This window comes from Gopherus evgoodei, chromosome 10 (assembly GCF_007399415.2).
Source record: "Gopherus evgoodei ecotype Sinaloan lineage chromosome 10, rGopEvg1_v1.p, whole genome shotgun sequence".
Lineage (NCBI taxonomy): Eukaryota > Metazoa > Chordata > Testudines > Testudinidae > Gopherus > Gopherus evgoodei.
The window spans coordinates 2796044-2940222 of NC_044331.1; the positions used below are offsets into that span (position 1 = coordinate 2796044).

General features: G+C 44.3%; 1 protein-coding gene across 1 annotated transcript; it reads left to right on the plus strand.

Moving 5' to 3' along the window:
- Window positions 1-2409: 2409 nt before the first annotated feature.
- Window positions 2410-66163, plus strand: UACA (uveal autoantigen with coiled-coil domains and ankyrin repeats). The gene is made up of 19 exons (XM_030578163.1): window positions 2410-2525; window positions 36758-36891; window positions 39421-39509; window positions 40344-40408; window positions 42071-42128; window positions 44177-44247; window positions 44359-44465; window positions 45711-45892; window positions 46556-46593; window positions 48053-48139; window positions 49834-49941; window positions 51592-51624; window positions 52317-52415; window positions 52650-52680; window positions 53603-53655; window positions 57710-60421; window positions 61548-61700; window positions 63314-63379; window positions 64137-66163. The coding sequence occupies exons 1-19, from the start codon at window positions 2466-2468 to the stop codon at window positions 64206-64208; spliced, it is 4218 nt and encodes a 1405-aa protein (XP_030434023.1). The 5' UTR covers window positions 2410-2465; the 3' UTR covers window positions 64209-66163.
- Window positions 66164-144179: the final 78016 nt, after the last annotated feature.

A 144179-nucleotide genomic window follows, 5' to 3' on the forward strand; every position in this document is an offset into this window, starting at 1 on the left:
AAGCTGCTTGATTTATTCTGACGCATTTTAGCATGGGGCAGAAATTTTGCTAGTTTGAGACTAGGCTGCGCGCTGTGGAAGATTGGATTCAAGAGTGACCATGAGGGCTCTTTTTCATTGTCTGTTTATGCAGGTACTGTACTTACATGGCCTTCATCACCATAACATTATTCCATTACTGTTGATATCTTTTCATCTCCACTGACGTAGCAACATTGGGAGCTCTAGTACAGAAGGGCTGTCAGTTGCTGCTGGCATTTTTACCATCACATCAAATGTAGACGTGTTGTGAGCAGGGTGAGATGAGGTGCTTAAAACTGGCAGCAGCCAGTAGCTTGCAACACCGGGACCATCATGACTGATGGTAGCAGCCATGGGAAATGTCTGTGCAGACAAGAGTACAAAGGAAAGCTATGGCTCTTTTATTGCACGAGTGCCTTTGGCTGGCTGACTCACAGAGTGGCAATGAAGAAAAGCAGGGTCTTTGTGTTTGTGACAATCTCAGGCAGCAAAGGACTAGAGGTGTCCATAAAAGACAGAATGTTGGTTTCTAAAAGAAAGGGACAGGGACAGGGGTGAGGAGAAACTGTGAGTGCCTAAGAAGAAAGGCAAAGACTGAAAATCTGCCGTTTGGCCTGAAGTGCTCATGTTCCAAGAGGAGTTTAAACTTTGTACAAAGTCTGGAGTGGATTCCTGTAAGATAGGGCTAGACGTGAACATTAGAATTGCCTTTCAATAATGTTGCCAAAAAAGTGGCAAAGCTTTATTTTATTGAATAGGATGCTGCTACATATGTCGGGTGTGTCTCCTGAAGATTGTGCTCCTCTAACCCAAAGGTGGCACACAAGCTGATCTGCAGTGGCACTCATGCTGCTGGGGTCCTGGAGGGCTCTGTATTTTAATTTAATTTTAAATGAAGCTTCTTAAACATTTTAAAAACCTTATTTACTTTACATACAACAATAGTTTAGTTATATATTATAGACTCATAGAAAGAGACCCTCTAAAAATGTTAAAATGTATTACTGGCACACGAAACCTTAAATCAGAGTGAATAATGACTTGGCACACCACTTCTGAAAGATTGCCGACCCCTGCTCTAACCTAAAACAGCATACAATCAATACACGTCCAATGTGTGGGCGTCACTCTTCCAAAATTCTCTGTGTTCTTTAACCCAGTTGAGTAAAACATTAATTCATTTGTGTATAAGTATCTCCAAAGACAATCACCTACTCTTTTAGCCAAGCAAATGCTTGTTTGGCACAAACAGATTGACTATCTGTGAAGATATCTGAGTAATAGAATAAAAGGTGTATTCAAATGGATTAAGAAACGGTTTGGGAGATTTTGGGAGCAGTGAGCGTTGTCACACACTATACTGTCAATCTAACAGGGCACTGTCAGGTTGAGCCAGACCCCACATTTCTATTTGGTATGACCAAGGTTTTACAAAAGTGAACATCAATCACAATTGTTATAGTTGGCACAGTCCTACCTGATGTGATGGGTTGAGAGAGATGTGAAATAGATTTCATGCTGAACAAAGCTTCGCCAGCCAGAAAAACCTGCCCCAAAACACCCTTCCTGATTCTGTTTCTGAGGAACTAAATGTAAAGGGGGTGGGTGGGGACCCAGTGTTCTCTTTCATCATGTTTAGGATTCTTGGGTGGTAGTGCTGTTTTTCGGCTTGTTATTTTAGGCAAATTATGGCTCATTTCTGCCCTGATTGGCTTCCCTGGAACGTCATTGGAAAGGCTCCTGCTGTCCTCAGTGGGCCCTGCAAGAGCACAAAGCCGAGTTTAAAAGAATCAGCCTTGAATCAGGGAGAACCCTCATTTTTTATGCCTCTCGCTGCTTATTGACTTCCTTGACCATACAAAGTCCTTGGCAGCAAGGGGGGTTATGAGTGTACCAGAGCTGAGCTCTCCCCTATGCCCCAGCCCCCCATGCCAAGCTCCGAGCCCGTGGCTGTGTGATGCTGGCAGAGCTGCCCCCAGGCACAAAGGGTAATTCTGGGGTGGGGGTGTCTAGGACGTACCCCCACAAGGGGGGTTTCTAGGGTGGGGGCTGCTGGGGCACCCCATGCAGGCCCTGTGCAGAGGGGCTCTTGGGCCTATATATATATCTCTATACCCCTCCCCCCAGGTACTGCAGGGAGCAGCCCCCCCGTGAGTGCTGCGGGGCCCCCTGGCGGCCGCGCTCGGCCCTGCGCCGTTGCTGCCCAGGGGGCGGGGCTCTGAGCGACCAGGTGCGCTGCGCAGCCCCGCCCCCGCCCAGGTGAGGCTCGCAGACGCTTTTTCCAAGGGGAAGTCCCGCCCCCGAGCTCCGAGCTCCGTTCCCATTGGCGAGCGCGCCCGCGCCGGCGGCCGGTGATTGGGTGTGGCGGGCGGAGGGGCGGCCCCGCTGCAGCCGCCGAGTCTGGCTCCGTCCCGCTGGGCGGCAGAGCGAGTGGCGGCCGCGCCATGAAGAGCCTCAAGTCCCGGCTGAAGAAGCAGCACGAAGTGTCAGTGGGCGGGGGTGCGGTGAGTCCCGGCGGGCGGAGCCTCCCCCCCCCCCCCCCGTGCGCGCGTGGGGGCCGTGACCTGAGCTGGGGGCTGCGCGGGCCGAGGGTTGGACTGTGAGGGGGGAGGCTGGGCTGGGCTGGGCTGTGGGGGGGTCACGGGGTGGGTTGCTGGGGGTCGTGGGGCAGTGGGGGGAGGGCTGTGCTGGGCTGTGGGGGGGTCGGGGGCAGTGGGGGGAGGGCTGTGCTGGGCTGTGGGGTGGTCACGGGGCAGTGGGGGGAGGGCTCGGCTGTGGGGGGGTCACGGAGCAGTGGGGGGAGGGCTGGGCTGGGCTGTGGGGGGGTCAGGGGCAGTGGGGGGTGGGTTGCTGGGGGTCGTGGGGTAGTGGGGGGAGGGCTGTGGAGGGCGTCGGGGGGCAGTGGGGGAAGGGGTGTGCTGGGCTGTGGGGGGGATCGCTTGGCACTGGGGGGAGGGGTGTGCTGGGCTGGAGGGGTCGCTTGGCAGTGGGGGGAGGGGTGTGCTGGGCTGGAGGGGTCGCTTGGCAGTGGGGGGAGGGGTGTGCTGGGCTGGGGGGGTCGCTTGGCAGTGGGGGGAGGGGTGTGCTGGGCTGGGGGGGTCGCTTGGCAGTGGGGGGAGGGGTGTGCTGGGCGGGGGGGGTCGCTTGGCAGTGGGGCGAGGGGTGTGCTGGGCTGGGGGGGGGTCGCTTGGCAGTGGGGGGAGGGGTGTGCTGGGCTGGGGGGGTCGCTTGGCAGTGGGGGAGGGGTGTGCTGGGCTGGGGGGGGGTCGAGGGGCAGTGGGGGGAGGGGTGTGCTGGGCTGTGGGGGGGTCGGGGGGCAGTGGGGGGAGGGGTGTGCTGGGCTGTGGGGGGGTCGGGGGGCAGTGGGGGGAGGGGTGTGCTGGGCTGTGGGGGGGATCGCTTGGCAGTGGGGGGAGGGGTGTGCTGGGCTGTGGGGGGGATCGCTTGGCAGTGGGGGGAGGGGTGTGCTGGGCTGGGGGGGTCGCTTGGCAGTGGGGGGAGGGGTGTGCTGGGCTGTGGGGGGGTCGCTTGGCAGTGGGGGGAGGGGTGTGCTGGGCTGTGGGAGGGGTCGGGGGCAGTGGGGGGAGGGCTGTGCTGGGCGGTAGGGGGGTCGGGGTGTGCTGGGCTGTGGGGGGGTCGGGGGCAGTGGGGGTCGGGGTGTGCTGGGCTGTGGGGGGGTCGGGGGCAGTGGGGGTCGGGGTGTGCTGGGCTGTGGGGGGGCAGTGGGGGGAGGGCTGTGCTGGGCTGTCGGAGGGGTCTCGGGGCAGTGGGGGTAGGGCTATGCTGGGCTGTGGGGGGGTCGGGGGACAGTGGGGGGAGGGCTGTGCTGGGCTGTCGGAGGGGTCTTGGGGCAGTGGGGGTAGGGCTATGCTGGGCTGTGGGGAGGTCACTTGGCAGTGTGGAGAGGGCTGTGGAGCGAGGTTGCAGGTCAGTGAGGGGAGGGCTGTGCTGGGCTGTGGGGGTGGGGGTTGTGGGCCAGTGAGGGGAGGGCTGTGCTGGGCTGTGGGGGGGTCGCGGGGCAGTGTGGGGTGGGTTGCTGGGGGGTCGCGGGGCAGTGGGGGAAGGGCTGTGCTGGGCTGTGGGGGGGTCATAGGGCAGTGGGGGGAGGACTGTGCTGGGGCTTGGGTGGAGGAGCATGGGGGGCTCACAGGCCAGTTGGGGGAGGGCTGTGCTGGGCTGTGGGGATGTTACGGGAGGACTTGCCGGGAAGCTGGGGGGGGCTGGGCTGTGTGGGGGGTTGCGGGGTAATGGGGAGAGGGCTGTGCTGGGGCTTGGCAGGAGGCAGGCTGGGCTGTGGGGGTGTGTGTGATGGAATTCTCTGTCCATCCCAGCTCTCCAGAGACAGCCTGTTGTATTCTGTCACTTCTCTTAAAATGGGATTTCTCTGTAAATGGGATTTTATCTCAGGAAATTTGAGTGTGTTCTACTATACACTTGGAAATGTGGCTTATTGGAAAGAGGCATAGAAGTACTCTGAAATACAGCCCTCATGTTTGTAGAACAGTGCTCTGGAAGCTTGTTTGGTATAATGCTAATTCTTCTCTGTATCACAGTACCGCGTTTAGCATTGTTACAAAATAAATAAGCTCAGAAATGTCTTTAAGCTTGGCGTATAGTGTATAGACTTGCACTGTCTATTGGTAGTCATCAGAAGTCATTTGTTACAGTAGTAGTCTTTGCTTTTTCAGAGCAAGAGTAACATGGTGATACTTAAATGTTAAGAAATGCTTTAGTAAATCACAACACTGGTATTCAGTAACTGATTTTGAGGAAAAATATGAAGAGACAGGATTTTGGTCAAGTACTCTGCCAATTCAAATAAATGTGATTCATTTACCTCAAGATATTTTTGTAAAGTTGAGATTTTTATGTATGACAGTAAATTGCTTTTGCTGAGATTTTGAAACTTTGAGGATCACGACTGAGCAGAAACTAGAAGGAACTGAGTGATGTGAAATGGCTATTGGCGTGCAGCAATTAAGTTCATTGTCAAATGTAGATGGGAGGAGAAGCTAATGATATGGTATACAGCATGAGTTTTTGCTGGGTGTCAGTATGCCACAAAATTGAGGTGTGTTGTGGGTACTAGTTATTGTTGGTGTGTAATTTTGAGATAATCAGACCTTGAAATATTTACCAGGTACATACCAAACGCTAGCTTGCAAGTTTACTATGGAAAAACTTTGTGTGGGTGGCTGTTAATACAAGTAAAGGGAAATGCCTTGGAGAATTCCAGGCCCTGTTCCTAACTGCTGTGGGAGGGAAGATAGTGGGAATCCTGCTGAGATGCTGTCCCAGGATCCATCTTGGGAGCTCTCTTTTTTTTTTTAGATTTTGTCTAGTAGGTGTCCAATAAATTCTAAGCTCCCACCCCCTTATCTAGCCCCTGGAAGGCAGAAAGGTGGTACTTTTCAAACCCCTTGTTTCCTGAGCCTTTTTCTCCAGGAAAATTCTCCCACAGCTTCTATATTTTTGGAAAGTAGTTCTTCATAAGTAGCCTCTGCATTGGCTCTGGTGCTTTTCATAGCTTTTTCAAGCAGTAGCAGAGTGAAATTGACAGAATTAGTGTCAATTCCTCTGCTGTCTACAATGTTTTGAATAACTGATATTATCCAGTCTTGTTAACTTCTTGATGCTGTTGCTGCTTGGGAAAGCTTTCAGCAGCCCATTCAGTCACATGAATGGTCTCAGATCAGATGCAGGTGAACAGTGCTGTTGTGTTTCACATTTGGGAGGTTAACTTTGCAACTGTAGGGTCTAGAAACTTCTTAAAATAGAAAGCTAAATTCTACATAAATTGAGGGCTTAGTGCACCCTCTGCCACCTCTTATCAAGAAAAGTGCCTTATTCATCAATAGTCTCAAGATGTATGTTACCTTAGAGATGTCAGTTGCTCATGTTAGAGGTGGTCACAGCAGCATTCAGCCCTAAATATTCTACATTCTTGAGATTCCAACATGTACTGATGTTGTAAATGTCTTTGGGTGGTCCAGTTACTGTTGAGGTACTGCATTCTTGCAAGTTACACTAGGTGTTCAGTGAAGATACTCATCCTCACTTTGGAACAAATTAAATCAAAAAGATTGTTGTGTATCAAGAAAACAGCAATGCCTGCTGAATCATCTCTGAATTACAGGTGATAAAGAGATTGTGTATTAGTTCATTCCATCAAGTTTCTTTATTTGTCAAAGTTTGGGATTGAAAGTTTTTTCTGGTATTCAGATTTCTTGTTCTCATATGCTAATAGTTATTATAGCATCATACACAGATTTTATGATTTTAGCGTGCTCTACAAATATAAGCACATGTGCATGTCATATTTCTCACTAGGACTGTGCACAACACTTTAACAATCCCCTCGCCTTTCTTCTCAATGGGTATGTCTACATCTACAATTTTGCAGCGCTGGTTGTTACAGCTGTATTAGTACAGCTGTATAGGGCCAGCGCTGCAGAGTGGCCACACTTACAGCAACCAGCGCTGCAAGTGGTGTTAGATGTGGCCACACTGCAGCGCTGTTGGGCGGCTTCAAGGGGGGTTCGGGGAACGCGAGAGCAAACCGGGGAAGGAGACCAGCTTCGCCGCGGTTTGCTCTCGCGTTCCCCGAACCCCCCTGCAAACCGCAGGGAAGGAGACCTGCTTGCACGGGGGGGTTCGGGGAACGCGAGAGCAAACCGGGGAAGGAGACCAGCTTTGCCGCGGTTTGCTCTAGCGTTCCCCCAACCCCCCAGCAAACTGCAGGGAAGGAGACCTGCTTGCTTGGGGATTTGGGGAACGCGAGAGCAAACCGCAGGGAAGGAGACCTGCTTGCACGAAGGTTCGGGGAACGCGAGAGCAAACCGGGGACGGAGACCAGCTTCGCTGCGGTTTGCTCTCGCGTTCCCCGAACCCCCCCTGCAAACCGCAGGGAAGGAGACCTGCTTGCACGGGGGTTCGGGGAAGGAGACCAGCTTCGCCGCGGTTTGCTCTCGCGTTCCCCGAACCCCCCTGCAAACCACAGGGAAGGAGACCTGCTTGCACGGGGGTTCGGGGAGCGCGAGAGCAAACCGCAGGGATGGAGACCTGCTTGCATGGGGGTTCGGGGAACGCGAGAGCAAACCGCAGGGAAGGAGACCTGCTTGCACGGAGGTTCGGGGAACGCGAGAGCAAACCGGGGAAGGAGACCAGCTTCGCCGCGGTTTGCTCTCGCGTTCCCCGAACCCCCCTGCAAACCGCAGGGAATGAGACCTGCTTGCACGGGGGTTCGGGGAACGCGAGAGCAAACCGGGGAAGGAGACCAGCTTCGCCGCGGTTTGCTCTCGCGTTCCCCGAACCCCCCTGCAAACCGCAGGGAAGGAGACCTGCTTGCACGGAGGTTTGGGGAACGCGAGAGCAAACTGAGGAAGGAGACCAGCTTCGCCGCGGTTTGCTCTCGCGTTCCCCGAACCCCCCTGCAAACTGCAGGGAAGGAGACCTGCTTGATTACCAGACGCTTCCTCAGGTATGCTGGGATACCTGCTTATTCCACGGAGGTCAAGAAAAGCGCTGGTAAGTGTCTACACTTGATTACCAGCGCTGGATCCTCTACACCCGAGACAAAACGGGAGTACGGCCAGCGCTGCAAACAGGGAGTTGCAGCGCTGGTGATGCCCTGCAGATGTGTACACCTCCTAAGTTGCAGCGCTGTAACCCCCTCACCAGCGCTGCAACTTTGTGATGTAGACATTCCCAATGAGTGGAATCTGGAGGAGGTTGGTTAGAAGGGAAGGAGAGTTTGTAGGGATAAGGAGGAGCATGGTAGTCATAAAGCTTAGTGTGGGAGGGAAAAGAGAGGAATAAAGTGGGAGGACTGGGTAGTGGGTAGGAAACAAGGAGGAATGTTACTGTGCTAATGTAATAATTTAATGTCTTTCATAATGGAAAGCATGGAGCAAGCTTTGACCTCACAGTCCTCCAGTCTAGTTTTGTCTTATAATTTCTCACTTTAAATACAGCAATCTCTTGCATAGGCTCTGTGAATTATTTTTTTATTATTTTAGCATCTGTTGACTGAGGCAGAATCTGAATACTTTATTATGCAGTTTCAGAAGTGGTTTGTCAGACAAATGATTTTTTTCGTTAAATCATGTAGTTTAGAAGGCCTATAGCCACTAGCAACTAAAACTTTCTCTTTAGAGTTAAGTTGTCTTTCTAGTAGTTTTGCCATCTGCATCAGATCTGGTCAGTATTGTTTATATGTCTTCCCAATACATTAAGGCTATCTTTTGCTATTATGTTATACTGCAGATTTAGTTCCACAATTCATATATTTATAATGCTTCATTAAATATTTTTGTTCAGTCTTGTAAAACTTACTTTATTTTGTGGCTAAATCTAAAATAGTGTGATATATTGAGACCTAGCCACTATATTCTAGGTGGAAAACTAATATTTATTGAAAATATCTCAACAGGGCTGACTTAAATGCCTTTAGCATTGTATTTTTGGAAACACTTCCACATGCCTGTCAATTCTAAATAATCTGTATTGATATGCTAGAAATGAGTGGACAGCTTCCTAAAAATGAATTTAAAAACAGAAGCTTTAAACACATTGCCCAGTAGGGCAGTGTGGATGGCAAATGCAACTTAACTTGTACAAATGTAAAGTAATGCTTGTTGACAAAAATAGCATAACCGTCACATGCATACTGATGGGCTCTGGAGTTTCAGGGGAGAAAAGCTGTAGGGAGATCCTTTGGAAAGGTCACTGACATTGTGCAATGGCAGTTAAGAACATACAGGATGCTTGGATGTGTTTAAGATAAACTATTTAAATTATATCATTGAGTGGTGGTATGTCCACATCTGGTTCCAGTTATCTGCTGCACTTGAAAGATTTAGTGGAGGCTGAGAATGTCTAGCAGAGGACATCAAAGATGATTAGAAACTATTGAAATCTGCACATATGAAATTTCAATAACCTACGTTATTTAAAGGAGAAGAATTTGAGGGGACTCTGAGAGATTCCAAATAAAGGGCATATTAAAAACAAATTAGTTCAACTCATTCTGTAACACTGGAGAAAATATTTTTTTGTGGCGGTGGGGGGAGAAATAGTTTAATTTTGATTATGTTCAAAACTCGAAAAAGAAATGTTACAAAAAGAAATGTTACTTTGTTACATTGCACAATCTGAGAATTCATTACTGAGGGTGATCAAGATTTATATTCTGCATAGAGTGTTGAAAAAGAAGTGGATGGATAATTATATGACCACTGACAGTGGTCGCTGTCCAAAATGAGATAAGTGTGATTTTTTGTGTGTGCTTGTCTAGAGGAATCAGGAAAAAAATTGCCACCTTGCTATGTAACTCCACTATTGTCTTAGTGCACTGAGCCTTTTTTGTCTTCCTCAGAATCATTAGGCATGGGTCATTGCTAGACGCAGAATACTGGAATAAGTGGGTGTGTGGTCCAATTTGATATGGTAAACTCCTGTCAACCTTTAATCCAGTTGTCCAAACACTATCACAGATCTTACTATATGTACTACTAAGAATTAAGTGCCTACAGTTTTGTTATTGATCATGGGTTCTGATAATTTCTGAGAAATTGTGGCATGTTTACTCCAAAATGGAATAGAGGGGTGAAGCTTGTAATACATATACTTGGCAAAATATAATTCTCTTTTGTAAGATGTGGTTTCTTATCCCAAAGGTGATACTCAAAACTGAACCAGGGCTGATCATCCTTCACTAGATTAAAATGGGAAATATCTCCTCTGTTATCCTAGTTTTAGTTAATTGATACTGTATCGTGAATAATTCTCATACTTCTGTCAGGCATATGTGTGTTTTAAAAAAACCTGTGTTCCTGAAAGCTGAACTGAAAAGTTAGAACAACTAGTGGTTGGATGCTTGTACAGATTGACTTTCGTTTTATTAAAAAAAAATCACGAAAAGCTTTGTGTATAATTAAAATGTTTATTCTTAGAACAAGCTTTTTGATGCACTGAAAAACAGTAAGCAGCTCATGGTGTTTTGATGATGCAAAATGAATGGGCTGGGGGATAGACTGTTAATTTAAAAATTTGCTGGCTGATGGTTTTAGGCTGACATTTAAAAAATGGCGCTCTCCTCACCTGCATATTTAAATATCCAGAAGAAGCAGAATCCTGAAGGAGGTCTGGAGGGAGCGGTTCTCAAGTCTGTGCCAAAGATTTTGTTATGGTGGCTATTGTCCGAAATTAAGATGGGCTCTTTCACAAACCTATTTGTCCTAAAATAGGTTTCCAAGCAGTACCTTTTTGTGCATTAATCCAAATAACACATTATTAAACTGTAGTCTGAGCAACCTCTGTAGTTAGTGGTAGCTAAATGTTCCTAAAGTTATATGTGTGTAAAGCAAGTTCTGAGGATGTTGCTGTACTCTATCATATAAATAACTTTTCCTCCACATTTCTTTATGTAAGGAATGGAAGGCCTCTTTATCCACGGCTGATAGTAAAATGACTGAGTGCAATCACTCTTGTATTCTTATCAGAACTGGACTGTGTTGTAACCCTCTGGATTAGCTAGTCAATTAGCAATGACATGCATCTATCTGAGGCCCTGTCTACACTATAAAAATAACTACGTTTAATACATGAGTATAACAATAATGTGTTATAGCATGGTTTATTTCTGCCATTGTGGAGTGAAAAAATAAATGGTAGAACCATGCTTGAAAATCATGTTTTTAGTTTGGGCAAAACCTTGTTCTCTGTGGCCTTTTTAAATTCAAGTTTCTGCTGCTGTTCTCTTTAAGCGCTAGAGTGTAGGTAAGGAGCTGGCCATCACGACCTCGTCGCCACAGGCTTTCTGCTCTCAGTGGATCCAGACAGAATCATCATCAAGCGACTGGTGCTCAGTGGTCACCCTTTCAAGATCTTCAGCAAGACGGCTATAGTGTGGTACATGTTCTTTAACAGAGAGGATGTGCTATGGTTTAAGCCAGTGGAGCTGAGGACCAAGTGGGGCTGCAGAGGACACATCACAGAGCCGCTAGGGACTCATGGTCACATGAAGTGTCATTTTGGTGGGCAGCTGAAATCCCAGGACACAATGCTGCTGAATCTGTACAAGCGCATCTTCCCTAAATGGACTTATGACCCGCATATGCTGGAGCTGGTACTGTGGGTGAGAAACGAACAGCAGCTCCCCATGCAGGAGGTGGAGATGGAATAACCCTCCAGGCCTGCTGTAACTGGCACCTCCTGCAGCCCACATGGGTGCTTGGCTGTTCCAAGCCTCGTGAGTGCAGTGCCTTTCCTGGGGTTTGTGTCCAGCATTCACGCTGGCTGCAGCAGCATTAGATCTGGCTCACAAGTGCCTATGCCCTGGCCTCCAATGTCAGTTTATTTCAATGGTAAATATATCTTCACCTCAAAATTTTTTTTAACCTTTTGTGTTGTCTAACCCTGCTTGTTGAAAACATGTCTTGAAAACATGGTGATTAAAATGCTCATGAGCATTCAACACTACTGCTCCCATTGTTGCTGGCAGCGGTAAGAAATCTGAGGAAAAGTTCAGGGTAGACATAGGCTAAAGCTGGGGTTCTCAGGATAAATTTTTTGGTAGCCTCAGAGTGGGGCCGTTGGTGGCCACTCTCACACTTTTTCCTAAAATACTTACTGTATATACTCGTTCATTAGCCCGTTCGTTTATAAGCTGACCCCCCAAGATGGTTAGGTAAAAGTAGCAAAAACTGTATGATCCTTTCATAAACCAACCCTTTATTTCAGGGGCTGGCAAATTTTGGCTCTTGGCCTTTCAGGGTAAGCTGCTGGCAGGTCTGGATGTTTTGTTTACCTGGCGTGTTTGCAGGCATGGAGCCCCTCAGCTCTCTTTGTCCACAGTTCACCATTCCCAGCCAGTGGGAGCTGTAGGAAGTGGCGCGGGAGCTGAGGGGCTCTATGCCTGCAGATGCTTCAGGTAAACAAAACAACAATTTATTAGATATTCAGTTCAATGATTCCTTAGAGTTTAAAATCAAATTTTGGTGTTGACCATTTTATAAGACAACCCCTGCTCTGTGTCACTTTTTTACCAAAAATATTCGGCTTATGAATGAGTATAATGGTAATTAGCTTTAGGAAAAACAAATGCACATACACATGTCCAAATCATTGTAATTATTTACTGCTAGCTAGTAAGTCTGTTGTGAAAAGTGATATTAACAAACATACAAGTCTCACTTTTCACAGCAAACTTACTCAGCTCTGGTAAGCCTAGGGACAAATTAAGCCCTGGATGGGGGGTTAGGGGAGGCAGTGGAGGCCAGAGACTGTGGGGATGGGTGGGTGGGGGGCCAGGGAAGCAGCAGGGGGCTGGGGCCTGAAGCCCCATGGCTCACCGCCCCTGGGAAGGTGGGGAAAATCATGGGCTGCTTGCTCCTCCAGTGTTCTCTTTCCAGAGGAGGGTAGGGTCCAACCCCTGCTGGTGGCCCAGCAACCAACACCAAGGTGGTACATCCAGGACCAACAGGGAAGGGAGGGGCCGCTACTTTACCACCACCCCTGACCCGCCCTGCCCTGCCACAGTCCAGCAGGCTGTGGCTGCAAGAAAAGCCCCTGGTGGCCACATGTGAGAAATGCTGGGCTAATGTGGGTCCACCATGTTGTCTTCTGTCGAGACAGACAAGAATTTTTTTTTAAAAAACAAAAGAACAAACACTGCTGTAATATGTTGTGGCTGATATACTAACCTTCTGCACAATCAAAAAATAAACACTCTATCTCTTTGTTCTTCTCATTCAATTAAACAGATTTATCATGAGTGCTGTCCTGCTACTTGAGATGGCACAAATGGAGGAAGATGACTCCTGTCATCAAGTGTTTAGTTTAAATCAGAAACATGCAACACCGTTAGACAAGATATGCATGTTATAGGGAATACTGTAGATTCTAATACATCTTTAGAGGTGGATTATAATTGAGAAGCTTAGTGGAAGGAGTGTTTATTTTAATAAAATACTTATGGATTTCAAAAGCTCCAAAAGAAACAAATTAAATCAACTGGTAAGCAAAAACTCATTGTAAAATATCATTGGTAACTCTTCTGCATGCTTACTCAGTAAGCACGTAGTATTGTTTATCTGAGCTTTTTGACTAGGATTGGCAAAGTGCTTCCAGTTTGAACTCTTCTCTAAATTACATAGTTAACATTCATAAGGAGCTTTTATAAACAAAATAGTCCTTGCAAAAGTTGTGAGGCAGGGAAGTGTTGCCCCCAGATGTTCTTTTCTTGGTGGGTGAATGGGGTCACAGAGGGAGTCGGTAGCAGAGCCAGCCCTACAACATGATAGTTCCTCCTTGAGTATGTCCTCTACCCACTAGACGGCTGCCTTTGGTGACCGGGGAAATAATAAAATCAGATTGTTAAATTCTATGCAGTATTTTCAACTGCTCCTTTTTCAATATGTGGAATCATACCACCTAACATCTGTCTGAGAATTTTCATTTCAGATTGGAGGCTTGTCTATGCTTGAAACCCTGCAATGGCACGGCTGTAGCAGTTGAATGTAGACACTACCTATGTTGACATGAGGGGGTCTCCTGTTGGCATAGGACAAGCCTAGGCCAAGTACCCAGGCCAATGTAAGAATTTTTCAGTCAACCTAGTACTTTCTATGCTGGGGATTAGGTTGGCTTAACTACATTTTCCACACCCCTGAATGATGTAGCTAGGTCACACTAACTGGAGAGGCAGATGAAATCTTGGTGTCACTACCGAAGATGAATGTTCCTTTTTTCCTGGTTGTCAAGTTCTTGTAATTTCTACGTAGGAATTTTTTTTTTTTTTACCTGAAAGTGGCCTTCTTACTATACAGGCTCTTCACAGGCAACCAAGTCTAGGCAAGCATCACCTCAGCCTGCACTTTCAGACATGAAAACTATTGAGGGGCATCAGACAAAAGAACTTTGTCATCTGACACCTGAGTGCACTTGCATGCTCTTACAAGTAATGCCAACATTGGTGGGCTGTATTGCAGATATGGTCTCTCTCTCAATTTTTTTTTTTTAAAGAAATTATATGCCTAAGAGCTTCTGTTGGTGGAGGAGTCATGGTATGCAGATAGCCATTCTGGATCTCCTGTTAATGGGAGCAATTGAACCTATCCCTTCTCTTCAAAGGAGAAAAGGTCTTACTCCATATTATTCCTAGTTAAACAATCTAAAACAAGCCCAGAAAGCTACAGTGCACTTCCTGAAAGTATCAAACATCCATTTAACAAAAATCAAGATGGACACTTTCAAATCCACACTAGCTGACATCAATGGAGGAGGCTGCATGACTTCTATAGATGTGAAGGATACTTGTGTTCATATCCCAGTTCGACAGTCTTACAGTTGCTTCCTAAACTTTGCTCTTGGAGTACATTACCAGTACAGGTCCTTGCCCTATAGTTTAGCAACAGGGCTGTGGTAGTGTGACTAGTAGCTGTCGAAAGGAAGCAGTCTGTGTCACCTTTCCTGGGTGACCACCTTATCCAAGCCTCATCCAGGGTCAGTTTTATGTTCTAGCACTGAGCAATAAGCATGCTGCTGAGCTATGTTTTGTGAGAGTTAATTAGAGCTCTCTGTATTCCCAATCTGAGTGGGGTTGGTCATTATAATCTACTAAATAGTTTATTGCAGGAAAGACAGGAGAAGGGGGGAAATCTTATCAAAACAATCAACCTTTCAAGGGGAGTTCCAATTCATATGCTTCTGTCTCTTCTAGGACCAGTGATCTCCATGTGGATATTCTTAGGGAGTTTGTGCTCACATGAGGCTACTACAGAGCTTCTTCTTATCCCTGCCTAAACAATCTCTTATCCACCCCTCACAAAGGTTTCTCCCTTGAGGATTCTCCAGTCATTTCTTGACAGTCCTTGACCTCACGTAAATAGGAGAGCAAGCACAGCATAAACTGGCAAGAGTTCTGGGCAATCCAATGTGGTCTCAATGTTCTGCTCCCATATCTGGATTTACCTCAGGTACTGGTCATGACAGACAATACTTCAGCCATGCCATCTACAGACAAAGGGAACGTGATCTACTGTTGTTCAAAGAGAAGGTCGCTTCCTGATGTCTTGGGTAAGGACAATCTGCAGTCAATTTGTTCCCTTCCCATCCACAGCAAATTGAATGTTGTTGCCGACTGGCTGCAGGCCAAAGTTAGATCATCCAGAATTAGAACTACACCTGGAGGTATTTCTCTGTTGGTAAAGAAATTTCGTCTTAGATCTGTTGCTTAATTTGTCTCCCCACAAATCACAAGATTTTATTCTTTTACCAGTGGGTTCACCAAGCCAGAGTGCTGCCTTGTTGCAAAGATGGCCAAAGGGGACTATTATGTGCCTTCCCTCCCATTTTCTCTCCTCACCAGAATGCTACAGAAGATCAGGAGAGAAACAGTATTAGTAATTCTGGCCAAGAAGGACTTGATTCTCTGATCTTCTTTACAGGGTATAAAGGCCTCCCATCTGCTTTCATCCAGAAGGGATATAATTAGGGATGTAGATTAATTGCAGTTAACTCACATGAATAATTCAGAAAAATTAATTGCGATAAAAAATTAATCACACTTTTAATCACACTGTTAAACAATAGAATACCAAATCAAAAATATTTAATAAATTTCAATTATCTACATTTTTAAATACATTGATTTCAATTGCAACACAGTATACAAATATCAGAGGGATAGCTGTGTTAGTCTGGATCTGTAAAAGCAGCAAAGAATCCTGTGGCACCTTATAGACTAACAGACGTTTTGGAGCATAAGCTTTTGTGCGTAAATACCAACTTCGTTGGATGCATGTCATTCTTTGCTGCTTTTACAGTATACAAAGTTGACAGTGTTCACTTTATATTTTTTATTACAAATATATGCACTGTAAAAATGGCAAACAAAAAATCTACATTTGTAAGCTGCACTTACACGATAAAGGGATTGCACTATGGTACTTATGAGGTGAATTAAAATTTTTTTAATTCACCTCATACAAGTACCATGGTGCAATCTCTTTATCGTGTAAGTGCAGCTTACAAATGTAGATTGTTTTGTTTTTTTTGAGTGAAGGTATGTAACAAATGGTGGCTGAAGCATGAAGGGGCATATGAATATTTAGCATATCTGGCATGTAAATACCTTCCAGTGCCAGCTACAACAGTGCCATGCGAATGCCTGTTCTCACTTTCAGGTGACTGTAAATAATAAGCAACCAGGATAATCTCCTGTAAATGTAAACAAACTTGTTTGTTTTAGCAATTGGCTTAACAAGTAGGACTGTGTGGACTTGTAGGCTCTAAAGTTTTACATTGTTTTATTTGAGTGCAGTTTTTTATATAATTCTACATTTGTGAATTTAGATTGAGATCGCACTATAGTACTTAGGGGAATTGAAAAAACAATTTTTTCTTACAGTGCACATACTTGTAGTCAAAGAAATATAAAGTAAGCACAGTACACTTTATTCTGTGTTGTAACTGAAATCAATTTATTTGAAAATGTAGAAAATATCCAAAACTATTTAAATAAATGGTATTCTATTATTCAACAGTGCGAATAATCATGCAATTAATTTGTTTGAATGCATGATTAATTTGTTTGATCTCTTGACAGCCCTGGATAGACTCTTACAAGGCCTAGTCATGCACTAAAATCTAGACAGTTTAAGGAATTGATCACAGAACTAAAAATTAATGGTAGTGTATGTACAAGTGATCATGACTTGATCACTTTTATAATGTGCAAACAGAATAAAATCCAGACCTCAGACAGAGATTTGTTGCATTAAAATGGTCAGTTTCACAAAGCTGAAAACAATCATGAGCTAGCTGGGAGGAAGAATTTAATAAAAAAATGTGAGTAAGGGGGAATTGTTTAAGAACGCTTTGCTCGATGCCCTAAGACACAATTGAGGAAGAAGGCCATATTGGTGGAAGAACTGCCATGGTTTGGAGTGGAAGTGAAGGCAGCCCTAACAAATGGAGGACAATGGAAGTTGTTGGAGTGACTATAAATCAGAAGCTAGGAATTGTAGAAAATTGATAAAGGAAAGAAAGGGCTATGAGGAGAAAGCTATGGCCAGCAGAGTTAAAGACCATAAGGAGTTTAAGTATATTAAGAACAAAAAGAATCCTAACAATGACGTTGGTCCACTATTAGATGGAAATGGTAGTATTATCAATAATAATGCAGAAAAGAAAGTGTTCCGTAAATATTTCTGTTCTGTATTTGGGGGAAAACAGATGATATAGTTGTATCAGATGGTCAGAAAGCTCTTTCAATTCCACTTGTATCTGAGGAAGATGTTAAATAGAAGCTACTAAAGTTACATTTTTAAATCTGCGGGTCCAGATAATATGTATCCAAGACACTTTTTTTTTTTTTTCAGTAATCTTGAAACACTGGGGAAGTCCCAGAAGAGGGGAAGAAAACTAATGTTAATGTCAATATTTAAAAAAGTAAATGGGATGACCTGGTTATAGGCTTGTCAGTTTGACATTGATTCTGGTCAGGATAATTGATTGGCTGATGCAGGACTCAATTAATTATATTACTCTCCTTCAATTAATCCCAAACAACATAGAATCCCTCTCAGGGTCCCAGAGCTTGAGCCCAAAGCCCAGAAGTCTACACAGCAGTTTTTCAGCCTGTGAGCTGGAGTTAACTGATCTAGGGCAACTGAAGAGTTTTTATTCCAATATAAACATTCCCTTACTGGTCTGCCTTGAAGCTTTAGTGTTCTCTCAAGCAGGGAATGCTGTTACGTATAAGCTCTTAGCTGAAAGGAAAAACAAAAATAGTGAACTTCTTACATGTCTTATTTATCTAGCCATTAGCAGATGTCTTAACTCATTATCAATATTAATTACAGGGCAGAGATCTACGTTTAAAACATTCCAGTCTAGAACTCCACTGTAAATGTCAATTCTTCATTAAAATAGTTTGATGTGAAAATGCAGCAGGCCTGTGAGTCTCTTTACCATTGCAGGGGTAGGAAAGGGAACTAGCTGACACTGTTCTGTACTATGACAGAACAGCTGGCGAAATAGGAATATTTGAAACCTGTTTCCAGTGTCAGTTCTCATGACAATCTCAGTCCAACCTATTCCTCTTTAATCTCTTCAACCCATGCAAGAGTTTTTTAAACCAAACTTTTCATTATAATTTCTCTGCCTTTGAATAAAATTGACACTGGAAAGACTCGCCTGTGAATTTATACAAACGTACTCTGACCTTTGCAAAGCATGCAGTTTATTGCCCTGTTCATAGTATAAACTGATTGCTGATACTGAAAGATCAGGTCTGCCATAATCTGCTTTTCTTGTGTTCCATCCCTTTCCCCTCTCACATACAATATTGCAGGGGTTCTCAAACTTCATTGCACCATGACTCCTTTCTGACAACAAAAATTGCTACATGACCCCAGGAGTGCAGACCGAAGCCTGAGCCTGCCTGAACCTTGCCGCCTTGGATGGGGGAGAGCCAAACCCCATTGCCCGAGAGTCGGGTACTGAAGCCAAAGGGCTTCAGCCCCAGGCAAGGGGGCCTGCAACCTGAGCACTGCTGCCCAGAGCTGAAGTCCTCAGGCTTTGGCTTCTGGCTTGGGCCCCAGCAAATCTGAGCCAGTCCTGGGGTCACAACTCACTTTGGGGTCCTGACCCACAGTTTGAGAACTGCTGCAATCTTGGCAATATGTGAGCTGACTTCTGGTAAGAACAAATCCAACCAATTGTCTACTGGAAAGAGAAGGTGACATCAATGGTTTTCATTTTGCAGGTATTGTTGTAGAGTTCCATTATTTTGGATGCTGTAGAATTTTTTTAAACATTTAAAGAAATGTAATGCGTATAGCCTGTGGGTGAAAACACAAGGACCAGTGGTGAAAATGACAATCTATAGGCTTTAAATAACTGATCAAGAGAAAGGGACAGGTAAGAGTATATGATATGCTACATCTAGTATAGGAAGGGAAGAAATGCCAACTAATCCTTGCTTAAATGGAAAATATAGCTGTTTATTCATGATATAAAGTATTAACGTCAGCCTACAGTGCATTTGGATATTTATACTTACCTGGCTTTCATATCAAGTCTAATGAGAAAGTTGAGTACAATCAGTTGAGAAGCTCATTGCATTGGTGTTGCCCATCTTCCTTAAATAAAGGGTTCTGTGTGCTGACTGAAACTTGTGCCAGAAGGAGCTGGCAGAGAAGCCGACGAGCTGCTACCAAGCCCCTGATGCGTGCAAGTCTGGGCCAGCAAATAGGAGGAAGTAAGAGGATGTAAACAAATACCATTCATTTCTCATAGATACTAGCAACAAGTTGTAAAAAGGGAGGAGTGTGATGAGATTTTAGTTTGAAGTTGATATTAGAAAAGCCTTTATTTAAGGAAAAAAAGACTGAAACACTGCCCATGTTCTTTATATGTGACCCAGACCCTCTGTGTTCTGGAACCTGCTGCAAAATTCACCCCTTGTTGCAGAATTCGCTATAGCAGCTGATGTCTTGAGTGGTTTTGTTGCCTTGAGTCTGCAGATGGCATTGCCAATAGCAGTAAGGGTTGTGAGCTAGTCCTGAAACCTCAAATGTCAACCCTGCTAATTATTTCATCACTGACTGTTATAGTAGACACATCCTCTTCTGTATAGGTTCTTATTCTGTTTTGTAATATGGATTAATGTGCTTCTCCCACAGTTCTTCCCAAAGGCCAAAAGCCCCTTATGTCATGCGCACCTGGTACACCAATTTCTACAATGTACTTGTTGTGTGTTAACAATGATCTGTGGGGGAAAACTGAAGAGATCATGGTACAGTAAACAAAATTGAATTTAAAATCAAAATAACTGGGTACTATAGTGACTGCCTGTTGTGGTTTCTTATTTCACTCAATAAAATGTCCATTTTAAAAAATGTACCCGAAAATGCTACAGAATCTCAGTCTGCTGAATTGGAGAGCTACAGAAAACAGGGTCTTGCTTCAGAATTTAGATCCTTCTTGCTGCTGAATTTCATCAGGCATTGTTTATAGTGCTGCTCCTTTTTTTTCTCTTTAAGATCATGAGACTCACAGGATCATGAATCAAGCTTAATTTACTTAGAAATTGCATCTCTTGCGATTAATTCGTATGCGTTGGCATGTCTGGACGTTTCCCAGTAAATAAGCAGCACTGCTCAGTGTGAAAAACCCTGTGCTGTTATACCCCAACAACAAATGGAAATGGGCTTGGCGAGCCACAATCTCTGAAGATTGTAACACATTTCCTTAAACAATAGTTTTTAGAGAGGGGCAGTTTTCCTTCTGGAATGATTTAAAGGAAAAACAATGTTTATAGAACCTAGCAACCTGTTAGCTCTTCCTTGCACACAAGGGATCTGTATCAAAACTAGCAGACATCTTTTCTCTCCATGGACACAGTTATCACTTTCCTCACTTACTGTCCAAAACCAACACTTCTAGCTGGGACTCTTGGGATCCCCTTTGCTGTATCATGGAGGCAGCTGGCAGTCTGAAAGAGCTTTTTTTGCAGATTTGACTTGTGTCTTTGTGAATGAGGATTCATGTGCTTGCTCAGTCTTGGAACTCCAACTTGGTGATTTTGAATGATTCTAACAGTAGTGAGAGAGAGTAAATGCCTGGCACATGATGTCTCCTGGAACGTAGGCTAATACTAGAAGAGTCTTGCCGGAAGGGAATGGGAAATGGAGAGAAGAGACCCACCCACATGGTGCACCCCACAGTCTGATCAGCCTTGTACTTTGTCACAGCCTTGGCCAACCTCCCCCGCTTGACACTCACTAGGCTGGTGTGTTTGGGTCACACCACACTAGACCCGTGTGTTTTTAAGTTTCCTGAGACTGGGCTCAGAGACCTGAGTCAGCACTATCTCTTCCATTGGTGTGTCAGGGAAGCTTCCTGGGCATGGGCTCTTAGTCCTTCATGAAAATGAGACCTGTAGGTCCCCAGGACCAGTGCTGACGCCCCATAGACATCCCCCTCCCACACTCCAAACCCTTTGGTCCCAGCCCAGAGCCCACACCCCAGCCCCCTGCCCCAGCCTGGTGAAAGTGAGTGAGGATGGAGGAGGGGCAGGAAGGGAGTGGGGAATGGAGTGAGCGGGACAGGGCCTCGGGGAAGGACAGGCCCTTGGGGAAGGGGTGGGGTAGATCCTGGGGTGATTTTTAAATTAAAAATGTGATCTTGTGCATGAAAAGGTGGGAGACCCCTGCTCTAAGCCTTCTGCAAGGATAGTCTATAAATAACTAACTGTATTGCTGATCTCACCCTGTGATTGTCATTCCCTACATTCTCAGCAGCTCTGTGTCCTTTCTGCTCCCTTTGGTAACTTAACATCCTGTCTCTCTTTTTCCAGAACTACAAGAGTAATCATCATTCTTGGTATCATATGTGCTGTGAATGCCTTCAAGGACTGCTGCTGGCAGGCCTTCATTTATTCACTGCTTAGCTGAAATAGCAAGTGGGGAAGGTTTTTTGAAGGTCCCATTAATTCTAAGGGACATTGCTAAAGTTGGTAGGGCAGACTTTCCATCTTCTTTTAAAATGTTGCTATTTAAACTGTTGGTCATCTTTGCACTCCCCTCATCAAATTAAAAAAATGCTGTAAATGAAATCTTGAGCAGCACAAAGTGGGGAGAGGAAGGGACATGTTTCAAAGCTGCAGGGAAATGAGAGAGAGAGAGAGGATATTATCTCTGAAGCTGTAATATGCGGGGTAAGCTTAAATTAGTGACAGCTCTCAGCTGTAAATGATTAAGGGGATTGACTGAATAGTTTTCATTTTCTCAACTACTGGCAAACAAGTGTCTTAAAAATCCAATTACCACCTACTTAAGCTGTTATATAATGCAAAAAGCATCATACTGGACTTTTTCTTACCCTTTAATTTGGTTTATATGTTAATTTCTTATCACCATGCCTGCACTAGTTTTATTTTTAGATAATTTTCCGTTTCTTTAAAATGGTGGAGAAGACTTCAGGCACAAGTTGGTTATTATAGTTCTTTGACCAGTTCCTATTGGTTCCCATTCAAGGTGGAATTTAATTGTATATTCAGTTACCTAATTTTCAACTCTCCATTGAAAGACTTCAAGTTACAGAGAATTTACCATTTACTCCAGTTTAAACCAGCAAGTGACCCAGGCCCCACTCTACAGAGGAAGATGGAAAACCCCCCAGTGTATCTGCCAGTCTGACCTGAGGGAAAAGTCCTTCCCATCCCCAAAATATGGCACTGAGTTAGACCCTGTGCATGTGGGTGAGGCCCACTGGCCAAAAGCCTGTGAAAGAATTCTTTGTAGTAACTAGAGCCCTCCCCCTCTAGTGTCCCATCTCTAGCCACTGGAGACATTTGTTAATATCAGTTGTGGAAGGGCCATATGCCATTGTAGGTAACGTCATACCATACCCTGCATAAACTTATCAAGCTCAGTCTTGAAACAAGTTAAATTTTTTGCCCCCACTTTTGGATAGTTAGAAACCTGTGTCTAATTTCAAGCCTAAACTTATTGAAGGCCAGTTTATATCCATTTGTTCTTGTGCCAACATTGGCTTTTAACTTAAATAACTCTTCTCCCTCACTGGTGTTTATCCCTCTGACATATTTATAGAGAGTAATCATACCTCTGCTCAGTCTTCTTTGTTAGGTTAAACAAGCCAAGTTTAAGTCTCCTCTTGAAAGGTACGTTTTCCATTCCTCTGATCATCCTAGTAGCCCTTCTCCAACACTTGTTCCAGTCTGAATTAATCTTTCTTAAACATGGGTGTCTGAATTGCGCACAGTCTTCTGGATGAGGTCTCACCAGTGCCTAGTATAATGGTAATAACATTTCCCTATCTCTACTGGCAATACTTTGCCTGGTGCATCTTAGGATTGCATTAGCCTTTTGTGTGGCTGCATCACATTAGCGGCTTATAGTCAGCCTGTGACTGAACAGTACACCCAGGTCTTTCTCCTCCTTTGTCGCTTCCAACCAATAGGTCCCCAACTTATAGTAAATTTGTTGTTGTTGGTACTTAAGTGCACGACTTTGCGCTATTCATCCTATTTCTATTGCTCCAGTTTTCAAGGTCATCCAGATCTTTGTATAGGATATTCTAGTCCTCCTCGGTATTGGCAAAACCTCCCAACCTTGTCATTTACAAATTTAATTAGCACGCTCCCACTTTTTGTGCCAAGGTCATTTAATTGAAATGTTAAAGTTTTTGGTCCCAAGGAAGAGTGAACCATGAGGAACTTCACTAATAACGTCCCTCCAGTCTGACAGTTCATCCTTCAGCATGACCCACTCTGGCATCCCCTTTAACCAGTCCCTTAACCACCTTCTGATTCTTAGGGATTAATCCCTGTCTTCTCCACCTTAATAATTCCGTATGCGGAACTGGATCACATGCCTTACTGAAGTGCAGGCAGATTAGATCTGCATTCCCTTTGTCATGGTTTTATCTTCTTAAAAATTATATATCTGGTCTGGCACAGTATAGCTTTTTATAAACCAATGTATTCTGTCCCGATTACCATTTACCTCTATGATCTTAACTACTGTACTTTCTCTTTCAAAATTTGTTCTAAAACCCTGCAAACAATTGAGATCAAGGTAACGGGCCTGTTTTTCCTGGTTGGTTTTTTCCCTTTCTTCAATATAGATGCTGAATTTGCAGTTCCCTAGTCATAGGATATGGCCTCTAAGTTTATGGATTCATTAAAAATCCTTGATATTAGGCTGGCAAATTCATGTGCCAGTTCTTTTAATATTCTTAGATGGAGATTATCTAGGCCCCCTTGTTTGTTTGGTCCCATTAAGCAGTTTGCATGTCACTTCAGATGTGGTCATCTCTGCCTCCATATCCTCATTCGCATTAGCCACCCTGTCACTGTGCCCAGGATTCTTGTTACTCTTATTCAAAACTGAGGCAGAGTGTTCATTTAGTTGTTAGGCCATGGTTGGATTATCTTTAATCTCCACTCCATTCTCAGTGTTTAACAGTCCCAATTCTTCTTTCTTTTTATTTATGACGAAAGAACCTTTTACAATTGGTTTTAATTTCCTTTGCAAAGTCCATCTCTGCATGGCTTTTCCTAGTTCTCACTTTCTCTACACTTTCTGACCTCCAGCGGTAGCTTTCCTTGCTGATCCATCCCTCCTGTTCTTGTTCAGGGTAGTTTAGGAGAGTACTCAATGAACTCAATGAGACTGGCTCTGTGCACCTTTTTTATTTGGATTAACGGGGTCTGACTTGCTTTTAATGCTTCAAGGTGAACTTTGACATTGTGAGATTGTACTATTTTTACATGGGCTTGAAGAGCTGTTAAAGTAAAAACTACCAATGATTCTGAGTGAGGCAGTATGTTGTGTGATCTCTCGCTATTAGATAGATATACATCCTTCATTTGAAAAATATATTTGCAATTTCCAGCAGCACTGGAAGTATCTGTGTTTGAGAGTTAGCCATTGTCAAGAGGAAAAGATTATAGCAAATATACAAATTAAGTGTCTGTTCTAGATAGCGTCTCCAGCTATCTTACTTCTGGTTCCACAGAACAGAATTCCAATATTTCACTGTTACAAGGTGATTGGAAGCTAATATATAAACACATTGTTCACCTTTCAAATGTTACCTTTGATATTTTGGTGTAGACTGTTCCCTGCTGAATTTCTTTCTGGTATCTTGTCCTGTGGAGAGGATTTGTGCTGCTTGTTAGAGTTCTGAAGCTGTCCTCTTGCTGTGTGCTGAGGTCAGAGGGTAGGAAATGCTTCTGAGAAGGGAAATATTGTGGGGTGGGGTGAGTGGAAGGAAGGTGGAAATCTTCCTAAATTTGGCAATGAAATACGTTCAGTAGGATTTTGTGACTCAAAGGGGGCAGGGCCACAGGTGACAACTCTGTGGACATTGAGGGTGGAAGGAAGGAAAGTGGACAGTGACATCCCATGGGCCCCAGGGAACTGAGGGCTTTAGGATGCAACTGGCTACTACAAGGATTTTTCCAGCCTGAAGTGGTAAAAGTATGTGTGTTTTTGTTTTGCCCTTTTTCTCCCCCCCCTCCCCCCCAATCCAGTGTTTGAAAAACTGAGAACTTGGTGCTCTCTTAGAGGCTAAAAGAGAAGTGGATGATTGAGGGAGAAATGTAGCATGAACATTGAAGCAGAACAAACGCACACAAAATCACTACTCTGCAGAGGGCACTTTAGTTTGGGATGTGCTGTATTGGAACACTTCTGGGGAAGAAGATTGGTTTAAGAGCCTATGGATATGTCTGCACTACAGCTAGGAGTGTGACAGGCAGTGCTAGCTCTGCTTGAGTTATTGTGCTAAAAATAGCAGTACAGGTGTTTGGGCTGGGGCTGGAGCTTAGGCTCGGAAGCGTGCCCCCACCCCTTTCAGAGCTGGTGCAGCTCCACGGCTATATTCAGCACTGGCGTGTGAACCCTAGTCTTTGGACTGTGAGACTCACTGCTGTGGGCTGCTGCTTGCTATATACAGATACTGTTTAAGAACTCTGAAATGCGGCACCAGTTGCGGTCCAGGAGAAGTGTTCCAAAGCCCTCCTCTCACTTCTGAAAGGTGATTGTTTAGCTAAATGGGGGCAGAGCAGGGCACATCTTCTGCCCTGAGCAGAGGCTACCACAGCAATTACGGGAGGGGATCTATCCCACTCTGGCCAGCAAGCAGCCAAAAAGCAGAGAGAGCAAGGCATTTCTGTTCAGAATGAGCTGCTGTTAGTTCTCCCAAGTCAGCATGCTTCCCCATGTGGGACAAGGGAAATCATGGGGGATTCCTTAAAAGTTGCCAGATTCCTGCAGTTGTGCAGCAAGCTTTTAAGTTCTGGGTCTAAGGTCATTACAGACGTTGGTTAATTAGACCCAGAACTTTAAATATAATCTACATATTTATTAAATATCTATTACCTGGTTGTGGTCATCTTGTTCCTTTTGGTAATCTCATCAAATGATGTCATCTTCTCTAGGAGTCCTCTTCCTGCAAAGTACTCTAATTACCTGGATGTAATGATCTAAATTACTTCATGGGTTTTAGAGCACTTTTCATCTGTAAGGCCTTTACAAACAGATAATTATAGATGAAAGTCTGTACGCATAAAGTGTTGGAAATCGTTACACCCAGGTAGATTTATCTGGCACGAATCTGCTTTCAAAACATCCCCTCCTATATGTACTCAAAATGTTTACAATTTTAATATCAGATGTGTATATTTTTAACTTAATCCAAAATTTGCATCACAAGCTAATTAGTTTATTTAGACTTGAAGGTCTTGCTAAAAGATTATCTGCTCCAACTACCCCCTGACACATTGACTTATAAAGGTTAACTGGCAAAGTTGTGCTCTCTGAGATCACCTATTAAAACAAAAAACAATATTCAACTCTGTGGAAGTAAACTGTTTTTTCTGTGACAAACTTTTGTTTGGCACTATTGAACTCATGTGTTTACCTGATTAAATGGGATCAGAATGCCATGTTTATGTGCTAGAACAGCCTAAAAACAGTTAATTTTGAATTGAAGTGGTAATTGCCACAATGTGGATGCATGCCTTAATCATGAAATGCAAAGCTGAATTGTCTGTTTTTCATAAACCAGCCTGTTTACTTCCAGCCATAAGCTAAACCAGAAGGGCCTGTTTACAAATTAAATAGGATGAAAACATTATCTTGCAATTTCCCATGTCAATGTTTCTCCTTTGAGTTTAAATATATATGTTTTGCTTCCCTGGGGGGGAAATTTCTGTTTAAACTCCGCAATTACAGGTTTGAAATTGTGGGCAGAAAGGAAGAAAAGAGAGTGTTGATTATATACCTTGTTTTAATCTTTATAGATATGTCCTTGGGCTGTGTAGTAGCTAATCCATCTTCTGGTTTTTGTAATAGCTGCAAAATCATGTACTTTTTTTTTCGTAAAAACAGAACAGTCAAAATGCTCTTTCAAGTCTGTGTACTGCTTTTCTATATTAAGGGTTTGAGAGTGGTTCAGTGGCAGACTTTTTTTTTAAACTTACTGCTAGTAGCAAAAGCTCTAAGCAGAGTGAAGATCAGGTAAACTAAACATTTTTGTTTTTTTCTATTTTATATCTGTTGAGTGTGGATTTTAAACACAAAACCCCCCAAAAGACTGTTTGAATTCCTGGGCATATGTTTCCCAGATCTTCGTTGCCTCCTTATGCTGTAAACAGTTGTGTGTGTACAGGAAAGTTATTCTAGTCAAAACTTGTATTGACATCAATGACATCTCCATGCCTGGAATGAGGGAGGAGGCTACCCACTCTGTAGGTGAGTGGGATTTTTCAAAAGCCCTCTCTACTTGTCTATGTGTTCCCAATAGGAGTTTTACTTACTGAGGGCTTGTCTACATCAGAAAGTTGCAGCGCTGGTGAGGGAGTTACAGCGCTGCAACTTTGAAGGTGTACACATCTGCAGGGCACCACCAGCGCTGCAACTCCCTGTTTGCAGCGCTGGCCGTACTCCCGTTTTGTCTCGGGTGTAGAGGATCCAGCGCTGGTGATCCAGCGCTGGTAATCCAATGTAGACAGTTACCAGCGCTTTTCTTGACCTCTGTGGAAGGAGGAAGCCTCTGGTAATCAAGCTGGTTTGCTCTCTCGGTCCCGGAGCCACCCAGCAAACCGCAGGGAATGAGACCTGCTTGCTCGGGGTTCCGGGACCGAGAGAGCAAACCGGGAAAGGAGACCAGCTTCGCCGCGGTTTGCTCTCTCGGTCCCGGAGCCACCCAGCAAACCGCAGGGAAGGAGACCTGCTTGCTCGGGGTTCCGGGACCGAGAGAGCAAACCGGGAAAGGAGACCAGCTTCGCCGCGGTTTGCTCTCTCGGTCCCGGAGCCAGCCAGCAAACCGCAGGGAAGGAGACCTGCTTGCTCGGGGTTCCGGGACCGAGAGAGCAAACCGGGAACGCCGCGGTTTGCTCTCTCGGTCCCGGAACCCCGAGCAAGCAGGTCTCCTTCCCTGCGGTTTGCTGGCTGGCTCCGGGACCGAGAGAGCAAACCGCGGCGTTCCCGGTTTGCTCTCTCGGTCCCGGAACCCCGAGCAAGCAGGTCTCCTTCCCTGCGGTTTGCTGGCTGGCTCCGGGACCGAGAGAGCAAACCGCGGCGTTCCCGGTTTGCTCTCTCGGTCCCAGAACCCCGAGCAAGCAGGTCTCCTTCCCTGCGGTTTGCTGGCTGGCTCCGGGACCGAGAGAGCAAACCGCGGCGAAGCTGGTTTCCTTTCCCGGTTTGCTCTCTCGTCCCGGAACCCCCCTTGAAGCCGCCCAACAGCGCTGCAGTGTGGCCACATCTAACACCACTTGCAGCGCTGGTTGCTGTAAGTGTGGCCACTCTGCAGCGCTGGCCCTATACAGCTGTACTAATACAGCTGTAACAACCAGCGCTGCAAAATTTTAGATGTAGACGTGGCCTGAGTTTGAGAACAGAGTTAGTCCAATATAATAATAATTTTTTTCCTTTCCTTTCAAAACAAGACTTTTTCCCAAGTATAAAGCTAACAGGGATTTGGCAGCTGTTACTCCTGTAAGGAGCATATTGTTATGCCAGAGCTTTAGATAACTTTTGTTTTTGTATTTAACCAAATCCAAATGTAGAAAGTCAAATCAATTAATCTTTTCAGTCAAAGCCAGTTAAGGCCTCTGGTGTTCACTCATACTGATTTATTTAGATCTTTTTATAGAGTAAATGTTGGATCCTTGTATAAGACTGCGTTGTTTAAAAATATTTGGACATCAGCGGAGACATTTTAGCTACTTGGATAAAGTACACGAGCTGCATTAAAGGATCAGACATACTGGGGTGAGAAACCTTGGTGGTTTTTTGTTTTGTTTAATTTTTATTTTTTAAAATCCTAACAGCTGGTTCCTAACAATCTCCTTTATTTCTATAAAGCATGTGTATTGGGGGAGTGTTTCTTGAAGTGGGGGAGAATGTGGGGAGTGAAAGGGGGGGACACCATTGGCACTTACTTTAAAAACTCTTTGTGGGAAGCTGCACAAAGTGCACTGTGGATGTTGTTTTTCTTGAAGCTCCCTTAAGGTTAGCTTTTTGTACAATGGTGCTGGCTGGCCAAATGTTTTCCCTTGTGACTTGATTCCTTTGCAGGACTCTTAAATTGGAATGCTTTAGTTTATTATAATACATGGGAGAAGTGACAATAAACAAAATAAATTACTAAATGTAGCATCCTTTTAACCATTATCTCACTGTATTAGCATTCTATCCTTGCATGCTGCTCCAAATTGGTGTATCAGTACAGCTAACATTAGGGCACTATACTTGCAGTAGAAATCTTATAGCACTAGAATGAAAGTAGACATCCATTTCCCCTCACCCCTGCCCCAGTCCTCCTCCGTTTTCTGGAGCTGTCACACTGATGCCTCTTACTCTGAATGGACAGCTGCCATCAAGCTGCCCTTTCATATGGTCTCTCTCCTGCTGATTATGTAATTTGAACACCCACAAGTGAATAATGTCACTGTGAAGCTGTTGAACATCAGCTCAGGTAGTTAGCATCCTGTATGCTGTGTTTTGGAACAGAGTGAACAGCGTGAGATCTTAGCTCTCTCTCTTGCTTCCAGAACTGTCTTTGGCCTTCTTTCCCTTCAGTTTATTTAGGCCTCTCTTCCCTTGAAGGGCACTGAATAAGCTAAGATAAAATTAATTTGTATGTCCCTGTGGCAGAGCTGTTCCAATAACATTTTAGAAACTAACAGGAAATGAGGCCGTTGCAATATTTCCTTCCGTTGCTGACTGGCCAGTCCAGTGCAGTTGCCTCCATTCCACCATGTCCCTGTTTCTCTTCTTATGGGACACAGGGTTGCTACTTGTTGGTTTTCGACTGGAATGCCCGGTTGAAAAGGGACCCTGGCAGCTCTGGTCTGCACCACTGAGCAGGCCATTAAAAGTCCAGTTGGTGGCGCAGCGGGGTTAAGGCAGGCTCCTTGCCTGCTGTGGCTCCGCACAGCTCCTGGAAGCAGTGGCATGTCCCCCACTCTGGCTCCTAGTGTGTGGAGCCCCCTGGTTGCCCCAGCGCCTGCCCCCACCCCAGGCACTGGCTTCATAGCTCCCATTGGCCAGGAACCGCAGCCAATGGGAGCTGCGGGGACTGCGCCTATGGATGAGGCAGCGCAGAGATGTGCCTGCCTCTGACTGGGAATGGTTGGATCATTACACTAATTGAATCTATTTCCCTGTGTTAAGTTCTCCTCACACCTTCTATGGGTCATCGTAATTATCACTTCAAAAGTTTTTTTTCTCCCGCTGATGGTAGCTCATCTCAGTTGATTAGACTCTTCTTGTTGGTATGCATACTTCCACCTTTTCATGTTCTCTGTATGTATAAATATCTCCTGTCTGTGTGTTCCATTCTATGCATCCGAAGAAGTGAGCTGTAGCTCACGAAAGCTCATGCTGAAATAAATTTGTTAATCTCTAAGGTGCCTCAAGTACTCCTGTTCTTGATGTTGACCTAGTCCACTAAATATGGTGTTTAGGAGATTTCCACTGTTAAATTTAAAATGTGTGAAAGAGGACCCTACATCTTCAATACTGTTAATCATTACACTGTCTATTTAATGGCTTGACAGCCTCTGTGGCTCCTCTCATTTCACGTGTTGGGGAGACAGACTGGCAGCAGCAGTAAGCTGAAACCTGGTTGTATTCAGAATGGGATTCATACTTGTAAAAGGAGAATTTTTTTAAGGCAAAGGCATGTGCTTTTTCTAAATTAAAATCGGATACATTTTTGTCAAAATAGAATCACTCAGTCTGTGTTCTATGTAGTCATAACTTTGTCTAAAGTCAGATGATCATAAAGCTGATTCCAATTTTCAGTGTTTGGGGAATAGCTAAGTCTGTTCCTGCTATTATTTGTAACATCCTGTTTAACAGTGATAACGGTGACCCTCGTATAGTGTTAGTCAAATTAACTTTTGACTGACATGTATGTTTGTTTAAGGTGAACGTTTGCACATCTGCAAAATGTGGCACCATGGTGGTAGTTTTAACACATGCTTGTCTCATTTGCTAGCCATAAGCATAAAATGTATTACTCACAGGATGAGCATGCATAAAATGTATTATTAGCTATTCCTTTCTATCTATCACTCAGCTATCAAGTACTGGACAATCAAAAAATAGAACTGGTCTGATGTGAGACTGTCTGCATATTGTTTACAGGATATTTCAGATCTGGGGAATATTACTGTGAGTCAGTCACTGTGGCAGTCTGGGCTGCAGCACAGAGGCTGCAGAAACAAAAGCTGTATGTAGAGTTTTCATGTGAAGTGCCAGAGAGGGACAGCCTAAGCAAAAGAAGGAACCCCTGTACCTGTCTTAGGCTGTCCCTGGGCCGTCTTTAAGGGAAAAGACTTAATTTTGTAAGAGTTATGAAGTCTGAAGAAGATCCTGAAGATGGAGAAAATATAGTTGGGGATCCAAGCTAAGCGAAGGATGGAACAAAATGAATGTAGGGCAGAACAAATAGTATATTGCTTAGAGCAGCCTGTTTTGACTTCTGGTTGGGTGCTTGCCTTGTAAACTGCTGCAGTTTGTAACTGACTGTGAGGTAAATTATTTGTTGCTGACAACAAGGAGTTGCAGGTTCTATGATGAGTTGTTGGTTTTCCTGTGCTGCTAGAAACACAGTAGGTATCTTGTATTTCTTATTAATGGAAGAGTTTTTTTTTTTAGTAACCCTGTCTGCATGAGTTTAAATTCTGTAAATATTCAAGCTGTTCCTTACTTATTATTTAGCATCAGTTATGTCTGTAGCCACTATAATAGTGTTTGTTTCTTGTTGGCAGTTTCTACTATAAAAAGGCTAAAATAAAAAATGCTGTGAACCACTTCTTAATTGATAATCACTTGGTTTAGTGGACCATAGTAAATTGACATAATTGAAAATTTGTGCAGAAATCACTAACCTTTATATTGTACATTGTTTTCTTAGGACTTGATACTAAACTTTTTCTTATACTAATATTCTAAATTTGTGAAGATCTTAATTATGGGTATAATAACATAACATAGTGGTTTCATTTGGAGTATTTTTTCTCATTTTAAAAGGAGATTCATTGAAGTGTTTGAATTTGTTCACACTTACATCTGTAAGAGCTTGAAGGTTAAGACTGAAGATCTTTGACAATTTAAAGCATCTATCTGCATGCAAAATATTTTATTGAATTCCCTTTGAACCCAACACAGTGAATGTATTAGAGCAGTGGTTTTCAGCCTTTTTTCATTTGTGCACTCCTAAAAAAGTCAAATGGAGATTTGACCCCTTTGGAAATTTTAGACATAGTTTGCAGTCCCTGTGGGTCCACGAACCAAAACTTGAAAGCTACTCTATTAGAGTATTTACAGGCAGCAAGAGGATGCGCCATATGTAGTCTTTAAAGTATGTAAACTTACACATGCAAAGAAATTTGGAGTGACAAGAAAAATTGCCAATTTTCAGAGCAAAACAACTTACCCTCTCCAGGACTAGTGCACATGCGGGTTTAGTATGGAAGCAATAACTGGTTTTCATGAAACACCAAAAAGGCAAAGATGTTGTAATACAGTAAAATGTAGCTAATTTGGGTGGACTGGGAGAGAAATTCTAAAATAGATTTTAATTGGTAAGTCAATGAACAGCAAAAGCAAGGGTGTGGAACGCATTCCAAACACACTTCACTTTGACAGTTGTTTACTTCTACTTATTTGGTACTTAAAGTACTAATAGTACCTGTTGTTGGTAGGATGTTTAGTAAAAGAGAGATCCATTACAATACAGAGTAGAGGTTCCAATCATGTTTTCAGCTCCACTGTAAGGCATTCTGCAGAATAAGAGTCACTTCTTCAAATAGCAAAATGAGACCTTGCTATAGTGCGTAAGTATTGCTAAAGAGGTTACTAGAGACAGCTGTCGTCTTGTATGGATTACCTATATGCTACTTTATTAAACATACTTGGAAAGACCAATGTTCCCTAATGAGGCAAAGTTTTTAGAATTCTAACAGTTTTTTTTTCTGCCCAAGATTTAACTTGTTTTTTTTAAAACCGTTTTTTACACAAATATGTATTCTTGTTTTATGTACCTTTTTCTTGTTTTCCTTCATGTACATATAAAGACTGACTAGGCTCTCCTGCTTAAAAATCCAGAAATCATAGGTTAATGTTTTGGACAACTTAAGACTGGAACAAAATAGATTTCTTAGAGTGCATAATTTTAAATGTTGCATTAACAATATCAGTTTGCAATGTTTTTTTGTCGGAGAAAACATAAATATGATTCAGCCTCTTTTCTTTGGAAATTCGGTTAGGTTTCCTGAATGCTGGTTTGATAGAAAATGTGGTTCTCACTAAATCAAGAACTTCAAAACTTGTATTCAGTGACCTGCAGCAGCTGGAAATAGCTCTGTTGTTGTTTTTAGTGAATTACATAGAGAAGCTAGTCTCTGTGGAGCCAAACTTGCAGCTAACATTCCATTACAATCCTGATTTTTTTCGCCTCCCACCTCCTTCTGCCAGCAACTTCACTGATCAGTCTGAAATATTGCATGCAGGATTTTAGCTCCAAGTGGAATTTTTCTGGAATATGAAGGGCAATTCGGATAAAGTGATTTGGAGGCATATAGGTAAGAAATGGAAGTGGGTTTCACTTATTGGGATAGACTCCTAATATGTTTTGGCATGTCAGATCTTTTAGACTGGGGTTGGCAACCTTTCACCAGTGATATGCTGAGCCTTCATGTATACACTCTAAGGCTTCGCGTGCAGGTAATACATTTGAACGTTTTTTAGAAAGTCTCTCTCTAAGTCTATATATAACCAAACTACGGTTATATCTAAAGTAAACAAGGTTTTCAAAATGTTTCAGATGCTTTATTTAAAATTAAATTAAAATGCAGATCTTATTAGTTTAGTGTGATCCTTGCCCTTGCTTTTCCTTGCTGAGTTTTCCAATGTCTGGTGGCACCTATTTAGATACTTTAAGCTGCACACAGGCTTCTGAGTTATAAGGTGATAACCGGCTGGCAGGAGGTCAGCGGCTGGAACCCCAGATGGGCAGCTAAGGTGAGTGGAGCTGGAGGCTGATAGGGCTGAGCAGGGCCAGAAGCCTGGACCCTGTCTGGCAGGTGGCCTGCCATGGAACTCCAACTGGAAGCAAGGTGAGTGGGGCTGCGAAGGGGACCCCAGCTTGCAAGGGGCCAGCAGCCAGATCCCCAGAGTGGAGGCGGGCTGAGTGGCTTAGCCCGCCACTGCTCTGGGATTTCCAGCACTGGTTCCTGCCAGCTTGAGTGTCAGCCCTCTGCCAGCCTGGGGTTCCTTCCCCCAGGCCAGCAGCAGGTGCTGAGTAGGACCAGCGGCAGGACCGTGGCTGGCAGGAGCTGGCAGTGGAAACCTCAGAGCAGTGGCAGGCTGAGCAGCTTGGCCGCTCTGGGTTTTGTCTGCTGGCTCCTTGCCAGCTGAGGTGTCAGCCTGCCGCCAGCCTGGGGTTCCTTCCCCCAGGCCAGCAGTGGGTGCTGAGTGGGACCGGCGGCAGGACCCCGGCTGGTAAGGGGCCAGCAGCGGGAACCCCAAAGTGGCAGCGGGCTGAGAGCTAGTCTGCCCTGCGTGTCATAGGTTGCTGACCCCTGTTTTAGACCAAGTGTGCTGAAACTCTAAATATGTGGGTTGGGTGTCTCTTCTTTGGTGTTTTTTGGTTTTGATGAGTGTTGTCTGACTCGTATTGGTGGGTGAATTACTTTGATGTTTGCCTTCTTTACAAAATCTGCATAGCCAGGTACTCTTCAGGCAATTTGAAATAACTCCGTGAACTTCCTCATTCCCAGACTGCTTGAGGAAAGCTAAAATATCACTGTTAATAGGAGAGAGCTGCACAGGGAACCTGATCTTCTCTTGCTTGTTTCCAGCATCAGCTTTTCATTTTGAAATTGGAAAGTTAAGTAACTGGTGGTTACTTCTCCAAGGTGCAGGAGAGGAGTGTACTAGGAAACACAACTTGAAGGAGTGTATAAGATAAAAGCAGCTACTTATGCCAGCACCACTTCCTGGCAATCCTGTGGTGAGTTTTAGCCATGGAATAAGCAGATATAACACCCACTTACTTTAACGGATTTTGCATCAGGTTAAGCTAAAGACAAATTTGGTGCCAGATTGGCTACACTTATTTTGCATACTGCTGAATGCCAACTTGGCAGCAGTTGGAGTATTTTGCCAATCACATTGCTCTCTTCTATTCACTTGATATCCTGTGCATAAGGATCGTAAATTAAATCTAGTTTAGATGTACCCCATTGCATTTTTTTCCACACCACTCCTTTCTTGTATGTGGGGAAAAGTCTCCCAATCAAAATCTATAGACACCACTCTATCCTCATTGTTCCTCATTAAACCTCTTGGCTGCTATACAGAAAACTGTATTTGAAAATGTCTAGATAGGTGGCAAGTTGTAACTTTACTACTCCTAATATTCTGTGCGGAAACAGCTTATTTTTGTTACTCCTTCCTGGTCCCCACTTACATTTCATCCACTAGTTATGTCTTGTCTCTTAATTTATAAGCTCTTTTGGACAGGGGACTAGTATTTGTAACACATTGAATGGGTTCCCAACCTGGCTTAGGCTTCTAGGACTCGGCTGCAGCATAAATGTTGGATAATAATAAATAAAGATGCACTCAGAGGTCTTTGTTCATAGTTAGCCCAGAACACAGACTTGGCAACCATGCAATTAACTGCTCTGCTGTGTGTTGTGGCTCTTGCATTATGTTTTTGTTATCATGGAAGTCGCTCCTTCATAAAGATGACAATCGGTATGTAAACTTTCATATGGCCCCTCCATGCCATTGCAAAATCCTTATGTGACTACCCTTATATGTATTTTTCAAATGTAAAACTAGTCTCCTGATTTGAGACTTGGCATGGAATCTGCACTAACTTTTCTGGGGCATTAACCTATTAAGAACTGGTCCAAATGCTACTCAATTTGCGTCCTCACTGTGCTGAGTGATATTGGGTTATGATTTCATATCCTAGATGTGTATGTGAAATCAAAGATGTGGGCTCTGTACTTCGTGTGTGGAGTCAAACCCTAAAGTGAATTTAGGATTTTGATAGCTGCTGGCTGCAAACTTTGTCCTTATCAAATATCCTTTAGTAAAATGTCTTCATCTTGCACTTAAGTAGAATGTAGGCTGGAAAGTTGGCAGTGGGCAGAGGCAGAGTTACGTTTCTTTAACCTTATGTTCTTTGGTGGTTTTCATACTTGGATTTTATGCTTTTAATGCAAGCTTTTTTGTTTTGTTTCTGGACTTCATAGCACGTGGGTCTTTAGAGAAGTCTACAGAATTCTAAGGGGGCTTTTCCCCTTAAGTATGTGATATTCTATTCTATATAGTTCTTGTAATGTCTTCATCACTCTAGGGTGTGGGGCATCTTCCCATAGTGAATTAAGCAGTGTGTTTACACATCTGTCACGTGGCTTTTCTCTTATGCCTTCCCCAATGGGAGAACTGTGTGCAGGGGCATGGTCTTTGATAAGGTTTTTAGGTATACATGCTGCTCTGTGTCTGTAGTAGATACTGACAAATTAAACTGTAATTTAATGAAGATTTCTTGCCTGGGAATTGAGCAAATTATGAGATTAATTTTTTATGATGGTAATCTTAATAGGTTCACATTATGCAGTTCACTCATTTGTGGTGGTGGGTTTTTTACTTTTGTCTTTATGCAGCTGAATACAGATTGGAGCAAATATGATGATCGGTTGATGAAAGCAGCTGAAAGGGGAGATGTGGAAAAACTTTCTTCTGTTCTTGCCAAAAAGGGAGTCAATCCTACTAAACTGGATGTGGAAGGGAGATCTGCGTAAGTAATTCCCAAGAATATAGTAGAGGAGGAGGATATAAATAGTGAAATTTGTTTAGACTGTAAATCTTTCTTCATTATATCACATTTTTACTGATGCTGTGTATCACTCTTCCCCATCTGAAACAGAAAGCAGATTACAGAATTAGAGTTCCAGAATTACATATCTATTAGAGGTAGAAGATTTTAAGCAAAAGAGTGTACACAACTTCCATACTTTACTAAAATAAGATCCTCACTGTACCATCCTAGATAGAAATTCACACTTCATCTAGCCACATACCATTGCTCTGAAGGCTGTCAACCTCCTGTTAGTCAGGTTCATTTAGCAGTACTGGGGAAATAGGAATGCATACTCATTGACATCTGTCCCTCGAAGAGATGTGTGAAGTCCTATTGTGTGAACTGGAAAGGCGAAAAGGTGGAAATCAGTAGAGCCTAGGGTAGCAAAATTGAGATGGTGATAATCTGAAGGAAGTTATACTGGGCACTGTGAGTGGTTGAGGGGCTTGTAGGGGATTGATTAGGTAAGAGTGGAGTACTCTACCGTATGGCGAGAGGGAGGCTTGAAAAGAGATTTGAAAGCAGGAGCTGGGGGAAAGATAAGGCAAATCTACTCAACAGAAATCTGTGATCTGTTGATTCCATGAATTCAGGAGTCCACAGCATGATAGAGGCTTGCCCATGAAGCCAGAAGAGAGAGTAAGAGATCTAGCCAGTCCAGAAGTGACTGGCTGTCACTTTTATTTCTTTCCCATTGCACAAACTGAATCTATATATGTAACTGGCTTTTCTTATTTGTATGTAATAATGTATGGAGTATTTTATATACAATTTCTTTAAAACAAACACCTTCCCCCTAAATCTAAACAAATCCCTACTGTGTGTCATCTAAAATGTTTCATAAACCCGCTTTCGGTTTATTAATTTAATTCTTTTCATAATGGATGTTATAGGAAAATATAGATAGTATTTTTAGAATCTTCAAAACTAAACTCAAAATAAGATTTGAAAATCATTCTCCAGATATTACTGCCAACCATTTTGTCTCAAATTACCAGTGTTGACTGTATTTCTAGGTTGTTCAACAGCATTAATACTGTATGATTTGTGGTAGGTAATAGTAGTAGGTAAAAGAAATATGCATGTTTGGGTGGAACATTCCTATAGCCATCAAACTTAGCCAGAGATTACACTGTGATATTATCATCTGCCTGATTCTGCTAACCATTTCAGGTTCTTGAATCATCTTGTATCAAAACTGCCAGGTACACCAAGAAAGTAGAAGTACAAATGGCTTTTGGATATTGTGCCTTACAAGTGTCTATTCTTTAATTCTTAGATATTCTTTGTCTTCCTTGTGTTTTTCCATGATCGCTTATATTCCGGTGGTTACTCTGGTTCAGTGAAAATATAAGTGCAGGCTGGTATGGTTTACTCCTACTTGAGGTCTGGTGATCTCTTAGCATATTTATGCACCAATGCATAGGAGCCAGTCCTGGCTTTTTATAACTAATTCCACGTATGAGTAAATAGTGGGCGTAAGTATTTTATGGAAGAGTCTGCTGGAATTGTATTGTGTATCTACCTCCTGTCTGAAATAGGAGGGATTCTGGTTACAAATAGAAAAACTGAACTACAACCATGGTTGTAATAGGTGGACAAAACCAAATAGCTCCTGGATTGAAGCATCTGTCATAGACTTTTGAGGGAATTTCCAAGCCTATGCAGTACCCTACCTTTCTGCAGCCCCCTCAGCATTAAAAATAGTGGGATCCAGCAGCACTGCTTTTGGGGCCCCAATTCCACCCTGTATCTTTTCTGTACTTCTCAAATCCCAGAGTGCGTTAGCAAATACGGAAGTAAAACGAGCTGGGGTTGATCAGAATGAGAGATGCAGCCAGTTGAAAAGCAAGGGAACTAGAGAGTAAATGTAGAGGGAACTGTTAGATTTTGTGGGGAGGAAAGGTGAAGGAGAGGAGGATGAGGAATTGCTCTTTACCAAAGTTATCCTCCATCTTTAAAATTTGGATTGATAGGAGAAGTTTGAACTGGTGGTTATAACAGTCAGCATGACCATCCTTCCTCAAGGTATGTTCACAAAAGTTAACAGAAATCCATGCGGCTACAATTTCAAACGGAAGTGATAGAAGTATCATTGCTTTGACTGTGCTAATGCTAGATCCTAGTAAATTTGAATCATGATTTGGGAAGGGAAAGCTTATCAATATTGTACTCCTTCTCTGCCACAGACATAAAAGTAGTGTACTGGCTTTATTGAAAGAAATGATGCTTCCTCCTCTTCCACCTCCACCCTCACCCCCTTAAATTGGTTCAGGACATGCAACAACACTAGGCTTTCCAAGCTTGAACTACATGAGTGAAATCTGGTTTTAACCTGCCTGACACTTCACTGTACGACTGTTTTTATTGTGAACTCTGCCTCTGTTACCTTTTTTCTTTTTCTTCTTCCATGCAAAACTGGCCTGTTTAAGCCAAGAAATGCATAGTATCTTTTTCCCCCCTTAGATTTCATGTTGTAGCATCAAAAGGAAACCTGGATTGTTTGAATACCATTCTTGTACATGGGGTTGATATCGTAGCCAGTGATGCTGCAGGTATGTTTCCTTAAAGTTTAAGGGTGACATTTTCAAAAACCCTTGGCATAGGTCTGGTTTCTATCCCAAAACAAAATCTACATTAAATGCTTATAACTTGTCCTGTAGTATGCAACAGGCCAAAGTAGATGTAGACTTGAGCACGTGTTGAATATCTGCTTGAAAGTCTTTGCTTCCTCATGGCTAGAAACATGGCATAGAGTACATGCTTCAAACTGTCTGATTCTGTGTTGGATATAGTTCAGGTTCTCTGAATTGAACAAATTTCCAGGCAATAGAAAAGTTTTTAACTCAAAAGAGTCTTTAAATTATTTTAAGTACTCTGGCTCCTCTGAATATGGACTTGTCTACATTTGCTATTCTAGCTAAGTAAATCTTAATACGTAAAATTTAAAATATGTATGGGAACAGCATGGTTTATGGAGTTTGGAAGAAGTGGTGGGAGAATTTCAAAAGGTTTGATTCTGAGTAATATGTAAAACCATGCAGATGCTTCTCTGAATTGCCTTTCGTCCAGAAACCAACCTGGAAATCTCATGGGATTTTCATAACCTTGAAGTTCTATCAAGGGTCTGAATTTAGTAGTGAGAAATGGGGGCGTATGAAAACTAGGAAGGTGGTGAAAAGAAGAAATAAACAAAAATCTGGTTAGTTATTTTATCTGTGTCAAATTTCTTGTTCTTTATAAATTACAATATTGCATTATGAATAGTGAAGTATCTGGATACAAGGGAAACATATTAAATGTTTTCATGCTATATTTTATTGCATGTTCATACTGATAGCCCTACTGTAGTTCCCAATTTAATGCTTTTATGTGTATTTAATCCGTAGGGAGAAATGCGTTGCATCTTGCTGCAAAATATGGACATGCTCTTTGTTTGCAAAAGTTATTACAGGTATTGAAGACAGTCAATCAATCTTTGTGCCATATTTTACATGTAGACATAAAAGGGAAGTATGTTCTTCAAGAGATGCTGTTTACTTAATTGTTTTTTAACTAACTATAAAAATTGTTTGTGGTATTGCAACTGCCCCTAAATTCTCCTTTTGGTGACATGAACCTTTAGCCAGATACCTTTAGCACATCTGGCATGTAAATACCTTGCAATGCTAGCTACAGAAGTACCGTGCAAATGCCTCTTCTCACTTTCAGGTGACATTGTAAACAAGAAGAGGACAGCATTATCGCCTGTAAATGTAAACAGACTTGTTTCTCTTAGTGATTGGCTGAATAAGAAGTAGAACTGAGTGGGCTTGTAGCAAAGCTTTACATGTTTTGTTTTGTTTTGTTTTGTTTTGAAGTTCAGTTATGTAACCAAAAAATCTACTTTTGTAAGTTGCACTTTCACGATAAAGAGATTGCACTGCAGTAGTTGTATGAGGTGAATTTAATACTATTTTGTTTATAATTTTTACAGTGCAAATATTTGTAATAAAATAAAACAAAGTGAGCACTGTACACTTTGTATTCTGTGTTGTAACTGAAATCATTTTATGTTTTTCTACATTTTTAAATATAAAGTATTTAATAAATTTCAGTTGATATTCTACCTGAGTTCCCTGTAAGCCGCATGGCTGCCTATTAAGGGCTGCGGTGGGGAGAGATGCCTCCCCCCCCCGGCACGGACTGGCCACAGTGGGGAGAGACGCCTCCCCCTTGCCTCAGACTTGCTGCGGCCAGGGGAGAGGAGCCCGCCCGCTCGCCCGGCTTGACCAGAGCTGCTGCGGCTGGGAAGAGGTGCCTGTCCCCAGGCTGCTGCGTTGAGAGAGGGCTGGGAGGAGTTTTTTTTTCTCTCCCCTCCCTCCCTCCCTCCACCACTGCCCCTGGTGCAGCCTGCACTCCCTGGCCCCACCCCAGAGCCTGAATCCTTCCCATACCCCAACCCTCTGCCCCAGCCTTGAGCCCCCTCCTGCACCCCAAACCCCTCATTCCCGGCCCCACCCCAGAGCCTTCACCCCTAGCTGGGGCACTCACCCCATGCACCCAATGCTCTGCTCCAGCCCTGAGCCCCCTCCCACGCTCTGAACCCTCATCCCCAGCTCAACCCCAGAGCCTGCACACCCAGCTAGAGCCCTCACTCCTCCCTGCACCCCAAACCCCTCATCCACAGCTCCACTCCGAGCCTCACTCTCTCCTCTGGCCCCACCCCAGAGCCTTCACCCCTGGCTGGAGCACTCACCCTCTGCCCCAGCCCTGAGCCCCCTCCAACGCTCCAAACCCCTCTGCCCCACCACATGAATTGTATTATGTGCACCAATATGAAGGTGATATGTCACACATCACCTCCATGTTGGTGCACATAACAAAATTCATTCCACACATGGACATAAACCATTAGAGGGAACACTGTATTCTATTTAACAGTGTGCTTAAAACTGCAAATAATTGCAATTAATTTGTGAGTTAATCACATGAGTTAACTGCGATTAATTGATAGCCCTAGTTTAAATGTTTCTAGTTCTTTTACTTGTAAGCCTGAGTGACTTGTGCATTATAAATATTGGAACTAAATCTTAATTGATACATATCTAGTAATTAAGAATTATTCTTCTAACAGTACAATTGTCCAACTGAAAATCTGGATCTTCATGGTAGAACTGCTCTTCATGATGCTGGTAAGCAGTGTTTTTTGCCATTCCAGGAACTGCTGCATGTAGCTATTTAGTTCATTTTAAGAGGTTCTCACTGAAAAGGATACTCTATCAGAATGTATCTACTGTAGAAGAAATTGGCATAGTTTATTTTTTCCCCTTCAATTGACCTTATTAAACCTGTAGTAGAAAATATTTAACTGAATTTTTTTCTTCTTCTTCACTCAGCTAATATGTATAGTGTTGAGAAGCACTCATACATGAGTTCTGTTTCCAGGTGCCTAAAATTTTGAGAGAAACTCTTTGGTTGAAATATCTCCTGCTTCTAAGCTAAAAATGTATCTGCCTCTGTGGGGGCAGAGAGAGTGGGGCTTGATAAAATTTTATTCATTTTTAGATGAGTGTGAGGAACTGGATTACTGTTTAAGACCTATTTTTAGATGAGGTTTTGCAGTCTTACCCAAATGGCTGCTGCTTAAAACTTTGGAATTGTCATAGACTTAGTCCTCATAGAGGAAAATGTGCCTTTGACAGATCATCAATCAGTTTAGAAACAAGAACAAAACGCATTAGAAAACTGCATACAACAAATTAGTTTTTCACTGAAATTTTAACATTATGGCAAAAGACGAAGCTCTGAACAAGGTGTACGATGTTAGTAGACGAAGGTTTTGCCTACAATGGCAAGTGAACAACGAAAGTTTTGTCACGTAGAGATATTTAACCACCTCTTCCCCCCCCCCCCCCAAAAAAAAAAAAAAAAGCTTTTTGTCAAGGAAAAGCGCTAGTGTGGACAGTGCTTTGTTGGCAGGACCACTCTCCTGCCAACAATGCTACCCCCTTGTTGGGGGTGGAAGTTTTTTGTCGGCAGGAGAACTCTCCTGCTGACAAACAGCAGCTACACTGTGCACCTTTTAGCAGCACGGCTGTAGCAGCATCGCTGTGTTGCTAAAAGCTTCATAGTGTAGACATAGCATAAGATAGGTTAGTCTCGATCAGTCTAAATCCTTGCAAAACTCTATGCCCCTCCTTAACATTTTGAACTATGATTGTGTGTTCATTGCAAACTGCACATGCTTTCAAGAGCATAGCACCAGAGTTCACTGAATCCTAAAGCATAACATACTCTTCTTTTTGTAAAAAGTGATGACGAGTCCTGTGGCACCCTATAGAATAACAGACGTATTGGAGCATAAGCTTCCGTGGGTGAATACCCACTTTGTCGGATGCATGTCATGGAAATTTCCTGCATATTTTTACCTGTCTCTGGAAATTTCCACGACATGCATCCGACAAAGTGGGTATTCACCCACGAAAGCTCATGCTCCAATACGTCTGTTCTATAAGGTGCCACAGGACTTTGTCACTTTGTACAGATTCAGACTAACACAGGTGCCCCTCTGACTCTCTCTCTCTGTGTGTGTATGTTTGAATTTGACTTTCCTCAGAAACAGTGTATTGGAGACTGGAAGCTGGGTTATGGTATTCTGGAGGGATCTTGCACAGACACTGCCACAAATGACACTGCTTTCTTATTAAGATGCCACCTCCAGTATAAGGCTAAGGCCAGTTGTTTAGAATTTTAGTACAGGAATGTTTGTTCCTGCAGTGAACTTTTCTTGCACTGTGAACTTTTAGATATGTGCTGAAGAATATAACTGTCACTTTCCTTAGAGTCCATTCAAAAGCACAGCACTATGATCAAAATGGTCAATTACTGAATTCATATTTATCTGTGGTGTCCTGCATAGAATAAAATACGAGCATCTTGTTTGGATTTGATTCCCAGTATCTTGCTCCATGGGCTGTGAGCAGCATTCAAGGAGTGCTTAGCTCACGGTAAGGAGTGTATATGGGGAAGTGACTCATGCTCTTCAGCGACTCCTGTGGCAAATTAAAAGGCAGCAAGAAGTTGGATTCTTTTCTGGACCTGCTGAGCTGGAGGAATGGTGGCTGCACAGTGGAGCTTGGCAGATGAAGGCTTAAAAGTGGAATCCTAGGTGTACTTGGAACTTCATGGAAGGCTCTTCTCAGACACTGAAACCACTCTTTCTTTTCTTTGTTCCCAAAAGCTATGTCAGACTGTTCCTCTAGTATTCAGCTACTGTGTGATCATGGTGCCTCAGTGAATGCCAAAGATGGAGTAAGTCACTAGTTATTGCTATCCTTCCTTCTCTTTGGAATCTAATGGAATGCTGTTTTTTTCCCCCCCTCTTTGAGAATGTGCCCTTTCCCAATTTTTCCTGTTTTCCAGGATGGGAGGACACCCCTAGTGCTGGCCACTCAGATGTGTCGTCCAACAGTATGTCAGCTTCTGATCGACAGGGGAGCTGATCTGAATGCCAGAGACAAACAAAACAGGTAATACATTCCACTGGGATATGTTGGCAATGTATTTGTATTCTTAAACAGGGCTCTCTCAGCTTTCAGGCTTGCAAGTTGTAAAATAAACTAAATTAAGACTTAACTTCAAATGTTGATTAGCCAATTCAAATAATAGAAATGAGACAGCATTCACAAAATGCCTGTTTCCACAAACAAAGTCCATAATTTCCATAATAATTTTCTGTTTCTCAGTGTACGTATTCCTGGTTTATGCAGCTGAAAGACTGTTGACTTGTGTAGAGAATGTAAACTGGTGCTTGTACTGAACTGGAGAGAAGTAGAGTTGACAGCTGAAAGACCCAAGTGAAAGGGATTACCTCTTCTCTGAACTCAGGCACTTGTGAAAAAATTCATCTTCACAACATATCCCTTCATGGTGTCCTGTGTCGCTGTCTGCTGCTCCTCCCCAGGTCACATTTTTAAAAGCACCCAGATCGCATTAAGGCTCATAAATAGGGTGACCAGCTGTCCTGATTTTATAGGGACCATCTCGATATTTGGGGCTTTTTCTTATATAGGTGCCTATTACCCCCACCCCCATCTCGATTTTTCACACTTGTTATCTGGTCATCCTACTCAAAAGTGATATAGTAATTTTTACTCTTGTAATTTTTACCTTGTGCGTTTACATATGTGTTACGAGTTTCATGCACAGCCACTTCTTCCCCAAGTGTTTCTGGTTGGATTATAAATACACTATGCTGAGGGATGGGCATGGGGCTTGTCTTGGGTAGAATATAGGAGCTTGCAACAATACTTTTGAAAGGTGCATATGCACTTGTTTGGGTGGGATTACATGTTTCCAGGCACCTTCAGAATTTGGTCTGAGATTTTGTGTGACTCTTTTGATACCTTTTTTCTATAGTATTTGTAACTTGTGTGCTGAACTTAGTAAAACTTGAAATGAAGGATGGGATAATAAACCTATGTTTTGAAAATCACGAGTCTCTTGAGGAGAATAAGACTTGGGTTTACTTTCATTTTTCTGTAAATAAAGCATTTTAGCTCAGCGGTTTTAGTAAAATAATACTTTACGTATTCGTTAAATAGAAAAATCCAATTACATGAAGATGCATTGAGGAAAGGTTCTTTCTCTAAGCACAGGCTTCTATAATTGAGTTTACAAAAAAGTAGTGATTACTACTTTAAGTAAGCTGTCCAATTGCAAATTGTCTCCTTACATGTCTGGTGTTTGTGTGTGGTCTTTCTCCCTGCCCCCAGGACTGCTCTAATGTTAGGCTGTGAATATGGCTGCAAGGATGCGGTCGAAGTTTTGCTCAAAAATGGTGCAGATATTAGTTTGGTTGATGCCCTGGGTCATGACTGTTCTTACTATGCCAGAATTGGTGACAATATTGACATTTTGGCCCTAATAAAGACTGCCATTGAGGATTCCAGCAAAGGTACGAAAAGCATTCCTGTATTTTGGAGAGATTTCTCTTCTTTCCTTCTGGGTTTTTTGTTTTATTGCTTATTATTCCTCTTATAGGAGTGTGGGTTCTTGTGGGCAGATAGTGTTAATATAAGCATTATAATGTTGGGTTTTTTAAAAATTATCTGTAACATTTTGTGGACAATGTCTTTTTGGAAATAAGTTTATTTAATATAAGGATGTGATATTGTCACAGTATACGGCATGCTAACCTTGGAGAACAGACTGTCACTTCTATTCAGAATAAGAACATTTAAATTTAGCTAATCCTGGGATACTCCATTGTAATGTTACAAAACCTGACACTGTGTATGATGTAAATATGTTACAGTTGGAAAATAATCAGAAATGGAAATGATACATTTTAAATAGGACTAGTTGTTTAGACCTCTCCTGAAATTGGTATAGCATTATCAATGATAAAGGGGAAATACTCAATCTTACCAGTAGTAAAACTGTTTGGATTTCTGATTATTCTTTCAGTTAACAAATCAGAAATGCAAACTGGTAATTAGATATTTCCTCTAATATCACTGTTAGATCAATTTCTAACTTGAATTAAGAGAGAGAGAGAGTGTGTGTGTGTGTATTTAAAAAAAAAAAATAAAAACCTAACTTTTTTGCTGCTTTTTAGCAAAGGAGCTTATGAAGAAAGGACAGCCTGAATACAAGGTAAGATTTTTTTTTTCCTATGCTAAATGTCTGTCACAGCTGAAGCTCATATGTTCATAAGCATTACAGACACTGCATGTTGTACGCTTGTAAAGGTTTCACTCTGGCAAGATGTTGACCCCCATGTCCTTTTTGGCCATGTCTGATGACTGCCTAGAAAGAACAATGTATTATGATACAGTACTTCTCAGAATGAACAGGGACATCCCTGTTGTTCTGGCCAAATTCTTTGTCCATAAAACCTTTTCTGTTGTCCTGAGCTGCATATGAGCTATTGGTGAGCACAATGGTGGCTGTGTCTACACCATTACTGCACTGTCACAAAGCTCATGACTTTGCTTGTGTGAAGGACACTGGGGGAATCAAAGTCCTATTCTAAATCCATCCTCAGTAATATTTTCTCTAAGTTTTTGTTCCATCTGAATGATGCTTTTTGGCTAATGCTGAAATGGTTATACAGAATGTGACTCCCAGCTGTTTCTAACTTTTATTAACACGCAGTAAACGGTAACACTGCTTTAAATTCCATCCAGTGGGCAAATGAATAAAAGTAATTTATTAGTTAAATTACTGTTTTCTAAACTTTTTAAGAAAGTTGCTATTGTATATTTTCCCCACTTGCTGTCCATCAATCCAGTAGTATAGCACAACTAGTATGGGAAACAGTTCCATGCCTGCTCATAGTTACCCTCACGCTTTTAAAATATTTGCTCAGTCGTACTTCATGTTGCCCAGGAGCCTGATTTTTATTTACTAAAATTGCATGGTCCATGTAATGGAAAATCATTATAGTGTGCATCTTTGCGAGCGTAAGTACTGATTTTCTTAATTTGTATCTGGTTATTTGAAACTTAGCTCTCTAACAGTCTGAATGTATATGAAACATGATTCTCAGACCTCTTAAATCAGTTTAGAGAGCTAATGGAAGACTCCCTAGCAAGGGAAATGCTGCAGCGGTGTAAAATCACGATAGTGGCTCATACAACATTTTTGTCTAATGTTCATAAGTGTGCCTGGGGTGAAGACAAGTGGCATGGCCTGGTGCTCTCTGACTGCTGGCATAGTTTAGAGTAGGCTCAAAGCTGCTGTGATTGAACATAGGCACTGCTGCGGAAGTGACACCCCTCTTCAGCTGCATTCAGTGCTTGTTGGTTATAGATGACAATCTGGGCCTTGATATTAGTTTGGGGATTTGAAATAAGGCTACCCCAATTATCTCTGTAGATTAGATTGCCTGACAAATGTATCGGATTTTTATCCTCTGTGAAATATAGCATAGTAGAGTAAGCGTGAACTAGTAATAACGCTGACCTCCCTCCCCTCCGGGGGATATATAACAAAGTATAATGCTGATTTCAGCTGGAAAACACTGGGCTTACGTGTTGTATCCAGAAAGTGAAAGAGCATGAGTTTAGTTTGCTTAAATTTACTATTTTATGCTTTAATGCTGCAATAACAGGTTACTAATGTGTCACAGAAACGGAATCAGCTGTATGCACAAGAAGTGAACTTCAAGCAGTATCAGAGAGAACAGCTAAGCATGCAGGTAAATCAGAATAAAAAGAGCAGGAAGGGGTTTGTGCTTTATATATTTTATGTGATAATCAACAAGTTTGATTAAAGATTAGAGTTTGGTTATAAATCACATTGTCTGTTCCCATAAGAGGAATGCAATATTTCAGCTCTCAATATTACTGACATGCAATGTTGCAAGTGTGTGATGCCCATCTTTTAAAAAAACTAAGAAGTTATTTAAAAAAAAAGTCTTCCACTTAAAATGCATGCTAATCAGTTCAGTCAGACAGCCTAAGGTTGAGCTATTAAACATTTCTCTTTATGTGGATGCTGATTCTCTTAGGTGTTGAGTATTGCCTGTAGAGTGAGAGATGAAGGTGTCTACTACTTTTCAGGATTGAGGCAACAGTGAGGGAATTACTGGCTTTTAATTGACTCTTATACACTGTAGAGAAAATGTAAATGTAAAAGCAAGAAATAGGCCTTACAAAATTTACCTGGTGTTTCCTCATGATTTATGAGACATACTCTTACTAATTCCACCTGATAACTGTGAGCAGTCCATTTTAAAGCTGTCTCCCTTTTGTCCCCTATGTCATATGTAGTGTCTATTTTACAATATGTCCTACGGAGGCTTTTATTAGTTAAAATAGGTAGATTTTGTAAAGAGCACTCAAATGTTGATAAATGGTAGTGTAATAAGCTAACTTCTATTTCAACCTTTTAAAGCATTTCACTGAACTAAGGAAAATATAAAATAAAATATATTAGTAGGTGTCTTACTAGAAAATGAATTTACTTGCTATAATTGCTAGAATAATCAACGCCATTTCCTTCCTCAGCTTATTAGTATGCCAGTATAGTATTTAAAAAAGGTAAAATAACACAGAGGGGATAACTTTTTAAACTAGGGAAACAAGACAATTTAAACCTGAGGCTGCCATTATGAAATATTTTAGTATACAACAGAATGACTTGAGATCATAGGTCCCAAAATTGACAATCATGCATATCCTATTGTAGCAACTTTACTGTTAAAGTACCTTACTATGTGCATTGTGAGAAGTTACTGTAATGGTAGCTTAACTCTGAACTTTTAGCTTTTGTCAGTTTAAATAGGTCCTTATTTATTTATTTTTAAATATTTATAAAATGGTCTTTTATTAGTGGATAAAAAATTTAAATGGCCAATAACGTATTTTAGTTTAGAAAGCATGTATGTATCTCATTCTGATAAAGGGTACTATGCTAATTGGTAGAATTGCACTGTATTTACAAAAGACAGAATGCATTTGTTCTGGCTTAAAAGATGTGATTACGGTTACATTAAATGCACTTCAGGCATACAGCACGTTAAAAGGCTATCATGATGCCTCATGCCAACGAAGTGTCTTTTAGATTACATCTTTAAACACAGTGGCTGGGTTTCAAACTTTTTTTTAGCACAAGTTGTTTTTTATATGTTGACAACCAGGAGATAAAAGTAACTCTTGAAATGCTGTCAGCATTGGAGTATGGACAGAGAGATTATATTAAAAACTGTACCACATCCATCCTGGGACAAGCATTCTAGTGGTGGAGACTCTGAAGGCACTTTAAATCATTATACCTGTAAACTTATCTAAAGTGAGGCTACAGATATTTTATGAATTTTGTTAAACAGTCATTGGTGTTCTGAATGACCATTATAATTATTAGTTAAGATGCCTAAATTTTCTGTTTCAGGAACTGGAAGCAGAAAATGAAGATTTGAAAAACCGATTGAGAGAGATTCAACAGGAACACAGAATACTTTTAAACAGAGTCAGTGTATTAGAGCTACAACTGAATGAGGTAAAAACAGATTTTGTATAATCATATTTAAAAACTAACAATCTAACTTGAATAACAAAGCCATTCTTTTGAAGCTGGCGTAGTACATCAGAATGGCTTTGTGGAAATGGAAATTTCAACAATTCACAGTGAACTGCACATTAAAAAAGGAGCCAGGGATTTTTTTGTGGGTTGCTAGTTTTCTTAAATCAAATAATCCACCAGGAAACCAATAGCCTCTCTGCTTTTATAGAGAGCCATTGTGGGAAACAGAATTACTTCATTTAACTTTTAAAAAACAAATCCTGCTTTGAACTTTAGTTTGATGTTCTTTGATGAAAAACCAGTGCTTGTTTTGAAAGGAATGCACGTGGGAAGGCTGTCACTCTCACTTCCTGAAAAATGATTAACAAAGCAATTTTACTTTCTCAGTTTAATGGTTGGCTTAGATTCCGGTCTCAGTGAGTGTGTGTGGGGGGGAAATACACCTAACTGAGCTTTGTAATTTTTTATTGCTTCCCTGTGAGCTGTTCTTGTTGACTCAATGTCGCTTGGGTTTTTGCCACAATACAGTATATCCATAGCCAGATGACCTTTTGATACTGTGGTCATTTCTAGAATGTGATGAAATGTTGCTGTTAGAAGTAGTTTTACTGATGCTCAAATATGAGCGACAGCTTTACATCACAATCAAGACTGTGGAGTACTTGATGGTTCATCTTACAGTTTTAAGAACAAATACTAATCTCAGATGCATGGCTAAAAGCAGATGTTCTGCCTTTAATAGTATCTTCTATTCTGTATTTAAAAACATCTGGAAAAAACCCCAAATGTGATTATCCATTAACTCGTAAATTGCTTCTAGGGCATTGCTTTGCTATTTTAGTACTGAGAGCTGGTGGGGGTGACTCGGCAGACATGAAACTGTAGTAATTAACAGGAGTGTTCAGCAGGCGCAAATCTTCAATCAGCAGAAATTAAAACACAGATTCCCAAACTGGGACTTGCCAAGCTCTCACTAAGTGAGTCTGAAGCTCTGCCTTTCCAGAGGCATTGTGTGTCCCCCTCTACCTTTACAGCACTCGGAGAGGAGGAGGAAAATAAAGCTGGAGTTAACCTCTTGTTTACTGGGAGCCAGGTTTTACCCTTGCACTTTCTTCACAAGTACTTTTTAAAAGTAAACAGCCGTAATCAAAAAATCAAGCGTGTACATTCTCCCATCATGTGTATGCATGTGTTGATAAGCATCTGTTGGTATGTTCATACCTGATGGTCATGATTACAGCAAAGTGAACCTTTTAACTACTTTGAGCAGCAGCACCAAGATAAACTTGTCTAGCATTCATTTTCAGCCAAAATCAAGAGAAAATGTGTTAAATAACTCGAGAGAGGTTACATACCTCAGTTTGGAAGCACAATCTGTCATATTAGCATGCATTTTAAGACTTCAAAATTATTTAATTCCTGCTTTTTTTTATTTGGATTATGGCAGACTGCAGGTGCTTCCCTGCCAAAAATTAGAGCAATGTGGAAAATGGAGGGGAAAGATCTTGGTAGCAGATATCATTCTGGACTGAAATATAGTGATTATTTTATCAATACACATGAACCCCTGTTTAACATATAACTGAAATGACTTTGGGGGGTGTGGGATTTTTGGTTGCCTTCTAGGAGCAAATGGTTGCAGATGATCTTGAAAGTGAGGTAGGAAAACTGATTTTTTTTACCTCTCCACCTTAAATTTTAGTATTAACTTGTAGCATGAGTAAAATACTTCCCTTAGTTCATCATATTACTTTTATTTTGACATTTTGATAGCAGTTTTAATGATTGCCACTTTAAAACTAAAATGCTACACATTGACCTTTTAATACAAAAGTTGCACAGCTGTATTTTTGTCCATATGAGTTCTTCCCATGTTTTCCACTTGTGTACAGTGAAGGCAATAGCTTTTGATTAATGAGAGCTAAAATGATATACATTTAGTGTTGCCTTGTACTTGTTGTTTAGGTTCCTGCCATCACCACCATACATCTTGTCACAAGAATGTTGCATAACGCATGCCAATGCATCTGTGAATTATATTGCTCATTTTATAGATCTTTCAGTACTAAAATAGTGTCTCTCAGTAACACAGCAGACTTCTGGTGCATGCAGCCATGTTATTGATGTTTTGTCTGCCATCATTTACATGTTCACTTAATTAATAAATGTACAGATGTTAGTGTCAGAGAGAAATCTATGGCATTGGAAAGCAAGGGATTCTGAATGTTAACCTCTAATGGGAGATCCCCTGAAACTTTAACTCAGGATTTTAAGAAGTGTTCTAAATGCTTATGGGTCTGCATACAGTAGTGGATAGCTGATCTCAAGCACAACCATCTCTTGTACTTCAGAAAGATGAGCTGAGAAGACTCTTAACAGCCAAGGAAAAACAGCAGGAAGAAAGCTTAAGAAGTATTGAAACTCTGAAATCTAAACTTAGACACTATGAGGTATGTTGTAGTTCAACTCAAGCAATAAATAACTATTTTTTTCATAAATATTGGGGGAATAATACCAATTATAGTCTTGAAAACAAAAATATAATTGTCCTGAAAGTCATCTTACACCATTAAACTGTAACTGAAAATTAGGTACCATATTAGCATCTCATTCTATATGTAAAATTAGAACAAAATGAATATTTTATTTTTGTCAATTGCTGCAATCTGTTTTTTTCATTTCAGCGTGACTATCTGGGCTCTGGCAGCGATTCTGGTAACAGTGTTTAATTTTATTTTTAGAATTTCTCTCTCTTTAAATGCATTATGCAATCTCAAAAAATTCAAGTGAAACTGTTGCCCTTTTTTCTCTTTCTAGTCTCATGCTAATTTTAATTGTAACTGGATTTAACCTATAGGTCTGACTTCTGTACACTCAGATTTATTCTTTGAGAGTAGATGTTCCTGTCCTGAATACGTATCCAGATCTCATTTAACTCCCCATGCCCCAAACACAGCAAAGAGTGATCTAACATTTATCCTCTGACTAGCAGACAGGGACAGGCATGCCTATTCTGTAATAATAGAGGGTGAATATCGCTAAACCCATTTAAGTTTAAAAAAAAAAAATCAGTAGATAAGACAACTTCAATAGTTATGTTGTAACTATACAAAGATTGCGAACAACTTCTAAGATCACTTGTCTTAGGTTCTTGATTTAGTCAAGTTTTCTGTTTGGTATCTATATTGGTGTTTGTTGCTGTAGAATCTGAGCTCTTATCAATAATTATTTTTAAAAAGATTTGTGGACCCAATTTAAAGAGATGTTTAAAAGTCCAGTGTTAGTTTTGTAAGTTATTAGAATATTTCTTAAATGTGAGTTTCTATGTGAGTGATTGAAAGGCTTTGGTGCAAGCTTATCTATCCATATTTACAAGTGTTTTGTAGTGTATATTCTTAAGATTTTGAGCTCACACACCACCCCTCTTTTGATTTGGGTATACTTTTAATTTTCAAGTTTGATTACCAACTAATCTGGATGAGCACAGCGTTAACATCTATATAGTTAAATTTTTTTTTAATTTGGTCTGTCATAAACCTGTGTGCAAGTCAGTGGGGGCTACCCATTGAAGTAAGGTGTCCTATGGCTGTTTGAAAGAAGAGGTTTTTATCTTGTTCCTTATTCTATGGTAATCTAGGGAAAGAAGATATGCTGCTTAAACAGGGTCAAGTGTTTGCTACAGAATCACAGGTAACGTTTACTTTTTGAGACTATATTAACATTGTGTGTGGATATTTGTGATGTGTCTCTTTCTGTATGTATTCCTGGGCATGTAAACAGTGCTTGAAGAAGCTCCAGTTGTACGACAGAAATGTGTTCTATAATAAACAGTAAATTATTTCATGTTCTCTGCATATACACCGGACCCTCTCTAGAAGGCAGGATGTGGGATCCATGCGCGGTACTGCATTAACACAGGGACCATGTTAAAATGAATTGCAACTGAAGTGATTAAATTTGGGATCCATGGCTGCGACTGCGTTATATACGAGTTTGCGTTACATAGGCATGCGTTCTAGTGAGGGTCTAGTGTATATATCTTTCTACTGTATTTTCCACTCCATCTGATGAAATGGGTTTTAGCCCACAAAAGCTTATGTCCAAATACATTTGTTAGCCTCTAAGGTGCCACAAGTATTCCTTTTTACGGATATGGACTAACACGGCTACCCTCTGAAACCTGTCACTAAATTAATCTCACTAAACTGTTTTTGTAACTGCTGGTGCCCTCTAGAGGAAATTTGCAGCATAGCTGTTTAAATTGTTGCTTAGTTCAAATGGAGCCTGTTTTTAATACTGCTGATATGGGACTGAATGGATAAAGAATTGAAGGAGGATGATACGTGGTTATGGAAAATAGATCCTGTCTAACTGGATTTTTTTTTTTGAGATTAAAAATATGGTTGATTAAGATACTAGTGTTTGATTGTAGTATAATTAGACTTCTGTAAGGTGTTTGACTTGGTACCCCATGAAATGGTACCCTATGCAATTTTGATTTAAACTAGAATGACATAAACTTAACGCAGCACACATTGAAATGATAAAAACTGGCTAATTGGTAGGTCTCAATGTAATTGTAAATGAGGAATCACCGAGTGGGTGTGTTTCTAGTACAGTCGTGCAGGGATCAGTTCTTGGCCCTGCACTATTTAACATCTTTATCAGCCACCTGGAAGAAAATAATTGCTACTGAAACTTCTCAGAGGAGAGAAAAATTGGGTGAGTGGTAAATAATGAAGATGACACATCTGGATCGTCTGATAATTTGGGCTCAAGCGAACAGTCATCGAATCATAGAACTGGAGGGGATCTTGACAGGTCATCTAGTCCAGTCCCTGCACTCATGGCAGGACTACGTTTATTATCTAGACCAGTGGTTCTTAACCTTAACTGCAGCCTGCACCCCTTTTGGTTCTCAAAAGTTGTTCTCGCACCCCTTATCACAAATCAAAATATGTTCTCGCATCACTTAGACCTAAAAAATATATGTTCTCACACCCTTTAAACCTAGATATACTTTTTGTTTGTATATTACGATAATCATTAAAAAATGTATAATGTTAATAAATACATAGGTTTGATGAAACAAAGTAGTTGTACTTACGTACCTGTGCTTAATTTTGTGTTTTCGATGATTTACCTTCTAAAAAAATCTGGCATGTCTTGTGCTCCCAGAAAGGGCATCTCGCACTCCTAGGGGGTGTGTGCATCACAGGTTAAGAACCACAGATCTAGACCATTGCTGACAGGCGTTTGTCTAACCTGCTCTTAAAAATCTCCAATGATGGAGATTCCACAACCTCCCTAGGCAATTTATTCCATTGCTTAACCACCATGGCAGATAGAAAGTAGGGCTATTGATTAATCGCAATTAACTTACATAGTTAACTCAAATTAATCACGATTAAAAAATTAATTGCTCTGTTAAACAATAGAATACCAATTGAAATGTATTAAATATTTGTGTATGTTTTTCTCCATTTTCAAATACATAATTTTCAGTTACAACACAGAATACGAAGTATACACTGCTCACTTCATATTTTGTATTACAAATATTTGCACTATAAAAATGAAAAACAAAAAAACAGTATTTTTCAATTCACTTCATACAAGTACTGTAGTGCAATCTCTTTATCATGAAAGTGCAACTTACAAATGTAGGTTTTTTGTGACATAACTGCACTCAATAACAAAACAATGTAAAACACAAGAACCTACAAGCCCACTCAGGTCTACTTCTTGTTCAGCCAATTGCTAAGCGAAACAAATTTGTTTGCATGTACAGGAGATAATGCTGCTTGCTTCTTATTTACAGTGTCACCTGAAAGTGAGAGTGCTTTCACATGGCACTGTTGTACCTGGCATGTCAAGATATTTACATGCCAGATGTGCTAAATATTCATATGTCTCTTCATGCTTTGGCCATTGTTCCAGAGGACAGTGCAGAAGAATTACTTCTCATGTCTTGCTTACAACACTCCTGCTAATTCATCCCAGAGTGATGTTTGGTTTTTTGCAACAGCGTTACACTGTCAACTCATATTTAGCTTGTGGTCCATATGACCCCCAGATCCCTTTCTGCAGTACTCCTTCCTAGGCAGGCATTTCCCGTTTCGTATGTGTGCAACGAGTTGTTCCTTCCTTCCTAAGTGGATTACAATGTGTGTTTTTAACATGGCTAAATGTGAATACAGACATCTAGGAACAAAGCATGTAGGCCATACTTACGGGATTTGGGACTCTATCCTGGGAGGCAGTGACTGTGGGAAAAAGATTCTGGGGTTGTGGTGGACAATCAGCTGGACATGAACCCCTAGCACAATGCCGTGGTCAAAAGGGCTAGTGTGATCCTTGGATGCATAAACAGGAGACTTTTAAGTCAGAGTAGGGACAATGTCTTACCTCTGTGTGTAGCACTGATGCTACAGCTTCTGGAATACTGTGTCCAGTTCTGGTGTGCACTATTCAAGAATATTCAAGAATGAAGTTGAAAATTTGGAGATGATCTAGGGGAGAGTCCCGAGATGGATTAAAGAATTAGAAAATCTGCTTTATAGTGTTAGACTCTGGCAGAGAAAGGTACAACACAATCCAGTGGCTGGAAGTTGAAACTAGAAAAATTAACGGTGGGAGTAACTAACTATTACCAACCAATAGTCGTGGTGGATTCTCCATCACTGACCATTTTAAAGTCCAGATTGGATGGGGAAGTTCTATGGCCTGTGTTCTATGGGAAATCAGACCAGATAATCACAATGGTCCATTCTGACCTTGGAATCTATGCATATGATTCGAAAAGCAATTTTTTTCTAGTTTTTGACAACACTGGAGCAGGCCATTTCATAGTATTAAAGTACAGTCAGTTGCCCTTCTCCACAGATTTTTCTCCTGTATGCTAAACATGAGGTGAATTTAATTTGTCCATTGAATTCCAGTGAAAACAAACTACACCTTTAGGGCCTAGTTCAATTTATAGTGTAGCTCAGTGTTTCCCAAATTTGGTCCGCCGCTTGTGTAGGGAAACCCCTGGCGGGCTGGGCCGGTTTGTTTACCTACTGTGTCCACAGGTCCGGCTGATTGCGGCTCCCACTGGCTGCGGTTCGCTGCTCCATGCCAATGGGAGCTGCTGGAAGTGGCGTGGGTTGAGGGACATACTGGCTGCCATTTCCGACAGCTCCTGTTGGCCTGGAGCAGCGAACCGCGGCCAGTGGGAGCTGCGATCGGCCGGACCTGTGGGTGCGGCAGGTAAACAAACCGGCCTGGCCCGCCAGGGGCTTTCCCTACACAAATGGTGTCTCAAGTTTGGGAAACACTGACATAGCCCAATGGGGATCTTTTCACTGACTCTTGAGAGTGGGGTCAGTTTCTAAATGATGGAAAATGTGCATACATTCAGTACACTTACATTTATTTTATACGCTAACATCTTCAGATCATTGTGCTTCTAGGTGTTTGAGTGATGGCTACAAGGAAAGTTGCATAGTTTCTCTGTAATACTGATAGTTTGGCTTATATAAACAAAACTATCTTTTGGACTCCTGGTCTAAATTACCTGCATTAATTTTTCCTGCTCACAAATTATAAACGGCTTGTAAATCTGAAATATACAGTGGAGGTAAAGCTTATATGTTTTAGATGAGCATAGTTAAAGTAGTAATGTATGAAAAAATATGAAGAGTAAATTGAACAAATTTCTGTTTTAAAGCATGTATCTATTTCTGTGCCAATTAATCTGCAGACCAAGTCTATGCTGAGACCACTGGAACTATCACTATCTTGCCAATCTTCCAGTTCCGAGAATGAAATTCTAAAGAGAGAGCTAGACAACATGAGAATCTCTTATGGCACAGCAAAAGAAGAAATAAGCAAACTTCAGAAAGAGCTGTCTCATAAGGTAGCGGAATGCAAAGCTTTGGCATCAGAGTGTGAAAGAACCAAGGAGGAATCTGACAGACAGATAAAGCAATTGGAAGATGCTTTAAAAGATGTGCAGAAAAGAATGTTTGACTCAGAAGGCAAAGTAAAGCAAATGCAAACCCACTTTCTTGTGCTGAAAGATCACCTGACTAACGAAGCAGCTTCAGGAAGCAATAAGTTAACAGAAGATCTCAAGGATCAGTTGAAAGACATGAAAGCAAAATATGAAGGAGTTTCTGCAGAAGTAGGCAAGCTGCGGAACCAAATCAAGCAAAATGAATTGTTAGTTGTGGAATTTAAGAGAGATGAGGGGAGGCTGGTGGAGGAAAACAAAAGGTTGCAGAAGGAACTCAGTATGTTAGAGATGGAGCGAGAGAAGAGTGGGAGAAATGTCTTGGAGGTACAAGGGCAGCTAAAAGAAATGGCAGCAAAGTTAGTCCTCTCTGTACCTGTTGAGAAATTTGAAAATATGAAGAGTTTATTATCAACTGAAGTGAATGAGAAAGCAAAGAAATTAGTAGAGATGGAAAGAGAGTATGAAAAACTGCAGGTAGAGCTTCGGCTCTTAAAGAGGGAATTTGAGAGTCAGAAAGCTAAATTTTCTCAGTATGTGAGGCCAGAGGAACATGAACAAATGAGGGGCAGATTTGAGAGAAAAACTGAAGAACTGGAAAAAACGATTTCTGAATTGTCGAAGAATCAGACATTGCAGAAGGAAGTGGAAAGGGTTCACATGGACAACAAGCTGCTTAAGCAGCAAATACACACTTTAACAACTGAGATTAAGAGCCAATATGTGCCTTTAAAACTGAATGAAGAAATGAAAAAAACAAGTGATCTGACCATTGGGGATCTGACCAAAAAACTTGCTGAAGTAACGCAAAGGTACAATGAAAACAAAGCAGAAGGTGAGAAGTTGATGGCAGAAAAGACCAGTTTAAGTGAGACTGTAAGTCATTTCCAGGCTGTGTACCTGTCTCCAGAAAAGCACGAAAAAGAAGTGGCAGCCTTAAAATCCACCGTTGTGGAACTTAAAAGGCAGCTTGCTGAGCTTCATCAAAAATATGATGCTGAACAAGCAAGAGTCTCCAAACTAGTGTCTGAAAACACAACTCTGAGGGACTCTCTAAATGATCAGTATGTACCTGCCATAACACATGAGGAGATTAAAACAGTCTTGAACAGCACATTAGAAAAGACTAATAGAGAATTGTCAGATCTGAAGGAAAAAACTGAAGATATAAAGCGAGAATTTATGAGAGTAAATGAGGAGAATGGAACTCTGAAAAAGAAGCTGAGACTCCTACAGACCCACATACAAACAGAGTATATATGTGTAAAAGATCATGAGAGTAAGGTGTCTACCTTAAATAAAAGCATGCAAGAGTTACAGGACAACAACACTGAGACATTGGCTAAATATAAGAGAGGCCAAGAGGAAATCTTACAGTTGCATGCAGAAATTGAAGCCCAGAAGAAGGAACTTGACACAATTCAAGAATGCATTAAGTCAAAATATGCCCCAGTTGCCAGCTTTGAAGAGAGAGAGCAAAACTTTGAAGCCGTGGTGAAAGAACTAAAAAAGCAGTTGCTAGAACAGGCACAGAGATGCAGAGAATGGGAGGAGGAGACACAGAAATACAAACAGGAAAATGAGAAATTAAAGAATAGGATTTTGTCTATCGAAAATGACTTGCAACAAAATTACATCCTTGCTGAGAAATCACATGAAATGGAAAAAATGTTCACCATCAGAATGGAAGAACTGAATAAGCAGTTGAGAGAATTACTGCAAAAATACACAGAGATAAAACATGAAAAAGACAAGCTACAAGAAGAGAGTGCTAAACAAATTTCTGAGGCCCTTGCTGTGCAAACTCGCATGCAGGGTCACTATGTTCCAGTGCAACAGTTTGAAGCCTTGAAGAGAACCCTTGGCCACACGATAGAGGACCTAAAAGAAGACCTCAATAGTAAGAAGGCATGTTATGACCGAGAACTAGAAAAAGTAAGAGAACTACAGCAGGAATTGGCAGATCTACATAATTCCTCCATATCTTTGGCAGAACACGCACAGATGAAAGAAGCATTTGAAAAAGAAATTGTAGCAGTCAAAACTAGCTTGAAAAAGGAGGTAGAAGAAAACCAAGCAAAAAGTGAGGAAATTTCTAAACTCCAGTCTGAGATTCAAAGTACTAAACAAGCTTTAACTGAACTGGAGAGCAAAGAAGTAGTTGATATGTTGGAGTATAAATCCATGAAAAGTGCCTTAGAGACCCAGGTTGCTAGTATAGCTGGAAACTTGGCCAGCTTGAATAGAAAATATGAGGAAATGTGTGAAGAGGCTTTGCAAGCCAAAAAGGAAGAGCTTTCTGCAAAAGATGAAAAAGAATTGTTGCAGTCAAGAAGCTTCTGCATTGAACAAGAAATTAAGGACCAGAAAGAGAGATGTGATAAATCTTTGACAACAATTACTGACTTGCAAAAAAGAATACAGGAATCTGCAAAGCAAGTGGAAGCAAAAGATAACAAGGTAGGCAGAAAGTATCAAGTATCTATCAGTATTAACTGCCTCTGTTTAAATCCAAGGTGCTAAATTTTCAAATGTAGTTACTTAAACAGACTCTCACTTACATCCTAGATGTAGGCATCTGAATTTGGGCCAAATTCGCAAAGCTGAGGACCAGTTTTGTGTGCTATGTGAAGTGCTATCTAATTCCCCCAAAACTTTGCCATTTTTTGTAAATAAAGTATGGTGATTCATAACTCAGAAATATTCAAATTTCTGTTTACTAGAATTTTCAGGTTTTAAATTCATCTTATCAAATTCAAAATATTCATACTACATCCACTAGCAGACTTTTTTTTAATAATCTGAAGAAATACTCGGCTTCCTTTGTGTGTTACCTTGTCATTTTGACACTGCTGCTTGCCGGTTTAACACCAAATGATATTGGGAAGTCAATGTAAGAGAGAAGATTTAAAGCATCATGAATATGTGATGAAAAAGACTTGCAATTTTCTTAATGCTATTTATTAAAGATTCCAAATTGTGCCTGCACCATTTCTAATGAAGGTATTTTAGTTTTAAAACAGGAAGCATTGTTATACTAGGATTAAGGAGCACAGCATTATAACTTTATCCTACAGTATCTTTCATAATTAATGTTTATATGCACTTTATAGCATCCAAATAACTAGGTTTTCATATCTAGTAGTAGTGGCTAATACTGTAGTTAAATGTGTATACTGTGTGCACTCTTCCTCTGAAGAATTGGATTCCTTTACGGACGAATTTCCTAAGGGCAGTCTTGCTTGTGTTCAATCATTGCACCTGCAAAAAAAAAAAAAAAAAGGCTGATGCCTTGCTTTGAAATCTGGGCCTTATTTTCAGTGGCTGATTGACCTATGGGCCATGTCTTACAGATTTCTGAATCCTAAGAAGCCAAGAGCAAAATAACAGTATCTGATATCTTGTCAAAGCATATCTCTTTCTCTTACAAACTTTTCTAGTAAACCTAGATTGATGGGCTACATTGAGAAGTCAATATTATGATGCCCTCATACACTTGTTAACCTTCAGTTGACCTTGCAAAGTAATATTCTCTATTAATATGTTCAGAAAATGAAACATTATAATCTTTATATTTTTCTTAAAGATAACAGAGCTGCTCAATGATGTAGAAAGACTAAAGCAGGCTCTTAATGGCCTGTCTCAGCTTACATACACCTGTGGGGTTCCCTCAAAGAGACAGAACCAACAAGTTGAAATGCTCCAGCACCAGGTGAAAACCCTGCAGCAGCAGCTGGCTGTAAGTACTTATGTAGAACTTTTGTTCCAGAGCTCAGTCATAAGGCGTGTTACTATTTTTGTCAGAAGTTGTGGAATAAGCTTTCATATATGTTTAGGAGCAGGGAAATGCAATGGGTAGGAAACTAGGATTTCTGAGGAAAAGAATGGCATTGTTTAATGTGATCTGGAAAAAGGGGTAAACAGTGAGGTGGAAAAATTTGCAGATGATACAAAACTTCTCAGTATAATTGAGAGCTATCCAGTTTTGAGAGATCCTTTTGTAACAAAATGGCAGATGAAATTCAGTGTTGATAAATGCAAAGTAATGTACATTGGAAAACATAATCCCAACTATGCATATAAAATGATGAGGTCTACATTAGCTGTTACCACTCAAGAAAGAGCTCTTGGAGTCATTGTGGGTAGTTCTCTGAAAACATCCACTCAATGTGCAGCAGCAGTCACAAAAGCGAACAGAATGTTGGGAATCATTAAGAAAGGGATGGATAGATAATAGAGACAGAAAGTACCATATTGCCTCTATATAAATCCATGGTATGCCCACATCTTTAATGCTGCATGCAGCTGTGGTCACCCCATCTCAAAAAAAATTTGTGCACATGAGGAGGTAGCAGTGTCTTTTGGAAAAGCCTGTCCAAATGAAGTGTTCTCTTACTGCAATATTAATCCAAAATCATTGAATAAGTCCTGTATGCAGGTGCTGCAGTAATGTTGCCTACTACACATGCTGACAGTGTATTCTGTGCAGTCTAACACACAGGACGGTAGGCTCTGTCCCAAGGGATTAACAATCTCAGGGTTGTGAGAAGCTAGGAGGGTGCTTTCTAGTTTTGATACCACTGATATGTGCTAGCTTGGTTTGAGCTAACCTGCTAGAAACAGCAGTGGGGCTGCAATGGCAAAGGTGGTGGGTTGGGCTAGCCGCCTGAGTATGCAAGCGGGAGGGTTGGGCTGGATTGTGCTTGAGTGGTTAGCACGAGCCTCTGTACTGGTATTTTTAGCTCACTAATTCTGGCGGAGTTACTGCATGTGTACCTGTGCTGGGAGGTGTCCTCCCAGGTGCTGTGTCCAAGCCTGCAAACACTTATTTCAATGTACAGGACTACTCACAACGGTAAGTAGCAAATAACCTCATTGGAGTTCATGGTAGTAAGTGCTAGGGCTTTAGTATAAATATACATACATGTATCTTTATTCATGGGTGTAGTAGCACTGTTGACTTCAGTGGAACTACTCATGAGAGCAAAGTTACATACATGTGTAAATTACATAGAATTGCGTCATGTTCCTGGTAGTGTGAGCAGCACTGCCACATAGTGTGATAAAGTGAGTTTAAACTGGGACTTGGGTTAGGGGCTTCTGAACAGAAGTCAAATTCTATTCTTGTCTGAGTAGATAGCCCTATTTCATGGCAAAACACTTCAAGCTGATGCTAAAGCTGAAAGGCTCTGTTTTTCAGTTAGGATTTTGTAAACACTAACCTTGAAATTCTAAGGTCATGTGACACTTAAACAAGCAAAGTCAAACAAACAAAACTGTAATTATACAAAGAATTGATGTTGAAAATACTGACGTTCTTCTCTCCTCCTTCCCCTGCCCTTCTACATACAGGATGCTGATAGACAGCACCAAGAAGTAATTTCAATTTATCGGACGCATCTTCTTAGTGCTGTGCAGGTATGTTAGCTGGTCTATAAAAATGAAGTTACTCTTTTTTGACGAGTTAGGTCTTTTTTTAGAAAATTTTTTTTCCAAGTAAATGTGTGTGAAATGAGTAATATGTCAGTGCTTCCTATATGCCCATTAAAATATTTTAAAAGGCTTTTTGCGGTACCTGGTATTTCTCCAGAAGGAAACTGAAAAGCAAAAGAGCACCACAGCATGTTAAATTTAGTGTTTGCCTTCATCTACTTGTCATTTTTATGGATATCTAGACAACATACAGTGGTGACCCACTTGAAGGGGGATAATACAGTGCTATCAATACATGTCCCTATCCCAAATAGTGCAGTGGAGGAGTTGAAAGTTCCCAACACTCATACAACTCTCCTGTTCCTTTTGAATAGGGAATATGAATGTATGCAAAGACCAGTAAAACCTCCCTATGATTACTGGCTGCAGCAAGTTACAATAACATGGTTCAGCTAGCTGAGTACTGTAGATAATGGCAGGAAGCTGCAAGGCAGTCCAGAAGATATGAAGAGCAACATCTCTAAATCAAAACGGTGATTTCAAACAGGAAATTTGCCACTGTGCTGCAAAGTTGGAAATTAACTCTGCAGACACAAAGTCATTAATAAAGTTAATTAAATTCAGTTTTACCAGTGAGATGGTGATTGACCATGCATTCATTTTGGGAGAGTATTTGTTTTAATTTTAGTCATGAATAATGCAGTCTGGTTTTTAAAAAATCTTTTTTCCCCCCCACTTTCAGGGCCACATGGATGAAGATGTTCAAGCTGCCTTACTCCAGATCATTCGAATGAGACAGGGGCTTGTTTGTTAATATGCTTAATGTGATAGCATGGCTGCTGCTTCTCATAGGAGTGCTTTGATTACAGATGTATTAACCTTCGTGACCTTTATCTCATTATGGCATGGTAACTAAAAAGAATGCACCACCTCCTCCCCTCAGAAAAAAATTATTCCAAGTATGAAAAACATTAGGAAGCTGAAGTCATTTGCCCCTTGTAAAACAGAACCAATAGGACAACTCCTTTAGATCACATTAGACATTTCAAATATGTGGATTATAAATTGTGTTGAGTTTATTTTACAATTGGCATACAAGCTGGCAGTCAAAATGATGACATAGTAGTTACATTCTTTTAATGTCGGATTGACCATTTTCAAATGAATAAATAAACCGATATCCAAAACCTCCACATTGATCCTATTGATAATTCCCAAAGGGTGAATGACAGTGAGCTTAAACTAAAGTGACTGTGGCTGAAATACTGTAACTGTTGAATTTTTTTTAATGGTTAAGAAGTGTGCTTTTTGTGATCATATTAAGTTGATCAGCAGATTGACAGTAGATCAACTACAGAACAAGATGGATAGTATCAAGGTACACATTGTAGCTTGGCTGGCCAGGTTACATTCTTTTATTTAAGTAATTTTAAGATTTAGTGCCTTAGTGTTTTACTAGAGGTACAAATCAGTATTTTCCATCAGACACTAACTTTTATGCTTTTTTACAAGATATATATTTTTTCATTAATGCTTTGTAACACTGATTTCAATAGGCTAAGAAACAGCAGGACTGGAAGGAGATCATGAATGTAGAACAGCATGTCAGTCTCAAATGCAGTAGTCCAATTTTTATTCTTACGTACTTTTTCAAACTTCATTATGCATAAAATGGACCTGGATTGTTTGCATAATACACTTGATAAAGTTGTACATTATCTAGTTCAAGTGTCAAATGGTCAACCATTTTCCAGCAAAAGCTTAAGAGGTTTTTCTGGTTTATTAACACTGTAAAATATGTACTATAATCAATTTTTGATTATTTATGGGGAAAGATGCAGATAGTAAGATTCATAGAAAGCAAAATCTAATTTGGAATTCACATGTTAAACAAAACAGAGCTTCATATTTTTTTAAGTGGAAGTGCAATAATGCCAAAGAATGAAATATCTACAGTCGTTTTATGGAAGGAAGAACAAAAATTGGGAATATTTCAAGGAAAATGGCAGTGAAACAAGAGTCTGATCACAAAGTTACTGTTTTTTTAGTGTCTCAGAATAACCAGAGTAGCGTCTGACCCTGTAAATACTACTTATGGGATATAATGCTCCTTGCTGCCGGGAGTAGTCCCACTAGTTCTGTACTACACTCAGTATGTCAGTAAGCATTTGCCCATAATTAGCTGTCACCCTGGCACTGATTCAGGGCAAGACTGAACAGAATTCAGCCTCTGTATTCCTGCGAATAGCCTTTCAGGATTGTACAGTAAATTCTGTAAGTGCTTGATCTAACTATGATTATGTTAACTGGGTTTAAAATACAACCCCCCAAACTGTACCTGACAGCTTTTAAGCTTCCTGTTTTCCAACAGAGTTTAGTGTCTCTGCCCTTGAGTGTGGGCCTTCTGCTGTATCACTGAAATGGCAGTCCCCAAACATAGAAAAGAGGATGTTGACGCAGGCACTTCTAAACCAAACTGTTGTGAAAATGCATGTTTAATATATTTAGCTGTAGTATGACAACTGATCACTCTTGTTTTCCTTCAATTTCCTGGAGTCCCGTGAGATGCGAGAGTTCACCAAGCATACTTTAGTTTTTAGAAATTCTTTTCTAATCACATTACTTGAAGCTCTGGTTGAAGAGAAATGTGATTGTTTTGATATAATATACTGGCCTATTTTAGTATTGTATTTTTTCCTTACTGGGAAGTTTTATGTATTTTTTTCCCTCTTGTATTACATATCAATAAAGTGTTTTATCTTACTGTAACAGTCCATTGGTAAATGGTAAAGCAGTATAGTAACTTGTGGTTTATTGGCAATAGTCTATGGGCAAGAGAATATTAGTCTTCATTTTGACTGGGAAAGACTGTATGTGTGTGTATTGCCAGGGCACATACTGGGATTACCAACTTTTCCACCTCCAAGACTGAGCGGTTCAGTTTGTCTCCAGTCAGTCCTGGACTACTGATGCTTCAGCCAACAAAAGTGTCAGCTGTGAGGGCAGTTTGTGAAATGGATACATATCCCGTAAGATTGCTGCCTTGTTTCTTGTGGGAAACTGAACAGCCTTCATGTGTTCACTTCTGAGCACTGCTAAAATGGCTGGATTGGAACTAGTGACCTGCAGGTGAAAGGCTCTGTACCAATATCTAGCCCCAAATATTAGCTTCATATTAGTTTCCATAATCTGTTCCGGCCAGGTCCATGAAGGAAATGAGTACGAGGGGAGTGCCGAAAGTTCTTCGGGAGAAGTGCAAAGTGAATCTTGTGACTAAATGCAATAAATGATGGTTTTCTCTTAGAACTTTGGAGATTTTACAAAAGTGACTCAGAATGGAGTATAAGCAATTATTGTGAAAACATTTCTTCAGTTCTTCTAATACATCTCCAACCTGAACCGAAACACCTCTTGCATTTGAGTCTTAAAGAGACACTGCCAGTTGGGTCCAAAAATGATGTGGTTTTATGTGGCTAAGCATCCTCCAACAGCAGTTGTTATATCTGTTAACCTTACTATGAGTATCAGCTAGTCTACAACACTTGCTACTCAGACCTTATTTGGAAGCTGTTTTCACTGATTTACCGGTAATCGGCTTTATGCATTATCTGATGGATTTTTTAAAATCATTTAATCTCTGACCATACTACTTACTTCACATTGCAGCCAGTTATTTGAAAGCTTTTGAATGGCTATCCATTACATTTTTTTCTGAAGCAAGCAGATTCCCCTCTTGCTATAGATGTTTCCAGAGGGAGTCTTTTACTTCTATCTTCGTTTCTAAATAAGATAACATTTAAGAGGACAGTGAAATATATTAATTCTCACACCCTTCAAATTTACAATGCAATGGATACTTGGAAATGTCCATGTATACTCTAGTATCAGTAATATGGAAGCATAGAAATCAGAGTATCATAATCTTGAAATTGTATGGAGATCGACAAGCAGCAATTTGTTCAGCAAAGTAGAAGACAGAAATGTTCAATGAACTTTCAGATATAATAGTTGGAGCTGTAGAATTTTTGCAATATCTGATGTTTCTACCAAGTGTTTAAGCCTGCTACTTATATTTGTAAAGTGGAACTGTTTGATATCAATATGATTAATCACAATGAGTATGAGACTGCCCATTTTATATTAGTGAACCAGTTTTCAAGATCGACTTAATTGCTATTGTTATTGGTTCTACTGATGGAGTGACAAGGAAACACATGTATGGACACTACTGTGGAATGTTCCATGGTTTGACAGCTGCAGCAGCTGTTGAGGTGGAAGTGAAAGGAGTCGTCTGGAAAATGGCATACATAGAATCAGAGAACTGGAAGGGACCTTGAGGGGTCTTCTAGTCCAGTCCCCTGCACTCAAGAGAGGACTAAGTATTGTCTAGACCATCCCTGATAACGTGTTTGTCTAACCTGCTCTTAAAAATCCCCAATGACAGATTCCACAACCTCCCTAGGCAACTTATTCCAGTGCTTAACCACTCTAACAGGAAATTTTTCCTAATGTCCAACCTAAACCTCCCTTGCTGCAATTTAAGCCCACTGCTTCTTTTCCTATCTTCAGAGATTAAGAAGAACAATTTTTCTCCCTCCTCCTTGTAACAACCTTTTATGTACTTGAAAACTGTTACATAGCTCTGTCTTCTCCAGACTAAACAAACCCAGTTTTTACAATCTTCCCTCATAGGTCATGTTTTCTAGACCTTTAATCATTTTTGTTGCTCTTCTCTGGACTTTCTGCAATTTGTCCACAGCTTTCCTGTGAACATGTAAACAGAAAAACTTGGATACAGTCAGCTTTAGAAGATGTATTGTAACAGTTTGAGGGGAATTTGTAGCTACTGTTCCGTGCCATGTGACAGGAATGTCTAACCCCTACCATAGGACTGGGGCTAGGAAATAAAAATCTGAAATTTTTTTAGTACCGTCACATCTTTATTATTAGCAATAAACATTGAGTGAGTTGGTGCTATCTGAAACAAGTAAACAACTTAACCAGTTTGGATGCTTATCTGAACCTTTTGAGTCTGCACAAATGGGTGGGGATATCACAACAGCATTCTTGCTGGACTTCTGGTACTCTTTGATGCTTGTTAGACCACAAATACTACAAGAATAGCTTTCTCTAAATATTTTGGTAATGGGTTTTCTGCTCCAAGAAAGAGGCATTGTCAGAGCACGGGATCTAGGAATCTGGAATTCTTGTTGCAGCTACAATAGTTTATCGGAGTGTTCTGTCGTTCGTTCCAGAGGGCAAGCTCTCCCACTTCTGTCCTAAAGAAATTTATTCTCCCTTTAACCTGAGTGTCTGATCTCCCTAGACTGCAGCATCTTGGTCGAGGGTGGATTTGGGCAATACCTCCTTTTGCCTTTAACTGTGCCCTCTTTACTGTAGCTGTGTTCCTAACTGGTCCTGATTCTGATCTCGTAGCAATTCAGCTCCATTGACTTTTTTGTACTGCTGTGAGGTCACAATTATGCATCCTGTGTACAGTGTAAATAATACCCCAGTAGCATGTCAGAGGGTGAGCCCCTTCCTGAGGAGTACTTTTGAACTGGCTGTGAATCTTGGAATGAATGAGCACTGCTAAAATTTTCAGCCGCATTTAACACTAAGTGTGTAATGTTGTAATTCCCACTTGTAGTACAGTACTAGCTGGACAGTAGACAGACGTGTCCAGTGTCCTGGAAGTGGTGGTAAGTCTGAGGGTATGTCCAGACTACCTGCCGGATCGGCGGGTAGCGTTCGATCTATCGGGGATGGACATATCGTGTCTCATCTAGAGGCGATACATCAATCCCTGAATGCGCTCCTGTCGACTCCAGAACTCCACCAGGGCGAGTGGCGGTAGCAGAGTTGACGGGGGGGCTGCAGCTGTCTATCCCGCACCGTGAGGACGGGAGGTAAGTCAAAATAAGATACGTTGACTTCAGCTACGCTATTCCCGTAGCTGAAGCTGCGTATCTTACGCGCGCGCACCCACCCACCCATGTCTCTTTCAAGTTAAAAGGAAAGTAAAGCTGAATTTGGTTTCAAATGTGTAGTAAGTGAAAATTCCAAATGCTGTGTAATCCAAAAGAATCTCTTAAGCTGTTATCTTCCCTTGAGTTTTAATGTAGCTTTTCTCTTGTGATTACACTATACAGCTGTGCTGCAAGAAGTTAATTTTTTCATAAAATTTAAATCTTAATAGTTGACAATAACGAAACCCCCAAAAATGGGACTCTCCAGTCCCAGGACTATTGAAATAAGCACAGTTCATTTGGATGTCTGATTTTTGGTTTAAGTAACTCATGAAAAGTGGAGAGTAAATCTGGCTTGTTTATTTGCAAGGCTCCCATTGCAGTGATAATGCATGTGTTCTGCATAATCAAGCATGCAGCATCACCTGTGAATTAAAGGACATTTTCATTCATGTTCTTTGTGAACAAGCATTGATGATAAATTCAAGCAAAATGGAAGGTCACAAATGTCAATGCAAATAAAAAATACCCAAGAATCATAAAATATCAGGGTTGGAAGAGACCACAGGAGGTCATCTAGTTCAACCCCATGCTCAAAGCAAGACCAACTCCAAATAAAGCATCCCAGCCAGGGCTTTGTCAAGCCTGACCTTAAAAACTGCTAAGGAAGGAGATTCCACCACCTCCCTAGGGAACCCATTCCAGTGCTTCACCACCCTCCTAGTGAAATAGTGTTTCCTAATAGCCAACCTAGACCTCCCCCACTGCAGCTTGAGACCATTACTCCTTGTTCTGTCATCTGGTACCACTGAGGACAGCCGAGCTCCATCCTCTTTGGAGTCCCCCTTCAGATAGTTGAAGGCTACTATCAAATCCCCCCTCACTCTTCTCTTCTGCAGACTAAATAAGCCCAGTTCCCTCAGCCTCTCCTCATAAGTCATGTGCCCCAGCCCCCTGATCATTTTCATTGCCCTCCACTGGACTCTCTCTCCAATTTGTCCACATCCTTCTTGTAGGGGGAGTCCCAAAACTGGACTTAATACTCCAGATGCAGCTTCACCAGTGCTGAACAGAGGGGAATAATCACTTCCCTCGATCTGCTGGGATGCTCCTACTATGGCCCAGTATGCCATTAGCCTTGGCAACAAGGGCACACTGCTGACTCGTATCCAGCTTCTCATCCACTGTAATCCCCAGGTCCGTTTCTTAAGAATTGCGCCTCAACCAGTTGGTTCCCAGCCTGTAGCAGTGCATGGGATTCTTCTATCCTAAGTGCAGAACTCTGCACTTGTCCTTGTTGAATCTCATCAGATTTCTTTTGGCTCAATCCTCCAGTTTGTCTAGGTCACTCTGGACACTATCTCTACTCTCCAGCATATCTACCCCTCCCCCAGCTTAGTGTCATCTGCAAACTTGCTCAAGGTGCAATCCATCCCATCATCCACACCATTAATGAAGAAGTTGAACAAAACCAGCCCCAGACTGACCCCTGGGGCACTCCGCTTGATACTGGCTGCCAACTAGACATGGAGCCATTGATTACTACCTGTTGAGCCCAACAATCTAGCCAGTTTTCTGTCCACCTTCTAGTCCATTCATCCAATCCACGCTTATTTAACTTGCTGGCAAGAATATTGTGGGAGACCATATCAAAAACTTTGCTAAAGTCAAGATATATCACATCCAGTACTTTCCCCATTCCGCAGAGCCAGTTATCTCATCATAGAAGGCAATCAGGTTGGTCAGACCTGACTAGCCCTTGGTGAATCCATGCTGGCTGTTCCTGATCACCTTCCTCTCGTCCAAGTGCTTCAAAATGATTTCCTTGAGGACCTGCTCCATGACTTTTTCCAGGGATGGAGGTGAGGCTGACCAGTCTGTAGTTCCCCAGATTATCCTTCCATTTTTTAAAGATGAGCTTTATATTTGCCTTTTTCCAATCGTCCGTGACCTCCCCGGATCACCATGAGTTTTCAAAGATAATGGCCAATGGCTCTGCAATCACATCAGCCAACTTCCTCAGCATCCTGAGGGATCTGGACCCAAGGACTTGTGCCAGTCCAGCTTTTCTAAATAGTTCTGAACCTGTTCTTTCACCGCTCACCTCCTCGCCATGCTATGCTGCCCAGAGCAGCAGTTTGGGAACTCACCTTGTCTGTGAAGACCAAGGCAAAAAAAGCATTGAGTACTTCAGCTTTTTCCACATCATCTGTCACTAGGTTGCCTCCCCCATTCAGTCCCTGATTTTCTTGTTGCTAACATACCTGTAGAAACCCAGAAGTGTGAGGGAGCGTCTTAGGGGTGCTATGCATTGTGATCTGTTCCATGAACTAGTGAAAGCAAGACCATTAAGTAATGCAGCTTATAATTGATTGTTGGCATAATGTTATCCATACTGGCTCTCTTGTTTTTAAGTTGGTAGGCAAAAGGTTTTTTTTGGGATAGCTGGCTTGGGAATATCTCTGAATTCAGAAAAGCTTAGAGGTTATTGCTTTCTGAATAATTCAATGCTTGTATTGCTCTGCCAACTCAGAAAATTAACTTTTAATAGAAAAACAGTAGAATATAATTTAGTCACAGCTATTAGATCTGATGGATTTTACATTAAGTGTAAAATGCTGAGCATTTAAGGACCATTACGCTGCAGGGCTTTTTTATTATGGGAATCATAGGCCTCCAAGCCAACGCTCTGCTGTGAAGAGTATTTATTTTTAGGTTTATGGAGGACATTCATGATGGGAAAGGCACACAGTTTAAAAGAAAATAGGACGTGAAAATTTAATTCCCCCCTCCCACACACATTATAAAAAGCGAGTTTTATTTCACAATAACTAGTTTTACACTTCATTAAGTAGTGTTTTTTTCTTAAATGCTTGTAAAGTACGATGGAGACCATTTTAAAGACTGTTACCTGCACAAAATGGAGCTAAGGTGCATTATAATGCAATGGGGATGTTTCACTGCAGGGAAGCATCTTTTAAAAACAGCTCCCAGTGCATGGAGGGTCAAACATGATGGGAGGGAGAACTATTTTTAGGTGTAAGGAAGTTCTCACTTTAGGGCCTGATCCTGCAAAACAGTCACTGAGCATGGGCCTGAGATTGGAGATAAGGATACTACTTAACTGCATCATCTCGAACAGGGTCACAAACTACATTCTGAGCATATATTAAGTTGAACCTGCAGTGACTTGTTCATGATAGGGTGAGTGAGGTAATCTCTTATTACCTTGACTTCTTTTGGTGAAGTGGCCTGATCTCTTCTGTCATAGGACTTCACCTTGCAATATGTGTAAACTACATATGCCAAACAATCTGTTACACCTTGTATTTAGCTATGACCCTCTCAGTTCCTTTCCCAGACCTGAAGAAGAGCTCAATGTATAGCTCAAAAGCTTCTCTCACCAACAGAAGTTGGTCCAATAAAAGATATCACATTGCCCATCTTGTTTCTGTAATATCCTGAGACCACCACAGCTACAACAACACTGCAAGCAACTGCTTGTGTTAGTCAGACTTGGGCAAAGAATCCTCTTGGTTGCTGGGCAGCTGATAGTGACCTTATGCCTAATACCTGACCGCAAGAATCCTTACCAGGGAGGTCATGCAGTGGAGGCAGTAAAAGGGACTGTTTCTGGCTGAATGTACGGCCAGTGGAGGGATTTGCAGGTTGGACTATGAAACCAATGGACTCTGCAGAAAATACCAAGATGTGGGGACAGCTGTGATAGAAGCAAGGGAAGGTAAGAAAGGAAAATACCTCAAATCTCTCCTGCCAATGGGGAAGAGGAGCAGAGAAATGTGCTAGGTTTGGGAGAACTGGAGTAAAAGTCCTCCATAGGCATGAGAGTGGTAGGAGCAGCAGGAATTGAGCGAAAATAGCAAAAGTGTCTTCCTGTGGTTGCACAGAGGCCCAGGGAATTGTAAGAAATAGACCACTTTAAACCTGTTCGAATTATAAAGAAAAAATGGGGTGGCTGGTATCTTGTGTGTTAAATAGCATGGGAATGACTCAACATTACCAGGTTGAAAGCTGTACCTTGTCAAGGAGCCATCTCTGTGAGGTAAGGCACTGGAAATGGCCAGCTGGGTCGTGAAGCATGATATCAGAGCTTCCAATGGATGTCTTGAGTCCTGAAGAGAACATTGTTCTCTAGACTTGAAAACTGTGCAGTGAGACTAGTGCTGCTTGGAAGCAGGCCGATGTGAATTATATCGGCTCTTAGCACAAGAACAAATTGACAGTGACTTGGAACAGGGATTTTTTTTTCCCCACAGTTTACCCACAAACTCATGCAATGAGCATGAATGTGCACAGACAACACAGGGCATATTCTCAGCTAGCGTAGTAACTATTGAAGTCAACGGAGTTATACTGATTTTCAGCAGTAGAGAAGCTGGTCAACTGAGTTAATGACTTTATAAATGTGCTGCTGGATAGCATGCCTTATGGAGAAATGGAAAAGCTGCTGCAGATTTGGCAAAGCCATGAAACCTTGAACGTTCCCAACCACAAATATTGTGGGAAAAATAAGTATGGATATCTGAAAGAATAGTCCATTTTTCAACCATCAAAAATGAAGTTGCAAAGATTTCTTGTCCATTGTCCTAATGCTCTCAATTTTTCATACATGAAATTGCCTCCAGAATATTGCACTTCCTGTTGACAACTAGTGAATGCTGAGATAATGCAAAGATTTTAAGACCTCTCTCTTATTGGTACACCTCTATTCCGATATAGCACTGTCTTGGGGAGCCAAAAAATCTTACCGCGTTATAGGTGAAACCGCGTTATATCGAACTTGCTTTGATCTGCCAGAGTGCGCAGCCCTGCCCCCCGGAGCACTGCTTTACTCCGTTATATCCGAATTCGTGTTGTATCAGGTGGCGTTATATCGGGGTAGAGGTGTATTTAGCAGTATGTAATACACACCGCCAAAGCACGCCATTGCAAAACAAATCCACCTGCACAGAGCAATGCACTGAGCTGATGCAAGTTGTAATGCTCTGGAGACCAGGAGCTTCAGAAATGTTTCCTAATCTGTGGCTTTTTAGTTGACGGTGCCCTGACGGAGGTGGGAATGTCCTGCGTTGTCCTGATGAACTGAGTAACCACACACCAGCTGGGCTGGTCTGTGGTGACCCATGCAACTGCCTGTTCTTGAAGAGCACGGAGAAGAATGTAAGGAAGAGGAGGTAGAGCTCTACTCCCCAGAGAGATGAGCAGGGAGGCACCAAGGCAGAGAGAAGCTAGTGTTGTTTTACATGCCCCAGAAACATAGATTAAAATCTCCAAGGCTGCAATTTGTATCCAGGGGCGATTCAGGATTTTTGTCATAGCTAACAAGATAATAGAAGTGAGTGCTGCTCTGTGGCTGCCAATTTATAATGGGATAGCAATAGGTGACATCCTGGCCCTATTGCAATGCATGGGAGTTTTGCCAGGGACATCAGTAGGGCTGGGATTTCACCCAACAGTTTCCCTTCTGCACTAAATAATCCAGGTTATCTCCAAATTTTTGCTGCTGTCAAAAATGAAGAGCATTGGTGGGCTGCTGTCTAACTGTGTATCATGCATCTGGCAGTGAGATCTGGGGGTGATTCTGATCTCGGTAACCCAGGAGCAGCGTCACTGAGACCAGAGTAAAGTGGTGTGAAAGAGAAGCTGAGGATCTGAGTCTGATCTGTTGAAAAGGAAGTTAAAAGATGCATTCTCAGATCTGCCCCCTTCCCTGTTATGTGCAACGTATTCTGGCACCGTTTGTTTGCCCGAGAAAAGCGTGAGGAAATTGAAACAAAGGTTTCATTTTGTGCAATATCTGCTTCCTCACACAATTCCTGAAGCGCATTTGGGATGTGTGCGCTCACCTAAAAGTGCAAGAAGAACTTCTTCCTTCTCTAGACCTGAAGAACAGCTCTGTGTAGCTCAAAAGCTTAGCCCTTCCACTCCTCCACAAGTGGTCTAATGGAAAATCTCTCCCTCTCCCCTTCCTTGTCTCTCCTCTCAGTGACTTTTTTGTTTGGTGTAGACTCTAGGTTGCATTTTATAACTGCTTAAAGAAATATGAATCCCGGCAGTGGCCCTTAGTAGATTTTGCTCAATTTTGAATCCAAGTGTGAGAAGGAATATGAGAGCCTCAGCTTTTAAAATGGCTCAAGTAATGTAAACGAAGCTTTGTAGCTATAACTGAATTCTTAGTATGCGGGAGTGTGGAATATGGATTTTCATGTAGGTATTCAGTGCTATAGCAAGAGCTATACTGGACACTGAACAAGGCTGGATTTTCCATAGCCTCTCTTTATAAACACAGCTGCTGCTCTTCTACCTGAAACTACCAGGTGTAAATGTGCTTTGCACCAAGCAACCACCCTCGGTACATTGAATAATATTAGAATATGGAAACAAGAATGTGTTAACACCAAGGTGCTTGGCTATTTTAGACAGTTCAGGAACAAATAAATGTATTTATTACCTACTGTCAGGCCAAAGATGGATTTGCAGTTTAATACAATAGGGGGCTGAATTTCTATAGAACTAATGAAAGAAGGCTAATTGCCAACGCATCTGTGTATGAGCTAGTACCCAGCACTTGCTCAAATGAGAACTGCACTCCAGTTTGTTATGGAGCGCTGGATTATAGCGTTCTCAGGCACATTAAACACCTGGTTATGACATTCTACTCTAGCTTTCTGGCTGTGCTAGGTTAACTATCACCAGCACTTCCGCAGTGCACTCATCCTGCACTAGTACTTTACGTGCTTCTCTCTGTGTTTTTTATTTAACCAACTTCTGAGATATTTTGGATACAGTGCTAGGAACTTGGCTGTGGATCCAGATTCATACTACGCGTAGCTTTCTCATTTAATAAACACACAACCAGAGTGGATTTGTAACCAGCCCCATTTTAGTATTTGTGTGTTCCCCTGAACTGCAGCATGGGTTGACTCTAGTGGACTAGGGTGTTAAGGGGGTTGATAATGAGAATTTGGGGGGACTCATGTCACCATTTCAAATCCAGATCTGCAGAGCTGGGAGGTACAGTAGTTACTATCTGGTCTGTTGTTTGTATTCCAGTAGCACTTGTAGCCCAGGGCTCCTGACAGGGAATGGACCACTCCGTAAATTGCCCAATTCCATTCATTCCCTCTGGGGCACCTGCATTGGCCATTATCGGAAGACAGGACACTGGGCTAGTGAATCATTGGTCTGACCCAGTATGGCTGTTCTTATGTTGGTTTTTTTTTTCATCTTATCCTCTTAGGCAGGAATATAGTCACTAGCCAGCCTATAAAGATATACACACAACATTTATAACCGCAGTAGTCTTTGCATATTCCATGTGGCTGCATCATGTCTCATCTCAATAGAATGATGTTGGAATATTCCATGTTTCTAAAGCCTCACATCTGTTACATTATGCATTGCTCCTTACATCTGTTGTACCTGTGCTGGGTCAATAGAGGACATTAGTCTCTAGGACTTGCAAGACAGCTCCTTAGCTTAGCGTTAATTTCACTTAAAACATTTTAAAATGAGAAATCTGTTTGTTCCCTCGAGCTGCTCTGCAGCTCCCAGTCCTGCTGGGCAGAGAAAAGGGTAATGTGAACCTAAAAAGATCATTCTGTTAACAGATCAACGAGCTCCAGATTCTACATGCTCTCCCCATGTTATTGGCAGTCTTCCTCAGCTAAAGCTTGCACAACCAAGAAGCCACCCAGACATTCACAGCTGCCCTGTGACCTCAGCCAGGCTAAGCAATGTTAACCCTGCCCTCCTTCCTCCTGGGCTGCTTTCTTTTTGCGTTGCAGGGAGCATGTGACAAAACTTCTCAGGTCACCTTTGTAAGAACAATTTCCAAGAACAATTTAGGGGAAATCAAGGGATGCATTTTCAACTAAATTGCATGTAGTAAATAAACTGATCTGCTTCCAAGACATGTTTGTGTCTTTGAAAATAACAGTGGTGGTTAATGAGACTTTTAAAAAGTATTTATATTCATTCCAGTGAATGACAGAGGCTGACCCTGATTCTCTGAATGGCACAGGGATTTAGGCATTGGCTGCCAGGGGGTGTTGTATGCAGCGTTGTAGCTGTGTTGGTCCCAGGATATTAGACTCACAAGGTGGGTGAGGCGATATCTTTTATTGGACCAACTTCTGCTGGGGAGAGACACAAGCTTTCGAGCCACACAGAGCGTCTTCAGGGCTGGGAGTTCAGTGTCACTTTGGAGCTAAAATCCTTACAACTCTGAAGATGTAAGAGGCATCTATCTCTGTAGCTTTCATTTAACCTGGAGCTCATCTGATCAGTTTCCAGGTCAGTTTGGCAGGAAGTCCAGCTATAACCTCTTGAGCTGTAAGGAGACAGGAATTGCTAGCCTGCAAAAGGCAGCGGCTCTAATCCAGTAACCCATTTCTTACAGCAGTCTAGGCCTAGTGCTAGCCTTCAGAGCACAGCAAAATCCATCCCCTACACTGACTTGGCCAAGTATGCAGTCCTGTAACATGGAGGAAAAGACCCAACCAAGACCTGGAAGGAAATTGGCCTCTGACCAATACACAGGGAGAAGAAAGTCTGTGCATTTATTATTCTAGTCATGCAGGGCAGGGAGGGAAAGAGGTGAGAATGGGGGGGAATTGGGTGTGGGGGTGTCTTTGTCAAAAAATTCCACAAAAAAGTTTGGGGGGTGGGGTGGGGTGGCACCAATACCAGTATTACCAGTATTTAGTTTTTTAAAACTATATAAAGAAATATTTGCCTGTGTTGGTTTAAGCACTTTTCAGCCTCAAGAGCAGGTGCCTCTTGTGCTGCTACTTGCACACACTTTGCAGAACCAGAGATGCTCAGATCTAACTGAGCACTTGAGACACGTGACTACCTAGTGTGCTTAAAATTCAGCATGTGCTTAAGGCTCTGCTGAATCAGGGCCTAAATTAGCAAGAGTCAGAGCATAGTAGCAGTGCTGTAAATATCTAAAGAACCTGGTGTGCCAGTTGTCTTTTTCCATCTGTTTTATTCAGGTTCTTAATTGTTAACTGGCCTTTTGTTGTTCCACTAACAGTGTTTGGGACACTTAGGGGCTGATTAGGGTGACCAGATGTCCAGATTTTCTAGGGACAGTCCCGATATTTGGGGCTTTGTCTAATATAGGCACCTATTCTCCCCCTGCCCTCCCATCCCAATTTTCCACACTTGCTGTCTGGTCACCCTAGGGCTGATCTAATTAATCCAAGTGAGGTTAAGGGAAGTCTCAAGTCAGTAATGGTTACAGATCAGACCTTTAGTGTATCAAACATATTAAGGTTCTGATCCTGCAGTTAGTAACACGTGGGAGGACCGCTGTGCCCACAGAGTCAGGGGGTGCACAGTCTGCCTGCATGCTATCAACTGCAGGATCTGAGCCTGAAGTTATTCTCTATTTTACAATGCATTTGCCAAACAAAACAGAGAGTGGTGAGAGTGCATTATTGCTCACACTAAGTGACTATGAAGTAAGATTGGCTTTGGCTGCGTTTCTCTGTTAACCACATTCGTCCTCTGAGTATGGCAAGACTGGGGATATGCTACTACTCATTGATTGCATGTTCTCGCTCAGCCCTCTGTTAAACTCATTGCTCCAGTGTGTGATTGACGCACCTTAATAAGTAATGACATTCAGACTTGGCCACCGTGGCCTAAATGAGTTCTATTATGGCCCACTAGATTTTCTCCTCTCCTATAACAGGCTCATTTCTGTACAAATATTCTTGTTCTTTATAGAGACAAATTGCATATTATGGTTTATTTCAGGGAAATGATACATGCACAGTACCCAGTGAGCCAAATTCCTTCCTGCTGTAATGCCACTGAAGTCACCTGCTTTCTTGTGATCTTGGCATGAGTTACCTAATATGAGTAACAATTCAGAGAACTCAGATGATTGGGCTTAGAGCAAAGGCTCTGAACTGAGTATACGAGCAGCGAGTTCAGGGAACTTTTCTGTCCCTCAGTGAATGCACCTGGAAAAAGGAGTGAAGAAGGGGGCTTCCTGGGCTTAGGGCTGAGATGGACTTTCCTAATTAACTAAATTGCAAAACCACACTTCTCTAATGGGGACGTGCTGGCAAGAATTAGACATACAAAGTCCACTCACAATATTGAGGGTGTTCTGGGCGAGCGGGCCTGGATCCACAGAAGTTCTGTGAGCCCTGCGGGGGGAACTGCCAGTCAGAGTTCAGGTTCCATTCAAATAAACATGCCAAAATTTAGCGAGGGGCCAGAAGCTTATTTGAGCCTCTTGCATGTGCACGTTTGGGCTGAATGTCTTCTACAAAGAGGCTTTCTGATGTGTTTGTCAGGGCTCCTTTCTCTCTTGGAGTGGGAATCTCCTCAGAAAGGCTATTTGCATAAGATGTTCAAAACAAGTCTGAAAAGCCAAGAGGATCAATCCAGTTCTCTGTGGGGCTTAAATCATCATGGAAACAACAGGTCCAGAGGTAGGGTTGCCAACTTTCTAACTGCACAAAACTCAACACCCTAGTCCTGCCCCTTCCATGAGGCCCTGCCTCCTGCTCATTACATTCCCCCTCCCTCGGTGGTTTGCTGTCCCCTACCCTCACTCACTTTCACCAGGCTGGGGCAGGGGGTTGGAGTGTAAGAGGGGATGTGGGCACTGGGCTGGGAGTGCAGGCTATTGGGGGAGGCTGGAGATAAGGAGTTTGAGGTGCAGGAGGGGTCTCTGGATTTGCGGGGGGGCTCAGGGCTGGGGCAGAAGGTTGGGGATTGGGGTTGGGGCTCAGGCTTACCTCAGGCAGCTCCCGATCACTGGCACAGTGGGGTTAAGGCAGGCTGTTTGCCCCTCCTGGCTCCATGTTGTGCCCCGGAGGTGGCCAGCAGATCTGGCTCCTAGTTGGGTTACGGGGGTGGGGGACAGGAGGCTCCATGCGCTGCTGTTGCCTGCAGGCACCACCCCTGCAGCTCCTATTGGCCGTGGTTTCTGGCCAATGAGAGTGTGGAACTGATGCTTGGGACGGGGGACAGCGCATGGAGCTCCATGGCACCCCCACCTAGGAGATGGACCTGCTGGACACTACCGGGTCACAGCACAGTGTCAGGTCAGGTAGGGACCAGCTTGCCTTAGCCCTGTAGCGCCATCGACTGGACTTTTAACGGCCTGGTCGGCAGTGCTGACCAGAGCTGCCAGGGTCCCTTTTTGACTAGGCATTCCAGTTGAAAACCATACACCGGGTCACCCTCCCCAGAGTGGGCCACCAGGCATCTGCTCGTTGGCCCAGTGGGCCAGTCACATCTCCAGCAACCAGCAGCAGCCGGCTCGGCTCATCTGATGGGGACCAGGAGGCCCTGGTCTTTACTTATTTTTCCAGCTGAGTTGGTTGAGGGACAAAAATGTCCCATGACCTAATTGCACTTTTACACCGTGACACTCATTGCCCCATCTCCTGTTGCTCTACCTGGTGTGTGCAGGCAAGGTAGACAAACAGAAAACGCACTTGTATGGTGGCTGTTATTTATTGGCAGACTGCCGGGAGTTGTGAGTGGTTAGAGTATTGCCCAGCCTGCTGGTGCCAGTCAGTCCGTGAAGAACGGCCAGCTAACAAATGCCAGGGCTCTGAGGAAGAGGACTGCGGGCCTGGGCAGAGATGTTGAGCACCCACAGCTCCCATTGACTTCAGCTAGAGTTCCAGGTGCTCAGTGCCTTTGAAAATCAGGGCCCCTATTCAGCTTATGCCATAAATTGTATGTGGGGCCCATGCTGATCTTGCACTGCAGAAAGCCTTCATGCCACCTTTATGCCTCTGTCATAAGCAGATTGTTAAGGGTTAGTGTCTCTTGTACCTGTAAAGGGTTACAAGCAGGGAACTGGACACCTGACCAGAAGACCAATCAAAAAACAAAATACTTTTAAATTTGGGTGGAGGAAAGCTTTTGTGTGCATTCTTTGTGTATTGTGTGTTCTTCTCTCAGAGGGTCTGAAAGAGACCAGACATTACTACAGGCTCTCTAAGTTTCTTTTCATATAGTAAGTAAAAACAGGCGGTTTAGGCTTTTTAATTGTTTTTACTCTATTTGCAATTGTGAATCTGGCTGGTTAACTTTTATATGTGTAGTTGCTGGGAATATTCTGATTTGTATTGGTACTGGGGGGAAAGTCTCTTTCTGGTGTCTGTAAGCTATAGGACCCTGTAAGATTTACATCTTGAAGTTACAGAAATAATTCTTTACTTTTTCCTTCCTTTTATTAAAAGATTTCTTTTTTTTTTTCTTGAGAACCTGATTGATTTTTTCTTCCTTGTTTCCCTTGTGTTATTCCAGGGGATTGGGATAACTCACCAGGATGGGTTCGGGGGGGAGACAGAATCTCTCTTTGTTTTCCTTGAATCTGTTTGCCTCTTTGTGGAAGGGAAGGGAGATGCTTCTCTGTATGGTGATTTAGAGGTTAGCTCAGTATCTCTCAGGATAGCCCAGGGAGGGAAATTCTGAGAGGGGGAAAGGTGGGGGGAAGGGTTTATTTCTCCTTGTTTTAAGAACCCAAGGGATCTGGGTTCTTGGGGTCCCCAGGGAAGGTTGGGGAGGTCAGAGTGCCCCAAAACACTATTTTTGGGTGGTGGCAGTGCTATCAGATCTAAGCTGATAATTAAGCTTAGAGGATTCAGGTGCTAGTATCTCATTTTCTGAACTCTAAGGTTCAGATCTGAGAAGGAATGCTATGATAGCCTCCCAGTCCCAGATTCTGACCAGCTCAAAATAGTCGCTAATGTATGTTAGAGCAGCCCAGCCCAGATCACAAGGCCACAAGAGGCTGCAGGCCAGTCCTCTCCCTGCCAGCCCTTGCCTTGTGCCTGCACTGGGGGAGGTCTCTCCCAGACACTTGGAGTATATTAGTGACTCCTATGTGGCACCAGAGTGGGGGTCCAAATCTCTCCCCTTGTGTTTAGAGTCTCCCCTCGTACCACAGGTGACCATGAACACATCACACTTGTCCTCTGCTCCCTGCTCTGACATCCCATAGAACTGGGAATTAAATCAAGTTCCAGGCTCTCAGTGCTCTGGGCCCAGAGTACCTAAAAGAGCCTAAAGTCAACAGCTTCGCTCCTCTGGCCCGAGGGAATCTCTACAGTAAGGGTAAAGGTCATCTGCGCAGGAGACGGAGCTGCGGAATGAAACCCCCAGAGGAACAAAGGCCACCACAGACCTTCCCTCCTTCCACTGCAAGTGCCGGGCGCATTTCGTTGACCTGCTGCCTTTAACATAAACACAGAACAATGTGTGCTTGTGTAGATATTATCCAAAACCTCCAAACCAAAACACATCTTCCGTGCGGGAGACTAGAGAGAACGAACATGTGACTGGTGTTAGTCGTGTAGCTTGTCAGCGGCTAGAAGGCGCTCAGAAGCTGCAGTCATGAGGGTGGTATAAGAACCTCTATAGAATAGAGTCCAATACAGAATTTCATTCCTGATGTGAATATTGCTGTCTGTAACTATTAACTGCAATTAGGCCAAAAGAGAAGTGAGAAGGAGGCAGTTACCTCGGCCCCCTGCTGCCATTTGTGGGGTTCACTGCACATGCTGGGAACCAGAAATTAAAATGTAAATTATTTGCATGATTTGAAGTTGAGTCTGACAAGCAGCTGCTGGTCTCTGTGCTGTCTGCAGCATTCATCATCTCCTCCTCAACCTGCATCATGGTGTTCAACAAGCCACCAAAAAGACTACTAATCCTGCCTTGCTTTCCCTTGTTCGTTCCCCCCCAGCAGTGTGTTACGTTGTTCAGTAGCCTGCCACTCCTGCCTGGCTCCAACTGGAAACGCAAGACAAGCTCTGCGGCTTCCTCTTGCACTTAACATACCGTACAAATTGTTTGCTCAACTTTGGCATCTTGCCTCAGAGGAATTTTTGTCATTTGAAGGTTTTAAATCAGCTATTTGAGCCATTCACAATTGTAAATAATAGGCTATTAGTTTATAAGCGGCATGCTTGTTGGCATTTCAAAATACTCTGAGGGATTGCCCTGTCTTTGAAACCCTTTAATGCTTATGAAATAGAACATTTAAAAAATGTGCCCCAGGAAAATTCATTTACAGAAAATCAGTGAAATGAATAGACATTTTAGGCCACATGTTAGTCATTTTCGTGTTATTGCTTTAGCATGTCTTCACTGGAGTAAATGAATGTTGGAGGCCATTCCTGCTCGCTCTACACCTGATTCAACCTGGAAAGAAACAGAGCTTGAGCTTTCATCTTCTCTGTCTTCTGTTATGCCTGGAACCGAGGCTTGGCCCCAGATCAGACAAGAGGGTGAGCTGAAAACCATCAGTGTAGCTGGTTTTTAGAGGAAGTCTTTAGAGCCTTATCAAGTTTATGTACTGGCAAAAGCAGGAAACCATCTCCTATAATGTGGCAGGCATGGCACGGCGGAACAGAAGCTGTGCCAAAAACTAAATAATAACAACATCTCTTGGTTTATGGTTTACTTGTTCACTCCAGATCAATGAGTAAAAGGTGCATCGAGCCACCTTGTAATTACCAGGCCGATGTGATTAGGCTTTGGTGGGAGATGCAGAAAGCTGAAAAGGGGCCGACACGGAAACATGTTTGAGTTTCCAATGTGGAGATCTTGCTTTTTTCTCCTCGTTATTGGTTAGCTGCTAATCTTCCAGACACCCAGCTTTTTCATGTAGCTTTGAGAGAAACCAAATTACAGCTCAGCATGGCTAAGAGGGTTTCTTCTATCCGATTTGTTGTTCACTTTCTGGTAGTCATATATAGTGGAAATAATTTCCAATAAAAATGCCAAGCGAGTGCATTTCTATGGGATTTTTGGTTCATTTTAAATTAATTGCAGATTCATTTTGCAGCAAATGTCTGGCATTTATTTTTTATTCATGCTGAGAAAACATTTGGTTTCTGCCAATAACTGGAAGGAAAAAAGTTGCTGCTCCTACGAATTCCCTAAATGAAGTGGACATTGGTACACGGCTTAAATTTTTCTGCTCCCTGGTTTAAGGCATGGCTTCGATTGAAATAAACAATATTCACCTGAAGGCCGTGTTTCTGCTCTGTGAGCTATAGGAGAGGGGCCTGCTGAATGATGTTACTTCGAGTATCTGGCTGGCCTTTAATAATTGAATAACTGGGCTGGCTTTGCTTGATTGATAAATAGCCAGGAGCAAAGTATGGTTTGGAGATGCAAACTCTTCTTTCTAGAACAAGAATGGATCAGTTGCTGAGCTCCGGCCATTGTCCTGAGCACGCCAAAGTCCAAACCCACTGGATGACAGGCTCCATGAAGCAGGACTTTGGTCCTGTTTGTTGACTTTATGTTCCCTCCATCTCTTGTAAAGCATCATGCACTCAATGATCGTTTAAAATACAGAAAAAACGAACATGCTCTCTGCTGGCCCAGGGTGCACATAAGAGATGGCACACAAACAAATTCCAAACTCAGCGCCATTGATTTCCAAATGGCCATAAGACCCTGATCATCGCTGGATGCCTGAAGCTTGGTCCTGGGGGCAGATTTTACTGGTGCTCAGAAAAGCAGAGGCACATGGAATACAGCCATTAGCACAGAATGTGCTAAAAACTGTAAAAACATTTTCATGCTTTTGAATAGTTTTCAGCTTTACCTTTCTCCCCCCCCCCATCTTGGTAGCACTGTTGAGCACACACTGGGCTCTGTGAGGTAACACAGAAACCACCAGGCTAGAGGGGCTTGAACTGAAGCCCAGTGAAGTCCCTGGAAACAGTCCCACTGACTTCATTTGGCTTTTGCTCAGCCCCGTGGGATCATGGGTTGGCAAGAAGAGATCTCGTCCCATTTTATCTGAAAATCTTCGTCATGTCTCTGTGCATGGGAAGCGGGCAGGGACCCAGCTATCCAAGTGTCTCACCAGTCTCACAGCCTGAACAGGGCCTCTAGCTTTTCCATAACTCTGGGGCTACCATTTTCTTCTACTTCCTCATCACCATGGCAACTCTTGCCTCTCACTAGAGCTTGTCCTATGAAAACTGAAGCAACTTCCTACTCTAACTACAGGGAACCAGCTCAGTATCGCAGCTCCCACAGGCTGCTAAGGGTTTATAAAAGATGACTTCAGTAGTGACTATGGTACGAGTGGAACGGCTGCCGGGCTAGTGAACCAGTTAGTGACAGGGAAAGGGGGGTACCATGCCTGAGTTCTGTCAGTCTTTAAAATCTCTCTGCACTTTGTGATGGGGTGTCTACCCTGCACGGGTGCTGATAGGATTATTGTGTGCCAGAGAGGCCAATTATTTCACCTGGTTGCACCTGGAGGGTGGTCCAAGCCTAATTAGTGATGAAACCTAGCCGGGAGGGGCTGGGCGGTGCTATAAACAGAGAAATGTTAGTGCAGAAGAGGCTGCAGGGAGAAACTTTTCAGTTGCTCTTCTGGTGGTAGGGAGTGAAGAGACCTATAGGGACCACGAAGGCTTTTGCAGGGTGAGGAGGGAGTCCAGGGAGGTAGCAGCAAGGAGACAAGTGGAGTGACCCTTGACTGGTTGGACGGGAACCTAGTGTAGAGGGTGGGCCTGGGTTCCTTTAACAGCCCCCGAGGAAGGTGGTGTGAAGCCCCTGAGATAAGGACTCTTGAGCACCCTGAGGAAAGAGTGTATGGAGCACTGGGCTGGGAAGAAAGGGAGGAAGACCAGACAGCGGGACCGGACATTTATTTCTGTTACCATGGATGGGAGGGGGCTAAATGTGTCCTGACTGGAGGGCCAAGTCACGAGATGAAAGCGAGACTGCGGCAGGGCCAGAGCAGGGGGGGCTAGCCACGGACACTTGCTATACCAGGCCCAGAGACGAGGGGGTGCCCTCTACTGCTTAACTGGCCTGGGGATTGCGTGATGCTCCCGACTCCCTCTTCTAACTGCTGAACCCGGATGCCAGGAAAAGCGAGCAGGTAAAGGAAAGGATGAAAGCTGCATGGTCGTACCGGGCGGGTGACGACAATCCCCGGAACACCATTCACGTTTTGGAGGCCAGGGATCTATTGTGCGGGTGCTCTGGGCTGTCGAGTGTCCAGAGGCTCACTCATTTCAGTGGGTCTGCCCTGCCCTTCTCTTGATTGTTTATGGGTCCTGCCCTCATATTTGTGTCTCGGCTGCCCCTGTTCTCCTCATCTGTGCGATGGTTTGAGAAGGGATCCCAGGCCACAGCTAGGATGGCGGATCCTGCATTTCCCACAGCGCTATGAGCCCCTGGTCTTGTCAGCCTGTGGTTGTGCCTGGTTTGCTTGGTTCTTTGGCTGGATTTAGTGATGTGTCCTTTGCCCTCTGCTGTACAGCCCTGCACAGCTTTGTGACGGGCACGTTCCAATGGGGTGAATAATTCAATCCATGCACGGGGTGCAGTCGTCGCTCCTGGCAGTGGGGGAGGGAGGTTAGCAGCTCATCTTTGTAGATCGAACGTAGTTGGCCAATGCCACAAGGTTTCTTTAGAGTTTCCCGTCCCCACAACCTCCCTCTACTGCCTAAAACAGTTGAGACACAATGGCAATTTGTTCACTCACGCTCCTTAGACACACAAAAGGAATGAGAATAAAGAGAAGCAAAGCCACAAACAGGGCACACAAGTTACAAAGTGGCCTCCTTTGCCTTTAGTGGGCCAAAGAGAAAGGCCCTGAAGTTGGCAGCAAAGCCCCTCTACCCATCCCTATTTATTGCCCTACTTCAGGGCTTTCCTGTGTCCTGGCCCCTCAACATTTTAAAAGGAAGAAATCCCTCCAATCTGTGAATCTCAGGATAGGTTTGCTCCAAATTCTGCTCTCGACTATAAGCCCATTGGGGCAGGATGCATGGGCAGACAGAACAAAGTACTAGAGCTGAGCACAATTTGAATTTCTGTCCCGTGAGAAATTCTGACATTTCAACATTTTTTTTAGTCTTGAATTGGAACAAAAAGTTGAAACTTTGAAAATTCCAAGACTCCAGAAATGTCAAAATGTTTCATTTCCATTTACTGAACTCAGCCGAAATCCTCGTTTAGACTCAGTTCAATACTAAATTGCATTGTCCCATAGTGGTGCATTGCCTCAGAGAAGCTGAAGTTCAGGAGCCTGATGCTCCCACTCTCTCCTATGGGCCAGGAACCCTGACCACACTACATCTCCTAGGATGCACCCAGTCATGCCACACCCATGATGCACCACTCAGAGCTTGGTCAGAGGGAAATCCCCAATGCATTATGGGAGATGTAGTCAGAGAGCTTGGCCAATACGAGAGAAAAGGGGCCCAAAGTAAAACTCCCATAAGGCAATGTACTGAGAGGAAAATGCAGTTTAATATTTTATTGCATTGATTCAAAACTAAGTGTCCTGGATCAGTTCAACAACATGAAATATTCCAATTGATTCTGAAAAAAACCTGCTATGAAATAATTTCAAGAGAAAATTGAAAATTTTCAGCAAAATTGAGATTGTTTCCCCCTGTGGAAAATTCCAATTTTATGGAAACTACCCTTTCAGCTGGAAATCATTAAGATGGAAAATTCCCAACCAGCTCTTCCCAGCCTGCTGTGGTCAACTTGGTGTGCTGGTTCAGTGAATGTTCAGGCCAATGCTTATTGGGATTGTCAGGGTGAGCCATCCCCAGAATACATGTGCACCATGTTTCAGGATCTAGCCAGGGTTCTTCTGAGACAGATGCCTATGAATTCCTGCAATGAATGCACTGTACAGCAGTGGTTCTCAATCTAGGGCCACCGCTTGTGTAGGGAGAGCCCCGGCGGGCTGGGCCAGGACGGTTTGTTTACCTGCCATGTCTGCAGGTCCGGCCGATCGCGGCTCCCACTGACTGCGGTTCGCTGCCCCAGGCCAATGGGAGCTGCTGGAAACGGTGCGGGCTGAGGGAGGTACTGGCAGCTGCTTTCTGCAGCCCCCATTGGCCTGGAGCAGCAAACTGCGGCTGGTGGGAGCTGCTATCGGACGAATCTGTGGACGCGGCAGGTAAACAAAGTGGCCTGGCCCGCCAGGGGCTTTCTCTGAACAAGCGGTGGCCCTAGTTTGAGAACCACTGCTCTAAAGGAGACCTGGTGATGGTCTTTGAGAACTGCCATGAATCGACAGGTTCCCCTCTACTGGTGTTGCTCATGCCTCATCAATTGGATGGGGATCTTTAAGCCCGGATCTTGCAAGTCTTTACATGCCTGCTTAATTGAAACCACTCGAGCAGTTCCACTGACATCAAGCAATGAAAGCGAATGATTCTCATGGGCGTAAAGTTAAGCATGTGTGTAAGTTCTGGTAGGATCAGGCCCTTAGGCTGTAACATGTTCACTCTTCGATGGGCCTAATGTTGTTTTTAAATTCATACACCTTGAAGGGTGGAAAGGAAGGCAAGTCCAGTGGTTGGGGTACTAGGGAAACCAGGTTCAATCTCCAGGTCCACCACGTTCCTTCCTGTATGACCTTGGGCAAGTCATTTAGTCTCTCCTCATGCTTCAGTTCCCTATCTGTATAATGGGGACAGTAACACTGCTCTGCCTCACAGGGATGGTGGGAGGAGAAAGACATTAAAGCTCATGAGGTGCTGAGATACGAGGGAGATGGGGGTCATGGATGTACAGTACAGAGTTTGCTGCTATCATCAGCTGAATTGGGATGTTGGCTTTAAAATCCGTGCTCAAAATGTTGTTTGTTCTTCCTCACGTGATCGAACAGAACATAGTGGTTTGGGGTTTTGTAGATTTGCCCATCTAATAAAGTGTCTATCTGAAATCAGTATGTTGATTTTCTCCCATAGTGATCACGGTTCTACTTGGAATTATTATTATTTGTGTTTTATTCTGCCAGGCTTAATGAAAATATTAAAAGAACCAACCATCCTGTCCCCCTGCAACCTCAAACCTTTAATTTTTCCAGTGCAAATACTGTAGTGAAAAACAGGACCATTGAAAGTGGGGGGTGAGTACAGCCTGCAGGTGGCACTATGGACATGAGCAAAAGCCACCTTACACAGCTGTACAACACTGATCAAATCTAGATGGGGAATTGGGTGAGCAATGTGCTTAGCTGGAAATAATAAATAATCATCATCATAAAACTAAGAGTAACACCAGGCAGTACTTGGGAGAAAAAAAGCTGTAATGAAAGAGATTTCATAGGGAATGATTACAGAAAACCCCTGCCTGTGTTCAGTGCTTTGCCTGAGAATGTTACCATTTATCGGGGGGGGAGGGAGGGGGGGAGTAGAAATAACAATCAGATGTGGAAGAAACATTCATTTTAATAAGGCCCTTTAAAGAGTCACCGCTCTTTGGTAGGGCAGTGTCTCCTCGAGGCCGAGGCAGAGACCAGGCTCCATTGCGCACATACACAGTCCCTGCCCTGAAGAGCTTACTGGGTTGTAGACAGGACAGAGCAAAGAAGGGAGGAGGAAGGGGGCAAAGAGCAGTGAGTGACTTGCTGAAAGTCCCACAGCAGATCCGTGGCAGGCCTCTGAGGCCTTGTCATTGCCCCACCCACTAATCAATACCGTCTCTCAGGGCAAGCTGTATCTTCTTGCATGTAAGGTCAAGACCTGCTTTGTTTGCCAGGGCTGCTAACCCAGCTTTGGCAGCATGAGCCATACACAGTCGTTTGGGCGGGGTTTAGTGTGATGCTCTAAGAAGACCCAATAGCACCTTACAGGAGGGCATGTGATAACAAGAGACACATGCTGTTTCCTTCGTTCTCTTCTTCCATTCCAGAGCTTCATCATACACCAAGCCACCTGCCAGCTCTCTGCTCTGATATTTTACTTGTTCCAGAACATATGTCTCCTAGCTCTGAATATCCTTGAAGTCACTTGATTAATTGCTCAGTTTGGGAGCACTTAGCACATTTTAGGACATCAGCTGCCTCAAAGTTTAGTTACAAAAATAGAAAATGAGCAGACAGACTTTCTTCAAATTAATTGTTTTCACTAAAAAGCAAGGCTGGATAGAGACATCCAGTGCAATTACCACAGTTCAGCATTAGCTGCAAGGCAGAAATGAATTTAACCTTGTCATGGCAAATGAATCTCCAAGTGTATTTACTGTTCTTTTTCCTCCTCAAAATATTTTTAGTTGTGAAAGACCTGAGGTCAGTTACAGGATCTATAGAAAAAACTAGGTACAAACAAAAATGCTTGATGTGACCCTATACTTCTACTATGGGTCTAGGCTGGGTACAGCTTGGCTATACTGACACCAGTGGAATTACTCTGCTGCGTACAGGCAACCCTTAAGTGTGTGATCAGCATGGTCTAGCCCATAGGTGTTAGTTGCCCAGGACAAGGGGTGATGTCCAATCCAGAGCTGAGCAAAGGGTGACAGTTCCCTTTCACAGCAACTTTTGAGGGTTTAACATTGTTTTTGTTCCACAATGGCAAAAATTGAAAGCTTTCAAGTGTTTTCACAAAAATGAAATTGCATCAAAATCCCCATTTTCAGATTAAAACCTGAACATTTCAATTCATCAAGAGTCACAGCTGGATGACCCAAGTTCAAGGCCCCACTCTTCCTGATTCAGGGTCTTCCATTCCGGACTCCTGACTTAAGCAGAACAGGGTCTTGAACCTGTGGCTCTCAGAGCCCAAGCCAGTGCCCCTAAGTGGTTAAGACTGTATCTCTAGCTTGTTTGACCCTTTCCTGCTGAAAATTGGTCAAAACTGATACATCTCCACACAAACATTTGGGCTGTGACAGCACAGCATATTTTGGCGATGTTTCATTGAAAATTATCTGCTCAGCTCTAGTCCAGATCTCCTTGTCTTTCAGATGAGGTAAATTTTTCTCCAGTTTTCCAAATACCCATCCTCTGCCATTTCCTGCTCTTCCTGAAATCATGGGCAAAGCCTCCTTTGAAGGAGCAGGGCCCAAATAGCTACATGCAGTCTTTTGGAAGAGCCACTCATTGGGCTGATCCAGATCCGTAGAGTTAAGCAACCAGGTCAGACTTGGCTGCCTTAGTCCAACCATGTTTGTTGACAATGCTCCAGGGTGTCTTGACTTTGTCGTACATATGATGTTAATTCCATTGCATAAACTGACCAAATCAGATGAGGGACTAATTTGATGGTGAGTGACTTTTATCTTGTTTTGCAATAGCTTACAGACGGGATTTATTTGCTGTAGAATAAGCAGCTGCTTACTGACTGAGAACATCTTCAAGTTTGGCTTATGGCTTTACAGAGGTGGCTAATCACTACACTGTGGTGAATCCAGATGGACCTGACAGTCTATTTAATTTAATTTAATAATAATTGGAGATACACCTATCTCCTAGAACTGGAAGGAACCTCGAAAGGTCATTGAGTCCAGCCCCGTGCCTTCACTAGCATCTGGCAAGCAAAGACGGAGGCAGAGCTGTACTGTGGAAAGTGGAGGCAGGCTCTCCCTCTTCTCTTGCTTACAGGGCCAGTATTTTTAAGATCAAAAGCTTTTAACATTTGGTCTCCAAAATTGAAGAAGCTAAAATGTTTCCACTGCAGACATTAGAGAATCTGGCTCAGCCTCCTGCCATCTATCCCCACAACGAGCTTTTGGCGCATTCTCTTCATAACTCTGCAACTTACAGAAATAAAACTTAGATTAAAACCAGTCCAGAAGCCTGGAGGTTTGAATGAGCTCTTGTACGATGTGCTGCCAAAGGGAGACTTACTCAGGAGTGTGTGTTAGAGAGCAACGTGTTTCCAAAAAGAGCCACAGTTTTCACAGCACTGACCAAGGCACCCTGAGTTAAGAGTCCTCCATGCCCTTCTCAGTTGCAGGGGTGCCTGTTGTCTTGCCCTGGTGCTCAAGTCAGTATTTTCCACCTCGGTCAGTAGATTCTGATGTTCTTGCCTTGAGTGGGGTTTGCTGGCTGAGAGCCACCCTCCAGTCTCCTTGCCTCTCCCCAGATGTACACTAATAGATTGACATTCTTGGCTTCCTGTTAGCAAAGATTCCATCAAGTTCTTCTCCAGCGGCATCACCAAAGGGCAAGGTGCTCAGTCAGACTTTAGCAATTCTAGCTCTTGGCAATGGGATTTGCCAACAGCTAGCTTCTGAAAGTCCTGGCCCCCAAGAAGGATACTGGTGAGCTCTTATCAGGAGTCATCAGAGCTGGCCTGCTTTTAGCAATGGCCTCGGGGGTGGGAGATGGCATAGTCTCAAAACAAGGGTTGCAATGAGTCTGGGCACATGTCTGCATGCGTGGAAGGCTGAAGATGCAAAAGGGCAATATGCTGCATTCAAGAATTAATTTGTTTGGCTGCAGTTAAGCTAAACCGTTAAGTGCCTGCCAGCATGCACTGGGGACCAGGGCAAGTCTGCTGAGCCAGAGTCTTTATTATGAACTGTAGCATCAGTTGTTTCAGCATTACTAGAAGTGAGTGACAGCTCCATGGCCTATTGGTGACAGAAAGGCAAACTGCCTGAGATGCTGGCAAACCACCTTCGTGGTGTGATCCTCCCATGGTCCTGAGCCTTTCGGTTTCCTTGGTGGTGAATCCTTTGTGTTGTATGACTGGATGATTTCACGCTCACATTTAACAGAGCAGATGTCGCGTTCCCCAACAACAGTCAGGGCTGGACCAGTTAGCTAGTGCCTCTCTTTAGTCTGAGACTCCTACTCAACGTGTTCTGTCCGAAAGCGATAGCTCTCTGCAGGAGCCTGTAGCTCCTGGCCAGATCTGCAGGAGATGTGCTGAGCTTGTCTTAGCTGGAATCAGACTCTGCATGTGCTTTGTCTGTGCTGCAATAAACAAGGCAGACTAAGGAAGCCAGATTATCACCTCTCTCCTTCACTCTGGGTGGCTTCAGCCTTGTTTATAGAGGGGCTTGACCCAATCTGCAGATCAGGGTCCAAACTTCCTCTCTCTCTAATCATGAATATTACAGTCCTGTGTAGTGGGCCCCATTGTTCTGAGCACTGCACGTGAGCACACCATGGATTTATACAGAGGCAATATGGTATTTTGTCTCTATTATCTATCCCTTTCTTGATGATTCCCAACATTCTGTTCGCTTTTTTGACTGCCGCTGCACATTGAGTGGATGTTTTCAGAGAACTATCCACAATGAATCCAAGATCTCTTTTTTGAGTGGTAACAGCTAATTTAGACCCCATCGTGGGATTATGTTTTCCAATGTACATTACTCTTCATTAATCAACATTGAATTTCATCTGCCATTTTCTTGCCCAGTCACCCAGTTTTATGAGAACCCTTCGCATAGGTGCTGAGTTTCTAATCTGCCCGGGGGTACTCCCCTGACTCCACCCAGCCCCAGCCCTACTCCACCCCTTCCCCCAAGACCTCCCCCCTGCCTTGCTTCTTCCCACCCCAGCTCTGCCTCACCCCGCCTCTTCCCGCCCCAGTTACGCACCTCCCCTGAGCACGCTGAGCCCTTGCTCCTCCTGATGCCGTGAAATAGCTGATCTGTGGCAGGTGGTAGGCACTGGGAGGGAGGGGGAGGCCCACTGGCGGGGAGGAGGTGCTGGGGGGAGGAGAAGGTCCTGGTAGGGGGCCAGCCCTGGAGCTCCCATGGGGTCGGCACCTATGACTTTGTAACTCTCCACAGTCAACTTTGGACTTAATTATCTTAAGTAACTTTTTGTATCATCTGCAAACTTTGCCACCTCACTCTTTACCCCCTTTTCCAGATCAAATATGAATATGTGCAACAGCACTGGTCCCAGTACAGATGCTTGGGGAATCCTGCTATTTACTTCCCTCAACTGTGAACACTGATAATTTATTCCTACCCTTTGTTTCCTATCTTTTAATGAGTTCCTGATATAGGAGAGGACCTTCCCACTTATCCCATGACGGCTTATTTTGCTTAAGAGCCTTTGGTGAGGGACCTTGTCAAAGGCTTTCTGAAAATCCAAGTACGCTAGATCCCCTGAATCACCCTGGTCCACATGTTTGCTGACTCCCTCAAAGAATTCTAATAGATTGGTGAGGCATGATTTCCCTTTACAAAAGCTAAGCTTTTTACAGGAGCTGAGACTTTAAGGGTAGTTCACATTATCCCTGGTGTCCAGCTAGAACAATGCATTTCAGTTGTTGCCTTGTTAGAGCAAACTAGGTCTCTTAACATTGCCTTCTGTCAGAAATACCCACATTCACCTGGAGGCCAGTTCAACAGCTTCAATCCAGCCATCCGGATCAATTATTAATCAGACATTCCAACAGAGCACTTGAGCCAACAAGGCGGCTGGAGTTCTTGGCACTTATCTGCCTGGTTTTCTTCCTTGTCTGCTAGATGGCAACCTTTCCCTCCGCTGGGGAGTCTGGAACGGAGCTCGGGTTTGTGCCTCTTGGAAGTTGCTTTTGCTGAGGGCTGGTTGGATGCTTGAAAGTTGGAACTTATTTCTGTGCTGTCATCTAGAGTCCTTGTTTTAAAATGGATCATTCCAAAAACTGGCAGCAATTCTCTGCATCTAAATCTGTGGCTGCATCTCTGCTGCTCCTAGAGCCATCCTGCTGTTAGCACCTTAGGAGTCACCGACCTGGCACTAGGCATTCTGGCTGAATGGCAGATTGTCTCTCTCCTCAAAGGCTACACTGAGCAGTGACAGCTCCCACTGTGAACACTCTGACCCGGCACTAAGAGTGCTCTGTGTGAGTTTGCGTAAACCACTGACTAGTCACCCAAAGTCAGCCTTGCTGCAGAGTAGGGCTGCTCACACAGGGAGTTACTGGACTTTGCATTCACACGCTAGCTATTCCACATTAACTTCCCCATGAAGTCTACCTGTAGACAAGCCCTTGGGATTTTATACAGCCATCCATCATAGCAGTATATGAGCCTCTTCCAGGTAAAATCAATAACACTGCCCCTGGAAAGAGCCCCGCAGCCTGCAATTCTGGAGAGTCATTGGAGTACTGCGTCCAGTTTTGGGTCCCCCACTACAGAAGGGAAGTGGACAAATTGGAGATAGTCCAGCGGAGGGCAACAAAAATTATTAGGGGTCTGGGGCACATGACTTATGAGGAGAGGCTGAGGGAACTGGGATTGTTTAGTCTGCAGAAGAGAAGAATGAGGGGGGATTTGATAGCTGCTTTCAACTACCTGAAGGGAGATTCCAAAGAGGATGGATCTAGACTGTTCTCAGTGGTGGCAGATGACAAAACAAGGAGCAATGTTCTCAAGTTGCAGTGGAGGAGGTTTAGGTTGGACATTAGGAAACACTATTTCACTAGGAGGGTGTTGAAGCACTGGAATGGGTTACCTAGGGAGGTGGTGGAATCTCCATCCTTAGAGGTTTTTAAGGCCTGTCTTGATAAAGGCCTGGCTGGGATGCTTTAGTTGGGGTTGGTTCTGTTTTGAGCAGGGGTTGGGCTAGATACCTCCTGAGGTTCCGTCCAAACCTAATCTTCTCTGATTTTACGAAATGCTCAGTGAGACCGGAAGAGTCTGTGTTTAGAAGAGTGTACAAAGCCATGGCCCACCCACTTTGCAGCCAGGCCCACTCAAATCTGAGCAGGGGGGTAGTGCTGCCACTGCGGCTGGAGCATCACTCGGGCACCTGAAATGCAGGACGGAGCTCTGCGCTCACCCTTCAGAAAGATACACCCCAGCAGCTCTGCCTGGCCATTGTCTGAGCCGCCCTATGCGTGTGCCCAGCTTGGCAGGTGAAGCCCTGTGTCTGGGGGCACCAGGGCTAGGAAGAGGATTTTGGCATGGGGGGAGGAGCTGAGCGAGCACTGTCTGTAATTGCCCGGCCATCTGAAAGTTGTGACCCACCCACATTTCCACTCCTACCTAGGCCACTGGTACAAAGAGGCCTTGCTCTGCTCCCTTGCAGGAGGTCTTTGCATTAGGTGACTTCTTGCCATTCTTGCCAGGTGTCAGGGCAGCAAACACAGGCTCTCCTGACCCAACAGCTCACCTAGCTGCGGCACAAGTAGAGGGGACTGATAAATACCTCAAAGAAATGCCACAGGCAGGTTATTACCATGCTCAGATGCTGTCCCCAAAGACTACAGCGCAGCACTGAAATCCTGCTATCCCAGAGGAGTAAATGTCCACGTTCTGGATCAGGAATCGGGAATGTTAGTGCAGGCGAGCTGCTGAGAGGCTATGCCTTGCAGGATCGGGGGAGAACAGAGCTGAGGGGAAAATTCTGGGGGAACCCCCAAAGTGGGTGTTTGCAGGGCAGTGGGGGGGCAGTGGCAGAAATGTTGATGGATCCTGGCTGGGTTTATCATGCTCGGATTCTGCAGCATATTCATCCACCCCTGTGATAAGGTGCAGATTTGACCATAAATAAACTGAAAGTTGAATTGAGAATAGTGCTATAGCTCTCCCCTGCAAATTGCTAAGAAAAAAAAATACTTGCCGGCTCCTTAAATAAGAAACAAAATTGGGAGAGAAAGAGAGAGAGAGAGAGAGAGAGAGGGCACCATTTCCATCCCACCTCCCAAAACAAGATTTTCTGCCTACAAAAAGGGAATCGCTTCCTGACCTATCAAGCCCACGGTGCAGTTTAATTTCTGTCAGTGCTAATTGATACGAATCAACATTATTGCCAGATGAGGCTGTGAATTAGATTCAAATGGGAGAAATGGGCCACCCACTGACCAAATATCATATTGCATGGACAACATTAAACACAGAGCAAGCCATAACCCAGGGAAGGAAAACTCAAGTCAAACCAGATTTCCACTCTCTCTCTCTCCTTGTGAAAGTGGAACCAGATGGCCTGTGGCTTTGATAATGAGAGAGGCTGGTTACTGCAGATACCACTTAAATGAAATAACACACAGGGATGGGGTTAGAAGCAAAACCCAGAGGAATATAAGTTTTGCCTTCTGGGGCCACTGGCATCTGAAACAGTCTTAATAAAAACATTACCAAAAAAATCCAATTCCTGACTGAACTCAGGCCGCTCTCTTTGGACAGCAAACACAGCTGGGTTTCCCATCTGAAATCCAAAGAGCCATTTTCAGTGTACATGCAAATTTGTAATGGGGTTTCCTGCAAGCGACTGCACGCTCACCACGGTTAGGAACATTTGGAAACTACATGCACATCAGGGCTTCCTTTCGTTAAGTGTAGCAGTTGCACCCTTCGGCCTTCAGATGCAAGAAGATGTGTGCCAGTGGCCAGCTGCATGGATGTGTCTGCACGTGATAGCCACCATGTTGGCCAATACACCAGGGATTGAACTGGAGGCTTTTAAAGCTATAGATTTATGATACTACACCTTGAGCTAAAGCCAAGGCTTGCTAATCAGGCCGATAACAGATGCAGCTTGGGCACAGAGAGGGCCCTTACCACACCCTTACCAGTGGTTACGCATGTCTCACTGCAGGATTAATGCCTTAGGGTTCGATCCTGCAAGGTGCTGAGTGCCCTTAACTCCCAGTGATATTGCTGGTAGCTAAAGGTGCTCAGCACCTTAAGGTGTTGGGCCCTTAGGGAGATGCACCAAGCATGTGTGCAGGGGTAGTTCAGGGCCCAGTGCTGCAAACACTGACCTACATCAGTTGCTGTCCTCCCACACTCCAATCTGTGGGATTTAGCTGCATGTGGCATTCTCATGTAATAGACACATTTTTTAAAACTGGTTTGCCAAACGTATAGGGTCACAATTTTTTGTTAAAACTTGAAGCAACATGAAGAGCTCATTAAGCGTTAACAATCAAGTTACCTTTGGAGAGTTTCAGTGCAGTATTTAAGTTCTGAATGTTGAGAACCACCAAACTGAAATGTTTTTCCATTTTGCACTAAACTAACCCTGTGTGGCATGGGCTAGGGAGGCCTCTACATTCAGCACATGAGATTTCATCCAGCTAAAGCACTGTGCTAGGCCCAGCTTTGTGTGGAGGGGCGACTGGGCCTTTAATGGTGCCACTGGCTCTGTCATAATAAGAGACAGCACTGCCCCTGCTGTTGTCAGCAGCTGGTACCTTCCTAATGCTGAGGGGAAGCAGATGCTGCTGCTGTATGTGGGAACATCCCTATACAAGCAGCATGGTCCACAGCAAATCACAAATACCTTCTATGCTCCTGCAGGACGTTCTCCTTTACCCACAGTGACCACTAAGAGCAGGGAGCCATGCCCTCCATCATTATAGCTGTCGCTCAGGTCGCAGAAATGCTCTCCCATTTCAGCAGAGTTGTCTGGGAACCCTGGTGAATGGGTGGGCCCAGATTTCTCTTTTTCACTTTGACATTGTGTTGACTCTTCCCCCCCTGAACAAACTTTCTTGCAGCCCAGGAGGCTTTGGCAAAGGGCTCGGAAAGGAGATATCCTTGTGGCGTAGGCAGCAGGCACAAGGAACAGTGACTAGTCAGGAAACCGATATGCCAAGCTCATGCCAGATGGACCCCGGTGATTAGCTTGTTTTGTGACTGTAACGCATGGCCGGAAAAGGTTAACCATCCTGCAGGATAAATGACCCAAATTCAACCCTTAAAGACATATTAGTAGATAATGTTTGTGATTTTGTGTGTTTACATATATACTGGTAGAGGTTAACAATGTAATCAAACAGTCCGTGTCTACGCTGTATTCTGTTAATTCAGAGATCAAAAGGACATATGAATATTTACATGAGTTGTAAACATAATTATATGTATTCATCTCTGTTTGAAATGTCTAGCAAATCACCTGAGAATGGTGGAAAATGGACAATTGCCTTGTGTTAATCTCTGTAGCTAATTACGGTGATGCTTAGGAAATAGGTCTACTTCAAAGTCTCCATAATTGCCTATTGTTTGCCTAAGGCCTCCAAGCTGTCAAAGAAGGCCTGGAACTGTATAAAGATGGCTTGGGTCCCAATCCTTTTTATCTCAGACCTGCTTGATGCTTCATGCAGGGAAAGCTTAAGCCAAAAGGCTAAAATCTCCAATCCTGACTGAGTCACCCTGAATATGGACATTGGACTATAACCTATGAACTAATTCTGAAAGAACTCTTTGCAACTACAAAGCTCACCATCTCTACTATAAATCTGATCTCAGAACTGTACTCATGCCTGTATGTATTTTGATCTTTTAATCAATACTCTCTCTCTTTTCTTTCTTAATAAATTGTAGTTTAGTTAAGAAGAATTGGCTGTAAGCATGTATTTGGGAAAGATCTGGAATATTCATTAACTTGGGAGGTAATGCATCCGATCCTTTGGGATTGGTAGAACTTTCTTATATAATGAATAAGATTTTCAGTAATCCTCATCGTATTTGACTTGGGTGTCTGGGTGGAGGCCTATGGCTGGACTGCTTTAAGAGAACTGTGTTGTTGGCTTCTGGGTAACCAGTGAGGTATTAGAGAAGCTGTTTTGTGCTGGCTTGGTAAATCTAAGTATTGGAATATCCACCAGCTTTGGGATTGTCTGCCCCATTCTTTTCAGTTCACCCTGATTGAGTGACCTCAGTTGGCTCCCTTGAAACTCTGGTCACAGTGACAAAATGACAAGATCTATGTGTACAACCTACCTAGATGTGGGTTTTCAAAAACCAGTGCCAAATAGCTCTAATTTCCTCTTTGCCAGGTGCTGGGGATAGGTCCTGAGCCTGAGAAATGGCAGTCGCTCACCGTAATGAGACACAATGGAAATCTCCATCTAACTGAGCAGAGAGTGCTGTGCAATCACTTCCAAATCACCATGGGCTGTTTTATCCACAGACATTAAGCCTGATTTCCATGGCCATGCAAAAAAATCGGTCAAGTAAGATGTGTGATGTGTACACACATGAAATTGCACACTCCCCCTCTCCTCCCCATCTAATACCCACAATCCTGGGACCTCCCACACTCCGTCCCCTGCCAATTCACTTTGGAGCCAATGGGTGATGCAGTGTCAGCTAAAACATTTCTCTAGCATTGGTCTGAATGGCTACCTGACTCAGCTGCAAAAGAGCCAACATGTACCTGTGGACATCCGATTAGATCATCACCCCTAAAGCCATTAACTGTCGTCGCGTTTTCCAGGTCTGAAGGCTGATCTCTCACCGCTGTCCCCTGGGTATCCCAGTGGGGCTGATTATAGCAGTACAGAACTGTTAACCTCTCACCATCCCACAAGCAGGCAGTATTTCATTGTATTTGCATTGAGAAGTCACAGTCTGACTAGACAACTTGATTCGTCCTGCATGTGCACAGGCTTCCGTTGTGTCTCAGGCAGATTCAGCATCACATTGTGTGCACGGATCTGTAGAGTCTCTCTCTGGGGGTTTTAAGTAGGAAGAATGGGTGAGTCTGGGGGACAGTCAGAGGCCAGAACCCTGAAGAGCAGGAACTAAACACTGGCTGCTGAACTCTGCCCTGAAGCCCTGTTGATGTCACTGTAGCTACGAAGGGCCGAGTGAGGGCAGGCCCCATAACATATCAATGACTTTTGCCCATGGACGTTAGTGAGGAATGACGAAGGCAGCTGACGGGACTTAGGAGACTTAGGTCAGTTCCCAGCTCTACCACAGGTGTTCAGGGTGACCGTGGGCAAATCACGTGCTCTGTGTGCCCCTCTGTAAAACGGGGCTGGGAATACGACCCTCGGCTGCCTCCTCTGCTTAGACAAGTTCTTCAGGACGGTCTGTGTCTCGGCACATGGCACTTACCATAGTGGGACCCTTCTCTCAAATGGGCCCTGGAGGCGTTAGCCTAATACAAGCTCCGGTGTATTGGAACCTCAGTCTAGAAGGCAGGGTGGGCAGGTGAGCGCCTGATAGAAGTGTGTGCGTGTTCTCAGGGAAGCTGATCCACACTGGTGTCGGACTAATATGCTGCTTCTCTCCTCCTCTTGCAAAGACAGCCTCAGTGAGCAAAAAGAAACTATTGCCCCAAATGGAGACTGACCCCATGGTCCTTGAACTTGGCATTATGACTGGCTGCTTTTCATTATGCTGACAGCCTCCTCCCGAGAAGCACACAGCTGGGTTCTACCAGACTAATCCCTCTTTGGAACAAGATTGATCCCTGTCTCCTTTAACTAGTTTCAAATCTCTTACCCCTTGTAGAGTGCTCAAAGGGATACACCCTTCACCCCCAGCATACAGTATGTTACCGTTTGGCACCTCTTTGAGTCGTTTTCATACCTAGCCATCAGCAGACAGAGAGATGAGTGCAGAACATAAGGTGCACATATGCATGTCCTGTAAGGAACAGCTTAACGTGTGTGTTATCAGAACCTCTTTGGAGAAGGTGGAGTGTTTTCCTACCCCTCCCTGTTCTGATGGCTGGGAATGAATTCAAGCGTTTCTCAGATTTTGGCTGCTAACTTGGAGATCGAAAATGTCAGTAGCAAACTTCATTCTCCCCGTGTGTGGGACACAGACATCTCCAATAAGCACCATGTAAGACAAGCAATTTACAGGCTGCTAATAGCTAAGGGCCTGATCCTGAGAGCCCAGCTAACTTATCCAAGGCACCTCTGTTTTCAGATAGCTGTTTGCCCTGAGTTCTGCTGACCTTGTCAATATGAATTGTTTCTGTGAGCGGCAAGGGAATTTCCTACATGAGCTATCTGGCAAGATTCGGACTTAATTTCTTTGAGACACTAATTAAACTGCCGGGACTTGTGCTATTTGAAAAGGTCAAGATATCTACATAGACTTGGAAAGTTAAAGCTGCTGCAGGCAGATCTGTGCTTGTCAGGTCATGTACCGTGGCAAAAGCACATTCTGATAGCTACATAGACACAGCTTTGCCTGTGCAATGGGAGCTGCTCCCTCCTACAGCTGATCCCAGAACCTGCTGCCTCGCCAAAACACACGAGTCCTGCAGCTCTTTAAGGCTTATTAGTTACCAGGACTCAGCCTCCTCCGGTGACACCAGAGAGTGACAAGCACAATGGCTAAAGAGAAGCCTCTTCAATCTGTGAGACTGCCTCTAGACAACTCTAATTGTCTTCTCCTGGCTGCCTGGGAAAGAACCTCTCCTCTCCTCTCCAGCAACCAATCTCCAGCTTCTCTCCTCCCCTCACCCCCAGCTGTTTGAGTCTTCTCCGGCTCACGCGCTTGGCTTCTGCCCCCTGGACCTCATTGTGTTTATTAAAAATGTATTTGCATGTGGGCTAGCCGGACACTCAGCAACACAGGGCGGCGGAGGAGTGCAGAGTCAGGGCTAGCAGCCGGTCTCTTCACCGGCAGCAGCTGGGAATGTTGTGGAGGCAGCTCACTTGGCTGCTGTAATGAGCCCACTAGCAGATCCAGGAATAGACCCAAGGGCCCCCAGGACAGTTCTCCTGGCAGGGTTAACACTGCAGAATAAACTCATTCATTGCTAAGGTGGGGCAGGTCATACCTCACCAGCTCCCTTCAGTGTGCAAGTCAGACTCAGAGCTTTTTCCACAACTTACAGCCTGGGGCATGTTTGACTGGCCCTAACTAACTCTCCCCAGTGCAGGGTTACTCTTTTATGGGAGCTTTTTTCCCAGCATACCTTTCTGGGGCTGGCCCTTTAAATTCCACAGAGACAGGCAGCTGCAGCCCTTAAGAGGCCAGTTTGCAACTAGCTGCTGTTTGCTGCATCTCTTGCTCTTACAGCTGGTAAGTTATGTTAGTTCTTGTTCTGTTTTCCTGGAGAAAGGGGCTGATTCTCACACCCCCTCTTACCGTCTCAGTCCACACAAAAGAACATGGAACACAACTTTGCAGGGGATGCCCAGAACTGTGATCCACTGTTACTGCTCTGCCTTAGCAAGAGGGAGCTTTGCTGTTGCTAGGCTGGGGGCCAGCCTGTGTGCCTGGCTATCAAACTCTTTAGGACTCTGCTAGTCCAAACCAGGCCTTGCAGGTAGCAATCAGTGAACCCCCAAATCCTGAGTTTGCCCAAGTCTGCAGAGGTGTAGCTTGACTTCTATATTGGCGGGGGGTGGAGCGGAGCAGAGCCCTGCAGCCACCTCCACACAGCAGGGTCCAGGCAGGGAGTGCCATCTCCACCCCTAACTCACCTCAGCAGGCCACCCACCTGTCTGGGTTTGGGAGGGGGTGCAACCAAAAATATTAACTCGGGGGGGGGGTGGGGAGGGCTCAGTTCAAAGTTTGAAAACTGCTCAAGGTGGAGGTAGGAGGGCAGCTAGGGGCTGTGTGTGGGCAGGATGATAGCTTGGTGCAGTGAAGAGGCAGCGAGGGGCCATACCCAGGCAGGGGGTGATTAGCTAGGGGCTGTGTGCAGGCAGGGGTGTAACTCAGGGTGTGGAGTGGGTAGCTAGAGGCTGCGTGTGGGCAGGATGATAGCTTGATGCAGTAAAGAGGCAATGAGGGGCCATACCCGGGCAGGGGGTGATTACCTAGGGGCTGTGTGCAGGCAGGGGTGTAACTCAGGGTGTGGAAGGGGTAGCTAGGGGCTGCATGTGGGCAGCATGGTGGCTTGGTGCAGCGAAGAGGTAGCGAGGGGCTATGTTCAGGCAGGGGGTAGCTCAGGGTACAGGCAAGTTAATTGAAAACGCACACTTTAACACACAGCAGTGAGATGGTTTTGTACTAAAACAAGAATGGGTTTATTAACAAAGACCAGAGATTTAAGTGATACTGAGCAAGAATCAGGGAGACTGGTCTGGTTACAAATCAAACGTAACAAAATGTGCTTTCTAGTGACTAAAATTTAATCTTTGTGTAAGCAGGTTTCTCACTTACCTCAAGCTTCTAGCAGCTCTTGCCGGTCAGGCCAAGAGAATCCAGCTTTTCCTAGGCTGAAAGGGTGCTGTCCCCTGCTGGCCCCGAGTGAGGGATCTCTCCTATATCCGTCTGTTACTCAAGTCCGTTGCCTCTGCCTCAAGGGCCAGGAAGGTTTCCTGGGGTGCAGATTCTGTTCCTTGGTGTGATTGTTGAATGGTCTCTCCCATGAGTTTAGCTTGAGGGCTTTGTTTATCTCATATGTAAATATCCGTTCATTGCCCTCAGCCAGCGAGCTTGCTGGTCAGACAGGTAAATACATGTTGCTCTGTCTAGGGCAGGCAGGGGTCATGCTCTGCCTCCCAAACTCATTTTAAGGACAATTTCCCGCCCACGCCCATGGCGCTTTGTATACAATCTGCACCTACGTCACACAGGGAGTTTGGGGAGCAGCGTGTCGCAGTTTACATATGATGCCTTACGGGACACCTTTGGGATGTATATTATGACAACAGTGTGTTGGGGCAAGGAGTGTGTCAGGCAGGGGCATGCACAAGGGGAGGCAAGCAGAGGCATGCAGCCCCCCAATCTCCTGCTGCTTCTCCTTCCCTGCTGCTGGAGTCCCATGTGATGGCTCTGCCTCCACCCCGTGACTCACCTCGGTGGGCATCTGCCAGCAGCAGCTGTAAGGATGAGGGGAGGAGCTCAGCCAGCTGCCAGCCGCCCTGCTGTTTCCTCCCTCCAGGGCTGCAGGGACACGGAGCGTGTTGCTGCTGGGTGTTCCCGCCAGAGGCATCCTGAGAAATCGTGGGTGGGGGGTCACACACACCTTCCATTAGTGTGTGTGTGTGTGTGTGTGTGTAACGTGCCTCTCCAAAGGCGCTCACATTGAAATGCCAGTGCAAGTCCCTGGGGTCGGGCCTGCTGGGAGTGACGGTATGGGGGGCCCTCTGCCAGTTGGCATTGAAGGGCTTCCGGGGTGTGTCTGGCTCAGCCCCAGCAAGAGAACGTGGAAGGGCGCTCTGCTCCCCATTAGTAGTGGTGGTGTTGGCAGGATGACCTGTATTCGGAACCAAAGGGGCTGGACACACTTGTGCACTGGCTAGACAGTTCAGATAGTTTGGCTCAGATTAGCTCTAGAAGCCGGTCCCAGAAGAATGCAGAGACGCCGTGTTATTCTGTTGCTCATTCTCTCAACCGATGGTGCTGCGCTGATTAGACGAGCGGGTCTCTTTCTAAGGGACGCATGGCTGAAGAGACGCCATTTTGGTGGGTTCTGTTTTCAACGCTCGGCCCAAGCTGCTGACGCGGCGCAGGCTGCATGGATGACATATCGTTTGCGCCCGTTAACGGAGACCTTTCCTCTGCCCCCACCCGGCAATGATCGATTGGTGTCCTTTGTGCTCGCTCGCTGCGTTGAAGCCAGCTGAGGCAACAGACGTTCTTCCTGACAACAGGCTGACTTGCTCCGTTTGGAGGAGCAAGGGTTCCTTAACTGAAATCACTTCCTTGGAGTAATTAGGGATATAATTAGCTAATTAGGGCAAAGTGACAATTCCTTCACTCTACAGAGAGAAAACGCTGTACAGAGGCAAGCAATCCTGAAACGCCCCCTCTCTCCTCCCACAGCTGTGGGTGTCAACAGGTCTCAGAAGTGGTGTTTACTGGCCTTGTCAGCCCTGTGCTTTCCTCTCCCTCGGTTTGTGAAGGGAGATCATTTCCTCCAGCTTGCGATGCCTAACTCAAATGGACACCACTGTGCTCCAGACAGCAAGCTGCTGCCCTGGCTCTCTTCAGGACAAGTTCTGACTTTCCAACTGAGTCTGTGCCTTGCGCCACATTTCACCGTTTTCAAGCCTTAACCTGTGAAGACGTTACTCGTGGGGAGGAGACTGGCCTGATGTTCCCTGCCAGGCAAGAGGCTCAGGCCGTGAGGCTGGTTTTTAAGATGGAGGGTGGACGTGCCCAGTTCTGACTTTGTGCCGTGCGAGCTGGGTTGTGGGAGTGGTTTGTGTTTCCGTGGGACAGAGGCTGGCTGGTGCTTCCCGTCAGAAAGATTCATAGCTGAGGTGAAAATTCTGCTTTCAGCCTCTTTCTTGCTTGGTTGCTTTCCCATTTATAAACTAAAACATGAACATGGCCAGAATCTGTAGCCTAGTGTCAAGGTTCCTTCCCCACTCTGAACTTTAGGGTACAAATGTGGGGACCTGCATGGATGCTTCTAAGCTTAATTACTAGCTTAGATCTGGTAACTCTGCCACCATCCAGAAATTTCAGTGTCTGGATCACTTCTTGTCCTCCCCGAAAACCTTACCCTCTCTGGGCAGCCTTGAGAGGCTTCACCAATTGCCTGGTGAACACAGATCCAAACCCCTTGGATCTTAAAACAAGGAGACATTAACCATCCCTCCTCCTTTCCCCCCACCAATCCCTGGTGAGTCCAGATCCAATCCCCTTGGATCTTAAAACAAGGAAAAATCAATCAGGTTCTTAAAAAGAAAGCTTTTAATTAAAGAAAGAAAAGTTAAAAAAATCATCTCTGTAAAATCAGGTTGGAAAATACTTTACAGGGTAATCAGATTCATATAGACCAGAGGAACCCCCTCTAGCCTTAGGTTCAAAGTTACAGCAAACAGAGGTAAAATCCTCTCAGCAAAAAGAAACATTTACAAGTTGAGAAAACAAAATTAAGACTAACAAGCCTTGCCTGACTATACTTACAAGTTTGAAACATGAGAGACTGATTCAGAAAGATTTGGAGAGCCTGTATGGACGTCTGGTCCCTCTTAGTCCCAAGAGCGAACAACACCCAAAACAAAGCGCACAAACAAAGACTTCCCTCCACCAAGATGTGAAAGTATCTTGTCCCCTTATTGGTCCTCTGGTCAGGTGTCAGCCAGGTTTACTGAGCTTCTTAACCCTTTGCAGGTAAAAGAGGCATTAACCCTTAACTATCTGTTTATGACACCTAGCCTCTGGTAAACCTTTCTGACAGGCTTCAGTATGTGAGCCAGTGGGTAGGGCAGAGGACACTGAGCTGCTGGAAGTCCTGCATGTACTGCCTGGTCTTGGGCCGATTGCTTCCCGCCCCTCTGTTTCCCTTCCTCCTTTTGTCTGCCTTATCTACTAGAGTGTATGCTCTCTGGCAGGGGCTATTCCTGTGTGTGTACACACAGTGCCTACCACAGGGGGGTGCTAATCTCTGTGGGGGCCGCTAGGCACTACTGTAATAAACAGAACGTGTGTTCTGTGCAGGTCAAACAGACCGCTGCACAGAAGGGCCCATTTTCAGGACGTAGGTGGTGCATATACCTTGGTCAAGCCAATTTTGCACTGGGTGCATAAAATGTCTCCTCTAGGCCAAATTGTGTAAGGTGCTGATCCCTGGCAGCTCCCACTGGCCTCTCAAGAGGCACTCGGCACCAGCATCTCCTAGGACAGGGGTTGGCAACCTTTGGGAAGTGGCGTGCCAAGTCTTCATTAATTTAAGGTTTTGCATGCCAGTAAAAGGTTTTGCGTGCCAGACCAGCAGCGTGGCTGGCAGATGGAACCCCAGACCAACATTGGGCTGAGCTGCACAGCCTGCTGCCAGTCTGGGGTCCCAGCCACCAGCACCACTCAGCCCAGTGCCGGCCCAGGTTCTGTCCATCCAGGCCGGCAGTGGGTTGAGTGGAGCCGGCGGCTGGGACCCCAGTTGGCAAGGGGTCGGTGGCCGGATACCCAGACTGGCAGCGGGCTGGGGGGCTCATTCTGCTGCTGGTCTGGGGTTCTGTAATCCAGGCCGGTAGCGGGCTGAGTGGGGCCAGCGACTGGGACCCTGGCTGGCAGCAGCATGCCACTAAAGATCAGCCTGCATGCTGCTTTTGGCATGCATGTCGCAGGTTGCCGACCCCTGTCCTATGATCAGGTCACATTGCCTCAAAACTCCAAACAGACTGATTAATATCTTCTTCCCTCCTAAAGCGACAGATGCTCCCAGCTTTAGGCCTGGCACAGATATAGGAACACGCTTAGATCTCGAGCGCCCCTCATTTCCTGCAGTCAGTTGACATCAGATGTGATTGCCAAGCCTATGAAAGCTGCGAGGGTAGTGTGCTCGTTTTGCAGGCCCCTGTGCCGGAGAAATAGTCCCTTTGGGCCGAGTGGGATTACAAGCATGAATATCTTTGAGATTCAGTTTCTAGTGAATCCGAAGTCTTAAGCAAATTGAGTCCCACTGTCTCAGTTTCATGTCAAAACCATATGAAACTGAATTTCTCATCAGCTTAATGCAACAAAATTCATTTAATACTGGGTGACCCTTCTGCCGGATAACAACGTGAATTTGGAGTCTGGAATGACAGCCAGAGTCAAGGGAGTTTTGCATGGTTTCAGGTTTATTGTGAACTTTTCACCAGCTTCTAATATACAGATGCTGGTTATGGTAACTCCTAACTTAGTATTTAAGTTACAGCAAAGGATACTCCCTCTGACACTATAAACAGTCCACAATCCTCCTCTTGTTTTATATATTCACTGTAGAGTAATGCCTGGCACTTACATGATCCAACTTATTCTCTGAGATGTTGTTGCAGCTGGGAAAACTTTTCAGGATAAACTGGACTCAATGTATTTTTATATTGTGCAAAATATTTTATTTTTTATTGAATAAAAGAGACAAATAAGTAACTTTCCATGAAGCAGAAAGGAGGATAAGTTCCTGGAGTAAATTATTCATTGGGAATTATTTTTCTGCTCTAGAGCAGGGTGAATAACCAATATTTTGGTTCAATGGCTGAAATCAGCAATAAGGATCATTGATTGAACCAGAATGTTCATTTTTCAAATTACTGGGCAAAACAAAAAAGTTAAACATTTTCTTATGTTTTCTGGGTTTTTTAAATGCTCTACAAAAAAAAAAAAAAAGGACGAAATTGACCAAAACTTGTGAATAGTTTTGATTGTCCCAAATCTGCACTTTTTGGCGAATAAAACTATTTGAGTGAAATTTTTCAGGTGACTCTATTCAGTTCTGTTTTATTAATCACTTACTTATTCTACTGTAGCACCCAAATACCCTAATCAGGATCATAGTCTCGTGTGCTAGGGTGCTGCACAAATCCAAATGAAGAAACAGTGCCTGTCCTGGAGATTTTACAATTTAAGTCCAAAATCCTGCAGATAGATGTGACTAGGCCCAGGGACTTGGCTGCCCAGGTCCATCTGCAAGATTTAGCACTAAATAAACATATGACAAGGCAGGAGAAGAAACAAGGAAAGGGGTGGAAGATGAGTGGTTATAAATACAGAGTAGAACTGAATAAAAATTTTCATATGAAACTTTTTTTGGCAAAAACTTCAGATTTGGTGACATTAACATTTTGCAAATGTATATTGGTGCTACCAAATTGTTTTGGTCGAAAAAAAAATCCCAAATTGAAATGTTTCATTTTGATATTTTTGAAGTGAAACATTTCAATTTTTTTATTCAAACCAACTTTTCTTATCAAAATGTCCTTTGTTTTTTTAAAAGTAATCAAAAACATTTAAAAATGATCAAAATCAAAACAAAATGTTTCATTTAATCCTCAATGATTTTTTTTTCTCGAATTGCCAACAAAGTGAAAAATGCACAGTGCAAGTTATGAGTAGGACTGTCCAGGAAACAGAAATTCTATTTCACAAAAAATATTGAGGTTTCAATTTTATTTTATTTTGTTCCACATTGGAACAAGAACAAGACCTTTCAAAATTTCAAGAGAGGACCACACCTCCCAAGAAAAGCCGGTATTCCAGTAGTTCAGGTGCTTGCCTAGGATGTGGGTGATCCAGGGTCCAGTTCTGCTCTGAATCTAATAAGCTTCAGTGCAAAGCTTTGGTTTTGACGCATCAGCTACAGCCTGCATCTTTTGATAGGTGCAAGCGTGGGCAGCGGGTATCATAGGCTGGGGGAGGCTGTCTCTGCCCAAACAGCCAGGCATGGCCCCGCCCATACTCTGCCCCCAGACCCACCTCCTGCTTCCACTCTGGGTGGCTCCAGTCTTCCTGTGGGGTGACCTTGGCTTGGGTCACGCCACCTGCCCTTCCAACGCTCTGGGGCAGAGGGGGAAGGCTGGGATCGTGCCTCCCACTCTGGGACTGGGCGGGAAGGCTGGCAGCATTAGCCTGGGGCGGGGGCCAGTGGCTGTGTTGGGGAGTGGGGCAGACTTTGGGCTCTGCAGGTTGGAAGAGGTGTGGGGCCTCAGGCAGAAGGAGTGAGGCTGGGGGGCTAGCCTACCGCAGCTGGCTGTTCATGCATTGCCTATAGGTGTAAGTGGGGAGAGCTGCTGCTCCCCTTTAAACTATGAAATTAACACTCGCCTTTTCTCCAGCGATTTCTCTCCTTGCAGCATCTCCTCACCTTATGCCATGCTTCCCGCTGTGCAACTCAATTGCCTGGAATAGGATTGCAGGTTTTTAAGGTTAACAACTTAGCCCTAACACCCAAAATACACCTCTTTCATTCAACCGAGTTTTTGTTGATACTATAGTGAATCTAGCCCTCCTAGGGTGACCAGATGTCCTGATTTTATAGGAACAGTCCCAATTTTTGAGTCTTTTCCTTATATAGGTTCCTATTATCCTTCACCCCTGTCCTCGATTTTTTAGTCTTTTTTTTATATAAGTTCCTATTATCCCCCACCCCCACACTTGCTGTTTGGTCATCCCTCCTCAGTTGTCACTGTCTGATCAGAAGTTCTGGCGTGCAGATGGAAGAGCAGTTCTGATTCCACCCAGAAAATGGCAGTGGAAAACTCGCCCAAATTGCTTCATTACAAGGTTAAGTTCAGAAAGTGGATCTGGCGGGAAAACCAACATTCTTCTGGTTGGAAAAATTTGGAATGAAAAAATCTTTGTTCAGAACTTGGTATGGTAAAATGTTGGGTTTCCCACAGGGAGTTTTGAATGGAGTCAAAATAAAAATGTTCTGAACCGACATTTTTAAAACAAATTTGTTTTGTCTCCTTTCAACTTAAAATGTTGTGTTGGGTTTTTGACTGAAGAATCAAAGAGAAACAACATTTTAATTCAAAAGGAAAAGCTTTGTCTGGATGTTTCCCCTGGGAAAATCAAACTTTGTAATCAGAACTGATGTGTTCCCCAAGAGGAATGCCTGTCCCAATTCAACTGGTTTGTGGGGAGACTTTCCCCAGACTAAACTTCAGCCAGCTCCATCAAACACCTGTGCAGAGAAGCAGCTTGTCAGAGGGGCAGGTGGGTGAATTCCCAGCTATGCAATTAATCAAACCAGCTCAGGTTGTTTCTAATCGCAAAGAAACAGCGGATTCTACTGCTGTTTCAATATAGGTGCTCAGGTCACCAGACTTATGCCATGCTGTGGAAACTCTGCATCTCTTCAACAAAATCCTCTGGCACTTGAAATATTGAGCTCTGGTACTTCAGTGTGTTTTATACATCCTGCCTTGAATGCAAAGAACCTGCCTTCCCTCTGCTAAGCAGGCTCAACAGTCTATCCCGAAGCCTGTCTGTTTCGCTAACTCTCTTTCAGAGAAATGCTCAATTATTGCCAAGTAAAGATTTGCTTTTCAGGAGAGTCCAATCCACAGAAGCACCCTCTTGCGCAAAGGCAAACTGCCCCTTCTCGCGCGTTTCGCAGTGGCGTGGTGATGGTTTTCTTGAGGAGGGAATGGGGTATAGAAAATTAACTGCACGGAAGAAAGTTTCCCACTCACAAAGTTGGAGAAGTGTTAATATTGGAGCTTCCTAATCAAGTCTCCCAGGAGACAAGGGCATGATTTGTTCTTGCTTCTCGGAGACCTTAACATCCAAGTGCTAAGAGACTTTGACGGCTGGGAGCAGGTTTGGGGCCAGCATGGAAAGGACAAGGGAGGAAATGTGCTTGAATTGTGTAGTCAGAACCTACTGATGATGAAATATGATAAGATGAAAAGTGACACCTCCTGCAAGCAGAACAAGGCTCTAGTGCTTACCAGGAGCTCCCCTCTAGGACAGCTTGATGCTGAACGGTGATGGAAGGGGAGCAGCTTAAACCTGCCCGGGCATTGTGAATGGTGCAGGCAGGGGGTGGAGTGGGATGGCTGAGGAGAGAGCTGAGGAAAAAGTTCCACTGCCTGGGGAGAGGTGGCACTCAGGTAGGGTACCGAGATCTAGGTATAAATGTAACCCCCAGATGACATGAATGGGGAGAGGCCAGGGGTGGTGGGTGTGGAGCGGCTAAGCTGCGATAGTACTCTCATTCTTTGGGGAAGGTGGAGTTTGCCTGGGCTGTGAGCCATTGGACGGAGGTATTCAGGGAGCAGACAGAAATGCTGGGATGGAGGTGCTATGTGAGATGGCCATGGGAGATTTTGACGTTATGAATCAGCTCGGTGGCAAGTTCAATGAACTGGAAACAAGAAAGGCTAGGAGGCAGGGAGAGGAAATGCACATGAGGAAGAGGGATTCTTTTGTGACTGGCAGCTGTATGTGCCTTTGACAGATGCCAGGGCTGGGTGCTGTTTTGGGTATGGCTCGTATGAGAGAAAAGGTAAAGAACTGGGGGTAAAAAGCATGATCCCTTGTAGCTTCAGCAGATATGAACTGCTCCATCAGCTCAGCTTCTGGTCCTTTCAGTTTAACTCCTTATTGCCAATGGCTGCCTAGCAGCAGCAAGAAGCTAGTTTGCTAGTGTGTCTGGGTTGATATTGGAGAGGCAGCGGTCAGCCTGTGTGTAAAGGAAAAGATGAGACCCAGAAGATTGGGTTAAGGCGGAGAGAGGCTCGGACTCAAAGAGAATGATCAGAACCTCTTTGCTCCAGAAATTCTCTGGGTCCAAGCTGCAAAAATCCAGGGTGCATCATTTGGGAGTGATGAGAGGCATGTGTGAGCCAGGCAGGGTGGGGCTGGGGAGATGGAGATGGAACCTCACCCTTGGACAGCGGTTGGAGGGGGCAACGGTACCGAGGGAGGCAGCTGCTCATAGCTGGCTTGTAGAGGGCTGGAGGCTCAGTTGAGGGTTTGTGTTAGCAGCGTTGAAGTATTTGTTGGGGATGCCTCCCTTTTAAATTGGTCCCAATTCTATAGCTCTTAAGATTACAAAAAAATACACTAGAGTGCCCAGCAAAGGATATTGGGCCAAATTCAGGAAGTGCAGATAGTCTCTGAAAATGCAAAGCTCCGGTGGCCACAAATGCTGCTGGCTGAAACTCTCCTGAAGCTTGGCTGATGGTTGGGGTGGTTTTGTATTATCTGACCTGGTTCGTCCACACCCAGAAATGCCCTAGAACACGGCACCGATGTCTCCTGTGTTCTTAAGAAGCTGCTAGGAATCTCAAGAGGAAATTAAATATACATAGATTCTAATCCTCTGACATCTTGCCTGGGGGTTAATTTAGTATCTGTCTTTCCTTAACCAGAAAGAAAATAATTTTGAAAACCCGGTGGCTTTGTGCTTCTGCACCCCCAGCACCTGATCAGTGTGAGCATTCTGTGTGGGTTAGGAGCCTTTCTGTGTCAGTGCCTTGTGTCAGGGCAGCGTTGTGCTGCTGGCCGGTTGCCTGAAAGCCAGGGAGAAGATCTGGCCACTTGTGGATTCCCCTGGGGTACCAGAGTCATCAGGGTTGATGCCACCGCAGGAGTTCCCAGGCCACCCCCTGGACAGTAGGTGTGACCTGAGGAAAGACGAATGGGTCTGGGATTACTTATGCCCCAGTTAACCCTAGCTGGCAAATGGCTTCTTAGGGCCATAGGTAGTTGGTGCAACTTCGAATACCCCGAGGGCTGATCTGATTTGTGCCTTGCAATCAGCCAGGTGCCTGGCAGCACCTCTGTGGGTGGGTGGGTGGGTGGATGAGGAGTGGCACACAGGTGATTTAAAGCCACCTTCATCCTTCACACCTCAACTAATGCCAGAAACACGAGGGGCAGACTTCAGAGCCCAGCCCAAGATGGAGGAGTGTGTGTGTGTGTGTGTGTGTGTGTGTGTGTGTGTGTGTGTGTGTGTGTGCGCGCGCGCGTGCAAAAATATTTCTCTGTTGATTGGTGAAGGAAGTTTGACATTACTGTCCTGAGAAGCCTTTATGGGGCAAGACAAAGCCGAGCACAAACGTGAGCTAGAGACGGGCACGTGTGATAGAACATACAGAGAGACAGAGCCTGGTGTGATTGTGGTGGGGGTATCCTGGGTGCAACCGTAATGCCACTGATGTTTCAACTTCAGAGAGGAAACACATGTTATCTGTTTTTTTAAAAAAAATTTCCTTCCTCTGGACCACTAGGGATGGCCAAGGCTGGAGATGGGACTCTGAATGAGAAGGGCCAGGGCTCTGAGCTGGCACGGTGACGGAGCGTTCTCTTTCTCAGATGCGTGGCTGGCTGGTTCTTGCTCACGGGCTCAGGGTCTAACTGATCACTACGTGTGGGGTCAGGAAGGGATTTTCCCTCCTGATCCGATTGGCAGCGACCCTGGGGGGGTTTTCACCTCCCTCTGCAGCATGTGGGTCATTTGCCAGGAGTCTCTGTGTACATCTCACTGAATCATTTCCCTGCTTTCGCAGAGATCTTGGGCACAGGTGTGTCTCAGGGCTTTGTATTCTCTCCCTGTGCCACATCATTGTTTTGTTCCCGGGGGCTGTTATACTTTGGTCTCATTTCGGCTGCTGAGTTCAGTGTGCGGATGCTGGGGGGGTGGGAGTGGCCTATGCTAAATGAGAGGTCAGACCAGATGATCTGGGGGGTCCTTCTGGCCTTAAACTCTCCAACTACAACTCAAAAACTCATCATTCCCCCCAAAGTGCTTTTCAACACTGTCCCCAGGTCACCTCTGCTCTGAGGGGCCTCTGCAAATCCCATTGGTGCCAGTGGGCGAATACTTGGGCTTTTGCCCTGAATAAAGGGCTCATTTATAGCCTTTTCCCCTACTTCTACTACAAAATACTGTCCCCATTGTGGAACCTGCTAGCAACACCCAGGGTGACCAGATGTCCCGATTTTATAGGGACAATCCCAATTTTGGGGTTTTTTTCTTATAGGCACCTATTACCCACCACCCCGTCCCAATTTTTCACACTTGCTGTCTGGTCACCCTAGCGACACCTATGGGTGAAAACGCAGCAGCGCCAAGTTTTGCACGGCACCGAACTAGGGTGCATGGTGGAAAGGAGGAGTTTGTATTGCACTTGCTCTGAGTTGCGTAGCACGGGGGTGGTTGTAAATAAGTAAATGTGCTTTTTAAAAATAAACTCTTTGAGTTCCAGTATGAGCATCCATAGCACAGAAAGCCTGGAAGAAGCTAGGTTGGAATAGAACTGATGGCCGCACATGAGTGCTGGGCACTTTGCCGAATACCTCTGAAAGGCTGCGGAGTGCCAGCGTGCTGTGGGCCCATGCTGGCAGCAGGCAGGGGTGAAAATAAGTTAAAGGACTTACTGGTGCATCGGAATCCTGGGCAGGGGCTTGGCCTCAACAGGAAGAGGAGGGACCTTTAAATCAAGATTTAAAGGCCCCGGAGCTGCAGCTAGGAGCACTGGGGCCTTTAAATCACCCACAGAGCTGCCAGCTGCAGAGTCGGCTGGGAGCCCTGGGGCCATTTAAAGGTCCTGGGGTTCTGGCTGCCGCTACTGCAGTGGAACTCCGGGCCATTTAAATTGCCGATGTAGCCCTGTTGCGCTACCTCAGGGCTCTGGCAGTGAGGCTCAAGAGGCAATTTAAAGGGCTGCTGCGGGGAGCCCCGGGCCCTTTAAATCGCCAGCTGGGTCTGGCACGGCGCACCGGCTCTTGCCGATATACCATACCATACCGTATTGGGTTACTTTCACCTCTGGCATCAGGACCAAACCCCTGGAGTGGTGCTTAGAAAGTAGCCTTGGGCTTGTCATTTGGCACTTGTGGGTTTTTGGGCTGCTCTGTCTGTTAGCATTTGCCTGGACCTTTTTAAAAAGTAAAGCTGGAAGGAAAGAGGAGGTGCTGCTTTGTGACCAAGCTGCTGTGAGCTCCTCGTGTTGAGGATGATCAAAGGGTGAGCCTGAGCAGTTGGCCCTGTTGGTGATAACACACATCCCTTCATTTCACTTGAAGGGTCCAGCGAGCTTTCTCTTGTTCTGGCTCCCAGCATGGGCTCGTCAGCTCGGATTAATGAGCCAGTCGGACTCTCCTTTTGTTCTTTGGTAGCAGTGCAGTTAAGTCCTCAGATGCTTAGTGCAGGAGGAGTAGACAACCCTTTCATTTGTGATATTACCGCCCTTCACTGCATTGTTTGGCATGGGGGGGAGGGGTGGAGTGGGGAGATGGCAAAGTTCATAACTTCAGCTGGTCATTTCAAGTGTCCCGTTAGCAAGACAAACCACACACCCATCTATACTTTAGTTTAATTGCTGCTTTTTCCAAACACTTCAAAGCATGTTTCTAAGCACAGTGTGCAGCACATATTATTAGATTTGTTTTTGGAATATAATGATAAACTGTTGCCACTATGGATGTAGACATAATTATCCTAAATCTATTTTAATCTATTCTGCCTCTTAAATATTCTGTGTTCTCTTTTAATAAGAGAATGTTCAGCCTTTGATGTTCTAGCAGAGGTGTCGAACGCTCTCCTCTCCTTGCTAGAAATGTTAATTGAATAGCTTGCATTTCTCTTCATTAGCTGCATTAACACCTTTTAATATCGCTTTAAAATCTTGTTCAATTTACTTTCTTTAATCTTTTCCTTTCCCAAAGTGTCGCCTCACTTTGATCCTCATCTTTGTCTTTTCTTTGATGACAACTTGGTGCTTAATTTGTGTTTGAATTGAAATGGAAATTTCCTAATTACCCAGAATTCAGTGTTACGCCATCAGTGTACATTTTATCATGGCATTTTGATATCTGAATTAGCGCCATATGCCTCCCGTTCCCACCAATCTATGGGGGAGGGGGAGGGAGAGGGGAACATATGTGCAATCTAATATTTGTCTCTAAACCTCAACATCTCAACTTTATTCCCCAGCCCCAACACAGACGTGCAAGTGAGCTCTTTTACTGTCCCGTGCTACAGCATACGCAGGCTGTGTGACTACTCACTCCTGCGAGGCAGGGAACACTCGCACCTGGATCCCACACGTGCTTAAATTTCAGCATTTAGGCAGTGCCATTGAAGTATGTGTAACTGCTTTGTTGGGTCAGGGCCACAAGACTCGCTGTCTTGTTGGATCCAATTAAAAGTGACGATGATCGAAAGGTGCCAAACATCAATTTACCTGACTTCTCTCATTTCAGTGTGGCCTAGTTAATCTTGTCCCCTTTCCTTTATTTCTTATTGAAAGAGGCAGCATCAGCTGCAGCCTATTCAAGTTAGGAAAATAGAAAACTTTCAAAAATGGGATTTCCTTTCCCTTGTTTGTGTGAGGTTAGTTTTCTCTGTAGTATTTCTCTCCGCTTTGCACTGGGTGCTGTTCTGGCTCCAGGGTGAGTTGGCACTCAGCATGGAAGAAAAAAGACGGTTACTTTGAGCGTTCTCCTGGGAGACCCGATGGTTTGGCAAGGATTTCAGATTCGATCAACGGAGAAGTTTCACACAGTCATGGCCTTAAAAAAACAAAAACAAAACCCCAAAGCAAAAAACTCTACACTGTGGTCAGCTGGGCTCAGGGCATGCTCTCTACCACTGGCCGTCCAGCCATCTCCTCTCTCACTTCATCTGACCTGGGTCACCTGTGAAGCATGGAAGGTGGTGGAGGGTTTACAAGCCATTCTATCTACTGTGGAGGGCAAAAGATTATAATAAAGTCCTACCCAAACCATCATTAGCTGGCAGCTGTCCCCCCCAGGATGCTTGATGCTCAGTGATTCCACCAAACTCCAAGGGAGACCCTCCGAATGCGCTGACGCCCTGTATTCCTGGGAGTCATTACACAGTCAAAGCCGAGAAGCAGATGTCGGCTGTTGCAGCCTTGCTTTATGCCTTGTGTGCTGCGCTGTACGTGATCTCATCTGTCCTGTCTCCTGCTCCCTCCACATGCATCTCCCTAATGCTCGCCTCTCCAGCTAGTCTGAACTGTCATTCTCCCCAGTTTTTCTCTCGTTAAGTACAAACTCTGTGTTGCACGGCAGCCCCAGAGTCAGCCTGTCCTTCCGCTGGTCCCACTCGTTGGCTAGGTGACAGAGATGTGTTTCCCTGTGGCTGTGTTCCATTAACTGTTGTTGGGTTATGAATGTTCAGAGCTGCACGAAGGAAGCCATTTGCCATGCACAAGGAACTTTTATTAGGCCTACAAAACCCATGTACTCTCGAGTGCCATCTACTGGCACCTTTTCCATTTATTGGCTATTTACATGTGTACAGAATGCTTATTTAACCCCCAGCTTGCTTGGAGGGGCGCATTGTCTCCCTCTAGCGGTGGCTAGGGCCCCTAGAAATGATGAGCCTGCTACAGTCTTGGCTAACAGATGTGAGTCTTTTAGCTCATGTAGTAGAAGTTCATGTGTTTAGCTCCAGAGGTCTCAGGTTTGATCCCCGCTGCCGACACCCATGAGTGGGTCAGCATTACACTTAAAACAGTAATTGCTAGGTGCATGGATGCTCCTAGTCTGTTTCTCTGATGTACAGTTTCTAGATCCAATGACGGTCTGTTGGCCCAATGCCATTTTCTGAGGGAAGGGTTTACAGTAGGTTGTACATGAGTCACGTTCAAGTTCGTTGAGGTGTTTTAAAACGAACTCTGTTCCTGGGGTTTACTTCTCTTTCTTGCTGCTTTTCCACCCTGCTCCCCTGTCATAGATAATGATCAATGCAGTGCGCCCGAGTCCAGTGAAAGCAGAATACGTGCATTATGAACACGGGAAGGTTTATAGTTCCCCTTGTAATTAAATTAAAGTGCAGAAATCAACGCTTGCCATGTACATGGCTTGCTAATTGAGCTTTCTGTGCCCATCTCCTCTGCTGCAGTTTTCACCTTACAAATAACACCGTAATCGCCGGTGCTTTGTGATTTAGCTCTGTGAGTGATCCCGGCCTCATAAGGCTGGAGTGGGGAAATGTAACTTTTTTAAAATTCAGTATGAGCGTGTTGATGATTTATGTCCTTGGTGTATTTATGCTTCCCCACTCCTGCTCCCAGGAGATATTTTGTTTTGCTGTCTATCTGCAACGTCTCTGGCAGCTCCAGCCTTGTTTTTTATTAATGGACTAAAGCGGAGGGTATATTGATTTCCCAGTTATAGCTTTGAAGTTGTAGGCCTGTTTAGATGGTAGTGTACATGAGCTTATATATTTATGTAAATTCTCCCTGCCTAGGTAAATAAGGGGATGGAGTGTTGAGGAAGCAGGTGGCTGGGTGGTGGACACCCAGCGGATTTTAAAGCCCTATGTATGAGATGACTGTTTTGTTATGATCTGGGAGTTGTGCATGTGTTGGCAACAAGCAGGAACATTTCATAGCATGTGCTATTTTCCATGCAGTGATCACTGAGGACCTGATCCAAAGCTCATTGAGGTAAAAAGGATCTTTCTACTGACTACAATGAGCTTTGGATAAACCACTGATTTCTGCCTGTCCCACCCCTGGAATCTTCTAAAGTCAGCTCTTAGGGATGTACTTTACTCCAAGGTTATTCTTTGGCTAGTTCAGGTTTTGAAACCAGCCTCTTTATGCAAGCAAACCAGTTTATAAAGTTTCATTGATTGCAGGATGTGTGTGTGTTCCTCTAATGCAGTGTTTCCCATACCTGGGACACTGCTTGTGCAGGGAAAGCCCCTGGCAGGCCGGGCTGGTTTGTTTACCTGCTGTGTCCTCAGGTTCAGCTGATCACAGCTCTCACTGGCCGTGGTTTGCTGCTCCAGGCCAACGGGAGCTGAAGGAAGTGGCACTGGCTGTTTCCTGCAACCCCCACTGGCCTGGAGCGAACCGTGGCCAGTGAGAGCTGTGATCGGCCCGACCTGTGGACAGTGCACGTAAACAAACTGGCCCGGCCCGCCAGGGGCTTTCCCTGCACAAGTGGTGTCCCAAGATTGGGAAACACTGCTCTAATGCAACAGATCTTATAGAATATCAGGGTTGGAAGGGACCCTACGAGGTATCTAGTCCAACCCCCTGCTCAAAGCAGGACCAATCCCCAGACAGATTTTTACCCCAGTTCCTAAGTGGCCCCCTCAAGGGCTGAACTCACAACCCTGGGTTTAGCAGGCCAGTGCTCAAGCCACTGAACTATCCCTCCACTCCTCATAGACACACGTACATGGAAGCAAGTCTAATACATGGGCTGAGCCCTTAACTGTGTGTTAGATTTCTGAAGTGTGTTAGGATTAGAGAGAAATCCTTCAGCTGCATAGATCAGGCTCTGTGAGTTTCAGAGATAACAGCCTTTATAAAAGTGTCCTGAAGGTGGTGTAAGGATTATCTTACAGAAATGGTATTGGAGCCATTCATTTGTAAGTAGGAAGAGACAGTAGACTATAGACTTTGATCTACAAGTCATACATACAAATGGATGAGATATCACACTGGTCTTTGAAAGAAAGAGAAGCACCTTTCTGACTTTTGCAGGCTTAAAATACAATAAGGCAAGCATCAGGTTGTGCGTTTGAGAGAAAAATATCTATCCTCTCTTTAAAGATCTTATTCTTGGTGCTTATGATCAGAACACTTGGTGTATTCAGTAATGACAAATGGGCACGCTTTGTAACAATAACCTTCGTTATGAATCATATTTGTGTGAACCCCACACACAGTACTTGCTGAGCCCAAGAGGCTGATGATTGACTGATTTATTGTTCACAGTCCTGTCCTGATTTCTGAAAATATATTCTTTATTCATAAATATTCTCCTAGTAGTTCAGGCTGGGGAATACTCACTCGCTTCAGACTGATTGGCGACATACTATGTTTCCTGTTTCCTGATTCGATGACTGAAATGTAAACAGGAGAATAACCACTGGTGAATAATGCATTCTGAATGGGGCTGTGATGGTGGATGGAGGACTGAGACTCAGGCGATCTGCATTCAATTCCCAGGACTGCCAAGTTTTATTTGGGTGAACTTGGCTAAATCATTTACTCTCTCTCTGACTCAGTTCCTTATCTATTACATAGGAATAATAAATCTTCCCTACCTCACAGGAGTAAAAAATGAGTGACTGAGTGGTGCTCAGATATGTGGTAATGAGGGGGCGAATAAGAGAGAGGTGAAGCATTGAGAAGACTTTCGTGAAAGCCAGTGGCTGTACAAATACTGACAGCTAGCTGGTAATGTTGTCCTTGTGAATAGAAGAGAATCTAGTCTGAGTAATTCATTCAATTACTATATTCACAAATCTGTGTCCATCTTTTTCATTATTTGACCAACATGAATATTTATATGGCAACATGAAACGTTAACCAGCAGCAACAGTAATCATAGCTAGGCTCAGTGTGATTGTGATAGCACTTCTAAGCATCATGGCTATGGAGCAAACCAGTCTGGTTCAGGAAATTTGTATGTACCTCTGGAGCAGCTGCCCCTCCTCACCCCCAAACAACACGGCACCATTTTCTGAACATGGCACTGTGCACATGGAGATACTGTCTTGATGAGTAGCTGTATCATGCCAGGGTGATGCTGCTATAACTCCTCAGCAGTGAAAAGGGCCCCAAGAATCCTTGGTCATTGAGGGTTTAGAGGTTGCCACTGGCTACTCTGGTGGGGTCTGAGGTCCTGCAACCTGTGCACCTCTAGTTATTTGTAACGGTGGAAGATTTACAGCTGCTCTGTGCATGGAGGGGGTGTCACAGAGAGGGTTTTTTAACCCTAAGAACATGAGTGGGGTTATAGATGGGCTGGTAGGGAAGTGGACTGCTGGGGTTAAACATGGATTTCCATGAGAGCTGGGATGTCCAACTGATGGTCAGAAACGTTGCAGATGTGGTTGTCTTTGCCTCTAGCAGGTGTAGGCTCTCTTGGAAGAGTAGCCCCAAGGTGCTGGGAGATGCTCAGCCCTCTTGGTCATGGGATTTGTACTCGGATTCAGCCATTGTGGGTGCACATGGGGAGGGGCAGGATCTAATAGGCAAAGGCTTCAGTTCAGGGCATGCAAATGACTGGAGGAAAATGCTGATCTCATTGATGTGGGCTTTCCTGCTGTGTTATTGGCTAGGGAAGAGAACGGTCCCCTGGTTGGCATGTACCGTTGTTTGTGAGGTTGAACCCGGACAAAAGTGCCTTGGTCTTGCTCCCCCCTGCAAAGATCAGGATGACTTCTTACCATGCCACCCAAGTAGCCTGGCCCTTGATATTTGGGTCTGGAGGGAAGCCAAAGAGATGGATGGCTGGAGTTGGGGTGGGGTGAGGCCAGGACGCACTATGGTCCGTGCAGCACTTTGCACACTGCTGCCTCTGGGCACACAACAAATAGAGGGACTTCTGTTGGCCACAGTTCCCTTGGCATGTGAAGATCCCTTGCTGACCACAGGTTGCAGCCTCTAGGACAACTACATGCTTAGTCAGCGTGCCAGCCCCAAACCAACCAGGTCCAGTGTAACTCAGGGCTCTCTCATCCATTTGAACGGCCTCCTTTGGCTACATCTATTTGTTGCCTCCATAGGTCCCACCTGTCCCATGCCCTTTCATCGAATGACCAGCCTGCTGCCTTCTCTCCTGCTTCTTGTTTAACCCTGTGTCCTCTCCAGCATCCCAGAGTCACCAGCTCCTGCCTTTCCAAGCAAGAGCAATGAGCCCTACTGTAGCGTTAGTCACTAACAGCTCCCTGAGAGGCTGGTGCATAAGGAGTCTAAGGGCATTTTCAGGAGCAAAGCTGGGTTTTTTAATCACACCATCCAAGTTCACAGCACTTTCTCAGAGGAAACAATGTGTAACTGAAGTTTCCTTTTCTTACACAGCTTTGCTGGAACCGAAGGGATCTGGATGTGTTATTTACCTTATTGCTTCAAAGGATTCTCAATAAGGTGCCTGATCTCTACAACAGTAAGTACAAATGTGAAAACGCAGCTAACCATTGCGCACGATGTCCTCTAAACTTTGACCAGATTCCACAGCAGGGAGAGGACCCACCTTGAGATTTGACGTGCAGTTGAGGCAGTTACCATGCAATGTTCTGTTGTTGTGCATTGATTAGAGACAGGAGGAAAAAGAGACTGTAGGCTGCAAAGAGGCCAGGAAACTTGCTGCTTCTATCAGAGGACGAGAAGTGACATTTGTATAATGCTTTCCATCATCACATACATTAACTACTCCTTGCTATGAATGTAGGAAATCTGAAGAAGCCGGGCAGAGGGATTAGGTGATTTGTCCAAGGCCACAAAATGTTCTGAGTCAGAGAGGGAATTGGAATTGCAGATTCTTAATGAATCATGGATATTGCACATATCTGTGCCCAGAGAAAGGACTGTTAGTGGAGTATGACCAACGTGGTAGGTTGGAATGAATGATTTTTAATGGCCGTAGATTGTAGGGGCAGTACAATAATGGACTCCAAAGCCTGTGCAGCTAGGAATCCTCCCTTTGAGCAGCCTGTCTGGTGCAGGGGACTAGACAGGGGTAGGACATTGTTTCAGATGGAGACGGGATGCACGCAAGGAGCAAATTCTTCTTTTGTGTGTTTGCAAGCTACTTCTGTTAGCGTCAATGGGTGGCTCTATGCATGTGTGCGAGCAGAATTTGGCCTGAAAGATCCAGCTGCGATAGGAGAGAGTTTTGTCAGGCTGCAGCATCTTCCCTTCGTCTGGACCCTCTTGGGCTATGAAAACCCAACATCTGAGTGCTGCAGGTTGGTGCCCGTGGTGGGCCACCATTTCCCTATGGCATACACTTGTTCCCCAACTAGAAGGAGAGTGTAACCTAGAACACGCTGGCTTCCCTCCATTCTTGTTGCTTCTGGGGTTGTCCTGTCTATATGCTGTGCTTTGTCACAGTGGCATCAGTCTTCCTGGCTCTCATTCCAAGCTCCAAACACCACATCCCCCCTTAATCTCATTCACTGGCTTAAACAAATACATGAGGTTATATTGGTGGAGTGTGTCAGCCCCTCTGCACAGCGCTGTCTGGTGTTGGGAACCTTTCTAGGAGTTGCATTACCTGCCCACTTGACTTGTGGGCACTGCCAGGTGGTCAGATGTTTACATCCATCATTTGTGTCTGCAACTCATTGTACCTGCAGTTATTTCGGGGGCTCAGCGAGGGAGGCTGCCTTAAGTTCCCTTTGAAAATCCTCAAGCCTAATGTGACCTGCAAGAGTCCAATAGCACCTCTTTGGAGAATCAGGGACTGAACCTACACGAGTCTCCTCTTCTAAGCACTAGAGCATGTGGCTTTCTGATCTTACGCCTTCCAGGCCTTCTGTGGTACAAATTACTCTCTGGTGAGGGTTTCACATTAAGGGATGTTTGTAATTTAAAGCAATTTCATTATGATAATTAAGAAAAGGTCTTCAGACTTCATGTAACGAGAAGCTTTTTAGGGAATGTTTGTTTCTGTTAATAGGATTGTGTTGTATTTCTCTAGTCTCTGGTGTTTCTCTTGTAATTTTTTTCAATAGAAAGAAATGAAATCTGAAAACTTTCTTTTGTCAGATGTAATTAGTTTTTAGGTTTGAGGAACAAAGAGCTCTGAGGTGTTGAGGATCACTTTAAATTAAATCTTCATTCACTGTGGAAGTAATGAGAGGAAGGCAACAAATTGGGCATGCTGAAGAATCTTCTTTTGTACAGAATCTTTGCTTTTATAGCTGTTCCACAAGAGGAGCCAAAGGGATTGAAATATCAAAGCTGAGATGCCATTGCTTTGGAGGTCTTGTTGATAGGCTGCAAATGTTCCTGTCCCACAAGGAGCTCTTGTGTACATAACAGCAGCAGTTGCCAACTTGGGCATGCTTCTCAGTGAAGCTGCTCACCTACAGCCACACTTGAGGCGTTAAAACTTACGGCTGGTTTGTTTTCAAAGGTCCATTTCAAGTTTCAACAGCTCGGCGGAGGAAAGATTTTCAAAATGGCTGCAGGAACTTGCTCCTCAGAGGAACAAATCCAAAATGGCAGCCACAAGTGGGCCTCCATAGCGGCTTTGAAAGATGTAAGAGCTGATTAGCAACATAGGAATTGCCAGATTGGATCAGATTCACGGTCCACCTAGTTCAGGATCCTGTCTTCCACAGTGGCCAGCACCAGATGCTTCAAAAGAAGGTGCAAGATCCGCACAGTGGTAGGATAATCTGCCCCCTACATTAATCTCATACTAATCTCCTATAGTTAGAGACTGGCTTTAAACCCTGAAGCATGAGGTTTAATATCCCTTCCAATTTTTTATCATCATTAGCTATAACAACCCTGGATATCCTTGATATCAATATAAATGTCCAGTGCCTCCTTAATGTGCAAGTACAGATGACATCTGCTGTCAAAACACTGGAGAGGTTTTCAAAGCTTCTGGACTGGCTGTAAGGATCTGTTCCCGGCTGAGGATCCCATAGGCCACTTTGGAATCTTTAAAAGCATATGTTCAGATGGCAGCACCTTGAGGCCCCAACTGAAATGGAAACCATATTGTGCTGGGTGATGGACAGACCCATTGTGAGAGACAGACCCTGCCCCAAACAACTTACAATTTCAATAAACAAGCTTAAGAAGGAGAGAGGGGAAATATTCTCCCCATTCTACAGATGGAGAACTGAGTCAGAGAGTCGTCAATTTAGCAAAGCATCTAAGCAGGTGTGGACGGTACTGTCATTAGAGGCAACCAATATGGTGGCTGTGATTTAATGGTGCCACAGGAAATAGGAAAGCCCTAGAAATTGCAATATGTCTGCTACACTTTAAACATTAATTGGCCATCATATTTCTTGGGGAGTTGGGAAAGCTGGTGACACACAAAGGTTACGTTTGTGTCCTTTGAAAAGGGGAACTGAGCAAAGCAAATTCTAAAACATTTCAGAAATCTCTGAAAGGAGTAGAAGAGACCTGAGTCTACAGTGCTATCTGAGACTGTATCAGTTACAAAGGGAAGTCTCAGAAACAGAAAGATTAGGCTGGCCTTCTAGTATTCATTGGTCAATAGTCCTTCCCATGGATGGCTGTGAAAATATGGAATAGACCAGGGCTCGGCAACCTTTCAGAAGTGAGTGCCGAGTCTTCATTTATTCACTCTGATTTAAGGTTTTGCATGCCAATATTACATTGGAACGTTTTTAGAAGGTCTCTTTCTATAAGTCTATAATATATAACTGAACTATTGTTGTATGTAAAGTAAATAAGGTTTTTAAAATGTTTAAGAAGCTTCATTTAAAATTAAATTAAAATGCAGAGCCCCCCAGACTGGTGGCCAGGACCCGGGCAGTGTGAGTGCCACTGAAAATCAGCTCGCGTGCCATAGGTAGCCTACCCCTGGAATAGACTATGGCAGACAGCAATGCAAGGAGATCTAGCCTGAACGTATTTGTATAATTATAGTCAGTGTAGGTGAGGTCACCTACTCAACACTTTCCATGATAAACCCTTGTTTTCAGTTGCTGATTACTTTTCCCAAGCTAAACTGTATTGAAATTTCCTAGGTGGGGTGTCTGCCTTGGCCTGAAATCTTGTTTTGGGGAAGTTTCAGCTAAAGTGGTATTTCCAAGAATAGGGTTAGAAAAAAATGTTTTGTCATGGAAAACAAAACAAAACAAAACCAGAATGTCATTAATAAGCTCCCATATATCCCTGCTTTGTAGCAGGGACTTGAAATTCAGCAGGAGAGGGGGTCACTCTTGGGTCAGGTTATTTGCCCTTTGTCCTCCCTATACATATTTGCACAAAGTTAGCAGAGTTGTAAACCTCTGAAAAATCTGCACAGTTGAGACTGGTGGGTTTGGCAACCAGGGACAGCTCTAGGCATTTCGTGCCCCAAGCACGACACAGGCAGGCTGCGTTCGATGGCATGCCTATGGGAGGTCCACCGAAGCCGCGGGACCAGTGGACCTCCCACAGGCAAGCCGCTGAAGGTACCCTGCCTGCCACCCCCGCGGCACCAGCAGAGCACCCCTCGCGGCTTGCCACCCTAAGCACGAGCTTGGCGTGCTGAGGCCTGGAGCCGCCCCTGTTGGCAACTGAATTCTCCAAAGAGTCCATCTGCACCGAACATAGAATCAGAGACATGTGGGGGCTGCACTGGATGATCCCCCACCAGAGTTGCTTATGCTGGCTACAGGGCTGCGTGGTGCAGACCAGGAGGTGTCCAATAGCAGTAGCTGAAGGGAGAATCTGTCTTGACGTATTCAAAGTGTACATTGCTGAGTGATGAATCCTCCCCTCCCCTGTCTGAGGCAGGTGCTAAGTATTATCCTCATTTTGCAGCGGTGGAAACTTGGTGATAGACTTTCCCAGGTCATGTACTGAATCAGCGTAAACTACAGTCCGTGGCTTTGGCAAAATGACCAGTGACTGCTGCAGACGTCCACTTCGAAAAGAGTGAAAATGGGTCAGATCTCTGCTCTCTCCTCCCATCCAATGTAACAGGGTCTTGTTTATGGGGCTGCGTTTCTAGGCATGTTCTGAGGTTTGACCAGAGCTCGCTTCAGAAAGGGTGCAAGGCGTTCGGCTGAGGGAGGTCTGACTCCTGAACACTGCCTGGGCCGTTTGGTCAAGGTACACGGTGAGGACAGCCAAAGTCAGTGTGGTTGCGGGGTGCTCTGTGAGGGTTTCTGAGAGCCCAGAATGTGGCCGATGCACCTGTTACCTGGCTGGAGAGGGGACCAGGGGCTGGGTGGGAGGGAAGCTGAGCCTTTCCCTTCCTCAGGGCTGCGGAATGAGACAACGTGAACAAGGAGCTGAACTGGGGGCTGGCATGGAGGTGTGGGAACGCAGTGGGTCCAATCCTCCCATGCAACCCAGCTCCACTCGGCACAGGCTCCAGCAGGGCTAATGGCTGGCTTTAGGCCACATTTAGCCCTACCTATTGCTCTGATGCCAAGGAGCTGGTGTGGCAGCTGGCAATAACTGAAGCATGGAGCACTTTGCTCACACCACCTTTCCCAGCCTTGTCCCCCCCCGATATCAGAGGCTATGGAGAGGCATGGAGCAGCCATTCGCTGGGGGCCTCTGAGCTGGCTAAGGGGGAGCCATGGCACAACGATAAATTGCCCCTCTCCATTGGATAACAAGGGAACACTTAATGGGGTGTCTGGAGTGAAGGGGGCTTTTTCGAGTCTTTGGAAAATGCTGGGCCTCAGGTGTAAACAGGAGTAACTCAGCTGGAACTAACCGAGTTTGGTTAGTTTGGCCTCGGTCCCTTCTTTCCTGTGATAAATGAAGGGAGGGAGGTAGCTCCCTTTTATGGACACCCAGCCAGTCAGTAGCTATAAAATCCCTCATAGTAGCTGTTCTCTAATTGCTCTACTTGTAAAGGGTTAGTAGCTGTTCTCTAATTGCTCTACTTGTAAAGGGTTAGAAAGTCTCACTGCTGTGCATAGGTAAAAGGAAGTGAGTGGACACCTGGCCAAAAGAGCCAATGGGAAGACTAGAACTTTTTAAAATGGACTAAAGACTCTCCTTTTTTCTGTCTGTCTGTTGTTCTCCCCGGGAGAGGTGGACAGGGCAGAGCTATGCTGTAAGGAGCTTGGGGCCAGGTATGAAAAATCATCAGTATCATACCTAGAAACTACTTGTTTAAAACCCCAGATGTGTAAGTAGATCAGGAAATGTCTAGAAAGATGCGATTAGGTTTATCCCTTTGATTTCTTTATGGCTTGTGGACTCCTCTGTGCTAATCCCAGATGCTGTTGTTTTACTTGTAACCTTTAAGCTGGACCTCAAGAGAGCTATTTTTGGTGCTTAATCCTTGTAGCTGCTCTTTTAAAATCTAGCAATAGCCTGAGTTCTCAGATGTATTTTCTTTCTTTTTCTTTATTAACAAAAATTACCTTTTTAAAGAATAGAATTGGATTTTTGTGTCTTAAGAGGTTTGTGCACATGTTGTTTCATTAGCTGGTGGCAACAGCTGATTTCCTTTTTTTCTTTCTGAGCTTTTTCCAATATATGCGTGTGCGTGCATGTGTGTGTGTGTGAAAGGGCGTGAGGATACCCCACAGGAAGGAATTTCCAAATGCGCCTTCCTGGGCTCCCAAAGAGGTTTTTGCACTTGGGTGGTGGCAGCATCTACCCACCCAAGGTCAAAGAAGAGCTGTAACCTTGGGAGTTTAACACCAGCCAGTATCAATTTTTAGAATCCTTGCGGAACCCACCCTCGGCACTCGAAGTGCCAGAGTGGGGAATCAGCCTTGACACTTCCCCTGCAGCACCATGGGTAGGCAGCAAGATCCCGCAGCATGAGAATAGCATGCTCACTTTCAAAGCTTGGCTGGCCTCTCCTAGCTCACCTCCTGGCAAGTCCTGCCTCTGTGCTTGTCAGAAAGGCTGCTTGAATGCAGGCACTTCTTGACAAGGCTACTTAAATGAAGAACCCTGCCTGTTGTTCAGCAGAAAAGAGGCGAGTAGTGAATTGTTCTGTGAATTTATTATTGATAACTAACATGACCTTATTTTCATGGCGTTCCCTGGTCTCTTCTGGAGAGCAGCAGTGGAGGGATAGGGATAAGTGCAGGAAGAGATGTAACTGTCACCATTTCACCTTCGGGTCTCTCTTTAACCCATCTCTTGATGTTGGAATCCATTCGTATTCCTTGAACTTAAGTGCAGCCATGTTATTAGACCTTCTCTCGTGACCGCTCAATGCTAAAATATGTAGCACCTACCCAACAGACCATCCCTTCCTCAGTCACATTGCTGGCAGGCTGGAGACAGCTTCCTGAACTGCGGCAGCAAGCTGCCCTTTGCCCAGAGTGTCTCTAGAGCAGCACAGTTGCCAGAAAAACACTGAGAAGGTCTCTCAGATCTTAGTCAGAGCACTAGTATTTGTTCTCCGAGCACAGAGAAATGTGGCAGAGAACTGCTCGGGCTGGCGATGGAGCACAAGTGTGGAAACAGAGCCTGCCTCCATGTTGCCAGTGCTCAGAAACCCTCGCAGCTTAGCCACCCCCTTGACTGTGAACTCTCCGCGCAGCAATGGCACGCTGACAGCACTGGGTTGGATTGCATTAATCCAGCAGCCCGGAGTGGTTGCCAGCAGAGGGCACTCAGTCAGCACTGAAAAGGGAGGGAGATGTCTGTCTGGTGTGCTCAGCCAAGCATTCACAATTTGCTTCAGTCACTGGGCCCCATTTGGCACTGTTTACGCAGGAATAACTCCTTCCTCTGACATTCCTGTTACCAGAAGGCGGCTGAAAGGGAGGGACACTAGCCGTGAGGTGATGTAGCCGCTGAGAGGGTCTCCAAACACCTGGGACCTCATTTACCTGCTTATGCCGAGCCAGCCTCACTGAGATGGCTTCTGCTCTTATGTTAGGGGTGGTCACCTGTTACCAGCCCATGTCATTGATGCTGGCTGAAGTTAACAAGCTGCCCCCAATAAACTGCTAACGACACTGAGATTTTTGGAGCTATGGGTCCTGAGAGGCCATTCAAGGGGAGATGAGCAAAGGTGTGGGGGTACCTCCTGAGGGCAGCGTTTTAAGTCCCCCAGCAGGTGGCCCCATCTGGGTGCTGATATCTCCAGTACCTGTTTACGCTGGATGCTCCAGTGTGTGTTGCTTGCAGAGGGGTTGTGACAGGCTAGAGGCCCGTATTGGCTGGTTCTGCGAGGTGACTATGACCGAGACGTGCCTGGGAATGATATCCAGGTGCCCGAATGTACATGGGTGATGTAGGTGGTGTCCAGCAATGTGATGCATGAATCGCTCCTATTACTACTGCTGGGAAACATCAGGTCTATTACTAGCTGTGGCCTTGCTGGGTAGCTGCCATTATGGAAGGCCTGGTAACTCAGGAAAACAGACGTGTAAGGATACCATGGTTTGGCCTTACAAGTAACTCACTTCAGTGGATAACGTGACCAGGATTGGGCTCTCACTTGGCAGCTGTGAAAATATATTGTGTGTAGAGCCCTTTGCTGCAGCTCAATATCTTCACTGACGTTATCTGATATTCAGAATTCATGCTGCTATTGGGCATTTCGGTCACATGGTGCTGGGTCTGTTTCCCTGATTCGATCAGCCTCATGTTTATGGCATGAATGGGGGAATTCAGAATTTGCATTTCACTAACCTGCAATACTTCCTTTAAAATGAACGGTTCTGGCAAACTTTCCTGCCAGTAATCCTGTCTGCTAGAACACGGCCCAGTGGGAATAGTGAAAGGGAGTGAGCACATACAAGAATTCCTGCTTGGGCCATCAGCAGGATTTGAACCCAGGACCGTCCTTGCTGAAAGCTTGAGCCTACAGCTTGAACTAAAAAAGTAATTCCCTTAACTGGCAACGACAGAGGACTCTTATCTTGTGCTAGAGGGTGGCTCTGCCAGTATGAGTTACACACAGTCACAGCAAACTCGCTACAACAGGTGCAGAATTTTTGCAATGTATTTATTTCACTGTGCAGATCAATACAGAGTTTGCACCGGAGGGGGGTGGTGGAAATGAAAGGGAATTTTTAGCCTTTGAAAAGAAGATGGATCATGTCTGCTGTGTGAAATTCAGAGACCTGGACATGAGTAAGATATGCGTGCGATGAAAAACATCCTGAAAGTTTGTACTGTATAATTCCTGGATGTAGAACTCTAACTTTGTGCAAAATGATAGGGCCGCCCAGGGAATACAAAAGCTGAGGCGCATGCAGTACCACAGCCCATAATGTTGTTTGAACATTGTCTGCAAATCCCAGAACGGGCCATTAGAAATTAAAGAGATGCTGTTAATCTGAGCTGGAAATAAAGCAGAACACACATGAGCTCCTCTGGTTGGTCTAGACTACTTGTGGTGTCAACTTCAATTGGAATAAACAAGTGTTGCTCGGCTGTAGTGAGCTACTGGAATGCAGAGTGTTGCTGAGAGCTAGAGATTTCTCAGTTCCCAGATGACAACCACTTGCCCAATTTCTGCTCATTTTTAAACACAGGCAGTTGTGAAACTGAGAGGGTACTCATGGGTGCTCATTACTACTTCTTCTTTTGTGCGAGCTTTTCCTCCAGCGCCCACTTCTTGCTCTCACAAGGGAGTTCATATCAAATATTCAAGGCAGATTACAGCAAGAACCACACATGCACCAAAAAAAAACCAAAAAAAAAACCCACCCTAAAATGTTCAGTTGCTCAGATAAAGGAGCTAAAAGTGTTCTATACAGAAAGGGAGGCTTTCTCAGTCCTTGCTCCCTGGACAGTTCTGTTTTTATTAATGCTGAGCCAATGTCTGTTCTGCAATGGGTCCCAGTTGGACATGGCACAGTTTATTATATGATATAAATAAAAAATGGCTTCCAGGGGTAACACGTGTGACTAATTCAAAAAAATGTTTGTGTAGCACTAATTTTTTTAAAAAAAGTGACAAGTGTAATCCTCTGATAGGTTTGGGCCTGTTTGAAGTGAGTTTGGGGGTCTCCAGGTCTGTCCCTAGTGAATACATCGTCCGCGTTACTAAAAACACCATTGTAACTGCCATTATTCGTAGATTCTAAGGCCAGAAGGATCCATTGTGATCATCTAGTCTGATGTCTTGTGTACCACAGGCCAAGAATTTCACCCAGTGCTTCCTATAACCAGTGACTGAGCTGTTTAAAATTTTTTTAAAAAAAATCTTATCTTGATTGAAAGACTTCAAGGGAGCGAGAATCGACTGCATCCCTCAGTTCGTTGCCCATGCTGGTTGGACTACGTTTCCCATGATTCACTGCAGTTGTTGTCTATCTCACTGCAGGGGCATGGAAAATGCAGCCTGACTGGCTGAGGTATCTGCACTACAACTCCCATGAGACACTGTGGTGGCATTTCAGAATCAAAACGGTTGTTTTCAGCCAAAACCTGAACATTTGAGTTCCTGGACATTCCGGTTTCCAAAGGGGAAAAAACAAACTTTTTGTTCAGAAAGCAGATTCTTTTAATGAAAAATCTCATTTAGTTGAAAACTTGACTTCCCCCCCGCCTACCCCCCATCAAAAACAGTTTTGGCAGAAAACTTTCAATGATCCCTACTAGAGACCTGATTAAGTTCCTATCAGGAAAGTATCTAGAACTGGCCCAACAACTTGCTATCAATATATCTGACACAGGTTGGGGTGCTCCTTCCAAAACGTTGTTTGAGGGGCATTTAAGAAAGTAAGAAAGTGCTTCAGTCCCAGTAGTCAGGGATGAAGCACATTGGCAATACATTGTAAAACTCTTGTGTGTAATGGACCAGGGTGTAGGCAGGCCAGACTAGCGGTCACAGCTGGGCTGAGGTCTGCCCACCAGGGGATGGTAATTGCCAGGCAGGAACTGGAGGAATCGTAAAAGCCAGGTTCTGTAAGCAGGAGTCAAAGTCAGGCTGGGATCAAAGACTGGAGATCAGAGGCAGTACCAGCTTAGAATCCAGAGGCAGCAGGAGATCAAGCAAAGTCTGGAATTGCAGAGGGCCAAAGTCTGTGTGGTTGCGCAGAAAACCCTTCTGGTTAAATCGAGTATGTGGTCAATCAAAGGGCTGCAGGGTACAGTCAATCTGAATCTTTTGGGCAGTACTTTCTGCAGCGCCTACTCTCCATAGAGCTCCCTGGCTGTGCCTTTGCATGGCCTCCGAATGGCAATGTGAGACTACCAGCCATCCCATGCCTCACAGACCTGGGTTCTAACCCTTGGGTGCTTTATCTGGTCTTGTCTACACTAGGACTAGTGCTGCTGATTGTGAAGGTGGGAACACTAGTCTAAGATAATGCACAGGTGGCTAAACTCCCATATTGTGTAGATGTGCTTTGAGCCAGGTTAGGTAGCACAGCATTTAAATGCCAGGTTACACCAGGTTCCGTGAATGGTGGGGAAGGCCAGGATATAAACCAGGCAGTGAGCAATTTCCACTGCTCATCTGGCACCTTTCATGATCTCTAGCAAATGTTTTGAAGTTAAAGTCCAAGAAATGGCCCTAGCAAGGAATTCCTTAGTTTAGTGCAAAATTCTCCACACCACTCTGACCTCAATGGGCATGTACGCAGAGAACACGAGTGATCCCTTGAGCAAGCTGAGAGGAATTTTGTCTGGAATGAACATTTTAGATGCTGTTTAATTGGTGTGAATTTTTTGAACATTGTCTTAATACTAACACATTTGAAAGTGAAGTGGGCATAAACTTGCTCTGCCCTCTGCCAGGAATTTATCATTCATGAAAGTTATTTTGCACTTAGGGCAACTGGAGGAAAGTGACATGTGATTTTTAGACTGTAGATGGGAAAATAAATTTTCTCCAAGTGATATGATGCTACAATAAGAGACATTTGGAAACCAGCCAAAGCTCATGAGTACATCCTCCTCTAGAAATACTTTGCAGTTTCTTTCACTCGTTCTTTTAGAGTATAATTGTGGTGGTAGTGTTTCTAATTATGATGCAGCTGCAATAACTAGTTACAGGTATGATTAGGGTTGTCTAGCGGTGCGGGCCGAGGGATGTACTGGCCGCCACTTCCTGCAGCTCCCATTGGCTTGGAGCAGTGAATCGCGGCCAGTGGGAGCCGCGATCGGCCAAACCTGCAGACGCGGAAGGTAAACAAACCATCCCGGCCCACCAGGGGCTTTCCCTACACAAGCGGCGGCCCTAGTTTGAGAACCGCTGCTCTAGGATCTATAAAACAAAACCATGTCACTGAAGGAGCCTGCTCCCCCAGGATTTCCATAGCAGTGTGGGGCTTGCTCCTTGTCATTGAAAATGCACTTCGTTAAGAAGTCTGAACTCTAATGCAAGCTGCAAGAGCCCCGTTTCCCTGAGTGGTGTAGAGCTCTGACTGTAATTCTGCTCTCCCAGCCCGGCATCGGCTGGCCTTGTATTTCAGGAAATGCACACGCGTTCGCTTTGCCAGATACCTGACTGCCTTTTGGCTGACTCCAGTCCTGGGGGGACACAGTGAATTAGTGCCAGGAAATAATTCCCACCAAGCCTCCTCAGGGGAAATACCCACTTGCCAGTAGGTAACTCTGATCCTGTGGCACCTTTCACTCTGGGATCTCAAAGTGCTTTTCAAACCTCACACCTCACCTCAGCCCTGTGAGGGCAGCTAAGGGATCACGTTACCCAAAGCTTGGGTGTAACTCAGAAGCTGTTTGCTATTGCACAGCCTGGCGTGAAATGTTTCAGGGAGGAAGTGGTGAAGAACATGATATGCAATTCGCAGTGTGGGGAGGCAGACGGTAATTACTGAAGGCAGAGTCTGGCTTGGACCCTGGGGTTAACACCCTAACTCCGCCAGCAGCAGCAACAATAAAAAAAAGAACCATGTAATCTTTCGTAACCATAAGCAGTCAGGCCCTATTCTGACATCTCCTCCCAACAGCAGCGTGCCCCCTTAGACAACAGCAGGGCAAGTTCAGCAGAGTCTCAGATGGAAGGATAACATCACCCCCGAATCACCATTTTGCGGCATGTGGATGCTTCTTTGTAGGTCTTCCATCCAAGTGACGACCCCACCCAACCCTGCTGAAGCATCTGACAGGATCACAGTGCAAAGTGTTAACAGCTACAGGCTAACCACAGCCTCTAATTACGCATTATTTCCCCCTTCCCACCCTCCTTTTGTGGCTGTTTTAATTTTTTTCTAACTCTTGATGGTTTGATTTCTCCACACTGGCACCTGTAGCACGCTGCAGTTGAGCAGATGAGTCACATGCCACCCACGTTGTACCTCTAGAAAGATGGTGGCAGGGTGCCAGAGGCCTACCTAGCCTTGTTCCTCACTCATTTTGTCTACGCAGTTAAACGATCCAGTTTTATCCCAGTAAAGGGAGTACAGCATGCTCCTGGTTTTCCCTGGGTGGCTGGCTGTTTCTCATGCACGGCTCCTCAGGAAAAGGCATGTTGCCTGCTCTACAGAAATCTAGCTCTGGAGCGGCCTTCTTGTGTACTACCTGGTTTGAACCTTTGTCATTTTGCTGGCCGGCCAAGCACACTCCACTGTGAAACCTGCCACTGGTGTGGGCAGAAGGGCAGGGGAGGGGGAAATCGCATGGACCTGGCATGTTCTTGCTGAAACACATGGGCTGGCTGGGGGAGAGCCCAGGGCAACATTCTGTGCTCCAAAGAGAGAGAAGAGGTGACGTGACACAGGTATTCATGCATTTTGCTACAGCTCCCAGCACATGCTCTGACCACTGGGGCCCTGCCCAGTGCGGTATTGCTCATGCTTGAGGTCTAGCCTGTGTCCCTGCACCTCTGTGGAGCAGGCTGGAGGGGGGTAATCGTAATTCTGCTCCAGGGTGACATGAAGGGCCAATCCCTACTGGGAACTGCTATAGTGTCTTGTACAGCTCTCCAAAAGCCCTAGCTCCTCGGCTTGCCTGCCCTCCCCAAGGCATAAAGCGCCTGCCTGTGCAGACTCGTCTGAGAACAGGAAAGCAGGAGGCAGATGGCGGAACACATGCTTCTGAAAGTGAACCCCTCCGCTGTGGTTTTGTACTCGTAGGCAAATGGATTTTGCGGCTCCAGTCAATCTACTCATAGCTGAAGAATCACTTGGCAAGTGCCGGGGAGCTACCACCCCCAGCACCGCACCCTGTGCTGTCTTGTAGGCAAATAACACACAGCATGTTGCAGTTTCAGATAGGCCAAGGTGGCTGCTTGGGTTGTTTTGTTTTGTTTTGTTTTTTTAAGCAAACGCCTATTTCCATTTTAAAGAGAGAGACAAATGGCTGTGGTCAGTCGCCAGCAGCTAGAATATAAACCAGATGGGGAGTTGGATTATGACAGGTCTGGCGAGCCAGGGATGTTCACACACTTGGCAGCAGAGCGAGAGTGGAATGATCCACACCAAAGAGGGTTTTGCAAGAATAGCAGGTTCCGTTTCTTCTTTCGTGCTGAGAGTGAGAAGTGGCTGCCGCCCACCACCCAGCCACACGCTGCAGCCACAAAGTCTGTTTGCTTTAGCAGCCTGGTTACCCCTTCTCCTAGGTGTGTGGGAGGGGATGGGCTCCAACCTGGAGGAAAGTACTCTGTGCAGTTTGTGCTGGTGTGGGGCACGCTTAGCACTGACTCGAAACATGCACCGCCTCTGGGTGACACAGGTCAGACTGCACCAGCATCTCCCCAGCTGTGGGAATTGAGAATGGCAAATAGAGGAAGTGGTCAACTTTGAAACCAAACTAAGCTTTGGCTCAGACACATTGGGGTGAAGCTAGTTTCTTTGAGTAATTTCAGAAGCTAATCTAGCTGCTTCTTAAACTGGTGCAAGTCTCAGTAAATGTGTGTGGGCACTTACTCTAGCCTCCTTTAGAAAAAGAAATGAATCCCGCTGGAATCCCATGTACTGTATAGGGTTTTACTAACCAATAGGAAAATGAAATGAATCCACTGTATTTCTCTAATCTTTTGATTTCAACACTTTTAGGTTGTGTCCTTCTGTTTTCAGTTTAGTCACTAGGCAGGGGTTCTCGCAACAAAAGATTTGGTGGCCTGAGAGTGCGGCCACCAGCTCTTACTGGTGGCCAGCCTGACACTTCTTCCTAAAATACTTGATTAACTGTAGGAAAAAGCAAATAAATCACACATACACATAGTAATTTATTCATGTAGGGTTCTTTTGCAGACTCAGTAATAAAAATATTACTGTGAAAAGTGATATTTGTAATATTTTTCTCAGCAAGTACCAGGACAAATTAAGCCCTGAGTTGTGTGGGGGTGGGGGTGGTTAGAGGTCGAGGCAGTGGGGGACACATGGTGGGATGGATGTGGGCCTGGGCGATGGAGGGGTGGATGCAGGGCCAGGAAGCCAGTGGCATCCAGGGGTGATGGGGAGGAGGGCATGGATGCGGGGCCAAGAGAAAGGAGGGTGGGTGGTGAACCTTGCAGTCATGTGGCTGGAGCTGGGGGTTGGCGATCGCTGCTGGCGGGCCAGGGGTCAGTGCCTGTGGCCAGAGCCCAGAGCGGAGGGCAGGAGCTACATGGCTGGGGCAGAGAGTTGGAGCCCAGGGCCAGTGCCCACCGGCTTTGCTTCTCCTCCCTCCTCCCCGGTCCCACATCACCTCTCAGGAAGCTGTCATGGCTGCAGGGAAACCCTCTGGTGGCCACATTCGAGAAACGCTGGTCTAGGGGTGAGGTTCTCCCCAATCTTTGTGTGTGTTCTTATGCTTTTGTAAACTGGAGTAATTTTTGCCATTTAATCAGTCCTGGAGAGAATGCATCTGCTTTGGTTTGTTCTTCGAAGATGTCTGTTTTTTAAACAGTTTCATTTCAGCATTTCGCCTTTGCATCCTTTTCATTGTGTCCCTTTTTTGGGCTGCAGCAAATTCAGTCTCATCTCCATGCATGGACTGATCTGTCACGCAGTTTAAATGCCAACATTTCTGTGATTTCTATATTGGGCAGACTGGACAAAATGAGGCCCGACTGGACTACCCAGCTGAATGTGCGGCTTGGCTTTGAGAGGTAACACTGTAAGAGTGACATAATGGGATTCCAGGTTGTTTTTGATTTTTAAGGTCACAACTGCTTGATTTACAAGTAAAATACTTTTCCTCCTAACTATCAGCCCTGCAAACTCAACCTGGGATCCGAATGTTCAGCTGGCTTCTTTCTGGCTTCAAATTATGAGCTTTAAAGATTCTGTCCACAATAACACCTTTGCAAAGTTCTTCTGAAGCTGGGCAAACTTGGCCTTGACTTTGAAGGAAACAGGTCACATTTTAAAGTTTGGTACCCACACTTAGGCATCTGAATACAAGGGGCTTCTTTTGCAGGTGTCGAGTGCCTGCAGCTACATGGAATCTTTGCCATGTTGGTGTTACAATCTAGTCCACATTTTATAGCAGCACAATAGTAACTGACGGGGGCACAACTTGTGCCACACGTGCTATAAATCTACTAGTGCAAGTGCTCTCTGTTGTCAATAAAGAAGGCGTCCTGTAGGTAATATACTGGCCTTTAGAAATGGGCTCTATTGGCCATTGTTTTTAACAAAACAAGCCAGAATCAGAACTTTTGCAGTGATCTTTCAAAAATCCCTGTTTTTGTGTATTTCTTAGTTGGAAACAGAAATCACATATCATTTAATTCAAATCATAATGGCCATTGAATGCAATCCAGTGAACAATGGCTAGGTTCCCCCTGCCCCATTCACACACATTCTCTTTTTTCTTCTTTGTCTTTTTCCACAATAACGTCTCCAAACATCTGTAACTTTGGAAAAGTGGCAGTGGCAGTCTTAGGTTTGCTTTTGTTCCCTGTCACTTTCCCGATGTTGGAGAAGATTTGAGAAGTTAGAGTGGGGAAAAAATAAAAAGAGAGAGTGGAGGACTTCTTCCCCTGCCCTCGACATGATTCTTTCTATTGGATTTAGCAGCCAAAAAAGAGAAACAGGAAAAAACAAAACTTCAACATTTTGAAAATTTAGGTTTCGAACATGCATGAAAATTTCAATTGGAATGAAACAGGAAAAATTAAGTTTCAAAATTTCCAGTTGAAATATTTTGTTGAAAACATTTTTTTGTGAAAAAATTAGTTCAGTTTTTCAGTGTATTTCCCCCTCCCGCCTTGGAAAATTCAGGGACCTGAACCAGAACCGAAGAACCAGTTTGAACTGGTATTTTTACTTGAACCAGAAGTGACCTGAGAAAAGGGTCACCGGTTAAAATAACGGGTCAGCATTTTTTAAAGCTCAATATTTTAAAAAACTGTGATTAAAGAAGCCAAGACAATAACCAACAGGCATGTGATTGCTACCAGGACGGCCTGGCCCAGGAGAAGGAGGCCAGCTCATGAGAGCAGGGAGGGAAAGGGGAAGCCTAGGAGCTGCCTGGAAAACAAATGAGGCAGCAGGGGCCCCGGAGACCGATGAACCGTCTCTGAGACTGCCCCCTGGGGAGAGAAGAGGTGGGGTGTTCCCTGGTCCCAGAAGTTAACAATAACTCTTCAAGCCAAGAAAAATGTAACAACTCCCTAACCCTTCTGCCCCTCAGACAGGCCTCCTCCCACCCATCCCCAATCCCTGGGGAGCTCCTTCCTCCACTTTCCCCACTGGAGGCAGGGTCCACCGCCCAAACTCCAACTGATCCTTTCACCGCGGAGGTCCAATAAGAGAGAGCAAATCTTACAAGATGTTATATTAGTTTGCGCCAACAAATTGTTCATAAAAAACAAAAGCATGTTTATTTGACAACACGCAAATACTAGGAAAACTCATGTAAAGTTTTACAAAAAAAAAGGTAAAAAATCAAAATAGTTTCAATTTTAAGTTTCAGCTCTTTGAATTTACTTCCACTAAGACTGACATTTGATTTGAACTGGTAACCGAGCCCTAATTTTTTTTGGTGGCTTGAACTGGACCTGAACGCACTGAATGCAACTGAAACTAAACTTGACCCAATATAAATATCAGTTTGATCCCTCGGAAAACTTTGATCATTTCTGCTTAGAAACTCAGAAATGCCACTGGCTGCTTTATTCATGTGCCTAACTTCAGGCATTCAAGTTTTCCAGTGTTTGCCTAAGCTGACAATTCTACGGATGCTCGAATCAGGTGGGGTGTAGCCTCTGTGGGGTAGCAGGTGTAGGAAGCATTAAAACCCAGCAGATCTGAAATTGCGGCGTTCCCGGTTTGCTCTCTCGGTCCCGGAACCCCGAGCAAGCAGGTCTCCTTCCCCGCGGTTTGCTGGCTGGCTCCGGGACCGAGAGAGCAAACCGCGGCGTTCCCGGTTTGCTCTCTCGGTCCCGGAACCCCGAGCAAGCAGGTCTCCTTCCCTGCGGTTTGCTGGCTGGCTCCGGGACCGAGAGAGCAAACCGGGAAAGGAAACCAGCTTGATTACCAGAGGCTTCCTCCTTCCACGGAGGTCAAGAAAAGCGCTGGTGAGTGTCTACATTGCATTACCAGCGCTGGATCACCAGCGCTGGATCCTCTACACCCGAGACAAAACGGGAGTACGGCCAGCGCTGCAAACAGGGAGTTGCAGCGCTGGTGATGCCCTGCAGATGTGGACACTCTCAAAGTTGCAGCGCTGTAACTCCCTCACCAGCGCTGCAACTTTCTGATGTAGACAAGCCCCCAGTTTGTCAGAGCTACTGAACCTTAGCTCAGTTTCAATGTTAGCCACTTCCTGTGTCTGCTATTCTCACTCCCCACAGCTGGGGTGGCCTGGTGTTGTCTGGTGCATACATTTGATTCATTGCTAAGCCTGCCCTGCATCTGGACAAAGCACTCTCAACAAAGAGGCTGATTTCTTCCGAGGCTGATCCCACTCTCTGTGCTGAGTAAGACATGACAGCAGTACTTAATTTGTGCTGGGGCTTGCCAGGACTGAGCCCTGACCCCTCGGGGCCCGGCAGTTGGGAGCCCTGGCCCCTCGGGGCCCGGCGGTTCGGAGGCCCGGCCCCTCGGGGCTTGCTGCATCAGTTATGAAAGTAAAAACATGTCTTGCACCCCGACACCTCTTTCATTATAAATTAAGCATAGCATGCCAGCCTTCTGTTTGGCAACTATTGACCAGTAGTAAGAGGAAGGGCAGGGGCTACAAAAACGGAAGGAACCATGGCTTAAGCTGGATTAGACAATCATCGTCTTTAAGGTGATCAGACAGCAAGTGTAAAAAATCGGGTCAGGGGCTGAGGGGTAATAGGAGCCTATATAAGAGAAAGACCCCAAAATCAAGACTGTCCCTATAAAATTGGGACATCTGGTCACACTAGTCGTCCTCCACCCCTTTAATCGAATAATACAGCCTCCTGGGCGTGCGTGTGGAGGTGTGAGGCTGACGGGGGTGGTGGTGGGGGTGTTGCTTGTTCTTGGATACCAACAATTCTCCGTTTATCCATATGCAGATGCCATCCATGTTGTTTTCTTTGCTACACCTTTAAGGTTTACTTCTGACACACAGGCTAGTTACAACAGTTTGCTTTCACCGCCTGTTGGTCATAAAATGGAAGGAGGCAAAGGGCAAAACTGAGTGGCGCTGATCTGCATGGCCAGCTGCGTTAGAGATGAATGTGATGGCACTTCTGGCTATCAGACGTGCAAAACAGATAAGTGCAAGAATTCCTGCTCCTTTAATAACTTGCATTGACCTCCTGCCAGTAATCTGAAAGGAAGTGGTTTGTGGGGAACGGCGACAGTGATGAGTTTGTTCTGAAATGTGGCTATCGCTTGAGGTTTCTACTTTGGAAAGCTGACTAATTTCCACCAAGAGCAGGCCACAAGAAAAAAATCCCAAGGAATGACTGTGCCGCTAACCTTTTGACACATAGTTTCGACAGAGAAAGAAGGGTTTGGGTGACATGGAAATGTTAAGAGCTGAACACCGCCTCCTAAGTGTTATCAGTGCTGTTTCACTCCATGCAACAAGCAGCTGGTGTCACCCATCTGGATCTCTGAGGTCTGGGATCTACTGACTGTCACTCCTCTGAGGAGCAGTGGAGAGCACGCAGGAAGAGTTGGTGCAATAAATATTGATAAACTCCCATCAGTTTCTTCATGAGCCTGTTGATGCTCCTTGCAAATCCAAGTGCCTTTAAATGTTTCCTCCAGCACAGCAGGAGAAACATATAGCTGAGGATGGGGCTCTGACTCACTTACAGGACAATTCATGAAAACAAAGAGAGCAACCTTTGAATTGTAGCCCAAGTTTTAGACTGTAAATTCCTCCATGGAAAAGCACCCGGGAAGAATTAGTAACACATACTTGAGTGTTCGGTTGGGGTGTAGGAAGGCATAAGCCTCTTAATTCAGGTCCTGTTTAGAAATGTCAGTGAACGTGTTGAGCATCCTTGTTCCTCAACAGCTGAAAGAATAACTGACTCGTACCCTAGATTTAGGGGAGAAGCCAAGTCCCTGCAGAAGTCTGCTAGCATATGAATAGATCTCAAAGACAGAAATAAATCCTGATATGCTAATGTGACCAGCACAGCATCATGCTGTTATTAAGGATATGTCGTGAGAGCATGGACTGAGGAGTTAGCCAATACAAATCCTCTTCCTGTCTCTCCCGCTGGCTCTGTGCTATCCCAACTTGCTCAGATCCCCGGTGATGGGTGCCATAGAATAACCTAGACAAGTATCTGTAGAATGCCTAGACTTGGGACAGGTCTCACGAGCAGTCTGTGCTGCACGGTGATGTGTATATGTGGGTGATAATGCATTTAGTTCCTTTTTTATTAAGCACTTGGTGCTCTTTGGCTGAAATCATTGTACCAAGTGCCACATACTTAGTATCTGGATTCTTGTCTCTGATTAGCCCATTTTTATTGGTCTGAATGGCAATTCCCTCTGAACCTTTGAACCCAGCTTGGATCTATTTCTGTTGCTCTAACTTCTGAGTAGGAGACATCAATATCCTCAGGGCAGTGACAGGAATAAATACATATTCAAGGTTGCCTATTGAGAGGTTCCCATTTCTGATGTTAGTGCAGAGGGGACAGGTGTAAAGTGACTTTGGCTTTGAAGCAGTTGAAATGTAGGAGGTTAGGCCCTTGCTAATTTCTTTCTCCAAACTAGCTTAATTTCGTGGGTGGCAGGGTGCAATTTGCATTTGTTTGGCTTTCCAGTGAAACGTTTGGCTTGTCATCTCTTGAGGCACAACATGCTCCCTAAATAGCAGACTAAATTTCTCTACCTAGACTTAAAAAAAAAAAAAATACTCTGCCAAATGAAAGGACATATTCCAGTATTTTTTTGTTGTTACAACAAATTGGGTGGATACTGTCAGGCTTCTGTATTCTGGGAATGCGTCCAGAGTCTCTTTGCGTGTAAGTCAGTTACCATGTAATTGTCAGCTTAAATTGCAGTGTTGGATAACTTAGCCTAGTTGTAAGATAAACTGCCTCTCTTCTGACACAGCATCAGCACTGTGAGGGCAAGGAGTTTCTCTCTGGCATTCCTTGTTCTTCGGCAGCACAGAGACTCCTAGGAGACTGTCAAGGTCTGCAAAACGCAGTGGATGCTGGGCTGGAAAACCCCTGGCCCTGCTGGGTGGCTTGGCAAGCATATTGTAAGCGAGTACATGGCTATTTCCCATCAGCACTTCCTGACCCTCAGTGCAAAGAGATGCCTTGATAAAATCCTGCCTCCACTGTGGTGTGCGAGTGTGATCTAGTGGGAAAAGCTACTGCACCAGGAAGGACTGTCTCTCTAAGTGTGGATGTGGCAAATTGTCATGCGTAATACCTGGTTAGCCCAGAGGTTAAACTGAGGTACTAATGGGTGGTCAAACCACATTGCTTCCTTTCCAGACAAACCCCTTTCCATGCAGTGATGAGATCTGTAACGTTGGGTGATTTCTTCTCCACACCACCTGGAGCGGTGGGGGGAAAAGTCCTTGGAGAGAATGGGAATT

Excerpts from the sequence above, each read along its gene's own strand:
- UACA (XM_030578163.1), top strand. The coding sequence starts at position 2,466 with ATGAAGAGCCTCAAGTCCCGGCTGAAGAAGCAGCACGAAGTGTCAGTG. Across the intron at positions 2,526-36,757 it reads TGTCAGTGGGCGGGGGTGCG|CTGAATACAGATTGGAGCAA; the intron begins GTGAGTCCCGGC and ends GTCTTTATGCAG. Across the intron at positions 44,466-45,710 it reads GCCAGAGACAAACAAAACAG|GACTGCTCTAATGTTAGGCT; the intron begins GTAATACATTCC and ends CCCTGCCCCCAG.